Source organism: Equus asinus, chromosome 24 (assembly GCF_041296235.1).
Source record: "Equus asinus isolate D_3611 breed Donkey chromosome 24, EquAss-T2T_v2, whole genome shotgun sequence".
NCBI classification, from domain to species: Eukaryota; Metazoa; Chordata; class Mammalia; order Perissodactyla; family Equidae; genus Equus; species Equus asinus.
In genome coordinates this window covers 34,114,890-34,259,068 of record NC_091813.1, presented here as the reverse complement: position 1 = coordinate 34,259,068, position 144,179 = coordinate 34,114,890, and the positions used below count along the sequence as shown (strand labels likewise).

The following is a 144,179-nucleotide window of genomic DNA, read 5'->3' as shown; positions in this document are numbered from 1 at the left end:
ATAAGATGTTTGATGTGATTTTAATCTTAAATTTATTGAGGTTACCTTGTTTCCCAACATATGGTCTATCTTTGAGAATGTTCCATGTGCACTTGAGAGGAATGTGTATTCTGCTATTTTTGGATGGAGTGTTCTATATGTATCTATTAAGTCCATCTGGTCTAGTTTTTCATTTAATTTCACTATTTCCTTGTTGACTTTCTGTCTTGATGATCTATCCATTGATGTAAGTGGGGTGTTAAGGTCTCCTACTATTGTTGTGTTGCTGTTAATATCTCCTTTTAGGTCTGTTAAGAGGTGCTTTATCTACTTTGGTACTCCTGTGTCAGGTGCATATATATTTATAACTGTTATGTCCTCTTGGTGGAATGTCCCTTTTATCACTATATACCGCACCTCTTTGTCTCTCATTGCCTTTTTTATCTTGAAATCTACTTTGTCTGATCTAAATATGGCAATATCTGCTTTCTTTTGTTTGACATTAGCTTGGAGCATCATCTTCCATCCCTTCACTCTGACCCTGTATTGTCTTTAGGGCTGAGATGTGTTTCCTTGAAGCAGTATATTGTTGGGTCTTGTTTTTTAATCCATCCAGCCACTCTGTGTCTTTTGATTGGAGAATTCAATCCATTTACATTTAGAGTGATTATTGATATATGAGGGCTTAATGCTGCAATTTTATAGCTTCTTTTCCAGTTGTTCTGTATTTCCCTTGTTTTTCGTCCCATGTATTTTGAACTGCCGATTCATTTTGGTGGCTCTCTAAGATGATTTCCTCAGTTTTCTCTTTATTTATCCTTTGTGTCTCTGTTCTGATTTTTTGTTTAGTGGTTACCATGAGGTTTGTATAAAAGATCTTGTAGATGAGATAGTCCATTTTCTGATAGCCTTTTATTTCCTTAATCTAAGCAGGTTCCATTCTTTTCCTCGTCCCTGTCTAAGTTATTGTTGTCACAACTTATTTTGTGTTGTGAGTTTGTGGGTTAAAATGAAGTGATTATAGTTATTTTTGATGTTTTCTTTCCCTTTATCTTTAATCTTATAATTGCTTGCCAACCTGTTCTAATAGAGAGCTGCAATTTTGTGATTTTGTCTGCTTATTTATCCCCTTGCTCAAGGCTTTGTAAACCCTTTCTTTTCTTTTTTAGGTATGAGGGACTTTGTGATCATTTCTTGGGGTGGGGGATGTCTTGGTGATGAACTCCCTCAGCTTCTGTTTATCTGGGAAAGTTTTTATTTCTCTGTCATATCTGAAGGATATGTTCACTGGATAAAGTATCGTTGGCTGAAAGTTTTTGTCTTTCAGAATTTTGAATATATCATTCCACTCTCTCCTAGCCTGTAAGGTTTCTGCTGAGAAATCCACTGAAAGCCTAATAGGGGCTCCTTTGTAGGTTATTTTCATCTGCCTATCTGCCCTTAAAATTTTTTCTTTGTCTTTGACTTTTGCCAGTTTTACTAATACATGCCTTGGAGGAAGTCTTTTTACATTGATGTAATTAGGAGTTCTATTGCCTTCTTTTACTTGTAATTTCAGTTCTTTCCCCAGGTTTGGGAAGTTCTCAGCTAATTCTTTGAACAAGCTCTCTGCTCCTTTCTCCCTCTTTTCTCTCTCTGGAATACCTATAATCCTTACATTGCATTTCCTAATTGAGTCGAATATTCTCAGAGAATTTCTTCATTTCTTTTTAGTCCTATTTCTCTCTTCTCCACTATTGGAAGCATTTCTATATTTCTGTCCTCTAAATTGCTATTTATGCCCTCCGTAATATCAGCTTTGTTATTTAAGGACTCCAGATTTTTCTTTATCTCATTCATTGGGGTTTTCATCTCCAACATTTCTGATTTTTTTTTTTATGGTTTAAATCTCTTTTGTGAAGAATTCCCTCTGTCTGTTAATTTTATTCCTGATATCATTGAACTGTCTTCCCGAGTTTTTTTTGTAACTCTTTGAGTTTTTTTTTTATGGTAACTCTTTTCAATTCTCTGTCATTTAGATTGTAAATTTCTGTGACTTCAATATTGATTTCTGGGTGCTTGTCATTTTCCTTCAGGTTTGGAGTGTTAATATACCTCTTCATACTATTTTATGGGGTGCATTTGTGCCTTTGCATAGTGGTGGTATTTGTTCACAGATTCCACCTGCCACAACTGGGGGCAGGAGGTGGGCAGAAGCTGTGTATTCTGAGCCTGCCATGATCCCTGTCAGCTGTGCCTGTCCTTTGGAAGCTATACTGAAAGGGCCCATCTGCGTTTACCTGCTCACCACCACTGCCTTACAAGTGTCTGCACTGGCACTCTGGTGGGGGTTCCTTGTTCTGCCTGACTGGCTGAGCTGGTGTGCCAGGTGGACAGAGGGGCACTTCTTTTGCATGCATGATCCCAGAAGCACTCCCACTCTGCACTCACTGTCTACCCTCCTGGGGTGTTTGCCTTGGTGAAGACACCCCTGTGATTGCTTAGTCTCCTCAGTATGGAGGTTTCCCATGGACTGGGAGGCAACTCCAAGAGCTAAGGTGTTCCTGCAGAGAGCTGCCCCTCCCCCTCCTCCCCTCAGAGCCGTGTGTGATCCTGCACCCTAGATTGCAGCCATTGGGGGAGGAAGAGGAGATCCTCGTACCACCTTCCACTGCATCCCAGGGGGTCCAGCACCTCTGCCTTCAGACATATGGCTGTGTGGATCTCTCAGACGTCTGTTGTGTTGTGTGAATGTCCTCTGTTGGTTTATGACCATTGTTTTCATTGTATCTTGGGAGAGTCTAAGGAGAGCTCACTCTACCATGATGCTGACATCACTCTCTTATGTATCTCATTTTAACAACTATGATTAAAACACAATCAAATAATATTTGACTCTTATCATTCTTTAGAGCTTGGTTATTGACTTCTGCATGAGGCAGAATTAATGAATCTTATTGGTTATGTCTCATACAGAGACCTAAGATTCCAGCAAACATTTATCCCTTCTTCCCTGTATATAACAGTTTTGACTGAGACGGCTTTGAGTGGCCAAACATCATACTGGCCTTTCCTGGGTTTCTCTCCTTTGCAGCTGGTGGTGATAGAATGTCTTTTTAAACAGACACCCTATCAGTCAGACCTTGGAGGCTGCACAGTTCCCACCAAACAGTGATGGGCATCAGAGATGAAGAACAGCCTCCCTCCACACTGTCTGCTATATTAACTTAGGATTTGGGAGGTGAGAGGTTGGCCTAGATTTCTTTCTGGCCTATTTGAAACATCAAAGAATGAGACAAAGCAATTGGACACCACAGGTATAAGAAACCTCTTTGCTCAAAAGGTGAAGGTGGAAGAGCAAGCTAATTTATCATTTACCTCCTGAAATTGTTCCTTCTCCATTCCGAGTTAGGAGAGAGGAGGGCAGGTCTCTTTTTGTAAAGGGAAATAGGAAAAGTTGGCAAGAGTGAGAAGAAGATGGTTTGAATTGTGTTTCCCCTGGATTTCTAAGAATAGTATATGCATATATAAATACTTTTACTTATCATTCTAAAAGTGAAAGAGGAAAATGATAATTTTTAAGGAGAGGCAACCTAGAGATAAAAATACAGCTATTATAGCTTCTAAAATAATGCCAATATCTACAGCAGTCTTGATTTTCTTTCATTCTTATGGCAGAGGACATAGAGAAAAGAGATTAAGCTATTTTCCTCTTCTAGGACTCAAAACTCCTCTTTCTTTCCCAGAAGTCTTTTTTTTTTTTTGCAAAATCACAAATCCATGTTTATTTTTTCAACATAGTGTACAATTTAACAAATCATTTATCTCCATTCGTCATTTTGTATACTTAGGACTTTAGAAACATCTTGTTCTCAGAAGGATTCCAGAAGAAACTGAAGTCACACAGGCTTATTTCCTGCTCTGCCTCAGAACAACACAATATTATTATCTAGGTATTTCTATTTTTACCCTATAATGAGGACACTCAATCTAAAATTGCACACAGCCCTGAGCTGTTACATTTCTGGTTTACTTTAACCTGAATAAGTCCTTCAGATTTTCCTGAAATCAGATGTGTGTAGTGCCAGTTTCAAGGCCATACATGGCTCGTTACTGTCAGAATTCAATGTTTATTTCTCATTGTAATGAAAAAGGCCCTCTGGCTGTCCAACCAGCTGTAATCTTTTACTAGTTCTGAATAAACATTTCAACCCATAATGAGTCATTGTTGGATTTGATGAAGAAAATGGAATTAGAGAGAGAGTAATTTACATCTGTGCTGGCCACTCATTAAAGTTTTTCAACAAATGTGGGTGAGGCAAAAAGATGTAATGAAAAAAGAAAGTTGTGGTTTTCAAAATGTGGAGAAACAGTTGAAAAAGACTGATGTTATCCTAATGTACTGCTCTGTGAAAGAAACAGGTGAAGCTGCTCTCCTTGCGGGTGTGACCGACAAAGCGTGCGGACCTCCTGCAACGTGGCAAAAAAACTTTCCATGGATATGAAGTTGGGTCCCCAAGATCAGGGCCTAAATTTCCACCTTTGGAGCTGACCCTGCAAGATCTATCCATGCCCCACATTCTAGGACCCTCCCATCCTCGAGGTGGGAGTGTTGACCTGGAAGGAGGAGAATCTGAGGAAGATGGTTTCCATGTCAAAGAAGCCTGGGTCAGGTTCATCTCTAACCTGAGAGGCTCCCTCTGAGGCCCTGGAACTGCTGCCCTCCTGGGCGAGTCAAACCATTTGGGGCAAAGACTCCTTTGCAGAGTGCTAATGAGTTCAGAACTCTCTCAGGAGTCTTAAGGAATTCTTCTCTGTATCCAACCTCTACTGCCTGGAAACTTGCTGGGGATAGCTTGGCTGGATCTCTGAAAGTTCCCTTTCATCCTCTTAAACCATTGGATGCATTCTTCTCAAATAATAAAGCGAACAATCAACATTTTAGCCAAAATGAGTCAAGCTGTACAACTCTAGCTTTTGAGCTTTCTACCTTTTCAAAGCTCTGACCCTGATGCCAGAACATGTCCTTCTTGGTATGAAACTGTATATTTGACTTATAGTAGAATTTTGGGAAATATCAAGGAGCCTCAGAATGATCGATGAGGGCGTAGGTAAGTGGGCTACCACAAGAAAAGGGAAAGGGAAGCTTGAGAGTCTGGTTAGTAAGCATAGGCTGCAAAGTGCGAAAGCTTCTCAGCTCTCAGCACTGCTCCTTGGAGCAAGGCACGACACCACACGTCTTTTGAGTTGTCAGTTTCCCTGCAGCCTCCATACCCTCACAGAGAAGAGACAATTATGCTTAATTTTATATTCACTGGTTGAATTTCTTTAAACCACTTTAAATATCAGAGCAGCATTCTTACCATAAACAGAAATCTTGTTCTGAACTGATTATTTAAATGAGTTTGTCACTTTCACAGACTGGAAATCTTCTAAGGGATTTTGTTTCCAAAAGAACTTTAGAAAATACTAGCAAAGATCTTTTATTAAAGTGAGACAAGTGATAAAGAACTGAATCTTTCTAAAATTACAGATTATGAATCACCAGAAAAACTGACGGCTTATGCATATCAAATCTGATCTTGCAAAGATCATATTGCCAGAAGGGTGTGACTGGAATGCAGAGCAGAAAAAAGATGCAAGACGTCAATGGTGAATGTGTAAACATGAGCGGCCAGATCCTTTTCGACAAAGAGCGAGCCAGGTAACTACTTTTGTTTCTCCAGTTGACAACATTAGCCACCCTAGATGCTGAAAAAGACCCTTGTGTGATGGCTCCTAGTGAAGGAAATATTAGATTATTTTAAAAGATACTGACATTTACGTAAGAAGCAGTTTTTGCTTACAGTGGCAATGCCTTGTTTCTAAATGGGGATCTTGGGCTCTGGAAAATGATTTGATTCTTGTGTCTGAGGGCATAGTGATGATAAAATCTGAGTTAACAAAAAAAAGCAAAAACTTGAAAAGGTTGCCCTCACCCATAGGACCTTTGAAGATATACTTTCCTTCTCTCATTAACTTTTTATAAAGCAAGGGAATTCTCTTTTAAGACACTCTCCAACATCCCACTTAATGCATCCTCTTGGGGAAATTATGGCTTCACCAGGGAGCTCTACTGAGGGTGTTAGCTGTGTTTGCCCCTGTAGGGGAAAAGGATTTTATGTAGTTTAAAAAAGAAAAAAAGAAAAACCGTGTATTTGAGCTTTGGATGTTGATATTTCCCTCTTTGAAAGTAGAGTAGTTTTTTATATTTCTGCATTTCCTCTAAATGGAGCAGAAAAATTCAAAACACATTCAAACTAGAGCGGATTTCCATATAGGGTGAGTTTAGTATGAGCCAGATCTGAAGACTAGCCTGAGGCCTTCCTTCCTCAAGAAAGAGCACCAAAGAAGTGGAGTGTATGGGGTGGCTATATACCATCCTGGAACAAAGAGCATACATCACATATGATAGGAATGCCCCTTTTTAAGTTGTCACAGGATGCTGGCACAGCATGTCAGTGATCAGCAGGTCAGTGGTCCAAAGTAATCATAGCAGGTTGGTAATTAATCCTTAGTTTCCAGGAAGAGATGCTTATCCTTAAAGAAATGCCAATATGGGGGAAAGCTACATCCCTGTCTTTAGGGGCATTATTCTTGTCTTTGGGACATAGTAAATATTTAAGGCAGATGTACAATGCATTCTCAACAGGCCACAGCAGACCCTTTTGGAAAAACAAGTTCAAGCCGAATTAGTTTTATACCAAATAGCTTCTTCAAATACTCCAATATATCCTATTGCTTTTCATTTATTTATCAAATGTAAGCTAAGAATTGTTTTCTCTCATGTGTCTTCACAGTACCCCTGCCACTTAATAGACATTACCCTTTCTGGAATACTGTTGGGGGAACCAGATTGTGGTGGGCTTTATAAGCCATACCGAAGAGTTTACACCTGATGTGTTAGCTCTGCGGAGTCACTGAAGGATTTGGAACAGCAAAGAAACTTAATGAGAACGGTTGTGTACGCGACAGTTGGGGCTGGGAGCAGCACGAGGGAGGATTCGATTGTGACTTGTCGAGGGTTGCAGGAAAGAAAATTGGTCTTAGATGGTGTCAGTAGAAATGGAAACAAGATGGATATGAGAAGTATTTTGAAAAATTGTAAGCTCCTTGAAGGCCAGAATTTTGTTTCGCTTATCTCTGTGTCTGCTCCATCTTCCCAATGTAAGGGACACTCAGCATCCCATAGACATACGTTCCAGTAAATTGAACTGCGTGACAGGACATAGTGAATGAAGACTAAATACAAAGCAATAATGCTGATAGAGCGTTGTTTGGAATGAATATTCAGTTATATTTTTAAAAATGATTCCAATATACCAATGAATAGGAAAATGGTGATATCCTTGAGAGAGACTTCTCTGGGTTAAGGGTCATAATCAAATACCAATTCCTTACTTGCTTATGGTGCCTTTGAGCTTTTCCCAGATAGAATTCCTTGATCCCTCCTCTGCGCTCCGTGGAAACTCTGTTCAGTAAATACATTGTTGCTCTTCTCACATTGTATTACTATTAGTTCCCGTCTGTTATAACTTCTTGAAGGTAGAGACCTAATCATGTCAATTTTTAAAAGATTGAGGTAGAATTGTCATGCAGTAAAATGCACACACTGTGAGTGTACAGCTCAGTTACTTTCTACTTATGTATATACTCATGTAGCCGCTACCTAGGTTGAGATGTAGAATTATTCAATCATTTCAGAAAGTTCTCTTCTGTGCCTTCTTGGTCAAAAGTCATAAATGCCTGTGCCCCTGCCGAAGGTAACCATGAGTCTGACCTCTACTGTATAGATTAGTTTTGTCTGTTCCTGAATTTCATATAAATGGAAACATTCAGTGTGTACTCTTTCACTCAGCATAATATTTATTTTTTTATTTTTCCTTCTTCTCCCCAAAGCCCCCAAGTACACAGTTGTATATTTTAGTTGTGAGTCCTTCTAGTTGTGGCATGTGGGACGTCGCCTCAGCATGGCTTGATGAGCAGTGCTAGGTCCACATCTAGGATCTGAACCAGCGAAACCCTGGGCCGCTGAAGCAGAGTGCGCGAACTTAACCACTTGACCACAGGGCTGGCCCCTCAGCATAATATTTTTGAGGTTTATTTGTGTCACTGTGTATATCAGTTGGTTGTTCTTTTTGTTACTTATTATTCCATTTTATGAATGTGTCATTTTCCTGTTGATGAACATTTGAATTGTTTCCAGGTTTGAGCTATTGTGAATAAAGCTGATATTAACATTCTTGTACATGTCTTTTTGGAGACGTGCTCCCATTTCTTTTGGGTTTGGACGTAGGGGTGGAATTGCTGGGTCATAGGGTAGGCATATGTTTCATTTTATTAGAAACTGCCTAATAATGTAGCATTTTACTTTCCCACCATTAATGAGCCTTGCAGTTGGTCCACAGCCTCACCAATACTTGGTATGGCCAGTTGTCTAATTTTAGTCATTAGGGTAGATATGTAATGCAGTTTTAATTTGTGTTTCTCTGATGAGTAATGATGTTGAACACCTATTCATTTGCTTATTGGCCACTTGGATGTCTTCTGTGAATTGTCTCTTCAAGTGTTTTGCACATTTTAAAAACTGAGTTGTCTGTCTTTTCTTATTAATTACTCATGTTACTTTTTGAATTCCCAGTATTCAGCATAGTGACTGACAATTAGCAAATGTTTTTAAAGGTTTGTTGAATAAGACAATGAGAGTAAATAAAACTGGCTTTATTTGCAAGTTTTTCTCTGTCACTGGCCACAGGAAATGGGTTGTGGAAGTAATTTGCTTCTATGGTGCATTTAAATTTGTTGATTTTTGAAAATATCGAGACATAAATTCTAAACACAGATGGTTTTATTTTGATAAAAGCTCTTGTGATTTTACATTAAATTATGGTTTATTCATGCATTTAAAGTACTCATCATCATAGTGTCTGGAAGCCTAGAAAGATTTTAGACTAGAATACAAATTGTAACATTACTTTCTGTTCTTTTTTCATCATGTTAATAAGGTAGATTAGATATGATGTCCAAAATGCAGGATTTACTCCACATTTTTTATTTGATTTCTAGATGAGAAATGTACTTTCAAATTTCTTGAAGATAAATGAACTTTAAAACATATGAAAAAACATTTTAAAGTCCAGATTTAAGTTATTTTATATTTTAATAACTATTTTTCTAATTATAGAAGTAAAAGCCACTCAATTTTGAACATTTAGAAAATATGGCAGTATAAAGAGAAAAACAATCTTAATTTGACCAAATCCAGATTCTCACTCTGGCCTTCTTTGTGTGTTTTGTGCACATCCCTGTGTGTGTGTGTATATATATATATATATACACCACATACATGTATAAATATGTATGATCTATGTTGCTATCTGTTTATTTTTGTAGTTCCACTCAACTTTCTCCCATGGTAGATTGGAGCCAGCCCTGGTGGTCTCATGGTTAAGATTTGGTGCTCTGAGTGCCAAGGCGTGGGTTCGTTTCTCAGTCAGGGAACCACACCACTGTCTGTCAGTTGTCATACTGTGGTGGCTGTGTGTTGCTGTGATGCTGAGGCTAAGCCAGCAGTATTTCAAATACCAGCAAGGTTGTCTGTGATGGACAGGTTTCAGCAGAGCTTCCAGACTAAGACAGACAAGGAAGAAGGACCTGGCCACTCACTTCTGAAAACATTGGCATGAAAACCCTGTGAATAGCAGGGAGCATTGTCTGATAGAGTGTAGGAAGTGGAGAGGATAGTGCAAAAAGACCAGGCGGGGTTCCACTCTGCTGTCCTCAGGGTCACTAGGAGTCAGAATCCACTGGACGACACTGACAACAACAACAAAGATTGGAAGGCTGTTTGTACGCATATTTGTATAAAGAAGAAAGTTGGTTGTTTTATGTCTCTGATACCTTTTGTATAGCTTTTCGCTTCATGAAGCAAACCTCAACATAGATATTTATTAATCCTTTCCCATTGTCTGTGCTTCCTCAGGATGGGAACTATGTCAATCTTTCCTGTCCTCTAGCCCCTAATATTACGCCTTGTGTATGCAGCAGGCACGCATCAAGTGGTGGTTTTTTAACAGGCCTTTGGAGAACTGCTGGCTCTCTTAGGGGCGTCCCAGTTGTGAAGAGGAGGCCAGATTCTGTGAACTGAGTAAGAATAGATTGTTCTACGTGATCCCAAGTAGACGTGAGAAACTCATGGTTTGCTTCTACTCCTGACGTTTTATAGACTCAGGAGCTCACAAGGATCCTTACAGATCTTCTCAATCAATTCTATGCACTCAGGCAGATGAATTGCTGAACTCTAAGACAGCCATGAATTCTCCTGAAGCTTTTTTTTTTTTTTTGGATGAGAAAGATGGGCCCTGAGCTAACCTCTGTTCCCAATCTCCTCCCTTTGTTTTCCCCCCAAAGCTTCAATACATAGTTGTATATGCACGTTGTAAGTCCTTCTGGTTCTCCTATGTGGGATGCCACCACAGCATGGATTGATGAGTAGTGTGTAGGTCCACGCCCAGGATCTGAACTGGCAAACCCCAGGACACTGAAGTGGAGCGTGGGAACTTAACCGCTACGCACGGGGTGGGCCTCTCCTGAAGCTTTTTAAAGATGGAGACTATTGATATATTTTGTCAAGTGTAGTCTCCTCCAAATGTTATTTCATGGGAAGATTTCATTAGTAGTTTTGTTATGCTTGGAATGGCTCAATTCCAACTTCAACGTTTCTAACCTAAAACAGATAATTATATTCCACATTTAGGTGGTGAGAAGGAAATGATAGCAGAAAGCAGTATGCTGAATTTACAAAGGAAAGAGGTTTATTATCTAAATCTTGAATATACAAAATTATAGCCCTGCAAATTAATATGACATACAGTTTTAAATTATGAAAATTAAATGTGATTTTATAAAATCTCACTTATAGAGAAATAAACCCAAAGGAAATAGATAATATAAATAGTGATCTCTGATTAGAGTATATTTTCCTTTAGACATTTTAGTATTAATAAATGCTTTGTGTATAATGTACCTTCAAAATTATCTTCAAACATTATTTTCTTTTAGAATAAAATGAAGTTTATGGAGATCACTCATGGAAACTTTTTTTTTTTGAGTAAGATTAGCCCTGAGCTAACATCTGCTTCCAATCCTCCTCTTATTGCCGAGGAAGACTGGCCCTGAGCTAACATCCATGCCCATCTTCCTCTACTTTATATGTGGGACGCCTACCACAGCATGGCTTGCCAAGCAGTGCCATGTCTGCATCCAGGATCCAAACCAGCAAACCCCGGACCACCAAAGCGGAACGTGTGAACTTAACCACTGCACCACCAGGCCGGCCTCTCATGGAAACTTTGCGTGAATTCACAATGTACATTTTTAGAAACTTGAACAGATTTAATTAACGCAAATAAAAACGCACCCTGACCCCAAACCTTCCCCTCAGGTAAAGCATGATGCCAGCTGTGTGGAAGGATGCCTTTTCCTGTATCATTGTCTCCCCAGAGTTTTCTATTAAGCGGCAGGGGATCTACTCAACTTCTTTGAGAGGCCAAGATGGTTCTGGAAGATGGGTGTATAACCTTTCCCATGCTGTGAATTTTCTAGGTGTTATAATGTTCAGGCTGTAGAATATTTTTAGCAGTGGTGCTACTGAGCAGCTGACCCCGGACACACTGTGGTTTAAGGAGTGCAAAGCCTGTGCGTCACCACTGACCCCTGCTTTCCCCTTCTCTGCCCCCTCCCTTCCGTAAGGGTTTCACCCCTTAATAGGAAGAATTAAGCTTCTGAGCAAGATCAGAGTGCATCAATCATATTTTTGTGATTGGTTATGGTTGGTAAGTAGGCAAATATTTAGTCAGTACCCAATGTGGTGCTAAAATCCTGCTATAAATCTAGCTCTTCTTACATCTGAAATATCAGTTTAACTGAGTCTAAGAAACAATAAAACTTGGATAAGCTTCATGAATTTAGGTTCCTTAAGCAGTTTTACATCAAAGCACTCAGCGGGGTTAAAATAATTTCATACAATATACATTGCAACTTATTTCATACCAAGCATAGGGCATTAAAATATAGTCTGTGCTTTTTGTGAGTAAGAAGATGGAATCTTTATGTGGTTTACTCTTTTAAATGCATCCCTTTGAAAATATGATAAAATAGACACATTCTACTAGGAATCCCCGATATTCCCTTCCCTATCAGATATCAGGTCTGTTGATCACTGCTCAGGAGACCTTGTTGGCCCCACGTGTCTTTAAAATTGCCAATTAGCAGCCCTGCCCAGATGCAGCTGTTGCCACCCACAAAGGAGGGACGTGATTTAAAAACAGGCAACTCGTTTCTCCCATGATTGGGCTAAAAACATGCAAAGTATGGCTGTATGAAACAAAGGATGCTTTGAAGTTGTTGAAATCATTCTACGACTGAGAACCATTGCTGCAAATTTCCCCGTGTGCTGCAGGCCCTCTCCTCTGAGCATAAGCACCCTGGAGACCGGAGGCGTTGTTTTGCTTTTCTCAGTGCAAACTGCTTTGAGACTCTCTGGCATCATTAAGTCAAATTTTAGCCCAGACGTTTTGTTCAGACCTAAACTCTGAATGACACTTGCTCGGTTGATTAAGAGGGAAGAACAGCATCTGGGAACTGCTCATAATGTGATACAAACGCCAAAGGGTTGAACTTGGCCTGAAATATATATATACATCAGCTCCCGGTGCTTTATATTCTGCTGTGAAGATTTTATTTTTGTCTCCTTCAGACACACTTCAGCCTGGCTAATAATGCCTTAGGTCTGGGGCATGTTTGCTTTTTCTTTATAAAATGAGCATGTATTTTTCTTCCATGTGTTCCCTCCTCCTTCAACTTCCCACCTCCCATCTTCTATCCTCAAAGAAGTATTTACCTTCCCATTTATAATCTTTTATGTTTTATTATTTTAATATCGTGGGTTTGAGTATGAACCTATGCAAAAAGTTGGCAGAAGAAAATAATACTCGGCAAAATTTATCAAAGATATATACATCTAGATAAATTTGTTTAAAACAAATATTGTATACTTCATATTGTGGGGAGAGGATCTAGCCACTGCCTTTAAGTATGAGTAGAAATAATAATATCAATAATAACAATATTAACATTTGTTGCAATCTTATTTTGTAGGAGACACTGTGTAATGGACTTTACACTCATCATCTTCTAAGATAAATTCAATGATCCCCATATTTTAAATGAAGAAATTGAGACCCAGAGAGGTCAAGTGACTAGCCTAAGGTCACACAGGTCAAATGAGACCCAGGTAGAACAAAGATTTGGATTGAGTCTGTCTCAAAGCTGCCATACTTTCACAGCACATTAAAATACCTGTGCAAGGCATTGGGAGATGGTGTGTTCAGGCATATAGGAGAAAGTAAAAGGAAAATAATTCGAGACTTGGTTGGTTGGGAAAAGTTCCATGGAAAAAGTGAACATTCTTAGAAGTGGTATGTTGGAAATGTGAAGAGAAGGAGCTGGGGAGAACTCTTGAGGGAAAACTCGCGCCCTCTCCAACTTTGTGCAGGTTGTTCCGCATCAAGTCTGTGAGTCCTCAGAGTTCCCATTTTTGCCAGTCTTGTCAGGTAGCCCATGGACGGAGCAAAGACTGTGTTCCATTCACTCTGCCTCCGGTCATACCATTGACTTAGAGCTTTTGGGAAAATGGTAGCATTTGTTTCAAACAGAGAACCTTATAATTTGTCAGAAAATTCTTGGTTTACTTATTTTCAAGAAACATCTTATTTTGGTCCTATCAAAGGAGGATGGGCATTATTATCCTCATTTTATTGGTGAAGAAACTAAAGCTCAGAAAGACTTTATAAGAATAGTGTCACCTATATATTCTTTTTTGCATCTTTCTTTTTTCCTTAACCATATATCATCAGCATATTCTTACGTGATTAAATATTCTTTTACAGCATAATTTTCAATAGTTGCATGTATTTCCTCATGTAGGTATGAGGTAGTTGCCTTAGCAGTACTCCGCTGTGGACATTTAGGTTGATGATAGTCCTCTGTCGCCAGCGGTGTGGGGAAAAGTCTTTCCTAAATTGTATATGTTGTGGGTGGGAGTATGAATTTGATAATATCTATTAAAATTAAAAGTATGCATGTTCCTTGAGCAAATGACTACTTTTAGGAATTTGTCTGTTAGAAATAATCACACATGTACAACAGCAGCACTGTTTATATTTGCAGAAACACTGGGGACAATTTATACATTCAGAAATTACAAATTAGCCAGATCACAGTACATTGGTACAATGTAATATTCCGCAGCCATGAAAAGGATTCAAATGTGCCGTCATGGAAGACTTTCCAAAACATGTTTTGAGTAAAAACATCAGATCGCAAAATAGTATGAACCCACTTATTAAATATGTAAGTATAGTCTTAGAGACACATAAAACATGTTTGGAATAATATGAACCAGATCATTAAAAGTGATCTTTTGAAAGTTTATTAGGTGGGTTCCTGTATATATTAGGCAAGGAATTGGAGGCAGCTTTGTATTTTATACATTTCTAGTTTTCTTTAATTTTAATACTACTTTTCTTAAAATTTTTTTTTTTTTAATTTTTACAATTTAAAAAAGGGTTTCCTGTGGGAAAAAATAAACAAATGTCACAAGTTGGTTTGGACCCACTCTGCTTGACTCCTGGCCCCTCCCTGGAGCTTGGCCCAAATTCTCGTTGTGTTTCAGGAGCTGTGTGCTGTCCCATTCTACTGCTGGCTCTTTGCTCAGTGGAGCCGCCCTTGCCCCTGAGGCCCCTCCTACTCCCCCAACCTCCCTCTCTCCCAACACTGGGAGCAAGGCAGAGTGAAGTGTTCCCCCAACCCCACCTTCTATCTCTCAGCCTGCTTTTGCCCTTCCAAACAAGGAGTTATTGGTGAGACGGTTTTTTCCACCTAATCTTCTGAGCGATCAGGCTGCTTCCATAGCATGATGAATTGCATAGCCAGACTCTGCTGTTCTTCAATCTGGGCCCGTCTGCCTGGCCTCCGACAGATAAGTTGAAATTTCTGGTATGTCAGTGGTTCATTTCCAGTGCTCATGTGTGCTTTGTCCCTGTTTTTACATTTCCTTAGTTGTTTTGGTCTGGATCAGAGGGGAGAGTTGTGTGTCTCTACTCACGTTTCCATCTTTACTCGGAACTCACAGAAACACAGAGTAGTGAGGCCAGACCCAGGAGTGTGGATCAGGCAAGAGGGGAAGCACAAGCAAAAGGCATGGGGATTAGAGAGAATGGGGTGCAATGAGGAAACGGCAGGTAAGTAGGCACGCCTTGATGGAGATGTTGCAGGAATATAAAATATGTGCCCTTAAGCCATAATTACCCCACCATCTACCACAAACACACAGCCACCTCGTGTCTGTGTCAGACATCACTGATTAATTATGGAGGTGCCCTCATAATCCCTCTCGACAGACTCCTCCAGCAGCCATCATCTGTGGGTGTTGGTATAAAAGAGGAAACTCATTTTCCTTCTCAGCTATAAAACCTTCCTGGAGGCCCCAGGTAGAGTTGGTCACTATCTTTGTAGTGTGACCCTATCTATTGCAGTTGTGACAGCACCATGCTGACCATATTCAAAGGGTGACATTTATTCTAATTTATTTAGTAAGCCAATAGTTTCGCTAATCTTCCTATTCATCCTCGGCAGACACGTGGCTGTCCAAGGAGATGAAGATTGCTTGAGACTCTGGAAAGGAACATCACCGTGTGGATAAGAAAGAAGTTCAGGGCTGAAAGGATCATTTCCATTTAAGAGCAAGAGACAGAGCTACTCTTCTCTGCTGATGTGTAATTTATCTCTCGAGTCTTTTACACATTGTTCATTGCATTGGTATTTCTTAAGTCAACGTATTATATTTGTTCTCGACGTTTATTTGCTGACAAGATCAGCTTTAATCAACGACCTGGAAATTTAGGCTGTTTAAAATAGATGTTTCAATGTCAATAGCTGGGAACCAAAGATGTTTATTTCATAAAGTTATGTTTATTTCCCAAGCAATTCAGATGCACTTGTATGTGTGACAGTCCACTTTTTCTCTTGAATGAATAGACTCTTGGAGGTACTTATAGCCTAAAAAGCCACTGAAATTATGGATTGGATTTAATTCTTAAGGGGGTACTTTTAAAAAATTTTATTGAGGTCATAATGGTTTATAAGATTGTGGAATTTCAGTTGTGCATTATTATTTGTCAGTCACTGTATATATGTGCCCCTTTACCTCTTTTGCCCACCCCAAAACCCCCTTCTCTGCAGGTAACCATTAATCTGTTCTCTTTGTCCTTGTGTTTGTTTATCTTCCACTTAAAGTGAAATGTGGTGTTTGTCTTTCTCTGTCTGGCTTATTTCACTTAACATAATATCCTCAAGGTCCATCCATGTTGTTGCAAATGGAACAATTTTCTCTTTTTTATGGCTGAGTACTATTCCATTGTATATATACACCACATCTTCTTTATCTATTCATCAGTTGATAGATACTTGGGTTGCTTCCACATCTTGGCTATTGTGAAAAATGAACATAGGGGTGCATAAGTCTCTTTGAATTGTTGATTTCTAGTTTTGGATAAATACCCAGTAGTGGGATAGCTGGGTTGTATGGTATTTCCATTTTTAATTATTTGAGAAAGCTCCATACTGTTTTCCATAGTGGCTGTACCAGTTTGCATTCCTACCAGCAGTGTATGAGGGTTCCCTTTTTCCCACATCCTCTCCAATATTTGCTATTTTTTGTCTTTGTACTTATAGCCATTCTAACAGTTGTAGGGTGATATCTTAGTGTAGTTTTGATTTGCATTTCCCTAATGATTAATGATGTTGAATATCTTTTCATGTGCCTGTTGGCCACCTGTCCATCTTCTTTGGAAAAATGCCTGTTCATATTCTCTGCCCATTTTTTCCATCAGGTTGTTTGTTTTTTTGTTGTTGACTTCTTTATGTATTTTGGAGATTAACCTTAAGGGGGTACTTTTTGGATCCTTCATCACTATTTCAAATTCTCAGTTCTGTTTTCAATTAGAAAGACTTTTAATGATCATCATTAAAATGTTTACCATTAAATTTAAATGCAATTCATTATAACGAAATGCCTTAAGCAAAATTCAAAGTAATAAAGACAAAGCAATATTTTCCTATAATTTTCATGTTTTTAAAATTTATTGTCCAAGGCAGATAAAATCAAAATAAGGGAAAAAAACATCCTCTCACAACCTTATCCTCCAACATCTCCATCTGTTTTCATTTTCATCTGTTCTTTTTAAGTTCTGGTCTATGTATAACAGAAATTTTTGAATTCTGCTATAACGTAGAATAATGATGTTTATTTTTATTATACTAGAATTACATTTTGCATTTCATGACCAAGCTGCAAAATTTGTAAATATCAGTTTCTTTTCCGGTGTCATGTTTTCCATACCAAGATTTCTTGGATTCTCTCCAAAATCCATTTCTGGTGTGTTCTCTCACTGAATTTATTTGTCACATGGCCTCATCACTTATGAAATTACTCCCTCACTCCTTCCATGAAGTAAAAGGCAAGAGAGCTGTCATATTTTGAATCTGTTGGCTTTTTGGATAACCAAGTGTGGTTGGAACTTGTCTTTTACAGTACTATAACTCGATTTTTACTTAATTTCTGTTTTGAAAACGTGCCATTCATACTCTTATAAGCCTAAAGTATTTGATACAGGATGAAATTGAAATTTTGTAGGCTATCAGTGCAGCAGATCCATCTTAGTTAAGAAAAGGAGGAAAATAGGTTTAGTAATAGGTTTGTGCCCAGTAGATGGCTTGGCTGTAGAGGTGTGCTAATGAGGCCAGCGACCCAGGATGACTTGTTCAAGAGGATGCTTTATCCCTACAAGAAATTGTGGTCACAGAAAGGCCTGAAGCTGAGATGGTTTTTCTCTAAAATACAGTGACCTGAAAGCCGGGCAAGAGTTACTGTTTTCTTTATCATGGCCCTGAATGTAATTCAAATATTAACTCTTACCAGATTTGTGCCACAGAGCAACCTGTGAAAGTATTTTTAGTTTTAAAAATCAAGGTTTACAATTTTTTCCTATATTATCTAGACTTTAAATTTTCCATTGCTTTTAATGAGGTAAGTTATAGAAATATAATTTGCTAGGTACTTGTCTAAGGAATTTTTTGGTTCCTTTGATTTTCCTGTGGATTAAGCATCATTATTCCGTTATCGTCCCCACTTTTATGATGACATGACTTTTGCACAGAAAGTTGAGATAACTTGCCCTGCTTCAGTGGAGGAGCCAGGAGGATGAATCAGGTGATCTGATTCCGGAGGCTACAAACCTAACCACCAGCTATAGCAGCCTCCCAACACACAACAGGCACAGAGCCAGAGACTTGTTTGCAGGTTGGGAAGTCTGGAAATACGTGTTGTGGAAACTGTGGCTGCATGAATAGGACAGGGGCATTGAGAGAAACATCTCATCTGTGTTAATTTTGAATGTTTCAGAGAAGGTATTGGAGTTTCAAATTATTTGTGAAATACAGCAAAGCCATCCCTATTTTGTAACCTCCCATGAGATGCAAAGGAACTGCATGGAGGACACTTTAGCAGAAAGGGGACACTTTCTGGGTGGAAGTCATTTCAGGCTGCATTTTAACCTCAAGTTCCAGAGATGCCCTCAGGCTTTTCACACAATAGCACCATCCAGACTTTCTTCCCTTGTCTTCTCCGTATATATAAAGTGTCTTACCTTGTGTTCTCCGATTAATAACCATGAGATAACGCGCAGCTTCATTATCATGCACAGTGTCGACACATATGTCCCGGCAGGCCAGCTAGAGTTCAGTCCAAGAAGAGCTCATTAGGGTATTTGGGATAGTAAATTTAAATTCCAGGCCCCTAAGCAAATTTCAGATTTGGAGTTGATTGTGTCAAAGCAAAGAGAGGCTGAGAATGCAATAATTGCATGTGAGGAAGAAAAACAATCCTGCCTAAGACTTTGCCCAGAGCCCACCAGGCTACTCCCTCCTGCTCCATGCTGCTTCCTCCTCCTCCTCCTCCCTTGGCTCCAGCTGCGAGGGAGGAGGCTTGCCTTTAATGGAGACTTGGCTTCCCTTTGATTCAGCTGTTTGGATTCCTTGAACTGAATCAGAAGTGGCAATCAAATCTATGCACCATTCTACCTAGTCAGGATCATTTCACTTCTTCCAGCCCTTTAATAATGGTGGAATAAATCTTCTGTGTTTAAGCCATGGTGGAGCTGGCTTGTTTGTTGTATAGTTGGCTGTATTGTTTGCTTCAAACAGTATGGCTGGAAGAAACAAATCCAAGCCTATTGCTGCTGCATTGGAGGGTTTGTTCGGTTTTCAGTTTTATTTGGAAAATCTTAACAGATGAAGATCCAAAAATTATTTAAGATTTCAAATTTGGACTGTACTTGGTTTTATCAACCAAGTGCTTCTGAGTAATGTGGAAATTAAGTGAGAATCTTTAAAAATAAGCAATTAGATTCTGCTAATAAAAACAACACCAACAGCAGAGACAGAAAACTCCTCTTTCCTGGAAGTAAGGTCTGCTCTCTGAATGGAAAAGTGAAAAACAGGCTGTACCAAGAAGGAAGACGTCAGCAGATAAACTAACAAAGCCGAGAAGGGAACAGGAGAGATTCATGAGCGATTGCTGACTCTTGGCTTCCGTCATGCTCTTGAGTTGATTTCTGTTACTTTGCAGCTAAAATTGTCTTCACTGTTATTATAAATAATACGAAAAAAGCTGGAAAGTCTTAAAAATGTAATTCATGAGAAACTTTTTGGAGAAAGGAGTTTATTGGAAACAGTCAAATGCTGAGGTCGGTTTGCTTTTCAAGGTTGAACACTGAATGTCCTCAGAGGGGATGGAAGAGCTGCTGCCACCACATTTCTCAGGCCAGACATTCACACCCAGAGGACAAGGAAAGTAATCTAACGGTAGAGAGCATTCAGAGAGTTCCCACAGGAAGACACCATCCTGTTGAGGTAGAGAAAGTGCATACCTCTGCTTGCCCATTGTTACCTTTGCTTCAGGGAGTTGTCTCTGGTGTACAACAGAATACTGGGGCATTGCAGGAAGGGCTTGTGGGGCAAGATACTGACAGGGAGACGTCATCTCTACCAGATCTCGTATCCTGACAGCACTTCCTAATTCCATAAGCTGCTCAAAAGAAACCAGAAGTGGAAAATGGAAGAGGAAAGAAAGAAAAAATTTAGAATAATTTTAAAAGACGTAATGTCAGATTTACATGGGTAAAATATAAAAGAATATCTCTTCTGGAAGTTGCTTCCTCTGGTAAACAGAGAAGAGGTATGAAGGTGTGTGTGCTTTAGGCACTTGAAAATAGTTTGAGGAAGGAAAAAGAATGAGTGGATGATGATTCTGTGGAACTAGTGTAGTGTGAGTGTGAAGCATGTAAGAATATATGACGAGAAAATAAACATGGAAAGGGCAGGATATGAATGTTCAGAGTTATTCAATTTATACACTTCATATTTTGCTTTGTTTTCTCTTTGATACCCTAGAAATAGAAAGTGAAATACTCCCTCACCATCCAGGAGAGTTTGAAGAGTCAACCCTTCCTGCCCTCAAGGAAAGAGAAACCAGTTTAAGATTTAGGCTCTGGGTATAATGGACCTTCACAGCTCATTGTGAAAGAACGAGAGGGAATATAGGGTTTGTGGAAAGAAGCAGAGTGGCATGGAGAAACTGAGACGAGAAGGGACTTCCTCAGCCTAGAATGAGATTCTCCTGGGCGTAGGGAGTAGAAGGGGCTCAGAGCATCCAGAATCTCTAGTTCCAGAAATGGCTGCAAGACGAGCCTATGGAGGTGAGATCCTAAGTGCTAGAGTTGCCAGCCTCCTAGAAAATTCCCATGTCCTACTCAGGGCATGCAAGCAAAGTGTCTGAGAGACCATGTCAGGCTTGATTGATGAGGATGCTTGCAGCAACCACGACAAAGGGGAAATTAGAGACTTCTTTCTCCAGACGCCATGAATGCCTTCTGGTTTCTGACGAAGCTCTGAGATGGGATCGGGGTCCTAATGATGACCCAAATAGAACCGATCTCCAGGGATGTAGGCTGAAGGCAGAACTTGGGTTGAATTAACGAAAATTAGGTGATGTTTTCTTTATGCTTGAGGTTGTGGGCTGAGTTTCTTACCAGCTACATAGTTTTACCCAATATTGGCCTCTGTCCAAACACCAATGATGCATCTACTCTTGTTTTCTGTGAAGGTAATTGAGGTGCACCCTTCTCTATGAAGGGTATATTTTCTTCCTTTTGTAACCCAACATCTATGCTTTTGTTTTGTTTTGTCTTATGGAATCTAACAGAAATATATACTGAGAGCGAATAAAATTACCCTAGATTTACAGGATTCCCCAAATACATGGAAGTACATCATTTCTTCAATTCTGGTTTAAAAGGATTACATGTCGATATATGTGATGAGGGTTTATTTGAAAGTGTCAGGCTTCAGTGCATTTGATCACAAATTTCAGGTCTCTCTCCTAAGTCGACTGAGGATAGGGAACTCAAATTTATACAAGCCACTGGTCAGTTTTGCATAAATAGAAGCCTGGAATTTAAAGAAAAGAGTTTTTGGTTGAGATAATTCCTGGTTATAAAGTGATATCAAAACCTCATTTTCTCTTCTTTGTGTTAATTCTTAGATAAAGGCCTAGGGTGTGGAGTAGTCAAGTCTGAAGTCTCTGATGAGAGCTCAGGGGTCTTGCCTTGACAGAAATTTCTGTGCAGAAGAATCAGCAGAGGGAAGATTTGGATTCATTTGGGCAAGTCTTCCGAAGTGCTAAAAGCTTTACAAAGGAAATGTGAATTTTGAGGCGGAGACCAACACTGTTGTAGATGTGCGGTTCTGTTCATAAAATTTGTTGGATTAGATATGGAAGCGGGTACAGACAGAAAGATACCAAATTTGTTTGAAGACTTATCTTTTCCTAATAATAAAAGTATTACATGTTCAATTGAGGAAAATGTGGAAAATAAAATATAGAGAAGAAAACAAATCTAGTTTCATCCAGAAATAACTATTATAAACATTTTGGTGCATTTCTAGACAGTATCCTCTCTCTGTATAGATATATATAGATATACACATATATCTGTATATATCAAGATACATGCTAAGAATATATTGTAGATACTGTTTTGTGTCCTGTTTTAGTCACTCAACAGTGAATCCTTAGCCTTTTCCTATGTCTTTAAAAATTCTTCCCAAACAGCATTTTGAATGACTGATATCCCATCAGAAATATATAGCATAAGTTACTTAGCCATTCTGCTTCATTAGGGATATTTTTATGGTGAAAAATCATTGCATATAAACCTTAGACATACTTCGATTATTTCTTCACGATAGATTTGTAGGTGTGAAATTATCTGGGGAGACAAAAGATATGAACTTTTCTGTGGCTCTTAATTTATATTATGAAATTGTTTTCTAGAATGGTTGTGCCAGTTTATGCAAGAATTCCCATTTTATTATGCTTGAAGGTCCTGAATAGTATTTTCTAAAACTCTTTTAATTTGAAATTCCTAAAGAAATTGCAATTGTTCGAATTTGCATTTCTTTGATTATGTGTGACCTTGAACATATTTCATGTTTACTAGTCACATACATTTCCTCTTCTGTAAATATCTTTTCCTTTCTTTTCTTTTGGGGGTTTTATTGTTTTTCTATTGCTATATATTGAAAATCATCGTTTGTTATATTTGTGATATAATTATGAATTATATGGTATATATGTGTTTCTATATTCAGACTATTAACTCTTTTTCTTTGGTGAAATCTATTTTTGTCTCATGCACATATCCTCCTCTGAGGTTCTTATCAATTCTTGCAGGGTCAGGTCAAATCTTATTTCCTCCTAAAAGCCTTTCAAGATCCCTGAGGTGAAATGAAGCTTCTCCTCTTCCACACTACCGCCGTATTTGGTTTTATTACTCTAGCACACTTGTTTCCATCTGCTTTAGAAGAAAGCTTGCCTCTTTGGAAAGGAGCTATTCCGTTTTACTCACTTTGATATTCCTTAACAGTACTCACACAATCCTTTGCACAAAACAAGTGTCCAATAAATGCTTATGTTAAATGAAGTGAAACCAAAACCATTATAGCTTAACTTTCAAAGATAATAGATCCTTATCATCTTGCGATTGCACATGCAGCAACTTGACAAGATCAACTACAATCTGAATGAAAAGAAAACAAACTCACCATGAATTTTTCTCTTATAACCCAAGTGCAGGCTGTAGGGATTTATGCCTCCATCGTAGTTTGGTTGAAGCTAGTCACTTATATGAGCTTTTTCCAAAATTAAATTCACTGGGAAAAATATATCATAAAAGCCACTCTAATTGACAGAGTTATTAAAAAAAAGAGAAATAAAAGCTAGATAGACACACAATCACAACTTCTAATGGGATTAGAAATATGAAAACAACAACAAAACTTCCAAGAATGCTGAGTTAGAATTGCCAGGAGGGATTCTGAGTGGTATAATTTTGTTTTATTGGTACCCAGGGATTTTAAGGATACAGAGTAGAGTGATAAACATAACCAATAAATAGGACAGCGCACAGTGTAGTGGCAGACTATTCACCGGGCGTACAGATATGAAAGGCTTTGATGACTCAATTTTAAAACTCAATCCCTCAGTTTTCTTTGAGAAGCAAAAATTGTCTTGTTTTTTAGGAAAATTCATATGAATATAGATCTGAAAGATGGGCTACAAGTGGAGCCTGAGCGTATTGTTAAGGTACCAATTGCTAGCTGGAATACTTGTGCCCCAGTCCCTTTGGCTCCGTGAGGATGAGGACTCACCCCGACATCACCTGGTGTGTGGGTGTGCTCACTCCTCCAGGCTCACAGAATCTATCTCCTGAGGCTGGTCCCACTGCTCTTGTGGGGGAAATGATTTCAGAAAAAGTGGACCCTCCAGAAACTGGAAGCCAAAAAAGAAAGAAACTTTTAAGGTAGGACATGTTATCTTTTTAAGCTTTGAAGTTCAAAGGTGCAGTCTCGGTGTGAAGCAGAAGAGGTCTGCAACAGACACATGAACAACACATGTTCTGTGAACAAGATAAAAGAGTTCTATTATTGAGCCAGAGAGACCGAGGAGAAGCAGAATTATGTATAGCACTCTGCCTCTCCAGACGTCCCTCCTTCTGTTTGTACTCCCTCTCCCAGGAACAAACGTTTTTTGTGATGGGAGATACAGCAGAGAACACAAGGGGAGCTGTCTCCCATTACTTTTGGGAGAGTCCAATTTAAAGGAAACTTTTTCTCAGCAAACGTTCTCAGGGCCACCAGCCGTGGGAAGTCTAACACAGATGGCGGTGAAGGCATAGTGGGCCCATATGAGTGCTTACTAAAAGATAATAACATTAGGATCAGAAGTTAAACGCTACACGGGAGTAATAGTAAAAAAATAGAAGTTTAGAAGTGGAATGCGCTTTAATCATGACCTACATAAACTCTCACGTTGTACAGATGAAGGGATTGGACCAGGAAATTTAATTACTTACCTACATAACCCAGCTTGTTAGTGGCAGAGTCCGAATTAGAATCCTGCCTTCCATTGCCTGGATGTTTCTCTTCTTCAGGACCCCAACTCGCCATCCTCCCAGGCTTTCTAAACTCTGATCCCAAACATTTCTTTTATAGCTTTGTATTTTATATATATATTTTGACATAATTAAAATATTTTATTAAGGCACCTATATAAACAAAGTTATTTTTAAAAAGAAAAACAAAACCCACAGAAGGATTAGGAAGAAAAGTAACAAGCCCTGGCTCTAAATTCCTTCTGTCCCACTCTACAAATGCAAGTATGTTAGCTCTCTTCTTCGCTGTTCCTCTTGTATTCCTTTTGGTCGTTATCTCAAAATAAAAGACTGGTATATTTATTGTTAATTTATCAATTTAAGATTTTGCTTATGGATTTGATAGAAGAGAAGACTTGTGTAGAGCATTGTATAAATCTTTTTCCTTTATTGTTTTTTAAAAATATATTATTTGATATGTAATTACATACTTAAATACAGGTTTTTGTGTGTGTGAGGAAGATTGGTCCTGAGCAGACAACCGTTGCCAATCTTCCTCTTTTTGCTTGAGAAAGATTGTTGCTGAGCTAACATCTCTGCCTCTGTTTTATGTGGGACGCTGCCACAGCATGGCTTGATGAGCAGTACTAGGTCTGCGCCCAGGATCCTAACCCACCAACCCTGGGCACTGAAGCAGAGTGCACGAACTTAACCACTACACCACTGGGCAGGCCCCAATCTTCTGTTTTGTATGTGGGATGCCTCCACACCATAGCTTGATGAGTGGTGCATGGGTCCACACATAGGTCCATGCCTGGGGTTCCAAACCCACAAACCCTGGGCCACCCAAGTGGAGGGGGTGAACTTAACCACAGGCCCCAGTTTTGCTTGTTTTTGAGCTGTAAAATATCTATAGTAGCATATTGTAAGTAATCTTGTTGGATTTGCTTTCTTCACTCAATATTATGTTTCCAAGAGTAATCAATTTTGTTGGATTTTTCTGAATTCATTTTAACATCTTTGTGATATTCCATTCTGTGAATGCACCACAATTTATTCATCCATTCTCCTGCTGTCTCTGCTGACATTTGTTTTTTCCTTTTTTTCTGCCTCATCTTCTGAACGTTGAGGTGTGGAGTATTCCTGTGTTTCCTGGTGTGCATATGCCCAGTTTCTCTTGGGTGCATAGTTAGGAGTGAGACCTCTGGGTCACCTGCTGTAACAATGTTCAGCTTTTAGAGATGTTGCCAAGTTGGTCTTCCCTCTCACCAGAGATCTGTAAGTTTCCATTGATCTAATAGCTCTCCACAATCACTGTGAAATGGTATTCTAATGAGGTTGAACGTTTTTTGTGTTTTATGTATTTGTTAGCCATTAATTTTCCTCTACTGTGAAAAGCCTATTTAAATCTTTGGTTGATTTTTCTATCAGATTGATTGACTTTTTCATGTTGATTTATAGCAGTCAATTATATATTACGAATACAGATCTTATGTTTGTTGCCTGGTGTAATCAGTCAGGGTCCTGTCAGGGAAAGAAACCACACCAATTATTTGAACAGTAATAATTTAATATAAAGAATTGCTAAGTAGTAGAGGGTAGTTATCTACAAAAAGGAATAAAAGATGAAGCTAAGAGGTCCAGAAGTAGCAGGTGCATAGTCTCCCAACCTTCCACTGCCAAGGCTGAGGTTCAGACCTCTCTCAAGAGGTAAAGGCCTCTTCAGAAGCCTGCCAGTGGTGAAGAAACTTATGAGAGGGTGTGGCAAGAGCTAGTCTGTGGGAAGCATCTGTCAATGCGGAGGGTGTGGGTGAGCTGGGTGTGGTCTCTGGAAGGGGCTCACCATTGCGGGAGGGCCTAGTGGGTGAGAGCTGGTCGTAGAAGCAATCAACCATTGCAGATGATGTGGGTGGCAGGAGACGGCCAGAAATTGTGTCTCAAGGCTTGATTAGACTCAGATTAAACATTGTTGGCCAGACGACTTCATAAGTGACATTGTATACTGCTTATTCAACCACACCAGGATGCAACTAATGATAAGTTAGTTCTTGGTATCTCCTAGAAATCTTTATGATAAACCCACATTTTGCCCTTTGCTATTAGATGATCAGTGGGGTGAAATTTTGCACTCTGAGAATATAGTTTTCCTTGACATCCTTTTATGTACAGTTTTTATCATTTTTTACCCTAATCAAATAATACATTGGGAATTGCAAAATGGTGACTATTCCAGTTCTGTAGTAGTGTTTGCATTGATTAGCCTTCATTCTTTTGTTAAGAGGTTCTTTCTTTTGATTTTTCCCTTTTCCTTATGATAGAAAGCAAGCAAATACCCAAAGACTAATTGGATAATGTCAAAAAGCTACAGAAGTCAGCCAGAAGAATCTCCCATTGGTCACATTTGAGCAGCCAAAAGAATGATGATATAATTAATTATAATGTGTTCAACAAATAAAATCCATAAGTCTATAGTGATACAAAGAGTACAGAGAGAAAGAGATCTTTCACCCATTGAGTTTAATCCATTTACATTTTGATTATGATTATCAATATATTTGGATTTATTTTAGACTCTTACTTTTCGACATCTATTTTTTATTCCACTTTTTCTGTGCTTCTCGTTTTGTATTTGTTTGTTTTGGAGAAATGGAATTTAATTAGTGTTCAGTTGTTTTTGCTTTTTCCTTATCCCATTTTCCCCCTCTACATATTCTGAATTTCTACACTATTTTCATTCATTTAGTGTTTGTCTTTGAAAAATTGCCATTTGTATTTAGCTTCACAGGTCTGAAGATTAAAAAAAAATCTGTGCCTCCCTCCAGGACATACAGAGACCTCAGGACACTAACTCCAATTACTCCCTCTTGGTGTTTTGGTTTAGTTTTGTTTTGTTTTGCTGAGGAAGATTCTCCCTGAGCTAACATCTGTGCCAATCTTCCTCTATTTTGTATGTGGGTCACTGCCACAGCATGGCCACTGATGGGTGGTATTGCTCTGCCCCCAGGATCTGAATCTGGGCTGCTGAAGTGAAGTGTGTGAACTTAACAACTATGCCACAAGGCCAGCCCCTCCTGGTGTATTATTATGGTCCAGTATTTTAGTTCTGCTTTTTTTTTTAAAAGCATTTTAAATTAGAAACTATCATCATTATTATCTTATATAGAAAGATTTTGTTTGGGTTTATATTTTTGTTTACCATTTTATTAATTTACCATTCTTTCTAGTATCTTGGACCCTTCATCTAGCATCATTTTCCTTCTTCCTAAATTACAGCCTTGAGAAGCTCCCTTAGTGATGACCGCTTGGTAGAAAACTCTCAGATTTTGCTTATTTGCAAATGTCTTTATTTACTTGCATTCTTAAAGAAATAGTTTTTCTAGGTACCCCTTTCTAGGTTGATTATTTTCTCTCAACCTTTGATGATATTAGTCCACTATCTTCAGAATCCAGTGTTGCTATTGAGAAGAGCGTGTCCTTATAATTGCTGTTCCTTTGTGGGTAAACAGCCTTTTATTCTGTCTGTTTTTAAGATCTTCTCTCTGTTTTTGATGTTCTGCAGTTCTACTACTAAGTGTCTAGGTGTGGATTTCTTTTTGTTTATACTGCTTGTGTGCAGTTCTTGAATCTGTAGATTCATGTTTTTAATCAATTCTGAAAATGTTTCAGTTCTTAGCTTGCTAACCATTTCCTCTTCCCTATTTCTATTCTCTTCTTCTAAGACTCTTAATTTAATATATGTTAAGCTTTCTCATTTCACTCTTGCAATTCTTTAATGTCCTTATGTTAGTCAAAGTTCTCTAGGGAAACAGAAGCAATGGGATGTGCGCACACACACACACACATACACACATCTCTTGGAGGGGGGTAGAGAGAGAGAGAGAGAAACTTTAAAGGATTGGCTCACAAGATTGTGGAGGCTTGGCAAGTCCAAAATCTGTAGGGTGGGTTAGCAGACTGGAAAGACCAGGGAAGAGTTGCAGTTGGAGTCCAATTCAGTCATCTGGCAGAATTCCTTCTTCATCAGGGAGGTCATTCTTTTTACCATTAAAGCCTTCAACTGATTGGATGAGACCCACCCATATTATGGAAGATAGTCTGCTTTATTAAAGTTTACTGATATAAATATTAATCTCAACTGAAAAATGCCTTCACAGAAACATTTAGAATAATGTTTGACCAAATATCTGGGTACCTTAGCCCAGTCAACTTGACACATAAAATTAATCATCACAGTCCCTTTCATGTTTCTCTCCTGTTTTTCTGTTATGCATTCTGAATAATTTCTTTGCATCTATCTCAGCCACTATCTAGCTCTCAGATTCTTTACAGTTGTATATAATCTGCTATTTAGTAACTAATTGAGTTCCTATTTCAATGGATATATTTTCAATTTCTGGAAGTTATTTTTTAAAAATTGTCTGTTTATTCACTATATTTTAACAGTCACTATTTGGTTGATCATCTTTGTAAGTCCACTCTTCATTATTTTAGAACTCACTTGCCTAACTGCTTCATATTCTGGACTTAATAAAATTCTAATATCTGTAGTCCTTAGGTTCTAAATCTGTTGATTTTGCTAAATCTCAGTCATTCTAGTTTCACTTTCTTACATGTTTTTTTCTCGTAGGATGGTCTTTGATTATAATCCCACTGATCGATCCTAATGGGTGGGAAGCTGTGGGCCTGATTTGAGGATTGTGGAAGCTTTCCTAAGGAGAGGATTTGCTTCTGCTTTAAATGATATCAGATAGTGTCACTAACATGGGACCATTTCAACTCCTCATTATAGACTAGGCTTATCTTAGGGTCCCAGGATCCCTAGCTTCCTTTCCCTACCTGGTTAGGTCAAGGTTCAGTTGCCAGATGACAATGCTGCTACTGGAAGCCACTGCCAGACTGCTCCACCCAGATCTTTGGTTCCAACCCCTGATAATTGTTGCTCCACCTCGGCTCATGTGTAATTAATCACTATGAAGACAATGTTATCATATATGATCAATAATGATAATAAAGGTGGTAGCATCAGCTGTGTTATTCTCGCCTAGATGGCGTATAATAAGGAAAAGGAGAAATGAAAACTATGAATGTCCCCCTGAGAACTTGCATGAAGAGTCAAAAAGCCTCCACGGCCACTTTGAAAGAATCCTTCCTCCTCTCTAGGGTTTCAGGGTAGATACGGCTGAGGCCCAAGCCCCGGGGCCTGATTGGAAGGCCTGCAGAGTTGCAAAATCAATTAAATGCTTCATTCTACTAGATCTCTTATACTAAGGTAAGGGTGCTGGTGGGAAAGGTGTGGATGAGGATATTTGGGCAGACACATGTGAAGTTGAGAGATTTAAATTCTCCAATATTTCAGAATCTCTCTTGGCAGAGGAGCCCTCTCCTGCTCTTCAGGAAATTGGCTTAACTCTGCATCAAAGTCTTCCAATGACTGCACCTTAGGCAGCTGTTGCATAAGCTGATACTGATTCTTCTCAGGACCCATCTGCTCACTATCTTTTATTGTCCCTCACATGATATATAAGAATTATATCACAACATGATCCAGATAGAAAAAAATGTGAGGACATAGTTTTTGTCCCCAAAGTTACAGTAGCTCACCAGATTCTATTGTCAGGAGCGTGAGGAGCACGTACAGGAATGAAATCTAATGGTCTTCGTTTAAGGAGGATGAACCAGAAGCCTTGTTTGGGCTGGATTCTTTGCCATGAGTGTGCTCACATGGAATTTTGAATTTAACATATTGGTTCAAGTGCTTGTGAGGGCACCACCAGCTTCTACCACTCTGGGATTCCATTTTTGTCACTGAGTTCAGGGAACCCAATTCTATTACAGCATCTTCTACCATCATCTATGGCTTACTAAGGACAGTTACCAGAGAGCTTATGGAAGGATGATGATGCTCCCTACTCAATGCATTTCTTAATGCCTTGGTGACAAGAGGACCTTAAGGACTCTTGGAGGCATATGGTTAGGAGATGGCTGAGAATATTGCATATACTAGAAGCATCCTAACAATTCTGTCTCCTGGAGCTTTCAGATGCCTTCCTCTATAGCTCTGGTTCTCAAAGTGTGAGTCTGGTACAAGCTATGTCAGCATTAGCTGGGTACCTGATAGAAATTCAACTTCTTGGACCCCAACCCAACATACTGAATCAGAAATTCTGGAGTGACTCCCAGAAATCTGTCTTTTAAAAAACCCTCTTGAGATTCTGTTGCTTGCCGAAGTTTGAGAACCAGTGTTATACAGCTCTGAAAGCACACCATGTAAGAATTCGAGCCATCCTGAGGTCCCATGCTGGAAAAACCATGTAGAAAGACTACATGGAAATAGAGAAAGATACCCAAAGGCCCCCAGCTGATTCAGCCCCTGGCTGTTTGACATTCACTTCTAGTGTTTTTAATGTATCTTTGAATAGATAAGTGAGTTTGAGAAGTATGTAGTGTTGTTTGTATGTATATGTTTTTAATTTACATAAGTAGTATTGTCTTGTACTGTTTCTTACGTTTTTCACTTAATATTGTGTTTCATATATAATTCATTCTATGTATCTACTCCATTTAACATTCATTCTCCAAATGGTGTGCATCCAGGTTGCCTTCAACTCTCTCCTACCACGAACAATGATCAACATCCACATAATGCCATGCTCCACTTTATGAACTTATGAAAATATCTATGAAGGCTATACTGATGGAGAAAAACTTAAATTCCCATTTTCACTTAGAAATAATCCTATTAGAGGACAAAGCTTTTCTGTCAGAAATTTTAGAAGACTGGTGAGACAGTCATTACTAAGAGCCTTGAGGCTTTCCTGGTTTTATATACTTATCACACACACACGCATATAAACACAAATATGACTCCATATTCTTGGTTTGTGGGTTGAAACAAAAAAGTCATGCAAATGACACGTTGTGAATAGCTATAATATTTTCTACTGAAGTCTATACTAACTGACGCTCTTCTTATAACCTATGTACACGTGAAACCGGCAGAAGAGTACAGTTCACAGTGGGAATGTGAATTCCCTAGGTGGTTGGCAATAGCGTAGTCTCAGTAAATATATAACCAGTTGTCGGTGAAGAGCCATGGGCTAGCACTAAGTGCTTTAAGACTATTCATGGAGTTAATTGCTATCTTAACAACAGATCATTCTTCAGGACTTATATTGGTATCTGCTATTTTGTGAATTTCTTAACTATTCAAAAACAAGTGTTGTAATGTCTTCAGAAAACAAGATATATACTCCATAGGCCTCTTGAAAGCACTTCTAATTTATTATATATTATTTAAACTGTATATATTTTGTACACATACATTAACTCTCTGTCACCCATGCTTAAAGGAGAAGAATGAGGAGTGACCGTTGTCAGTGTGAGGTTTCCCCAAATTCCACCACTCTCCCCTCTCCTCTGGGGTTCCCTTGCTGATAGAGTGGTATATACAGGGACTAAGCCAATTGGGAAAACAACAATTAGGCTCATTTATTAATAACCAGCAGCGTATCTGATACTTCAGGTAAAGTAGTAAAAACAGAATTGGCTAAGCCAGAGAGGTATCTGCTAAGCACTTGAATTAAGTATATCTAGGCTGCTGGACCTCCTAACTTACCCACCCTGGAAAGCACAGAGGAGGATGTCCAGGTTTGATGGGGAAACTGTCTGGCAGCTTCACCATAGAAGGCTGAAAGCTTACCCACTTGCACGCAGGAACAGAACCTAAAGGAAATGACTGGTTTGGCTTCTTCCTTTAGGGCACAATAACCTTGTGCATTAGATAATTGTGGCCTAATGAGGGTTGATGCGTTCAACAAATATTTACTGAGAATGTGTTTAACCAGATATAAAGAAGAACTCACTTTATTCTTAGAGTTCACGTGCTAGAACAATCTTTATCAAAATATGTATTCCAAGAAACAGGTACTCGACACATAAGAGATCTGTGGTCTGGAAACTTTGAGGAGTGCTGGTTGTTTTGGTCTGCTCGGGCTGCTGTAACAAAAATACCAGACACTGGGTGATTTAAACAACAACTACTTATTTCTCAAAGTTCTAGAGGCTGGGAAATCCACAATCAAGGGGCCAGCAGATTTGGTCTCTGATGAGGACCTGCTTCCTGGCTCAGAGCCAGCCATCTTCTCGCTGTGTCCTCACACAGCAGAGAGAGTGAGAGAGTCCTCTGGGATCCTTTGTAAGGGCACTAATTTCATTCATGAGGGCTCCACTTTCATGAGTTAATCACCTTCCAAAAGCCCCACCACCTAATACCATCACCGTGGGTGTTAGGATTTCAAGATGTGAATTTTTGAGGGGACACAAACAGACAGTCCATTGTATGGGTTATAGACTTTAAACAAGTTGGTTTTGGCAGAACTTCTTAGAGCATTTAATATGCAGATGACATTGGGATTCTCCAAGAGGAACAGAGACTACCCTATTTCCCAAACTGACTAAAGAACTAATGTCCATCGGACACATTTTAAGAAATACTGACCTCATTACTCCTCTCTGCCTTTCTCCAGCCACACTGGTCTCCTGGCTGTTCTTTGACTATTCCAGGCTCTCAGCCTGGAGGCTTTGCCTCCTGGTACTCCTGCCTGGAATACTTGCCCCCAGATAGTCACTGCCTTGATCACTTGTGGTCATTTGATTAGTTGTTCCTCCAGCCCTCTATCTCCCTTCCCTGCTTTCTTCTCTCCATAGTAATTATCACCTCTTAACACACCCTATATTTCACTTACTTGTTGTGTTTAGTGTCTGTCTCTCTCTAGGAAAATATAAGCTCCCTGAAAGCAGGAGTTTTGATTGTTTTGTTCACTGCTGACTTCCAACAGCACGTGGCACTGAATACATGACTGAAGGAAGAACTGGTTTAGAGGAAGAATTGCTGTAAGAGATATATTGTGCAATAACTTTAAAATTCTAAACAGCTATATTATTCTCATCTGTGAGTATTTCACATTATCCCTCCTCCTGGGTTTTGGGGCATCGAAGCCATTAAATGTTAATAATTTATTTATGGCTTAATTTTAAAAAGAAAAGTTACTATTCAATTCTAAAATTTGCTTCACCTAGATTCCACTTGCTGATAACAAAGAGGTTGATATTGATGAAAAGGAAGTAGATCTGACGCTACAATTAGTTTTTAAAGCTTACGGAGCCCTAATCCAAAAAGAAGAGATCTATCTATCCATCTACCACATCCTTTAATGATTTTATTCCCTTCTCATCTCATTTTCCCACCTCTTAGATGAACTTCTTGCACTCAAATCCTTGTCAGGATCTACTTCTAAAGGAACAAAGACTCTGTATATGTCTCAAGTTCCTTAGCTGTAAAAAGTGAAGGTGTTTTATGAAATGAATTCAATAATTCTATAATTCTATTGTATAATAGTGAATGTAACCAGACATCAAATGAGACCTTCTTGTCTCTTATGAGCCAGATAAAATGAGCTCAACACCCTCAACCCCAAATTCATGGCCATGGAAGTCCAGAGCCTTCTCAAGCATTCTGAGAATTCCTGAAGTACTTAAGCTCTTCTGCTCATATCCATTTCCTGAGTTCTGCTCCTTTTGATACTCTGGTCTGCACCATGTAAACCTAGATAGGGATCTCAAGTTTGAATTCTCTTAAAGCAAACAAACAAAAACAACTTCCTAAATGCGTTTGTAGCTGAGTCAGACTTTAATGAATTTCTGGAGGGTAGGTGAAGGAGTGGTTTGAGTTCTAGGAACACAGATAACTGCAAGCAGAACAGCTCTGATCACAGGTCTTACAAGGTCCTTTGAGGACCCCGCTGCTGAGGAGTTTCACTGACACTTCTCACCTAGACTCAGGCCTTCTCCCTCTTTTTCCCTCCTCTCTTTGGCTCTTCATTTGTCTCTCTTGTTACTCTCAGGAGCAACAACATCCCAACTCTGTCCGTGCAATCCAGCTTCTCCCTTCTGGAATGTTTTGGCATATGTTTGTCATCTAAGCCTTAACAGCCTTGCTTATATCAACTGGCCTCATCAATTTATTCTCCCAAACCATGACACATTCCTACTTAGGAAGAATTCTGGTGGTAGTTGTTCATCCAGCATCTCTCTCCTTTTCCCCAACCCCTTCTAATATGAATTAGTTCTTTTCTTTCTCTGCCTCTAGTAGGCACTGCAGTTATCTCTCTGTCTTTTTTTTCATCTGATATAAGGTTTACTACAATGATCAAAACAGAACTAGCAAAATAGTAGACAAGTACATCAATGGAATAGACTAGAGAGCCCAGAAACAGATCCACACTTACATGCTCAATTCTTCTTCTTTTTTTCTTTCTTTCCCATTCTGCTGTTATCTCTTTGACATACCAAAACAGGAATCCCAAACTAGTTTCCACTGTTTCTGTTTCACAGTCTTTTCGTTCTCTCTCCATGTGGCTAATACCTTTGGTTCTCTTTCCCAGGCAGTCCTTAGTGCTCTGCCTCATGTAACCACGTCACACCTTTCTTAAACTGGAGCGTGGCTTCTCGCTGTCCCATAGATAACATACATGATTATCCTTCAAAGAAGTCTTCCTGTATTGAGAAGGAGACGTACACATTAATTCCTTGTGGCTTCCCTAGGCTGGCTATGTTAGAACGTCCCTACAGTTTCTAATCAAACCTCAGTTATGCTCTTATCATTGTTTCCTAGCTGTCAAATTCATGTTACCTGACTGTGTCTTTGCCCGCCAAGAAGCAGGCATGAAGATGGGATGAGGTGTGCCAGAGATTTACTGATGAAAATGTCAGTGAAAGATAAAGAGGAGGAAGGAGGAAGTAGGGAGAGCCTTCAGACGATGATGCAGGTCTCTTACCCGTGCAAGGAGAGAGGGAAGGAAGGAGGAGAGGGTACCAAGAGTCTGAGACTGCAGCACAGTTCTAAGAAAGTTTTGGCCAGGCTGATGAGGAGTCCTGGAGCCCAAGTATCTGTTAGAGGAGGCCTGTCTTCAGGAACAGGCCAACACTAGTGCCCCACACATTCTCTGTCTTTGGCTGAGTGTGGCAAGAAGGAAGTGTGGTCTTAGTGAACAAAGTGGTGGATTTTGAGGGCCCCAGGCTGGCAGTGACCTGGAATTCCTGCAGCAGGACAGCTGAGTGGTACATTTTAATGGCCACCACATTGGGCTTATTGAACACTTTCCTTTCTAGTGGTATTTATTACTTTGCCCATTATCTATATAAGTTACATATATAACATCAGCAGAAAATCTTTAGAAGGTGAGTATTATATTTAAAATAATTATGTATAATAAGGAATTAAAATGATTTCATATGGTAATTTTGAGAATAATTGTTTTCTTCTAGTGATTTTTATTCTAAAATGGAGAATTTTAACTTATGATTTCCAAGAAAGCCAAAAAATTCGAACAAAATTCCTTTCAACTCAAATATGTGTTTATCCATTATCTTTTTTAAAAAACTGAAATACTGAGATTTTATCACTTCTGAATACTCTTTAAAGGTTCTTGAAGTAATACCTTTTGTAAGGGTCAATTATAATTGTTTTAAAAATATCAATTATGTGAAAAATGAGTGATTACAAAAGATCTAAAAGCTGATAAAACTTACTATCAGCAGGATAAGAACGACTTCACTTGTCAACAAATTCATGTTTGCTGAAAAAAAAAACCAATGACATTGATATTGAATATTTTTTTAAGGAGATTTCTTATTTTATCATTTTTACTCTTCTCTATTTCCTGTAACAAACTTGTACTTCTTTATAATCAGAGAGACAAATGTATATATCTAACTCTTTTATATATCAAACTATATATCTAACCCTTTCCTAATTTCTCCACATCTTTACAAAAACACCCACAACTGGATTTAATAGCCTAATAAGAAGTTAATAAGGGCAGAGTCAAGGAAAGATTGTTTCCTAGCCTGACATTGAGTACTGTTAGTTCTATTTCTTTTTCTTTTTCCTTTTTTTTTGAGGAAGATTAGCCCTGAGCTAACTACTGCCAATCCTCCTCTTTTTGCTGAGGAAGACTGGCCCTGAACTAACATCCATGCCCATCTTCCTCCACTTTATACGTGGGACGCCTACCACAGCATGGCTTTTGCCACGTGGTGTCATGTCCGCACCTGGGATCCGCACCGGGGAACCCCGGGCCGCCGAGGAGGGGAACGTGCGAACTTAACTGCTGCGCCACTGGGCCGGCCCCATGTTAGTTACATTTCATAATGGAAAAATTTCAAATCAGCTGCTACCATTCCAGAACTCTCTAAAAGGCAATGAGATAAAGGAACATCCAGAAAAATACAAATGTTGTTGGTAGTGATGACTCTAACACACGTCAACATTAACTTTGAATCAGAAAATATCTTGTGTTTTAGATGAATGTCTTATTTAATCCTCATAATACTTCTTTTTTATTCCCAATTTACAGATGAAGAAACTGAGGGTGGAAGAGGTTAGTTAACTGACTACTGTCCCTCCAACATGGTGGTGCTATAAGTAGAACTTGTGATTTTCAAATGCCAAAGGATTTACTTACCTGCTACATTATCTTGCATTTCTAGTTAAGCTCCTGCTCAGTTGGGCTGGCACTGTGTGAGCTATGAGGCCTCTTTCTGCTTCCATAGATAAAGGCCGAATATGAAAAATAGTCATATATGAAAACACCTTTGTGAATTTTGTCATATCCTCAAAATATTTGTACTTTTATTCACTTAATATTTTTAAATTGACTCATTTTTTTAAAACTTAGCTTAGAAGTAATATCCATGAGATGGATGTGTAGTTATATTTTCCAATTCATAATAAATAAAATAGACATATTAAAGGTTATCTTCTCCTAAAATTGAATCCTGTGCCAACAATGGTCCAGATACCAGTGCTGGAGGAACGCCAGACTAAGACAGACTAAAAACTGGCTGAATGGCTTCTCTCCAACTTCTTTCGCTGGTCTCGGCCTGTTGGATTTTACCACTACAATGTTTATTTGGTGTGTGTGTGTGCATGTGCTTGCACAAGTGTGTATGTACTCTAGGGGGTGGGGAATAGCATGATTGGGTAAGGTGGGGAAAGGGAAAAGGCCAAGAGACCATGTCCCCAGAAAAAATAGATGCATCCAGCTGGTTAGTCCCTATGGACTCCCCTGTAGACTTCACCATGGACATGCCAAGGTGGAATCAACCAAAGCTAGTCACTGGGGCACAAAGATACCTGGAGAGTAGGTGCCTGTGATACAGAGAGCTAGTTGTGTGGTATGGTCAGTACCTTTCCCACAGAGACCCTCACTGATCACTCTTTTGGTCCAATCCTATGCCGCTAAGGGGGTCCCTTAGCTAAAGGACTGGCTTGAGAGCTTTGCCCTCAGTGTGCAATGAGTTGAAAGATGCCTTGAATATGACCAGTAAATACTGGCTAAAAAATATTATAATAAAAGACTTCTGAGCCTAAAACCTTTTTTCTAAAGATATTCAAGATGCAACCAGGCCCAGACTCACATATATTTATCACTGTCCTATGAGCAAAACTAAAAGAAAGATTTTAATAAACGATTAACAACATCAAACAAATTAAAAAAAAAAATAACTTTATTAGGGAACTTTCCAAACATACACAATAATAGAGAGCATAAGAGAATAAACCTCCATATATCCATCCCCCAGCTTCAAAAATTATCAATCATTTTTTCTTCTATTCCTCCTTCCATTTTTTCCCTGCAGGATTATAAAATTCTTATGTATGCACCCCTGATGACATTTTTGTTTTACACATAACTGTCGTGCTATTATAATATCTAACAAAATTAACAATAATTCATTTATAGTACTTAGTCCATAATCGGATTTTCCTGACTGTCTCAAAGGTTCTTTTCACAGGTGGTTTGGTCAAAACAGGACACAGAGGCCACACATTGCATTTCATGATTATGATCCTTAAATCTCTTTTACTCTTTTACAATCGGCCCGGTTTCTTCATGCCATTGATGTGGTAGAGAAACCAGGTCATTTTTCTAATTGAATGTTCGACCTTCTGGATTTGACTGATTGCTTCCTTGAGGTGGTTTTAAAACCTGATCCTCTGTCCCCTGTATTTCCTGTTAGGTTTAGAGGCTTGATTAGATCCAGATTCAATTTCTTAGGCAAGAAGACCTCATAGTGCTTCAGGGTACTTCTGATTTTGTCATATCATGATGTACAGAATCTGGCTGTCAGACTTTTCGGTTTCAGTTTTTTCCTTTTCTTTCTTATCTTAGTTGCTCTGTCTAAGCAACTAATTTTGGTGAGATTCTAAATTATGCTACATTTATTATTTTGCCCAAACAAATTAAAAAAAAGTTGAGATTTACATAGACAAAATAACTAGGCGCAGAATACCAGTGGTTGTGAGTCTTAGGACAATTTGTGTTTGAGGAAAACTTCTTCTGCTTCATACACAAAGGTATTGGCTTAATAGGGTAAAAATGTATAAGATGTGAACACTTAGGGATGACTGAATGTAAAATTATAAAAAGCACATCAGTAATTACTATATTTAGAAGCCACACTGTTAAAAGCCAGGATGATAATAGCTGAAATTTAATGAGTCATTTGCTAATTATTTAGCTTATAGATTTCCAAGGCCATTTGCTTCTAGTCCTTTTCCTCTTCCTTAGGGAATTTCTGGTGGTATTTTACCGCTTTTTAACACCTCCAGAAACTACTGTATGCTGATAACTGACCATAAACTGTACAGGTGGAGAGATACATAAGAGACTATGACTCAATATCCACGCTGTGTTACTGATGGAGATAAACCATGAGCAGTTTGCACCACAGTTGCAGATTTTCAGGGCAGAAGGCAGTTAGAATTCTGCTGACTACCTAGCATGCTATCTATTGCTTGTAAAGAAATAGAAACATAAGTCATGAAGGTCAATGTGCCCACTGAAGGAGACAGGGCACCTGCTCCTCAGGTGCTAGATGTGTTCTGCTGGGGGTCCAGCCAAGGATTGGCAGCCATGACTGCACCTGGGGAGCTTTTAAACTCTGATGCCCAGACTCTACCCCAGAACAGAATCTGGGTCTCTGAGGGTGGGTCCCAGGCATTGGTATTATAAAAAAGCTCTTCAGGTCATTCTAACTTGCAGTCAGGGCTGAAAACCTCTAATCTAGCCAGCACATAAGAGGTATCATTTATAGGTGTTACTCTCTGCAAAGGGCTGTGCTGGAAATCTCTTGCACAAAAGGAAATTGATGCTTGAGAGACGTTATTCGCTCAATGTCTTGCTCCAAAGCAGAGTTTCACAGTCTGACTCCAGAACTAGGGGCTTTTGAACATTTTTGAACATGACCCAAAGCAAGCCATGAAATTTACATCATAACTTAGAACACACAAGATAACGAAACACAAGTTTAACAAATAATACTTAAACTTATTAAGTATGATGCTCTCTGGTATTTTTTTTTATTTAATTAAAAAATTACTGGTCAAAACCCACTAAAATGATTTCAGGATTTGCAGTTTGAAGCGCCTGCCTAATCCATGACTCTACAGATTTCCTTTCTGTTCCAAACACATGGCAATGTCTTCTGATTTTGTTTGTTTTGCCCATGGATATCTTCTCATTTTGTTTTCTCACCTGGGAAGCCTGTTCTTTTTTCTCTCTGCATTTTTTTAAAGGCCATCAAATTGATTCCTGGCTAAAAAGCATTTCCTTGACTAATCCCATGCAGAGCGTCTCTTACTTCAATGCCTATAGTTAACACACAGAGCTCATCACACATTTTTTTTTTTTACACTAAACGATATGATATATTGTGATGCTCTGTATAATTGTCGTATATCTTAGATGGTTATGTCTCCTTGACTAAATTTAACCTCTTTGAGGACAGTGACCATGTGGTATTCTTCTGCTTCCCTACTTTTTGAAATGTCTAGCACAGAGCTGGGTACATAACAGATACTAAAAACAGCTGTGTGACCTTAGACAAGTCAATCCCTGAGCTTTCATGTCTTCATCCCTGAAACGAAGGGAGCTGTTTTAGGTTAACTTTAAAGTCTCTTGCAGGTTTTTAAGTTTATTTTTAAAAATCATATCTACAAACTAATTCTACAAAATACAGAAATGAAGGAAGAAAATATGAAACGTTTTTATGAGCCACTGCAAGACAAGTTTTTGTGTGGGAAGAAAAAAGGCTGAAAGGGCATTTTCGGTTGGCAAAATATAAACTCCTCTGAGCTATCTCTGAAAAGAGAAAGAGGAACTTATTAGAGTTTGAAAATGAAGTTGGGCCCGGTGTCACTTGGATACTGAAACGTAATTGTTCGTAGGCCGCATTTCTTTTTCAAGTTGAATGAATATATATGTAATGCGAAATTTCCATGGACTCTTATCAAGTTGAATTGATTACATGATGACATAAGGCTTAACAACGAATGTGGGATGGCCGGCATGTAGAGGCAGAGGTATCATGATCTAGGAAGAACATTATTGACTATAATTACGTTTTAGGTATTGTTTGTTTGCAAGTGGTTTGTTCAACATCACTGAAGACCTTCCCAGTGGCTTCTGAGGCCAAAGGATGTGGCTGGCTGGTTCAGTTACTTGCAACTCCATGACCATCAGCATTTTTCTGGTCCTGAGGCTACTGGCAGAGGAGCCAGAAAGGAGTAAGTCCCTTGGGTGGTGTATATGTGTGTGTACGTATGTGGAGGTGTGTGTGTGTGAGTGGGGGGGGGCGTGTGTTGGGAAATGGGGGGCTGTGAGGAAAGGGTCATCTATGGTCCTTCCCTTCTCCATATTCCTTTCCTCTTTGTTAACACTAATTTTCCTTTGGGGAACCTCCTCTCTCCTGCTCAGTCCCTGTGGTTTGGGTGTGTATGGGGGATGAGGGAACAGGCACTAAGGTATCTCCCGTGACCTTTTTCAGACTCAGGCAAATGACCCCAACTTCGCAGTGCCTCTTCTAATCCATGGTTACCATGGTTAGTTCAGAGTTGGGCACAGGATCCAAATGAGTCTGATGAGATTCATTTCTTGGCCTGTTCTCTTGCTAATGGGATCCACTGCTAAGGAGGTTGGAGGAGGAGGTAAGCCTGGGGCTGTAGATCTAGGCCCTGATTAGAGAAAATAACACCAGTGGAATGAAAGCACAGCCACCATATGGAGAGAAACTGAGTCCTAACACTCTATGAGCATCTGAAGAAAAAAAGGATTTAAAAATCTCATGGTTTTTTGCCAGCTCTGCTCTTGGGATTTATAAGCATATGAGCTAATACATTTCAACCTCCTCCACTGTAGGTTTTCTTAAGTCAGTTCGAGTTGGGTACCTATTACATGCAACTATCCTGACATTACACAGGAGTTTATCATAAAACCAGGATATCCTCACTCTGCTCATGGCTAACCTCCTCTCTCATCTTAATGTTTGGTCCAGGCTGAACCCTGTCTCCCACTTTTATAGAGCCCATCCTCTCCATTTGGTAACAGAAATTGCTCTGATCTTTTGCCTGTTGTCTCCCTGCCCTCTTCCTCCACAAGTCAACGTGTGCTTGTTTCCCAGCTGAAGGTGGCAGGAGAGGAAGAACTGAGGTCCAGTTTCAGGCTACTGATGCAAGTGCCTTTGTGTGAATTAGAAAGTACCATTCCCTCTGAGCCCCCCTGGGGGTTCTTTAGAGCCTAGGCTGAATCTTAACCCTCAATTGCCTGCCCACCTCCACTTCAGCCAGAGGATACTGAGCAGGGTACAAATGACACAACACTATGCTGAGGCCCCATAGTACTAAGCATGGGAGCCATGGGGTAGAAAAAGAAACCCTTTGCTGCCCACACCCACTGTTAACTGTGGTCTATTTTTAGAGTGTTGACAGCTGCTGATGCTGTGTGTCTCCGGAGCATCCCCACACGGGGCATACCCCACTGTGGTCTCAGCAGTGATCACAAATGTTGATGATAGCTGGAAAAACAATCACTTGTTTCTTTGAAGCAGGATTTCCCAGCATCATTTAGATTTTAAGGCGGTGTCTTTTCTGGAGGGCCTTCCTGAGTTCAGTTTGGCAATCATTACAGCCAGTCTTTGTTGATGAAGGTCAATGGTTCAAGAAATCCAGTTGATGCCCACCTGGCAATTGGCAACTGGAGGAGAACAGAACACAGGGTAAAGCAGAGCATTTGGCAAGTCAGCAAGTGACAAGTCACAGCAGTGAGATCTTCAGGGGTCAGTCTAGGGACCCCAGCCGGTCTTTAATTATTTTAGTCTCCTGCGCTCCTGGGGGAGATTCTGATCACTGTGTTGGAGATAGAGAAAGAGCGAGCAAGAAACGCGAGGAAACGCGATTCCACGGGCAGTCGCCAGCGGCGCGCACCGGCTTTGGGGGCGCCGGGAAGAGGAGACCCTAAAAGCGACTAGAGCGGTTAGGAGAAGTGGCTAAATTCCAGGGATCGTCGTGGGGGACAAGCCAATGGCGAGGGCGGCCCCCCGTGCCGGGTCCCAGCACTTGCCCCACATTTGCTCAGGCAGAGGGGCGACCAGACCTGGCGGGGAGCAGAGAGGCGCAGCCGGGAAAGGGAAGAGCAGCAGCCCGGGGGCACCCCGGACGGTGGCCTCTGAATCTTGCGGTCTCTGCTTGCCCCTTCCCTCTTTACTTGCCTCCTCCCCCTTTCCTTCCTCCCCGCCCCCCTCCCGTCCTAAAGCGCGGCGGGCGCCTTTAAGAGGGAGCTTTGGTTACCCTGGGGGCGGGAACCCCTCGGCAGATTGGGAGGCGGCGGCGCTCGGCCGCGATGCTCCTTACTTTCGGCTCCAGCTCCAGCCGCCGCCGCCTCCGGGATCGCCACCGCCACCTCCTCCTCCTCCTCCTCCTCCTCCTCCTCCTCCTCCTCCTCCTCTGCCTCGTAGCGTTCTTTTCTGCGGCGGAGGAGAGAAGTGCTATGTCAGGAAAGTTCCGGGAGGGACTGGATGGGGCCATGCTCCCTGGGCTCCTGTGCAGGCGCCCGCGCGCAGCTCTTTGTATGAGGTGAGACTTGGGGTCCTGGGCCCCCGGGACAGGTAGCAGCCTGCAGGGAGCGCTTTGATGCGCCGCGTCGAGATCGGTATGCAGCTGGGGGGAGTGTATGGCAGAGAAGGAGGCGAAGTTGTGCCGGAGAAGCTCGGGTTTTCGGGAAGATTTTTGCAGCTGGACTGGAGTGATTTCAGCAGCCAGCGCCACACCGTGGGGCCCGGCCGGGACTCGGTTTCCCCGGGGGCCGCCTCGCCGCGCCGCCCGCCGCCGCCGCCCCCATCCCTGCCTGCTGGAGCACTTAGGCCTTCTAGGAAACCGGGCGGCTGCAGGTTGGCACCCAGTGCCGGCTCTTTCACTGCCGGGCTCTCTCCTGGAGAAGCTAAGTGCTGGGAGTGAGAGGAGGGGGATGGAATCCTCTTGAACTTTTACAGTGTGGTCTCGTCACTCTTTAGGGCTGAAATTCACCCCGTTTGCCCCGGTGGGAAGGCTCCTTGAGGGCTCCAGCAGTTCGAGAGGTGGCCTCTTCCCTGTGGGCGCTGTGTGTCTGGCGGTCAGCCTGGGTCGGTTGTCAGCATCACCCTGATTTTAATCCTTCCTCCCTCGCCGCTTTTGGAAAACATTTTTTTTTTTTTTGAAGAAAAAAAAAAACATCTTGGAGGCATAGGATGCTGAAAAAAAAAACCTCTCAACAATATACCTTTATTAAATTTATCCCCCGGGACTGACCCAAATTTTCAAAATGATCGTTTAGTCCCTGATGAAATATTTAGATTTGGTCTGGAAACTTAGGAAATACAGGTACCGTCATAGTCGGATGCAGTTTTTTCAGTGAGGTAATATGAGGCTTTAACCTATTTTTTAAAAATAAGATTTTTTCTTTGTTTATTGGTGAATTTGGTTTTCATTGTCTCTTAGATTAAGAAGGCTACAACTAATTGTAGGAGAGTGTTTCTAAGAATCATAAATAAAACCTGATGTTTCTTGCATAATCCCACATTGCCTCAGATGGTTTCACCTATGGATAAGGTATGTAATATGTGTAATTATCTGATGAAACCTAATATATAAGTACATTTATTACACAAATGGGTGTCCTGTGCCCATTTTCTCCCACTCCCAGGTCTTACCACACCTGTTTCTGTTTCTGTCTTCTCCACTCACATTGTGTACGGAACATCTGATTTCAGCTACAAATAAAGCTGCTGATGGAAAGTCCCTATATTTTGTGACATGTTGCATAGTCGTAATTTTAGTGACATAATTGTTTATATAGCCCAGATTATTTCAAAAAATAAAAACAGAATGTGGGAGCTTGTTTAAAGAGTATCATGAAATATTTAAATTCAGAGGTATATGTTTTACATATAATTTTGTGTGTGAAAAATATACTACCAAAATAGACAGTCTTGTAGGAAACGTCTTATTTGCAGTGGGGAAATTTTGAAAGAAAATCCTTCCAGAATAACCATTAATATTATAACATTTCGTTGGGAATAGAGATATTCATCTCTGAGCACAATTTTGTCACTCTTCTGTCAAATATACCAGAACTGAAACTTTCAAAAAAGAATTCACCATATCGAGCATTTTCTGAAAATTTGCAGCAAACTGAACATTCTTGAGAAAAAATTTGCTTAGAAAAAGTCGCATACTTAAAACCCTAACTGCAGTTACCATTCTTCCTTAAGTTTGCCGGGCTCCAGGCAAGACAGTACTGCATTCAGTAAAAATTTGGGATTCTAAGGTGGATGTGACTTAGTTGTTAGGATTGTATTGATTAATATGAGTATCATGAGATTTTCTATATAGTTTATTTGATTTGAGATGATTGTTTTGTGAATGATTCTTTTTGAAACTAAATATATATGTCACATAAATATATCACAAATATATATCTCACAAAATCCATATCTGTCTATATCTATCTATGGATTGATATGGGATAGATGTAGATAGCTATGGATATATATATATCCATATATATATATTTTTATATATATGTATTTTCCTGGCAAAGCAAACTTCATTGTGGCCCTGAGGTTGGGGCTCTTGCTTCCAGGCCTGCTGGAGAGTTGGGGTGAGGGGCTGTCGTGTTGCCCCCATCACCTCCATCGCATTCAGACTCTGATGGAAGGGATGGGGAGGTGGGGTGTCCTTGGTCTGCAGCACACCTGAGGAAGGCCTACTCTGCATGCTGCTCTCGCAGGCCCTCCCTTGGTCATTATATATATATCCATATAGCCGTGGAGATGCATATTTATATATGTATAACATGGAAAACTGTTCAGGGACTTGATAATACACTTGCACTGAGAACAGCAGGTCTAAAAGATCAGAAGCTAAAAACAGCCTGTTAGGACTTCTCATTTCTTCAGCATTTTCGTCAATATCGGTTGCTATTAAAAAATACTATGTTTTCCAACATATTCTTGTTCTCACACAAGGCTTGGACCAGGGAGCCATATGTCAACGATCCTAACCACATATTTGTTAAAATGGACTGAGTTATCCCACCAATGGATGATTGAAGCAGACATTTCTTAAGCTTCAGTTATTTATCTTCAGTAGAGGAATCCTTAGGTAACATTTAGCTTGTCAATGTAGTGTTTTCTTCTTTTAACTCTTCAAAAATGACCTTCAGGGCATGCCCCCATAGGTCTGGGACTTAAGAGAATAGACTTCAAAGGCATGGGAGGCAAACCCTGGGGAAGTTTTGATACTCCAGTGTGGGAAATGATTTGAGAGAGGTCTCCATTAATGCTTGGGAAAATAATACCTATAATACAGTGCTTCAGTCCACAGCTGAAGCTGCTACGTTTCAGCATATGTACGAAAGTTAGAAATGAAATGAAATGATTTTTTAGACTTTTTGCTTTAATTTGCCAGGCATTTACCAGAAATGTGTTTATATTTGCTACAAATGCCTTTTAATGTGTTGCATGTAATAATCCCCCCTTCCTCCTTTTTTTTGCAAGCGTGACCTCTGTAATTAGGGTGAGTTCATAGTGTTTACTTGAAATAGATAGTGATGTATTTCACAGAGTTTATGTTGTGTCACTTCGGCTTTTAAAAAATACGTTTGAAATGTTTGAATCTCTGAGATCACTGCCTTTCAGAACTAATGGGATCTTGGTCAATTATAGTTTCAGTTTCCTGGGAATTTTCTGTTTAAGGTCAGATGTGGCCCTAATTTGAACTGGATGATCCACAAAGTAGGTACTTTTGTAACCACAAAAGATGGAGAACATTCCAAATAATTTGCACTGTGGGCAGCCCAACATGCTTTAGTGTTTAGTTGGCTTGAGGCCGTATGCCGTCCTTGTAAAAGATGATTTCTGAAGCTGACGGCAAGCTGTTTGACACATAGGATAAAATGCCTTTTAGCTTCTATGCCAGTAAATATGGACAGGCTTGGTAAAAGTAATTTGTTCCCATTTCTGTCTGTATGACAAAAGATTCAGAAAACTCAGGCATGATACTCTAGTTTAATACGCTAGAAAGTTCCTTCATGTTCATTAAAAATGTAATGCGGAGTTGAGAGGGTTGAATTTTAATATAGCTTTCAGGTCTTGGGCAAAAGAGTGTACACTTAGAGTTAGGAGGGTAATCTAGTGGTCGCCTATTGAAGTTAATAATAACACTTGTTGTCGGTATTTCCTTTGGGTGATAATACAAAAGAAATTATATCCTCCCAGGCCCAATTTAGATTAAAAAACATCCCCAGCCAGATACTGTACCAATCAACTGGCATATATGTTAATCGATTCTTAGATAATTTTTAGTTGAAACTGTTAGGTGTCATTGTAGTCGTAAACTTTACATACATTTTGAGGTTTTGGTCCAAAGTTTCTTTTTTCTTAATTGACTTAGCCCAATCTATATTGTTAAAGCATTTCAAAAATATTTAAGGCAAATTTTTTAATGTGGAAACTTCTAAGGATCTGCCTTGGGGAGATGGTGCAGAGGGGAATGATTCTTTATTCTAGCTGTTACCTTCCAAAGGGGGGCGCCCTCACCTCTTCCTATTCTTTTTAAACAAAAATAAATAGTTAGGTAATTTTAGAGACAGAACATTTTAAGGTATTTAAAGGTGCTTGAAGTTTGCATCCGAATAAGAATTTCAACTGCAAGTTACCCAAGAGTCAGTTAACGTCTTTGCCAGGCGTTGGTACAGCATCTGGCTGGGGGGGGCTGCTGCAGGTTTTTCGATCTGAATTCATCCCGGGAGGATATAGGTTCAAAGGGATTGGAGTAGAAAGGGGCTACTCCAGGAATAGCATCCATTGCCTTCCAGAGCGGAAAATGTTTGCCTAAGTGTGTACTTGCAACAAAATCCATTCTTTTCATCATTTTAGCTTACGTTTTCCATTTCCTGCAGGCTGTATGTGAAGTAGGCCATCTTGCTGCTCCATTTTGATTAACCTTGCACAAACTGTGATGCCTTCTAAAGCACTAGCAGAAAGTGTGTTCTTTGTCTTTCGGCTTGTTCCCACTCAGCTGCGTCAAACGATTCTCCTTCTTTTGAATTACGATCTTTCTCGATTTATGATGGGGTTACATCCTAATAAACCCTTTGTAAGTTAAGAATATCATAAGTCGAAAATGTGTTTAATACACCTGACCTACTGAGCATCATAGCATAGCCTTGCCTACCTTAAACGTGCTCAGAACACTTACATCAGCCTGCAGTTGGATAAAATCATCTAATACAAAGCCTATTTTATAATAAAGTGTTGAATGTCTCATGTAATTTATTGAATCCTCTACTGAAAATGAAAAACAGGATGGATGTGTGGTAACAGAATGGTGTAAGCGTATCTGTTGTTCACCCTCGTGATTGCAAGGCTGACTGGGAGCTGTGGCTCGCTGCTGCTGCCCAGCATCATGGGAGAATATCATACCGCATGTCCCTAGCCTCGGAACAGATCAGAATTCAAAATTTGAAGTACGGTTTTCACTGAATGCTTATTCCCTCCGCACTATCGTAGAGTCAGAAAGTCGTTAAGTTGAACCATCTTAAGTTGGGGACTATCTGTGTTGGCTTCATTAATGATATATTAGGAGTTTTGAATTTACGCTTCCCCCATTTTCCGTAATAGGACTTGGATAAATTTGCTTCTGCTGAAAGGGGCAGTGATATTGGGAACTTCTATTTTTGTGTCTATATTTCATGTATAGTTGCTATTGTAAGGTTTCAAATCTTTATTATTTGTGTGCTATAATGGATATTTTTTATTATTATGGAAGTGACACATCTTCATTATAGAAAATTTAGAAAATCCAGACAAGCCAAAAAACCAAAAAGACCAAAACCAAAACCAAAACCAAAAAACAAAGAAAAAGGAAAAGAGGGGGCTGGCCCATGGTGTAGTGGTTAAGTTCAGTGTGCTTTGCTTTGGCGGCCTGGGTTTGTGGGTTTGGGTCTGGGGTGTGGACCTACACCACTTGTCCACCATGCTTTGGTGGTGACCCACATATAAAATAGAGGAAGAGTGGCAATAGTTGTTAGCTCAGGGCAAAATCTTCCTAAGCAAAAAAAAAAAAAAAAAAAAGAAGGAAAAGAAAAGGAGAATTACTCTCAGAGATAACTATTGGTAACATTTTGGTGTATATTTTTATATACATATGGTAAAGTACCTATAGTACATAAAGTAAATATATATTTCTTTTTAATTTTCATACAAAGATGAACCACACTGCACATCATGGTATGATCTTCTGTAACATTTTGAATACTGATAGTATTTTATTCTATGGATATATCATAATTTATTGGGGATATGCTGTAATATCAGATAGGTTTCCCTTTTTTTTTTTTTTTTTTTTTGCTACCATGTAGCAGTAAATATCTTATAGCTTAGTTTTTGTGCACATCTAAGGTTATTCCCTTTGGGTGGAGCCCTAGAAGTAGAATTTTGGGGTAGGGATAAAGGGCACTGATGTTTTTCATTGAACTCAAGGCACTTTATTATTCCCCATATCAAATCTATAGACTTCATCATAGTTTTTCTTGATTACCTTCTGCAGTTTTGTTTGGTCAGTGTAATATGAAAAACTCAAGTCAGACAGGATTTGAACCTGGACCCGACTGGGGGCTTTATCCCAGTGAAATAACCCTAGATATTTGAAAAGACTCAGCTGTAAGATCCACTCAGCTGTAAGATCCGTTCTCAACACCAAACTGTTAAGTCGCGCTCAGTCACAGCTGTAAGTGCTCTTTCCACCTAAACAGATTCAGCCGCTGATAGCGCGCCCTGAGAATGTTCTCCCTTTTTCGCTTTGTTTCCTTACTGTGTTACCACCTGACCTCCTGCCCACGTGTACTGATGCGCACGTAATTGCTGTATGGTAGAGGGCAGAGAGAGTGTTTCTTGTGTAGTCATTTCTAAGATTAAAAATGTTCTGTTTTCTGCCCTTTGCTGCCGACTCCGGGAATCTGAACGTCCCACGTGTGTATATGTTTCTATATATCTGTATATTATCTATGTCTTTCTCCCTTTCTGTCAATAATACAAAACTTCATCTTAGCCAGAAATTGCCTTTGGAAACCAGAGAAGTATCACAGGCTATCACAAAAACGTGGTCACTTCCAGGAACAAAACTAGGATATAAAATGGACAAAAACTAGGAAAAGGACGTGTGTGAAAACTTAAGGATTCTTGGGTAAACGGAGAGAGAAATTCTCCCTTCATTTTTATGAATAAAGTTGTCTTTAGCCATCAAACATGACCATAATGAATGCAGAGTCACATTTGTATTTTCATGTACAATTTTTCAGTTTTAGAATTTGGCGCTGGCTGTAAAAGGAAAGAGAAAGTAAACACACGCACCCAAACATATTTTCTGGGCCAGTTATTCTTCAGACGTGGTCTTCTCTTCTGTGAAGCCATCTCTTCTCCTCTGTTCTCTAAGTCAGACTGAGGCTCGCTGTTCCCTTAATACCTGCTGCTTACCTCTGTTTTGGCACTTCAGAGTGAAGTTTTGTTTAGATGAGTATCGTTTCCTTCTTTAATATCTTAAAGAAGAGGAACCGTATCCTTGTATTTTGACATGGAATGTGACAGTCATGTCAAGACAGAACGTGAGATTTTCTCATGAGATCCTGTGGATAGTCACTGTTTACATGGGAATATTCAGAATATGTTTTTGAAACTGATTTTACTACATAATTCTCTTAGAGTATTTATTGTGAAGTACGTTGTACATATAAAAGTGCATAAAACATATTTCTAAGTTAAAAAAATTGAATACCTGTGGATATACTATCAAGGCTAAGAAGTATAGCATATGTAGAATCCCTCTGTTTATTCATTCCCCACTTAAAGGAAACCCTTGTCTTATCCCTAAAGCAGCATATTCTATTTTTTTTTGAGGACGATTAGCCCTGAGCTAACATCCACTACCCGTTCTCCTCTTTTTGCTGAGGAAGGTAGGCCCTGCGCTAACATCTGTGTCCATCTTCCTCTATTTTATATGTGGGACGCCTACCACAGCATGGCTTGATAAGTAGTGCGTAGGTCCACACCCGGGATTCGAACTGGTGAACCCTGGGCTGCTGAAGTGGAGTGCATGAACTTTACTGCTGTGCCACTGGGCTGGCCCTGCGTATTCTTTTTTTTTTTTGAGGAAGATTAGCCCTGAGCTAACTACTGCCTATCCTCCTCTTTTTGCTGAGGAAGACTGGCCCTGAGCTAACATCCATGCCCATCTTCCGCTACTTTATGTGTGGGACGCCTACCACAGCGTGGCTTGCCGAATGGTGCCATGTCTGCACCCAGGATTTGAACAGGTGAACCCAGGGCCGCTGAAGCAGAACGTGTGCACTTAACTGCTCGCTACCGGGCTGGCCCCTGCATATTCTTTAATTTTGGTTATTTTTGGACTTTACATGAAGGGAATCTTATATTTCTTATATATAATAGATATATATATTTTTAAGCTTGCTTCATTTGTTAGGATTTTGAGATTCATCAATGTTGATAGCTGTCATTTTTTTTTGTTTGTTTAGTGTTTTGTTTTATGAATTCTATAATTTATCCATTCTACTGTTAAGGGGCATTTGTCATTGTAACTAGGTTTTCAAAAGCATAAAGTATAAGCATAAAGTTTTCCATGATATCTTTTGTCTGTTTAATCATTGCTGCATCTGTGGTATGTCCCATTTATTTTTACTCCTGATGCTGCTAATTTTTCTCTTTCTCTCCTTCAACCTTGAGCTGTATATTTTCTCTTAATCTTTTCAAAGAACCAACTTTTGGCTTTGCTGATCATTCTCTGTTATATGCTTGTTTTCTAACTCTTTCATTTTTGCTCTTTTACTTTTTCTTCCATGGTTTTGGGTTTATTCTGCCGTTATTCTAATTTCTTAGATTGAGTGCTTAGCTTATTCGTTGTGAATCTTACCTCATTAGAGTACAGTACATTTCCTTTGAATCACCATTTTAGCTGCTTATCAGAATTTTTTATGTAGTTTTTTAATCATACAGTTCTAAATATTTTCTGTGATTTCTTTGATCCATGAGTTCTTGAGAATGGTATTTTCTAATTTCTAAATATATTTTGTTTTTGATTTCTAACCTACGTGTGACATGATCAGAGCATGTGGTCTCTGTTATACGAGTTCTTTGGTGCTTTTTGAGGTTAGCTTCATGGACATGAGCTAGTATTCTCTTTTTAATGAATGTGCCATGTGTAGCTTGAAAATATTGTGTATTCTCCAGTTTCTGGGTGCAGTCTTCCATGTGTATCCATAAGATGAAAATTGTAATTGTGTATTTAAATCTTCTTTATCTTTATTTATGGTTTTTTCTACTTGATCATTCAGTTACTGAGAAATTGTAATAATGGATTTATCAATTTCATGTCAGTAATTTACCTTTTGCTTTACATATTTTGAGGTTTGTTATTAGGTGCCTTAACAATTAGATTTTTAAATATCCCTGTGGTAAATTAAACTTTTTATTGTATGTGATGGCCTTCTAAATCTCTAATAGTGCTGTTTAACTTAATGTCTTTTTTCTTTGATATTAATAAAACCATATAGGGTTCTCTATTGGTTGTGATCTGCTTGATATATCTTTCTCTACTCTTTGACTTTCAAGTTGGATTAAAGTTCTTATGTTTTTAGATGTGTCTTTTATGAACAGCATATAGCTGTATCTTTGCTTTTAACTGGAAACTTTAGTCTTTTAATATTTAGAATGAGGACTGATATATTCGGATTTCTTTAATATCATATTATGATGTATTTCCTATTCTGCTTTTTCTGTCTTTCTATTCTCCGTTGTTGCCTTCTTTTAGATAGATTGATTTTCCCCTTTTTCACTGTTCTTTTTCTTTTGGGGGTTAGGGGACTGGCTATAAGCTCAATATGTGTTCTTTTAGTGGATACCCAGACAGTTTGACTATGCACATTCATCTTAATCTACTCTAAAGTTATGATCAGTGTCTTTGCCTTCTGTGGTGGACTGAATTGTGTACCCTCAAAATTCATGTTGAAACCCCAACTGCAATGTGAACTGTACTTGGTGATAGGGTCTATAAGGAGGTAATTAAGGTTAAATGACCAATAAGGTTGGTGTCCTTGTAAGAAGAGGAAGAGACACCAGAGATCTCTCCCTTCTGCACACGTGCAGAGGAAAGGCCAAGTGAAGACACAGTGAGAAGGCAGCTGTCTGTAAGACAAGAAGAGAGGTCTCACCAGAAACCAACCCTGACAGCGCCTTGACCTTAGACTTTTAGCCTCTAAAATTGTAAGAAAATAAATTTCTGTTCTTTCGGCCACCAATCTGGATATTTTCTTATGGTCACCTAGCCAACTAATACACTCTCCTTTAAAAGAATGCAAATTCCTAAGAATTTTTTAACTCTTATGATACCCACTTCCAACTTATGTGTTATTGCTGTTGAGTATTTTAGTTCTAGCCTGTTTTTTTCTCTCATAAGTTAGACATTACTTTTATTGTTGTGTACAGTGTCTTTTATATCTCACCATTCCTTCTTGGATATCAGATCTTCTGTCTGGGATCATTTTTTTTCTGCCTGACGTACATTCTTTTCCTTTATTGAGAGAGAGAGAAAAAAGAAAGACAGAGGGTATCTATGTGTGTGTGTGAGAGAGACAGAGACAGGGAGATTTTTGTTTGTGTGTCACAATCCTTTTCTTTCACTTCTTTCTTGAAAGAGAGATTCCCTGGGTATTAAATTCTATTTTGACAGTTGTTTTCTTCCAGTGCATCAAAAAATATCATTCCATTGTCTCTGAATTTTATTGTTGCCCTTGAGAATTAAGCAGTGAAACTAATTTCTTTTGCTTTGTTGGGGAATCTATTTTTCCCCTCTGGTTCCTTCTAGGGAACCTTTTAAAGCTATCCAGATAATCTCCTTCTTCTTAAAGATATTCTCTCGACCTCTCTCTCTCGGTTCTGAGTTAGCAATCTTATGTTTCTAGGTATGAATTTTTAAAAAATCCTGCTTGGCATTAGAGAGGGTGCATTTGAGACTAGCATCTTTCAGGAATTCTGAAAACTTCTATGTATTATCTTTTTGAATATTTTCTCTTCTCTACTAATTTTATGATCTCCTTCTGGAACCCCAATTGCATGTTTGTTACACTTTCTATATTATCTTCCTTGTCTCCTATCTCTTTAATCTCTTATCGTTCATTGTTTTCTCTTGGTTGTGTTTGGGAAAAATTTCTTATGTTCCAACTTGCAGTTAACTAATTCACTTCAGTTATGTCTAATATTTCACTTTGTTGATTTTTTTTTTTTTGGTGAGGAAGATTAACCTTGAACTAATATCTGTTACCAGTCTTCCTCATTTTTTGCTTGAGGAAGAATAGCCCTGAGCTAACGTCTGTGCTAGTCTTCCTCTACTTTATATGTGGGTCACTGCCACAGCATGGCTGATGAGTGGCATTGATCCGCGTCTGGGATCTGAACCTGGAACCCGGGCTGCCAAAGCAGAATGTGCCAAACTTGACCATAACAACATGGGGCCAGTCCCTGACTTTGTCTTTAATATTAGTTTATTGTATTTTTCATTTTTATTACTTAATTCTTTTTCATATCTGCTTGTCTCCTGCTAATAATTTCAACCATTTATTCTTTTATTTTATACTTTTTGTCTAGTAACTTATGTAACTGAAGTTGTGGTGGACTTGTTTTTGTGATTTTCCCCTGCTCTGAATCACTCATGCTGCTTTGGTCATTTTGAAGTACTGTGATTTTTCACTATGAGCGGCTCACTTTCCTCAGAACTTCATCTGTGGCAATTCTCTCAGGCTTGGGTTGAAGGTGAGTTCCTTCGGAGGGGAAATACATTTTGATTCTGCTACTAGCTTGGATGCTCTATTGACCAGAGCACATTTGAAATCAGATTTCTGCTTGAGGTTTTTTTTTTTTTTCAATCTCAGGACTAGTCTGTGGTTACAAATCCTTTGGGGGAGATTATTTTCCCTCATCCCTGCAGCACCAAGGATCAAGACCTGCAGTTTTCTTTGCTGTCCCTTTCATCATGGAGGAGTTTATTTCTTGTTCATCTTTAACGTACCGAATGTAGCCCTTTGAAGTCCGGGTTGCTACTGGGATCTTCTGATAAATATTATAATTCTATAATCCCATCTCAAATGATTTAAATTTGACTATACTAAAGAAACTATTTTGTTTCTGAGATCATGGCCATGTACGAAGTAGGAGATCTTTGTTATTTGGGTTAATATGCAAACCTTAACTAACCATGCATGATGTTTGCTTTTGAAAAGACAAAGCAGACACTAATGTGTCAAGATGTGATGGCAGAATGCTTACTTTTCAGTTTTCCTTCGAACTCCAGTTTTATAATTGATCATTTTTCTCTGCTGATAAGTTTGAAATTTCTGTTAGGTTGTTGGGATCAGCACTTTCTTTTTGTAAGCCCTAAACTTCATCTTATTTATGGTCATTGAGTATTTAGTGTTGTGTTTTGTTTTTTTAGGAAGCTGGTACAGTCATTTCCTTTTAAACTGTTTGGTTACATCTTCAAGTCTGAAAGACACCGCCAGTCACATTTGGTTTTCTGTTACCTCCCATTTCTGGGCTTTGCCTTTAAAATGGTAGTAGGGAAAGTTAAAAAGCCACTGATAGTCTGTGTTGCCCTGATTTATACTCTCAAAAACAAGTTAAAGATGGCAAACTGCAGGCTTCTGGGTATTTCACTTTTGAAAAGGAGTAATTATTCTATGCTTATTTCAAATGGTTACATCTTTGTAAACATTTTAAGAAACACTTAGTGTTTCTCTTTTGTTATTATACTCACATTTTTCCCTTTAACCCTCATGATATAGACACGTGGGTGCAGCCTTGGTTGTGATGAACACTTAAAAGAGAAAGAGTTTAAGACCTCCCATTTACATCTCTCAGTTCTCAGTTACTGTGGATTAGCTATGAAAACTTAGATATGTGGTAAAATGAAGCCAAATATCAAACAAAAAAAGGACTACTGTAATTAACTTGATTACTTTTGGATAATTATTCCATTCATCAGGTGATGATTATTCCTGTCATAAAATTAAGCTTTTACTTTTCCGTGCTCTTTTTATGAAATAATTTTTCTTTTTTCAGTCTGAGTTTTAAAGTCGATCTTTTTGTCCTGCTAATTTTCCTCATTGTGCATAAAAAGGCACCAGAATAGAAAAGATCTCTGAAGCTCACATACTAGAATCTCATTCCGGTAAGGTCTTTGCTCATATCTAGATTCTAGGTTGGAATAAAGTTCCGGGAAAAGATCCTTCTGGTAATTATTTTTTTAGTGTATAGACAGCAAACACTCCTGTCAAAAGCCATGTTACATAAAGCATCCATTTAGTTTGTGGCCCTTGTAGAAAGGGTATTTTCTATGTATCTAATAAATATTTGATACTTGGCGTGATCATTTCACTGACTACTGTCCAAGCCAGAATCTGTGTTAAATTTTGCTTATTCTGCTCAATTACAGCATAATAAATATTCTGCATATGAGAAGAATTTTCACATTTTGTTCCATCTGTCATTAGGCAGACTCTACATTTGAGAGCCATTCTAGTGCAATGATTCTTGCCATTGTTGGATATATATGGAGCACACACATGCACACACTGCTTTCTGGTATCACTCTCTCATAGGCTGTATCTGCTAGGAGAAATCAACTGAGAAGTGGGCATGAATGAAGTATAATAAAACTGGAAAAACTCCACAGGAGCATAAGCAATGATGTTTATACAGCAGTATTTAGTGCTCTTCTTTCCCTTTGTTTGTGTAAGAGTAAATCCAAGAATTGCAATTCTGACTATTGTGTGTACAGTTGACACTGGGCCAGTGAATTCCCTATGGGTCCTTGGTTGTACCAGCCATATGTCAGTTGCATCAGCACTTTGTGAACTTGCAAAGCCTTTGCTGATGCTTTGATCTTTGAGCAGAGGACCAGAAGACTAGCAGCGGGCACCTGACTGAATGGCAGCATCATGGGGACGCTATCAATGGAGAACCTAGTAATGAACACCCACCACAACCTCTCCCTGAATCCCTTCTCCCTTGTGATTTTGTGATGCATGATGAGAAGTTGTTTGGTGTTTCGAATACAGCCATTTTATCATCTTTATTTTTTTTAAAAGAAATTTCTGATGGTTCAAAATGAATATTACAGATTTTCTTTAAAAAATTTCTTGGCTAAGTCATGATTATTTTTTGCTGGGCGGGGGGAGCAGGGTTGTGTTGGGAGATGATCTGCAGTACTTTGAGTTTAGAATAGCAATTATGTAACCCTTTTTACTTAGTGATCCTTCCGCATTGTTGGATACACAGCAAACTTGATTGAAAATTAAAATTTAGAAAGCATAGAAATGGGGGGCTGGCCCCGTGGCCGAGCGGTTAAGTTCGCGCGCTCCACTGCAGGTGGCCCAGTGTTTCGTTAGTTCGAATCCTGGGCGCGGACATGGCACTGCTCATCAGACCACGCTGAGGCAGCGTCCCACATGCCACAACTAGAAGAACCCACAACGAAGAATACACAACTATGTACCGGGGGGCTTTGGGGAGAAAAAGGAAAAAATAAAATCTTTAAAAAAAAAAAAAAAAAAGAAATGGAAATAAGGTTGGGGTAGAGGAGATAATCACTTTTATACGTGATTTCTGCTTTATGGCAACATTTAGTTGAGAGCCCTTCAGCTAGTGGGATTTCAAGAACCATTTTCTTGAATTTAAAATTATTTGCCAACAGTTTGGTTTCAGAAGACTTTTTTTCAGGACTGCATGCATTTTATAAAATTTTATTTATTCTTTCCATGAAAGATTCCTGCTTTTAGTCTTTATTTATTCATTTTATTTTACCTTTTACTCCCTGTGATCAACTTTCTCCTATGCCTTCCCCACCAAAAGATAAAACAGGGACAATATAAACCATACTTCAAAAGCAAAATACATTAGTCTTTAGCCTAGTACTTTTGGATTCATCTTAGTCGATAATATCATGTTATCATAGAGCATGAGATTTAGAGAATGTTGCTAGAAAGTATGGACACATATAATTGAAGAATTAGGCTTTCTCCTCTTGGAGCATCCTGAGGTTTTCTTCACAGCACATACAACATGGTGTAATCTAGTGGTTATTTTGTGTTTGTATGTTTGCTTGGCATGAGTCAGGGCTCTCAAGAGAAACAAAACCAATAGGAGGTATATATGATTTATTCTAAGGAGTTGGCTCATGTGATTATGGAGGCTGAGAAGTGCTACCATCTGCCATCTGCAAGCTGGAGACAGGGTAAGCTGATGGTGTAGTTCTGAGAACTGGAGGGCTAATTGTGTAAGTACCACTTGAGGGTAGAATATGGATGTCTAGCTCAGTCAGGCAGTTGGAGTGCAAATTCCCCCTTCCTCTGCCTTTTTGTTTTATTCAGGCCTTCAATGGACGGGATGATGCCCACCCACATTGGAGAGGGCAGTCTGCTTTACTGAGTCTACCAGTTCAAATGCTAGTCTCATCCAGAAACATCATCACAGACACACCCAGAAGTAGTGTTTAATCCAGGTGCTCTGTGTCTCAGTCATGTTGACACGTAAAATTAACCATCACAATGAGTTTCCCCACTAGACTTGTGAGTTACATAAGATCAGGAGATACATCTGTTTTGTTCTTTCCTGTATGCCATGCTTAGTCAGAAGCTGGCTTCAAGCAGATGTTTAATAACTGTTTCTTAAAGGATGGAAGGAAATGAATTTAAAGAAGTATATAAGTCAAGTTGAAAAATACATGTCAAAGCTTTATATGATAGACGTGGATAGCATGGTGGAAGACTGAGTATCAGGGCAAGATACCCAAGTGAAGGTAATTTCAGTTGGCACAGGATGACTCTTGACATTTCCTTTGTCTTTATATGGTGGCCACTTTGAATACTAAAACTAAAGTCTTACTTCTTGGATTTTGGAACTCTAAGTATTTTAAATATGACCTTTAGATTTTTCAGAATCTTCCCAAGTTAACCAGAATTATTTTGATCATGGCAGTGAATCAAGGTCAAACAGATTTGCCATTATTTCTGAGGATGAGTCAATGCTGCTCTTCAGCAATCCTATTTTGAAATGGCATACTAAGAGCAGAATGATCTTTAATTCTGTGCTGTTTCTCTTGTGTTATTTTTTAGCTTCCCACACATGAAAAAATTTAGTAATTCCATATTTTCCCTTATGTTCATTATTGGAATTTGCTATGGTAATGAATTGCATTTGCGTACTACGGACCAAGGGACCAAGCATTTTAGCTTTTTTTTTTTTTTAAGAGATATATATAGATATGGTTGACTACTGCATATGCAATCATGAGATTATTTGAGGTCTCTGGTGACATCATGAAGGTCTTCCACTCCCACGTTCTGTGAAATACTGTAGGAGGAGATATGCCTGGTTGATGTGGGTGAGGTGCGAGGCGGGGGTAGTAAGGTGGTGGGGTAGGAAATCTTATAGACGTGCCTGTCTTCTTCCAAGGGATGATGCTTGAACCATCTTAGGCAGTGACATTGTCCTGATGTGTAGGAAGAAAGAGGAGACCATGATGTAAGCATGTGTCCCCACTTGGTTTTAGTAGACAGATAGCATTTGTGAATCTCCAACAGCTAGCTTGGTACCTGGCATGTGGTTGGTACCCTAGACATTTTTGTTGAATTGGCTCATCTGGAGATCTCAGGGATAGTCACAGTCAGCAACAAAAAGTGTTCTTATGAAAAACAAGTAAGCTACACTACAGTTGCATCTGGAGATATTTAAACTGAGTACGGTTGGAGATTTTTTTAGGTCTAGGAAGAAATATGTAGACTTCCACCATGTTTGAAGCAATGAAAGAACAAGAGAAGCTACATCTCTTTTGTTCTGAAAAGAGATTATTGAAAGTCACTTTTCTGAAATAAGGGGGGCAGAAGCTGGAGTGGAGAAGGTCAGAGGGAGAGAAACAAGGTATCATGTCAAAATAGTAGTGCAGAATTTTGAAGTGAGAAAGAGGTTTAAATTCAGTTTGGGATGAAATATGGAAAAGAGTCATTTGCAAGGGTGAAAGAGTAGAATCCTAAATGTCACTGAAGTGCTGGTTCTGTGGAGGGCATGGTTTTCTTTTCTGGTCAAAGTAGAATGGCTAGCTCATATACACTGAGCACCGGCTATGTGTCAGTACTTTATATTTGCTGTCTCACTTAATCCTTACAATGGCTTCATGAACTGAGGCGCGCTGTGAGCATTTCCATTTTTCTGACGTAGAACTTGAGGAACCGAGAGATTAAGTAACCTGCTCAGTGACACACAGTTTGTAAATGGCAACCAGGTGCTCTGACCACTGCTAACGGGGACACACTGGGCATCTGGAAGAACAGCATGGAAGTGCTCAGTAGAAAGCTTTATTGTAGCCCTGACTGACTTTTTATTCCCTCCAGAGGACGTGCCAAAATCATTTGTAGTAAGAGGCAATGGAGAAGAATGTACCAGCATTTTTAGAAGTGCCAGTATGATGGGGGAAACATTTAGCTTTGATTAGATAAACTTATTTTAAGGCCTTGGAAACTTTCACTCTGTTAACTTTGTGGCTATTAAAGAAAAATTAAATGTTTCATCCTCGTGTAGATAGGTATATGGGGTCAGATGGTTTATAGAGTTACTTAAGGGAACAGGTGTATAAAGTGGAGTGGCAAGCTGAGCTGTACTCCAAAATTCAGATGACTCTAAAGTTGGATTTAAAAAGAAAAACTTGAGGGGACTGGCTTGGTAGCACAGCGGTAAAGTCTGCATGTCCTGCTCTGGTGGCCTGGGGTTCACTGGTTCAGATCCCTGGTTCAGACCTGCGCACCGCTTGGCACGCCATGCTGTGGCAGGCAGCCCACATATAAAGTAGAGGAAGATGGGCATGGATGTTAGCTTAGGGCCAGTCTGCCTCAGCAAAAAGAGGAGGATTGGCGGCAGATGCTAGTTCAGGGCTAATCTTCCCAAAAAAATAAATAAATAAAAGAAAAGAAAGAAAAAGAAAAACTAATGGAATAGCATGAAAGTAAACAAATATAAGCAAGTGTTTTTTTCCCCGTTTCTTTCTTTTCTTTAAAATTGCATTGATTCCCAGGGGATGTTTCTGGGAACCAGAAAGGTGATCCAGAGATTAGTATGAAAAGGGAGGCACTGTTTTTTTAGATTAGTAGGTAAATGATTGGAGGAAATATGGGGTACTTTAAAAATGGGTGACTAGATAAATTACCATATTTAAATTTTGTGCTTTTGAGGATGATAAAACTCTATTCTACTCATAAGTCTGTTGTGCCCTTTACTGGGGAGAGTACATTTCTTGCTTAATAACAGTAACACTTACCTAAAGGATAAGGCACATTTGAGTAATTCCTCCTGTCACCAGTTTCCAAATTTTTAAATATTGTGTTGTATGCTGCCCATGGACAGCGGTCATGATGAGAGAGGCAGGAGAATGTGTATTTTGCTTCCTTGATGTCTTTCTTAAGGAGTAGAGGTTGTTTTAAAGGAATATGTCTTATGATCATTGAAAAGAAACATTTATATATGTATTTATAATACATGAAAATATTCTTCAAGAAGAATTTTTTCCTGACTATAAGAGAATTACTCATTTTACAAGATTTGGAAAATACAGAAAAGTAAGAAAAAATATATCACCGATAATCCTACTGGTCGGAAACATCTGTTAATATTTTGATGGGTTCCTTTCCAACCCCTTTTAGAAACTTTCAAAAAAATATCAGGAGCATACTGTATATGTAATTTTGTAGTCTGTTTTCTTCACTTAACATGCTCGCATAATATTTTCTTGCGCCACTAAATACTCTTCAAAAACAGTTTTAGTGGCCATACAACATTCTATCATATAAATCATGTAAGTAACTCAATCTGTTTCTTTAATGCGAATCTTTAGGCTGGTTCCATTTTCTTACTATCATGTACATGAAATTTTTTACCGGCTTTATTGAGATACGTTTAACATCATAGAATTCAGCCATTTCGGGTGTGCGGTTCAGTGGTGTTTAGTAATTTTACCAAGTGGTGCCACCATCAGCATAATCAGTTTTAGAACATTTTCTTCCCCCCAATAAAATCCCTCATGCTGATTTATAGTTAATCCCCTCCCATCCTTGCCCCAGGCAGCTACTAATTTACTTTCTCTTTCTATACTGTTGCCTTTTCTGCACATTTCATATAAGTGGAATTATGTACTGTGGGGTTTCTTGTGACTGATTTCTTTTGCATACCATAATATTTTTGAGGTTCATCCATAACATAGCATGTATCAGTACTTTATTCCTTTTTACTGCTGAACAGAATTGCATTGTAGGGGTGTCATACATTTTGTTTATCCAGTTGCCAGTTGATGGACATTTAGGTTGTTTCTAGCTTTGTGCTGTTAAGAATAATGCTGCTACGAACATTCATGTGCAGGTCTTTGTGTAGGCGTACATTTTCATTTCTCTTGGGTCGATACCTAGGAGTCGAATTGCTGAGTTGTATGGGAATTTTGTTGTCTATTTGAGAAACTTCCAAATTGTTTTCCAAAGTAGTTCCACCATTTTACATTCCCATCAGCAATATATGAGAGTTCCTATTTCTCCATATCCTCACTAACATTTATTATTGTCTGTCTTATTTATTATAGCCATTCTAGTGGGTGTGAAATATCTCTTTGTGGTTTTAATATGCATTTCCCTAACAATAGTAATGTTGAACATCTTTTTTTTTTTTTTTCTTGGTGAGGAAGATTGGCCCTGATCTAACATCTGTTACCAATCTTCCTCCTTTTGCTTGAGGAAGATTGTCACTGAGCTAACATCTGTGCCAATCTTCCTGTTTTGTTTGTGGGATGCTGCCACTGCATGGCCTGATGAGCTATGAATAGGTCTGTGCCTGGGATCTGAACCTGCAAACCCCAGGCTGCCAAAGTAGAGCGCATGAACTTACCCACTACAACACTGGGCCAACCCCAATGTTGAACATCTTTTCATGTGCTTGTTAGGCATTCATATATGTTCTTTGTTGAAATGTCTATTCATATCTTTTGTCAATTTTTCAATTTGGTTTGAATATTAAGTTATGTAAGTGTGCTTTGTAAATTCTGAGTACGGGTCTTTTATTTTATAGGTGTTTTGCAAATACTTTCAGTCTTTTGCTTGGCTTTTCATTTTCTTAATTATGTCATCTGAAGTGCAAAAATTTTGAATTTTGATGAGGTCCAATTTGTCAACTTTTTCTTTTATGCACTATTCTTTTGGTGTCATACTTATGAATTCTATGCCTAACCCAAGGTTTGGACGATTTTATATATATTTTAATTACATGAATTTTTCAAGGATATTTAAAAATATTTCTTACGGATGAGTCCTTGTAATAGTTTTATTTTTAATAATGTTTTCTGAAGTATTAGGTACTTCAAGAAGATATACAAATCATAAGGGAAATTTGAAAAAATGAATACATATGTATAATTACTGCACCAATCAAGAGAGAATGTTACCAGCATCCCAGGAACCCCCCAGAACCTCCCAGAAGCCGTTTCCAGTCATTACTCCCACTCTTTTCCAAAGGTAACCAATAATTACTAACACCATAGATTAATTTTGCCTGTTTTTGAATTTTACATAAATGGGATAGCATTGTATATACATTTTTGTGGTTGTGTCTTTTGCTCAATATTATATTTGTGAGATTCATCCATGTGGTACGTTGCAGTAGTTTGTTCTTTTTCATGGCTGTATAGTATTTCATTATACGAATATATTACATTTATTTATCAATTCTAGTATTGACATTTTTGTTGTTCAAATTTTGGCTATTTTTAATAGCATTGCTGGGAATATACTTGTCCTTGACTTTTTGTGTACAAATGTGAGCATTTCTGTTGAGTGTCTACTTAGGTGAGGCATTGCTGGGTTAAAGCAGGCACGACGACTGCACATTTACCATAAATGACAAACTGCTTTCCACAGACATCTACCAGTTTCCACTCCCAACAGCAGTATATGAAACTTCCATTTGCACCACATTCTGACCAGCACTCGCTGTTTTCCATCTTTTTTATTTTAGTCATTCTGTTGGATTTGTGTTTTCCTGTGGTTTTCATTTGCATTTCCCTGATGAGTAATGAGGGAGAGCACCTTTACCTTTTTTTTTGGTGTGTGTGTGGCTATTTGGATCTTCTGTTGTGAAGTTTTGTTCAATTCCTTTGCTCGTGTTTCAACTGGGTTTGTTTGTGTTTTCCTTATAAATTTATTGTCATCGAAAAGTCCATGTATCCGTTCCGGTGTGAGTCCTTTGTCAGTTATACAACTGCAAGTGTCTCCTTCTGTGGTTGGGCTTGCATTTGCATTCTCATAGTGATGCCCCTTTGGTCAACTTATCAGTCTTTCCTTTATAGCTAGTGCTTTTGATGTCTTATTTGTGTCTTAAAAATAAACTTTATTCGGACACAATGAAGATTAAGAAACTGAAACTTGAGCTAACTAATGAGAGGCAGGTGTTTGGTTGTTAGGAGGGCTCTTCAGTTTCCTGTCCACGCCTGTTCCAAGAGAGCAGACCCTCAGAAGATGTTGCCCCCACGCTCCTGTGAGCCCCGAACACCAGCTTTCAGCCCTTTGAGCCTGCCAGGGGCGCTGCTGCCCTCAGCTTCTCAGCCTCCCAGCTGCCTCTCTTACTCAACTTTAAGCTTCTCAGCTGCTTTTAAGCTTTTCAGCTGCCACTTTTTAGGCTCTCAGCTTCTCAGTTGCCTTGAGAAAACCTCTGAGCTGGCATTTTAGGATTGGCTCATGCCTCCGGGGGAAAAGTGTCATCGAATGCAGAGCAACCTCTCTTTTCCTTCCTTCCTTCTCTCTGGGATCTTGGCCTCTCAGGTTCTCTCTGCTTTGGTAGCTCTTAGATGCCTTCAAAGAGGTTTTAAAAAAATTATCCAGGTTTTTTGGTTGTTGTTGGTGGGAATATTGGTCTTCCACAAGCTTGTCTTTCTTTGCCAGAGAAGAATTCCCTTGGGAATGTTTTTTAAGGCTGTTGATAAAGCTTGTTGAATTACTATAAGGTTGCGTTTCTGTTGGTGGAGTATTAGTTTGCCAGAATTATTTTTATCTTTTTAAACTGTTAAGAATTTGCTAGGCAAAAAATAACATGGTGGTTTTCTTAATTTTTATTTTCTAGTGAGACTGAACACTGTTTCCAGCAACGGTTGGTCCTTTTTATCTTCTATTTATGAGTTACCTATTAATCTCACTGATTTTTAAGAACTGTGTAACATTGCCTGTATTAATAAGAATTCATGCATCTGAAGATAAAGGCTTATTACCTTAATGAACTTAAAAATAATTGCCTTTTCCATTGATGTTTATAATGTTTCAATATTGTTGAAGGCAAGAGTTGTATCTCCTGTTCATTTGTATTCTTTCTTGGTATCTGGTGCATCCTGTCAACATGAAGCGGATTGCATTAAAAAATAATGCAGAGCTAGGATGAAGAAGCTCTTAAAGTTTGTTTCCTGTGTCATGTGATGTTCAGTGATTAATCACTGTGAAAAATTTCGTTAGTTATTGATTTAAATTATTTTATTTAGGACCATGTACTCAAGGCCAGGATCCTGAGGCATTTCACTTTTCATCATTATCTTCTTTCTCACATCCATCCAAATCACTAACATAGGATCAAATTCTCCTTTGTGAGGTACCACATTTATTGGGGATAAGTAACGTATCTGCTTCATAAATCTCCACAACTGTAAAAGGGTAAATTATACGTCTTACCTTCCTCACATGAAGTTAAATTAATGGCATTCCTAGAAGCATCATATAAATGCTGGATGGCAACCTTACTAGTTGCATTTTGAAGGAGTTTAAGGGTAAGACAGTTTTAGACTGACTTCAGATTCTGAAGCGTGCACATAAAAATTTTAAAAATCTAAGGCATTCTCCATTGACATAGTTTATCCAACTCTAACCAAGTGTTTGGGTTTCAAGAAATGATCTAGACAGTTTAATTTTTAGTCAACGTTATGAAAATAGTGCCTGAGGAGGAGGGATAGTGGAATTTTCCTTATCATGTTAGGCATATGTTGGCTCTCTTTAATTGTGGAAATACAGTTTTACTCCCAGAGATGTCCTTGTTTTAGCTACTGCTCTACCTTTTTTGGTCATTTCATCAACTCTGCATAAAACATAATGTCTGTTCTCCTGCTGCCTCTGGCCCTCAGGGAATGGTGTTCTGAAGAAAAATGGAAGCCTTTGGGGAAGGCTGGTCTAAAAATAAAATCCTCAAGGTGTGAGACCGGGGGTGTGGGCCAGATCTAGGGAGAGCATTTTTAACATTGCAGATTGCTGTGTTAAGTGGAAGAAAAGTCCCTTTCTCTTTCCTCGGGGGATGAGGGAGGCAGCAAAGCCTTTTGGAGAGAGCAGGGACTCTGGAGCTGGGCTGCCCTGGCTTCCAATTCCAGCTCTCCCCCCAGCTGTGTGATTGGAGGCCTGTCATGCTCCACGCCTTGGTTTACTTGTCTTCAAAATGAGGAAAATACTTCCACCTTTAGGGTGGTTTGTCAGGATTAGCAATAATGTATGTGAGGGTCTGGAACACGATGAGTGTTGAAGAAATGGGAGCTAACATTGCACATCTTAAATTTTGTCTCTCCTTCTGGGATAAGACTTTTTCTTCTCTCAGCATGATGGTGATTCACACACTAGAGCCAGGTTACATCTGTGCTAATCCTAGCTCTGCTATTTATTAGCTCTGTGACCGTGGGCAAGTTACCTAGTTTCTTTGTAGCTCAGCTTCCTCATCTGTAAAGGAGCGTGGTTATGATGCCCACTTTCGAAAGGTACTACAAATAGTAATATTTGTAGAGTACCAGAATAACGCCTGACTAATATGGGATCACCATTTGATGTGTAAAAGTCAACACTCAAAGCCAACATTAATTGGTTATTGTTATTAATAAAGGTAATAGGATTAGAGATGGAACTAGAGGCTGCATTGCTGTGGGATAAATGATGACCTGCACAGAAGAGAAATAGGCATGAAGAAGTTGAGTGAGATCAAAATTGGCCACTCTGAAGCTGGCACAAATTCAGGTGGCTGCTGTTATCAGGAGCAATCTCAGAGTGGTGGAGACACTTGCTTTTAGCTCACTCTTAGGAGAACCTGCAGAGAAATGTCCTCACAAGGATGGCTTCTGCTGTGTGCTCCACTGTCAGGAAAGAGACCAAAAGGAAAAGGAACGCGATTCGGGTGGAAAATACTTCCGTGTGGCACTCAAAAATACCATACATGTTCTCCTTTGGTTGAGAGAGAGATATATATTTATTTATATACTATAATATATATTTACATGGTACATATATTATATATATTTAATGTATATTATGTTTCAGATATAAAGTTGAAGCTTAAAAAAGTCTATGGATTATTTTTTGCGTACTATTGAATGTCATTAGGCCTGAAATTTTTTTTCATTTGCCTTGAATTAGCATAAATAAGACCACAGTTGTCTTTTTTGTTGAGTTTTTATAAATTTTTTATATCCTACATTTCAGGTAGTGCCGGTCTTCATATAACACTTGTTTAATACACGTTGAATATCTGGTAACTTACGCAGGTGTTCATCTGTTGCTCAGGCCATATGTTGAGTCCTTCATGGCTCACCCTTCTGTTAAAAAACCACAGCTACTGCTCAGAGATAAGTCAAAGGATAGAAGACATCTTAAAGGTAAAACAAACTTGTAGGGGAGACTCAAGAATGTGTGCACATCTATAAAATGAGAAGTGAACTGCTTTTTGTGGCAGAGTGATTTTTCTCTCCATCTCAGATGTTACAGAGATAAAGAGAAAGAATAAAAACACTTGGGTTCATGGGGCTGGCCCGGTGGCGTGGTGGTTAAGTTCGCATGCCCTGCTTTGGCAGCCCAGGGTTTGCAGGTTTGGATCCCAGGCACGGACCTACCACTGCTTGTCAAGCCATGCTGTGGTGGCATCCCACATAAAATAGAGGAAGATTGGCATGGATGTTACCTCAGTGACAGTCTCCCTCAAGCAAAAAAAAAAAAAAAAAAAAAAAGGAAGATTGGCAACAGATGTTAGCTCAGGGCCAATCTTCCTCACAAAACCCCCCACAAAAAACAATTGGGTTCAGAAATTTCCTAACATGAATGCTGAGAATACTTTTAAAGCTGAGGGTTTTTGGAAAGTTCACCACAACGTTGTTTTCTGCAGACTTCCATTGGCCGTAATAATTCTTTTGTGTGTGAAGAAGATTGGCCCTGAGCTAACATCTGTTGCCAATCTTCCTCTTTTTGCTTGAGGAAGATGGTCCCTGAGCTATCATCCATGCCAGTCTTCCTCTACTTTGTATATAGGACACTGCCACATCATGGCTTGATGAACGGTGTGTAGGTCTGTGCCCGGGATCCAAACCTGTGAACCCTGGGCTGCCGAAGTGGAACATGCAAACTTAACCACTGTGCCACTGGGCGGGCCCCCATAATCGGTATTTTAAGGTAAGAGCAAGATTCACAGTGCTGTCTAGGTGCAATGAATGAAGGAGGTAGAATGGACAGCTGAGCGATGCCCCACGCTTGCACTGTTTTTCTCAATCTGCAACCCTAGCCTCTAGAAGAGCAGCGCAGCATTTAACTACAGAGTTAAAAAATAGAAACTTCTTTTCTCAAGAAATCAAAGGAATTTGCCTGAGGAGAAGTGGAGTTGATAAGGGGACAACATAGGCCCCAAAGAAAGCCCTTGTCTTCTTGGTATTTGGAAGCCCGCCCCCGGCTCACCCTAAAATGAAGCATGTCTTTTGACAAGTCCAACATCTCCACACACAGAACTCCCTGCCAGCTGCCGCATGAGAGGAGAGATTAGCAGAAAAGCAGAGCCAGGTGTCCAGGAGCAGAGGAAACCCACAGCAGCCACCGGGAAGGAAGCACCCTATCCTTTCTTCAGCAGTATGCACCAGATAAATGACAAGAAACAGTGTCCTGAAAGAGTGATAAAGTAAACAGCACAGATGTCCCTGTAAGAAACAGGGATTAATTAAGGAATTGAAGAGAATATAAAAGAAAACTTTAGGAGAGTTTCAAGAAGATGACAGCTGGAAAATAACAGGATGCAGTAAAATAGGAACAGTCAAAGAATAAGGAAGAGCTCTTGAAAATTAGGCATTTGTTTGCTGAAATTAAAATAATTCAGTGGAAAATTTGAAAGATGACTATAAGGAAATCCCCTAGAATATAGTGCAAAAAGAGGCAGAAAACTTGAAAGAAGGGCAAAGAGACAGGCTGAGTCAAGTTGGTCTAAAATCTAAATAGTTGGAATTCCAGAAGATCCGGCAGAGTAAATGAAGAGTTGAGAAAATCAAATAAATAATAGACACTCCTTTGTGCTCTGGGAAATAATCTGAATCTTCAGATTGACAAGTTCGGAGGGCGCAGCAAAATGGATAAAGACAACAAATATACTAAGTAAAGTTCAGAGTTTCTTTGCAGGATTTTTTTTGTCCTTAAAATATAGGGTGTTCTGAGAGCATGCTCTGGAGTACTGTGTTCAGAAGGTAAATTCTTTCTTTGTCGTTATCAATTTGATATATAGGTTTACGTTCATTTATTTTTGTGTGTATTAAATTTTGAAGGTTTACATTTTTATCCTGTTAATATTTTTTTCAAATATGTAAAGTATTTAAATGGCACAAAAGTCAAAACCATATAAAAAAGCATAGAGAAACTTTACGAACATCTCTCTCTTTTCTGTCTCAGGATCTTCTTAAAAAGCAGACTCTGATTTTGTAGATCTGGAGCCTAATATTCTGCATTCTAACAAGCCCCCCAGTGATGCAGATGCTGCTGGTCCACAGGCGGCCCTTTGAATAGCAAGTTCCCAGACAATATTGCAGATTTGCCAGTTTTTCATGTGGCATTCTAAAGACAAGGAACAGAATAGCAACTGGCTTCATATTAGAGCCTTCTTTCATTTGAATCAAAGAGTATGAATGAAATGATAGCAGGTAGAAGACAACACAGGAAAAGGAAGAGGAAAGAGGAGTAGCTGGCCAGTGCCATGGAGAAGTCCTGAGAGCGTCGGCAGCCAGTGCTGCAGGAAGTGGAAGTGCTGGTGAGGGTGGAGGCTGAAGACACTTAAAGCAAGAGGAGCGCTCAGAAGCAGGGGTTGGAATAGCTCTGCTGGGCCGGTGGAGGCTGGGCAGAACACGCCTGCTCTTCTCGGCGTCAACCTATGGAAGCACAGGCATTGGGAACCTCCTTGAAATCTGCACCCCAGTGTGGGCTTTACAAACAGTCCAGTAACCCCAGAGATGACTAAGTGTCCCACTAAGGAAAGCAAACCATCCAGAACTTGTCTTTCTGTGGTCATTTAGGAGCTCTCACGATGTACAGTAGCAGACCAGCCATGAAGCTGAGCCCTGTGTCCTACACGTCTGATCTGCATCTCTAACAACATTGCAGCATAATGAAAGAGGCTAGGAAAGTGAATAGCATCTGTCGAAATATGTCTATCAAAAAGGTGGTGGAGTTCACTCACCTTGGTGTTATCTGGGTCACTCAGCTGTACTGAATAATTCTTATGGACTGAGGTTTTACTTTTTTAGAATTTCATTGAGGCATGGCTTGATGCTTTCTTTCAAATACGTTGAAAATATTCTTTGAGATTCAAGTTAATTACTTTTATTTTCTCAAAAAAATAACAAAAGCACATTAAAATGCAGAAAGAAAAGAAAAAGCCCATATTCCTACCACCATTAACATATTACTTTCAGCTTTTGGGTAATTATTTCCCTTGAGCTTGTGTGTATGTGTGTGTGTCAAACAGAGTTATAATTATGCTAAATATGCAATATTCCATCCCATTTTTTATGACTTCACGTTTTAAGCATTTCTCCATGTTTTTATAGTGTTCATAAATAACACTTAAAGTGGCTGAATCATGTCTTACTGAGTTAAGTAGGCCCTAAATACTGGTCATTTAGGTTGGAAGATCCTTAAACAGCTGTCAGCATTTGGAATATGTGTGGTGAAATGGGAAGTAGAAGTGGATGATTAGGAAAAGGAAATATTTTCTTTTGGTGGCTTTTTTTTCTCTAAGTTTAAAATTATCTCTAAATCTTAAAGGGTGAGGTGGTTCTGTTACTACATTTATTTATTTATTGATTGATTGATTGATTGATTGATTGATTGGAGGAAGATTAGCCCTGAGCTAACTGCTGCCAATCCTCCTTTTGCTGAGGAAGACTGGCCCTGAGCTAACATCCATGCCCATCTTCCTCTACTTTATATGTTGGATGCCTACCACAGCATGGCTTTTGCTAAGCAGTGCCATGTCCACACCCAGGATCTGAACTGGCAAACCCCAGGCTGCCAAAGCAGAGCGTGCGCACTTAACCACTGCGCCACTGGGCCGGCCCCCTCTGTTACTTTATTAAAGGGATTCACAGAAATGGGTATTTTACTTGATGGGTAGTTATACTTACCAGAATGTATTGAATCCAAAGGAATCCCAGATTACTTTTTCTTTTTTCAAGATTTTATGTTTTTTCTTTTTCTCCCCAAAGCCCCCCGGTACATAGTTGTGTATTCTTAGTTGTGGGTCCTTCTAGTTGTGGCATGTGGAATGCCGCCTCAGCATGGCCTGATGAGTGGTGCCATGTCCGCACCCAGGATCCGAACCGGTGAAACCCTGGGCTGCTGAAGCCAAGCGCAGGAACTTAACCACTCGGCCGCGGGGCGGGCCCCCCAGATTACTTTTTAAAATCAGTCTTCCCTCACAACCTGGTCTTAGTTAAAGACTTCACTAACAGGTGCCTTGCTCCTGGGGAGATAATGTCCCTGTAACACAGTGCTAATCTGGAGGTGTGTATAGAATGCAGTTGGAGCACGGAGAGAGGGTGCTTAATCCAACTTGCAGCCCTAAGAAGGGTTGCTGGAGAGAATGATATCTTTTTTTTTTTTTGAGGAAGATTAGTCCTGAGCTAACATCTGTTGCCAATCCTCTTTTTGCTGAGGAAGACTGGCCTTGAGCTAACATCCGTGCCCATCTTCCTCTACTTTATATGTGGGACGCCTACCACAGCATGGCTTGACAAGCGGTGCCATGTCCACACCCGGGATCCGAACTGGCAAACCCTGGGGTGCCGAAGCAGAACATGTGCACTTAACCACTGTGCCACCGTGCTGTCCCTGAAAAGGATATCTTAAAGGAGGTGTAAGAGTGTGTAAGAATGACCTGACATAGAAATGTGGAAGACCTTCTAGGTAGATGGGCCCATCCCCAGCCTGGTTACTGCATGGAGATAGAGTGCTTGGCAGTCACATGAGTACCTCCAAGTCCCAGGGACCCTGTCCTTACCAGATGATGGGAGAAGGGGCACTAGTCAGAAAAAAACCCACAAACAACAGGTGGTTATATTATAATCTGAGACAACAGAGAGGAGGGAAGCTTCTCCCAACTCCACGTGCATCCTTCAGAAATTCTGATACATGCTTTTTGGGTCACCATCCTTCCATATCCTCTTAGCCCCTGAATTCTTATCAATGATGAATATGTTGGATCCCTCAGGTTGTTGAGAACAAAAAGATTGATCACCATTGCTGCAGTTGATGAGAATCCATCAAGTGTTTAAATGATTAGAGTTGTGATTAAAAAAAAAATCATCTGGCTATAGTTTGGTGGGTGGATTTAGGAGGAGAGGGCAAGGCTGAGGAAGAGAGACTATTCGGGAGGCTCCTACCCGGACTAGAGACGTGGGCACAGGGGTAAGGAGGAGGGGAAGCAGTTAAAGGACTCCTCGGAGATGAAACTGGCAGGCTAGAGTGGCTGGTTTGGTGTGCTGGTAGAGGGACGAGAAGAAATGGTGCTTAACTCCCAGCTTTTGGGTTGAAGTAAGTGGATGATGAGGCTGTTAACTGCAATTAGGGTACAGGAGAAAAGTAATAATAATAGTAATATCATTTTAGATTAGTGTGTCTTTTTCAGTGTGTTTGTGTTTCTTAGCTGGGGTTGCTTAGAAGGCATAGCCTGAGGCAAAGTGAATGTAGTGGACAGCTGTACTGGAAAGTGCCGTCCCTGGGTGGCCAGAGGGAGGGGGAAAGGGAAGTGAGGCAGGGAGGAAGGAAAAGCACATGCAAAGTGGTGTGTCACTGATCTGGCCACAACCTCGTCAGGTGAGTTGTCTTCTCGACAGGCTTTAAAGAACGCTCTGTGGGCCTGGTGGTCAGTCAGGGACGTAAGGGGGAGCCATTCCTTTCTGTCTCCTGTGTTTCTCAGGCCGAAATTCACCCCATGGGGTATTGTTTGACCTTTACTCTCAGATTGTTAAGGAGCCACTCTGGGCAGCCAGGGGAAAGCAGACCCCATGCCCCACAGTGTGGTGAGTAATAGGAGCTGAGAAATGGTTGCAAGAGCCAGGACCTCTGTGAGTTCTGTGGGGTCAGATTTGGGCAAGCAGCCGAGGCCTGGGGGACTTATGGAGGCCCGGGTGGCAGATGGGGCTGAGGGAATATAGACAGGCATGTAAACAGGCTCCAAAGTGTTTTCCCAATGTCTCTCAACCCTGCTCTCTCTTCCTAGTTTCCCGTTTATAGTCTGTAAGAGTTTTATAATGCTCAGATTTTTATTATACTATTTTATTCTCATTACTGCTCAGGTTTTATTTGTAGATTTATATTCCTCTAGTTTCTATGAACCTGGCGCCTCCATAGGTAAGTTCTAGATTGTGGGTTTAAAATAATCGTGTTCCTCTGTTTATTTGTGTCTTAGTCTGTTTGGGCTGCTATAACAAAACACCACAGACTGGGTGGCTTATAAACAGCAGAAATGTATTTCTCACGGTTTGGGAGATGGGACATCTGGGATCAGGACGCCAGCATGGGCAGATGAGAGCTCTCATCCAGGTTGTAGACTGCTGACTTCTGGCTGTGCCCTCACGCGGCAGGAGGGGCAAGGGCGCTTTCTTGGGCCTCTTTGATAAGAGCACTGATCCCATTCGTGAGTGTCTACTCTCAGGGCCTAATCATTTCCCAAAGGTCCCACCTCCGAATACTATCGCATTGGACCTTCAGGTTTTCAATTTATTAATTTAGGGGGACACAATTATTCAGAAGATAGCAACTCTCCAGCTCATTACTTAGAGGATAGAAAATTGCCCTGTCAGATCTCACCAGGTACTTGATTTCATCTATTCCCTGTGTATTACTATGCTAATCTATGTAGCTTGCTTCCCAAATAGATAAGATACACCCTATGTTTCAGTAAAGAACTATTGAAAAATCAATAGCTCTCAAAAAAGTAGTATTTCTAAAGGCAACATTGTAGAATAAACTCTTCTTTTAAGGGTTTTATAAACAAGAAGGAGACATTGGGTTATGAATGTGATGATAGAACTTTTTAAGTTAATGACTCTCTAGCTTAGGGTTTTTTTTCTTTTTTGCTTTTTTTGGTGAGGAAGATTGGCCCTGAGCTAACATCTGTTGCCGATCTTCCTCTTTTTTTTCTCCCCAAAGCCTCAGTACGTAGTTGTATATTCTAGTTGTAGATCATTCTAGTTCTTCTGTGTGGGATGCCTCCTCAGTATAGCCTGATGAGCAGTGCTAGGTCTGTGCCCAAGATTCGAACTGGGGAACCCCAGGCCTCTGAAGTGGGTTGCGTGAACTCAACCACTCAGCCATGGGCTGACCCCTGATTCTCTAGCTTTTTATTGAGTGTGTACTATATGTCAGGCTCTTAATTGGGTTTAAAGATACAGTGCTGAACAAAAAAAGGTCACAGGGGCTGGCTCCATGGCCAAAGGTCACATGGTCCGCTTCTGCAGCCCAGGGTTTTGCCGGTTTGGATCCTGGGTGTGGACGTGGCACCGCTCATCAAGCCATGCTGAGGTGGCGTCCCACATGCCACAACTAGAAGGACCAACAGCTAAAATATACAACTATGTACTGGGGGGATCTGGGGAGAAAAAAAAAAAAGATTGGCAACAGTTGTTAACTCAGGTGCCAATCTTTAAAAATACTTAAAGAAAAGCTCACATCTCTGCCTTCCTAGAGTTTGTGCTCCAAACGAGGCAGGGGTGTGGCAGGCATGGGCACAGGATGAATGAAAGGATGCCTTGGGTAACTGTGAAATGACTGCTGACCCAGTATTATCATGGAGAAGAACATGTTGAAGTGAGACAATAGAATGGGGGTGGGGGTTGGCTTCACGGGGCCAGGGAAGATGCTAATAGTAAGGGAGGAGTAAGAATTCACAAAGTGAACAGGGAATGGGGATGAGTGAATAGTTGGCTGTTTATTCATTTAGCTAATGTTTACTGAACATTGTGTGGCAGGCACAGTCGTAGGTGTTGGGAATCTAGCTGTGAATAACCCAGGCAAAAATTCCAACCTTGTGAGAGTTGTTGGTAGTTTGGACCAGAATGATGGCATAGGGGTTGGAGAGAAGTGGCCTCGTAGGAACAATAGTTAGCAGTTAAAATGGACAGTTCTTGGGGGAAGGAAGGAATTATTGCTGAAGGAGGAAGATGTCAAGGTCCTCTTCGGTTTCTGGCTTGGATAAGCAGATGGGTGGCGATCCAGTCACTGAGCATGGGAACGCTGGTGTGGGGTAGCTTAGAGGGCCGAGGAACCATCCCCCTAAGTTTAATTAGGACAGGCAGAGTTTGAGGGCCCTTTGAGATGTCCAAGTGGAGATGTTACATGAGCAGTTGGGTACGTGAGGCTGGCATTCAGAGGTAAGATTTGGGATGTAGAAACACATTTGTCAGGTATCTGTATACGCGCGGTAACTGAAGGAGTGGGCAGGGAGATTGCTTATTGCATGAGAAGAAAAGAATCAAGCTTTTAAACCTTTTTTTCCTTTTTTGTGTATTTCTCAAAATTAGACTAAATTATATTGCTTTAAATTAGCATGTGGATTTCAATCTGAATGCCCATGTACTCCCTTAGGTATAGAAAACAAAACAAAACTTGTTTTCACCCTTGCCTTCTGCAGATAGTTTATAGGTGATAAAAGGAGGTATTCAAGTTTTAAAATAGCAGTTATACATCTAGGCAGGCTTATTATTTGTTTTGAGATTCCAGATTCATTATCTAATAAGACTTGGTATTTCCTTCAGATTTTGAATTTACAGTCAAACACCATTGTGAGAAACGTCAAAGTAATGTGTCTGTGAACTATTCAAAAAGGCTGATGAAGTTAAATGGGCTGCATTTTCCCCAATAATAGTTTCAAGGCAGGAAAGGATTCTCAGAACAATGACCTAATGAATGTGAGCCAAAGAATAAGAAATAGAAATGAGAGACAAAAGGAATATGAACAAAACCTGTCACCCATGGGGCTCATCACTTCTTTTGCTTTTTGTGTTTCTGGAAAGGTTCCAGAAGGTTAATCTTCTATTAGCCACTTAAAAAAATACATTTTCCTAGGTTTTAATTAGAATTAATTTGCTCTTCTATTAAATGCTGACCTTTCTTGCCAATTGAGTTACAGTTTTAATTGTTATCAGAAGTCACTTAGAATATTCTCCTCTAAACAGAGCCCTTGCTGACATTTAGTTTAATTTCTCAGTATTTGTGGGGGAAAGTAACATGAACGCAAATAAACCCTTATGCTTAATAATCTAATTTTGAAAATGTCTGTGGAAGAACTAAATGTTTCTTTGAACATTTGTGAGAAAAATTCTTTTTTGTCGTGAATATTCTGGTTCGAATTAGAAATATATTGGGAATGGAACAGTGCTATAAATAGAATACTGCTCATGGTTCATATTTAAAATGTGCACACGGCAGTTTTTTCCCTTTAGCTTTATTGCATATAAGTTTTAAGTTAGATATACGATGAAAATAAATGAAATTTTGATTCGATGATGATTATCTCTGTATAAAAATAACTTTAAATAAGCCCTCCCCATCCTATCCACTCTACTTAACTGTTGCATTTTCTCTTTTGGTTAGTTGTTCAAAATTTCCTTCTACTCTACCTACAGATAAACCACAAAATGACAAAATTCGGCCAAAAAAATGTAGATATTGCTATAGTGATATAAATTTATTTGTGGACTATTCTTTTTAGTTGTAAAGCAGGTGGCCCAATGAAAGTGATTGCTCTGTTTTGTTTTTAATGAAATAGAGTTTAAATTTGGGCTACTTCTGAGGTGAAATGCCTGATTCTTTAGTTCTGGTTCCACCTACCTCGTAACTGAACTCAAGAGTGTACTCAGAGTCTATTTGCTTCCATTGTGGTGTATTTTTGTCTACCATTTCTCTTTTCTAGTTAGACTCTCTAGACATGTAGTAAGGGCCTAGTATAGGCAAAGAATATGGAGTTAGGTGTGATACATCTTCTCTTTCCTCTTAGTTTTCAATTTTGTTTCTTTCCTATATGACAAGAAAGACAGGGGTAGAAGGAGGAAGGCTTTGGGACTAAGTGAAATTCTTCTTGGCTAAGAGTGTGGCAAATGTCAGAGAAGGACAGTAGTGTGACACCTTTTCTCCTCTAGCAGAGCTTCTGGCCCATAATGGGAGAGAGTTGCTCAATAACCCAAGACAAGAGCATTTTCCTTTCTTTTAGACTTTTGTTTTGTTCAAGACAAAAGCAGACTGTCTGAGTAAGGCCAGTATTTTAAATTCTCACCTGTTTTTATGCTACTCTATCAGTTAAGAATTTGCTAAAACACTTGGGTTATTCCGTTAGTCCTCCCCTGGTCTTCACCAGCAGCCAGTTTTGTGTTTACTTCACTCTTTCAGGGACAGAAGAGTTCTAGAGCAGCAGTTGTTTCGAAGTGGTGCTGCTTGACCCTTCCCGGCAGCCTGGGCTTGGTGGGCTTGATACCGAACCTGAAGTGAGTTCGCTCACCTGTTGCACAGCAAGCCAATCTCTGCCACAGGGTGTGGTGGAAGAAAGTAGGAATTTTATTTTTGCACAGTGCTGAGCAAGGAGAGAGGGCAGCTAATGCAGAAATCCCAAACTCCCCGAAAAGCTAGAAGGAAGGGTTTTTATTTGGGGTTTTAGGTAGGGGAGGGGGAGCATATGGCCTTGCTGGTCAGAGCTTTCCCACCAGCCTGTCTTTGGCCTTGAGACTACTTGCAGAGAGGAGGGAGCCCGTGACCTTGCTGGTCAGCAGCTTCCCCATCAGCCTGTATCTCTTTGTGGGGAGGAGATAATGCATCCAGGTGCTAGTCCTTCGTGGTGCCTGTCTCCATGGAGGATAGTGGATTCTGGAGCCAGGAAGCCAGAGAGTAAGCAGGCAATGAGTCTTTTGGTTTTAACTCCATGTATGCTGGGCTTAATGTGGGGAAACTGATATCAGGGTTGGTATCAGGCTCAAGGCCACCCTTTAGAGCATGTACTGTGAGCTGGGACTGGGCTGGTGGGACGTCTCTGCCAGGAGCCCTGGGAAGCTTGAGCCCAGATCTTTCACTAGGCCCACTTTGTTGAGGGGATCCACAAACTCACCCTCTTCTATATGCTTACAGGGTGCTATAAATGGTTATTGCATTTTAAGCATCACTAGAGTGCATAGCTTTGTATTCGGCCTGATAGATTACACAGAAGATAGGCTGTGGCCTTCATCCTCAGGGACTTCTGTTTAGGAAACAGGTGAAGAAAAGTGTGAGAATAATAAAGATCAGTATTGGTTTGGTGTGAAAAAAAATTCTACAAAACCAGGAGCGAATAAGGAAAATATATTTCTCACCCTTGTTTTCACACCAGAGAAGAAATCCTTTTTGTTGGTTTGGTGTATGCTCTTTTATCTGTCTTTTTGTCTGTTTATCTATCTATACATATATATACGTATTCAGTCATGCATTGGTTAACAACAGGGATACGTTCTGAGAAATGCATCGTTAGGTGATTTTGTTGTGAGAACATCATAGAGTGTACTGAAGGGGAACAAAATTTGTTACCTCTAAAGATCTCTTTAACATGAGGATTATTTTAGGCTGATTATTTTTAAGAAACAAAAGAGTAAGAAAGTTTTTCTGCTACCTCCCCCTTAACTACCTTAAAGAATCCACATCAAAAAACCTGTCTCAGGAAGCGAGCTATCCCCTTAGCATAATGTGAACTGGGTGGTAGACAGGGATGAACTTAGGAAAGCCTGTTTGTTGGGCTCTCTTCTGTGTTCTTCTGTTTCTGCATCGCCAAACAAGCCCTGTTTTCCAAATATTGATCCTTTTTCCCATCTGTGAATTACCTTCCTTCCCTTTGAGGTCCCTGACTCACCCCCAACATCTTCTTTTGTCTGTAGCTGAGGATGGTATTTAAGGTGAGGGCTTCAGCCATTTTGGCGAGTTACTTGGTTTTCCTGGGTTTCTCCCATGTATACATGTTATTAAACTTTTGTTATGTTTTGTTACATGTTATATTAATCTATCTTATGTCAATTTAATTCTCAGACCAACCAGAAGAACCTAGAAGGGTACAGGAAAATTTCTTTGTCTTCTACAGTACTTACACAGACCTAGATGGTATAGCCTACTATACACCTAAGCTGTATGGTACTAATCTTATCATTGCATATGTGGTCCCTTGTTGACCACAATGTTGTTATGCAGTGCATGACTATACATATACACATGCAGATGCATATACATATATGCATACACACTCACACATATACACACATCTACATACGTACACAACAATGGGACTGTGTTGTATGTCGTTCTGCAAATTGATTTTTTCCACTCAGTATATGATGAATATTCTTTGGTGTCACTATTGTAGATTACTGTTTGTGATAGCTGCAGGGTATTCTCTAGTATGTGTGTACTATAATTCATTTAACTATTCTCTTATTGATGAACATTTAGAAAGGATCTAGTTTTTTACTCTTAATTCTGCAATAATTATCCTTATCTGCATGTTGCTGCTATTATTTCTGTAATATAGAATTCCACGCAATATTTAAATTCTTTATTTTTATTAAAGTACTTTTAAAGTAATGTAAATTCTTTATTTTTATTGAAAAATACTTCCTGGTTATCCTTCAAACAATTGAACCAGTTTATACTCCAACCAAAGATATGCAATAAAGATATTGATTGCATAAAATAGTTGAAGCACTGTAGAGAGATCATGGTTATAATATGTTGTCTTTTGATGGCACTTTATAATCCACTTCCACCTATCTTATAGAAGTCTCACAACCACCCAGTGGTGTGGTTTTATATCTGCATTTTTATAGGGATTGCACTGAATCTATAGATTGCTTTGGGTACTATGAGTTTTTTAACAATATTAATTCTTCCAGTCCATGAACATGGGATGTGTTTCCACTTATTTGTGTCTTCTTCAATTCTGTCATCAAAGTGTTATAGTTTTTAGTGTAGGTCTTTTACCTCCTTGGTTAAATTTGATGCTTTTGTAAATGGGATTGCTTTCTTAATTTCTCTTTCAGAAAGTTTATTGTTAGTGTATAGAACCACAACTGATTTTGTATCCTGCAGCTTTACTGAATTTATTTATTAGTTCTAACAGTTTTTTGGTGGAGTCTCTATGATTTTCAGTATATAAGATCACATCACCTACAAATAGAGGTAGTTTTACTTCTTCTGTTCTGGTTTGGATGCATTTTATTTCTTTTTCTTGCCTAATTGCTCTGGCTAGGACTTCTAGTACTGTATTGAATAGAAGTATTGAGAGTGAGGATCTTTGTCTTGTTTCTGATCTTAGAGAAAAGGCTTTTAACTTTTCGCCTTTGAGTATGATGTTAGTTGTGGGCTTGTCATACATGGCTTTTATTATGTTGAGGTACATTCCTTCTATACCAAATTTGTTGAGAGTTTTTAAATGAAAAGATGTTGAATTTTTTCGCATGCTTTTTCTACATCTATTGAAATAGTCATATGATTTTTATCCTTCATTCTGTTAATGTGGTGTATCGTGCTGATTGATTTGTGTATGTTGAACCATGCTTGCATCCCAGGGATAAATCCCACTTGATCATGGCGTATGATCCTTTTAATGTGCTCTTTAATTCCATTTGCTAGTATTTTTTTGAGGAATTTTGCATCTAGTTCATCAGAGATATTGGCCTATAATTTTTTTTTCTTATAGTGTCCTTGTCTGGGTTTGGAATCAGAGTAATAGTAGCCTCATAAAATGAGTTTGGAAGTGTTCCTTCCTCTTCAATTTTTTGAAAGAGTTTGAGAAGAATTGATAGTAATTCTTTAAATGTTTGGTAGAATTCACCAGTGAAGGCAACTGGTCCTGTGCTTTTATTTGTTGGGAGATTTTTGATTACTGATTCATCTCCTTGCTTATTATTGGTCTCTTCAGATTTTCAATTCATGATTCAATCTTGGTAAGTTGTATGTTTCTAGGAATTTAGCCATTTCTTCTAAGTTATCTAATTTGTTGGCCTATAATTGTTCAGTTTCCTCATCCTTAAAGTGGGGATTATAATAGTAATAATTCCACAGAGTTTCCTGTGAAATTTTAAAAGGCTAATTTATATTCAAAAAGCTTAAGACGTTCTTTGACGTTATACTTCCTAACAAAACTCAGGAGAAAAGAATTTATTCTCTTTAAGAATACAAATTCCCTCTTTGAGTACTGACTGAATATCTTGATTTATCTATTCCTTTATGCTTTGGAGAACTTAAAAACAAAATTCTAAATGTTTTATTTTTGAATTCCCATTGTTTTTATTCCAAAAGTCGAACTTCAGTGGTACTGAATTTAGCTTTATGTTTATTTCTCTCTGATATGTATAGGATATTGTGTGAAAGAAAGGGGCATGGGTACTAAACATACTGGTACTACGATTGACAGTTTAATTTGATAAAATTATCCAGGATGTGGGTATATTCCAATAATAACAACATCTTCTATGATAGAAGTAGTCCATATAATCAACCTGCCACCAGATGGCTGGCTGGTGCTTCCAGGGTATGATGCCATATTCAGTTAAGTTGAGTTTTGGTCTCTATGTTGTCAGGTTGAGTATTGAGTGGCTATAGCCAGATTGGTTTTGGTGAGTGGAAATTTATGTTGCCAAACCCATGTACAGCCTCTATCCCTGTAGCTATAGCCACTTTGTTCACGAGCCCTTTGGAGAAGAAGAGTGGAGAAAAAGGTTGATTGACCTCTGTAGAATGAATCATCTTGTCTGCCTGGTTATTTAGCTCCTTCTCTTTGAGGTTGCTATTTGATGAGCATTTACATGACCAGCCAGCTAAACCATTAGCTACTGTTCACGAATGAGTGTAGATCTGTACCTCTGGCCTCTCTCCTTCAAAATGAACAATAAGGTATACTGTTCAAAGTTTCCCCCATTGGGACGTTTTCCCTTTGCTGTGTCCTTCATTGCTTCTGAGTGGGGCTGTTGTACTACAACTCTTCACTCTTGAGGGACACCAAGATATTATATAGAACCATCTCTAAATCAGGCCTGAATTTTTCTTCTGTAGTTAACTGGTCAATTCCTCTTGGTGAGACCATGGGTGAAGTTTGAAGAGAAGATCAATGTAGAAAGAATAGGAGCTACAAGGATCTGAGCCACTTGCTCATGTTACCTAACTGTGCCCTTAGGATCTACTAGGTATGATTTCATATAGCACTTCTGCTTTAGGTTGAAGTGCTCTGTATACACCCAACTTTATGGCTTCTGAAGGTTAGACAGCACCAGCTTTATGTGGAATGCTCATGTTGCATAGCTTTGTTCCAAAATCCTAAAGGTCTGTGCTGTGTTGTGATTCACCTATAGCGGGCCTGTCAAATCCCTATCTGCCACAGATACTTAAAGCACCAATGAATCTGTGGGGTCATATAGCCCAAGTGGTGGAACAGCTGCCATGGCAGTCTGGACCCTGTTTCTGAGTCTTCTTTTATTAAATGGTCCCACTCAAACCTGGCAACTTTTCAAGCTACTTGATAAATGGGTCAGAATAACATACCAAATAAGCCTTCAAAATCCAAAAATGTCTACTAAGTGCTGTGCCTATTTTTTAGGCTATCACCTTGGAAGAGATATCTTGACATACTACAAGACTCTTAGAAAACTTAGAAAGATGGCAGGCTTTTGAATTTTTGTAGGAATCTTTCCCCATCCTTTAGCACATATGTGTCTTACCAAGGTGTTTGGGGTAGTTACTACTTACCGCTCAGTCAACAGATAATGGAAAGCATGGCGTTCTTTGGAACAGAGAGGCAGTCAAGGCCCTGTGGACTAGATTATGACGGTGTGATGGAGAGCTGATGGGGCCCTGAGGTAGGTTAGCAGGTGCCAGCTGGAGGCAAACTGCTCAGATGTTTTTTGCTAACACATATAAAGTAAAAAACAATAGTAATTTGGCAATCAATAGCTGTCTGCCAGATGCCAGGGAATGTGTTGATTTACTCTGGCAATGAAATCACATTTGGTACAGCGTCTGTACTCTATAAAATCCATCTGTTTTCTACAAGGCCAAATAGGCTCATTGAATGTGGATGTGATAGGAGTGATCACTTTCATCCTTCAGTCCTTGATGGTGACCCTAATTTTTGCAATCTCTATAGGAATGAAATGTTGCTTTTGGTTGACTATTTTTATAGGCAGAGGTAGTTCTAGGAGTTTGCACCTGACCTTTCTTACCATGATAGCTGTTACTGCACACGTCAGGGAACCAGTGGGAAATCTGTCAGCTGCTGAGTATGTCTGTTCCAGCTCTGCATTTCAGAACTGGGAAAATAATGACGATGTGAGTGGGAGCTGGGGCTGAGCCCAAACTCCTTTAATCACATAATCTCCATAAGCCTCTACTCTGAGTGGTGGAACACAGTACCATTTTGGGTCTCTAGGAATGAGTGTCAGTTCAGAGCCATATTCAACAGTCCCACAAAATTCTGATTATCTCCTGTTACCCAACGTATAGTGACCCTGGTAACTGGCTGCAGGCTTTTTGGGGGAGACTAGGAGGAAGATTTATAGTCTAAATTTTGAGCTGTGTAGCAAGGTCCTTCCTCAAGGGGACCTGGCTTCATTTTACTCAAGTGGCTTTAGGTCTATATACTGGCTCAAGATTGGGAATTGATTGAGGGGCCGCATCTTTCTGTTTTATGGCCTTGTTGCTAATATAGATCTAGTAGAACTTGGCAGCTTAATTGTTTCCCTCAGGGACACCATGATCAAATATCAGTGATCTCTGCAGGTCAGACTATTGTGATTTTAGCCTTTGCTCTGCTGCCCATTATGAACCATGCTTACTTCATCTCTGGTTAAGGGCTCTCACTCAGCCCTTGCCACTCTGGGATAATGTCATCCCCGTTCAAGTCAGGAACCCCGTTTCTTCGATGGCAACATTGTCCATTGTCATTCCTGGTCTACAGAAAATAGCTACTACAGAGATCTTCAAGAATGCTAGCAGTCCTCTTAACCAATGTTTCTCTCAAAGCCTTGGTGATACCAGGTGATATAGTTAGAGGCAGATGAGCAGGTCTTAAATGATAAATCCACTTTGGCATTCTTATCTGCCCAGGGCTTTGGATAGCTTCCTCTATACCAAGGATATTTTGGGATCTCAATTTCATGGAGTATGAGTGACCTTTGGGACCAGGCTTCAATCAACCAACTGAACAAACTATTAGAGTCATTTTCAAACACTTGACATAACACAGAGAATCTAGAATCTCTGTTTAGTGTACCCATGACAATAAATTTGATCTGATTTAATACTGTATTCCTTCCAACCTGACTCAGTCCCCTCAGAATACATTTCCATACGTGTTTTCTGGTTTCTCTCTGTATATATTGGAAGAAGCTTGCATTTCTTTTGGTGTAAACGGTACTTCTTTCTAGTCACACTTTATATTTCACCCTCCGGATTCTGCTGAGACTTGAGTCTGGTTGTAGGTCTAGAAGCAATAGCAGTTGGGGGGGCGCGGGGCAGGGTCCTTAGGAAGAACAAAAGTCCTTTACAAGGACTACATTAGGTGAGGGCCTTACTGATTCTTCAGGCAAGGAGAGACTAACTTCATTAGCCGGGGAAGGAAGGCTATTTCTATGGACAAGGAATACTCTGCAGAACAAGATACTCCGTGTCCTTAGAATCTCCAAATATACCTATCCCAATTTTCAGGCCCCTAATCCTTCCAATCAATGCCCTAACTTTAACAAAAGAGATTCCGTAACTTTGGGAGTCCAATTTGTTTTGTAATATAGCCGTGTATAGGATTAGAGTTTGGTTTAGTTTTCAGAAATCTCATCTCTGGGGCTACAAGGGATAAAAGTTTCTTTCACAGTGTTTAAAGAAGCTTTCTGGTTCTTCATCTAATCCTTGGCTTGGAATTTAAAGTCCTCAATTTACCTTTTTTCTTCTTCCAGAAATACAAGTTCTAGGACCCACCCCAGACTGCAGAATGAGAGACTCGGGGGCGGGCGCAGCAGTCTGTAGTTTAACGGGGGCTTCAGGTGATCCTTATGAACCATCAACTTTGAGAACCACTGATGCAGCACAACACCTTCAAAATTCTCAGAGGAAATTATTTTCAACTGAGAGTTCTAAACCAAGACAATTAATGTGGACAGAACAAAGCTTATTCAAACATGCAGGGGCTCAAAATTTGGCTTCCTTCTGTTCTTCTTTCAGAAGCAATTGGACGGATAGTTCTTGGAAAAGAAGGAAGTAAACAAAGGAAGCAGTGAAATGGAAGACAAAGGGCCTAGGAAATATGGAAGCCAAGAGCCAAAGGCAGGAAGGAAGCTTTCCAGGATGGTAGTAAAGGCATGTCCCAGGCTGGCTTCTGTGTAACAGATGCAGAAAGTAACTCCAGGGAGGGCCAGGACGCCAAAAAGTATGACTCCAAGATAAAAATGTAGTTGAAAACTTTGACCTTTCAAAATATAATACTTCTAGGTATAAAATCTATCTGGTGGAGTAGGTGAAAAAAATTGTTTTTAAAATTGAAAATAAAGTATAAGTAAATTATTAATTCTAGGAAATGCAAAATTTATCAAAGAAAGGACAATATTCTATAGGCTTATCAGTAAATTTACTATATATATGTAAATATAGTAATGTTAATGTTAACTTCTGCTATAATTCACAATTTTCAAATAAACATTTTGGTAGTATGAAGGGAAGAGAAATAATTTGGAAATGGTGTGACAGCTAAACCTTCATCTATTCTAATAGGAAATCAGGAGTTAATATATAATATTGATAAATCAAAAAGTAGCAATTTCTTCATATTATTTAGATATGTAAGAATAAGTACTTGGAAAAAACTTTCAAGTAATTAAAAATGGCGACCTCAGGAAACAGGAATGGGATGGTGAAGAGTGATACAGGATTTGACTGTCATTTTAAAACTCATTTGATTATTTTTAAAAGTATGTGCACTTATCATATAAATAAGTATTAAAATGAGTGAAGAAGAAATTCCCTGATCTCACAAAACACAGTGCAAATGGATTGAATTAACCAAATATTTATTGGTCTGTATGCAAAGCACAGTAATCATAGAGGATGACGAGATTAACAAAGTCAATCGCTGCCTTCTTGGAGGATAGAACCTTTCCAGAGAATAAACAAGTATCTAAAGCATTGCAGTAGCAGATAAGACCAAGGGATGCAGACCAAGAGAATACTACAGCCTCGACTGCTCATTCCAGCCACTGAAGCCCCAGTAATGGTGACATTCTGGCATACTCTGAACATAAAACACTTTACTTATGTCATTAGCCTAGTTACCCCAATGTTGTTTCTGTAGATGTATAAGATAAGAGAAAGAAAGAACCAGAAATCCAGTTACTTCTGCCCTATGTGAGTTTTACATGTGTGCATACATTTGGGGGGTGTGTATATGTATAGATGCACACATTCACACGTAAGTTTAAGTTTTTCTTACTTGGAAAATATAGTAAGAGTTTCTACCAAATGGCAAATAAAGACTAGTCTAGATTAGATTTAACATTAGGACCATTATGCAAATATTACCAACCTAAGCTAATTTTTTAGTTTTCATGTTGCTACTGTCCCATTTTCTTTGGAAATACAAATTTTAATTATAAAATTTTATTTAGTTTTATATAAAATTCAGAAGAAACTTCATGTCACAGTGGTATTTGATTAGAAGTCCTGAGAGGAAAGAATCTTCTAACATAGTTACTGTGAGCATTCAGAAACACCGCTTTGGTTATTATGCTTCTCAGTAAGAAAGGAAGAAGGCTGGAAAATATTTACATTCTGGTGAGCCAGCAGTGTAATGAATGAAGAGCACTGCACAGATACCAGGGCAAAGGCATTAATTATTAAGTCCATGCATGGCATGTTCCCTGGTATTATAAATTCCAGTTCTTTTCCTTAATGTTTAACTACGAAATTGCTTTTGTTTAATCCCTTTGTAGACTTTCTATGTTAGGGAAATTGACCATGTGTGTTTCCTAGGCGCTGAAAAGCTGATAGAAGCTGTGTGGATGGATTGGGCTTGATGGGGGCTTCAGTGTACAGGGTGACTGGGTGTCATCAAATGTTAGTATCTAGAATTTTTTCCTCTAGAGCTTTTTGGTTACTGGAAAAGATGAGCCCTTCGTCCTGCATGGCTGGCATATGCCTGGCTGCTGGCACTCTGAAGAGGATGGAGAAGGGGGCTTAGTTTCTCCTGTTGAATGTGCAGACGGTCACTCAGTCTCTCTGTTCTGAGCTCGGCACTAATATTCTCAAGGCTGGTGATTTCAGGTTAAGTTGTCCCACAGACCTGGGCTACTGGAATGGGGGTGTGTGCTTTCACGTGGTTGCTCAGAGGAGAGGAGACTGGGCATGGAGTGGGGTTCCAGTGGCTCTGTATATAGGTTTTCAGTTAATTTTCCAGTTTCCAGCTCCACCCACACTTTCTCTGGTAACTGGCACCTCCCAATCCAGATCTTCTCTGAGGATCTACAGGGTGTGTTAGCTCCTTCTCAGCATATTTTCCTGGAAGTTTTGAGGATAAAGAGTTCTCTGTTCTGTGCTGTTAACTCAGTTACCATACCACCATCTGCTTTTTGCCTTAAAACATTAAAAAAAAAATTCCTCATCTATTGTTGGGCTTTTCCTTCATACCTCTTGTCGTTTTGGGTTGCACGTTTTGTTTTAAAAATCCCCTTACTGTCGCTTCAGTGTGATTTTGCGATGCAGGGTCTATGGTCAGTCTACCCTGTATAACCAGAAATCCAGGAAGCGTTTGTTCATTGCTGTGTCTCTAGTGCCTGGCACATACGAAGTCCTTACATAAATATTTGATGAATGAATAATTGAATGTATTGAGTTAGAAGTTTTATAGTAGTAGGAGGCTTTGATGGCAGAAAAATATTATGACTGTATGTATATGTAACAACCTAAAAAGCATCTTTTAAATTGTGGTTTTGCTTTGACTCCATTCCATTTTTGGTTTTGTTCTTCAACATGGTCACAGAAACTAAGTGTTTTAAAGTGTGTCCATCAACACAATGAAAAGGCAGCCTACTGAATGGGAGAAAATATTTGCAAATCGTATCTATAATAAGGGGTTACTATACAAAATTTATAAAGAATTCAAACAATTCAATTGCCAGAAACCAAACAATCCAATTAAAAAATGAGCAGAAGATCTGAATAGACATTTTTCCAAACAAGACACACAGATGGACATGAAAAGATGCTCAGCATCACTAATCATCAGGGAAATGCAAATCAAAACCACACTGAGATATCACATCACACCTGTTGGAATGGCTGTTATCAAAAAGACAAGAAATAACAAGTGTTGATGAAGATGTGGAGAAAAGGAAACCCTTGTGCACTGTTGGTAGGAAAGTAAATTAAAAATAGAACCACCTGGACCGGCTCCGTGGCCGGGTGGTTAAGTTCGCGCGCTCCGCTGCAGCGGCCCAGGGTTGGGATCCTGAGCATGGACATGGCACTGCTCGTCAGGCCACGTTGAGGTGGCATCCCACATCCCACAACTAGAAGGACCTGCAACTAAGATATACAGCTGTGTACAGGGGGGGTTTGGGGAGATAAAGCAGGAAAAAAAAAAAAAAAGATTGGCAATGGTTGTTAGCTCAGGTGCCAATCTTTAAAAAAAAAACAAAATATAGAACTACCATATGATCCAACTATTGCACTTTTGGCCATCTATCTGAAGAAAACAAAAACACTAACTCAAAAAGATATATACACCTCCATGTTCATTGCAGCGTTATTTACAATAGTCAACCTAGGTGGCCATCAATGGATGATTGGATAAAGAAATTGTGGTGTATATATATATATATATATATATATATATATATATACACACACAATGGAAAATTATTCAGCCGTAAAAAAGAATGAATTCTTGCCATTTGTGACAACATAGATGGACCTCGAGGGCATTACGCTAAGTGAAATAAGTCAGATAGAGAAAGACAAATACTGTATGATCTTACTTATATGTAGAATCTAAAAAACAGCAACACCGCCAGAACAAACCCCAGGCTCATAGATACGGAGAACAGATTGCTAATTTCCAGAGGCAGGGGATGAGGATGGGCAACATGGGTGAAGGAGTTCAAATGGTACAAACTTTCAGTTATAAAATAAATTAGTCATGGGGATGTAATGTACAGCATGGTGACTATAATTAGTAATACTATATTGCATATTTTGACATTGATAACAGCGTAGGTTTTTTTTTTTAAAGATTGGCACCTGAGCTAACAACTGTTGCCAGTCTTTTTTTTTTCTGCTTTATCTCCCCAAATCCCCCCAGCACATAGTTGTATATCTTAGTTGCATGTCCAGCATAGATCTTAAAAGTTCTCATCACAAGAGAAAAAATCTTTTGTAACTATGTTTGGTAACAGATGTTAACTAGACTTATTGTGGTGATCATTTCACAATGTATACAAATATCGAATCATTATGTTGTGCACCTGAAACTAAATTAACGTTATATGTCAGTTATACTTCAATAAAAAAACAATCCAGTGTTTACACTTCAGGATGGATATGTTTGTTTATTTGGTCTAACACAATTATAGGTGTTATATTAGGCTTAAGCTGCACATTTGCCTATTTATAATTTTTCTCTAGAGATGTATTGAGGCTGATTATGTCGCAAGCACAGTCTTTATTCTTATTTGGTGTATATTTAAGTAGTTTTAAAGAGACTTTTGGTGATTGTGGTATAAAGCTTTCCAGCTACCACTGCCCCTGCTCATTGGCCTTTTGTGGTTGATAAAGTTGGAGAGTCATAGTCTTAGTGTGGCATCTTATCCCGGTATGTTTTACATTTCAAAGTGAATATGTGAAAATGGATAAAATCTAGTAGGGACAAAGAAATTAAGCTATTAAAATGAGAGTAAACAGTAAAATTAATATTTTGAACAAACAGATTAGTATTCTCCTTATTCGGAAGGGCAGCCCTGGAGAACAAAGAGGGGACTGTAGCGAGATACAGGTATGGTAGAGAGCCTGTGATTTGGCTACAGTGGTGGATCTTGGGTCTTGTAAATGGGATGCCTGCACCCTCTATACCCTGAGAAATGAATAAATGAATGTTTGGCATTTACCCCTAAAATCAATGACTAATTCTAAGCCCAAATAATGAGCAGATGACAGTGTTGTTTTAAACTTCTGTGCATTTATTTTCCCCCCAATCTTTGGGATTTATTCAAAGAACCTACCTAGAAATCCAAAGAGAGGTTGTTTTTTTTTTAAATCATATTATGCACTTTATTTATTTATTTATTTTTTAAGGAGTAGCTCATTTTTTTTCAAGTTTTTTTTTTTTTAGGTTATCCCTGAGCTAACATCTGTTGAAATCGTCTTTCTTTTTTTCTTCCTTCTTCTTCTCCCCAAAGCCCCTCAGTACACAGTTGTATATTCTAGTTGCAGGTCCTTCTAGTTGTGCTGTGTGGGATGCTGCCTCAGCATGGCTTGATAAGCGGTGCTAAGTCTGTGTCCAGGATCTGAACCAGGTGAGTGTGTGAACTTAACAACTTAGTCATAGGGCTGGCCACAGAGAGTTCTTTCTAATTAAAGAGGTTACCCTTCTAGTAAAGAAGGAAGAACCCACACCACAAAGTGGGTTAGTAATATAGTAGATTAAGAAAGTCCCTTCCAGAAAACTCTAGGTTTGCAGACATTGGTAAGAAGTTGGGGGTAAGGATAAGAGCTAGATAGTAAGAAACGTTTTGGAGCAGGATAACCAAATCTTTGTAAGTTGTCTGGAATAGATCCTTCACACCTGAATGTTTTTCTGGTCATCTCCTTTAGAATTTCCATCTTTATTATTTGATTGACATATTCTATCAAGTTTCTAACACATGATAAGGTCGGTTTTAGGAAGAAGAAGTTGAGAAGATAGAATTATATGTATCAGAAAATAAGGGATGGAAACAGGTGGGCATGGGAAAGAAGAGAGAATGTGAGAAGCAGAGAGAGCTTTGGGGAAAAAAAAGAAATCTTGAAAATATGACCAAGACTTTTTAGTATAATTTTTCTTCTCCAATTGAATAACTTCTCCGGTATGGTTGGTGGTGGGATTTCTGGGAAGAAACCCAGGAACAAACAGAAAGCTAGGAAACAGTTTCAAACCTTCCTAGCTAATAACCTGGTACCTGCTTATACGGGGTTAGAGCAAAAGTGTGTCATTATCATGTGTTAAAGAGGAAATTGAGTTCAGGATTCTTTGCCAACTAGTTTTGTGCTAATGTGAAAATGGAGTAGGAGCCTGTACCAAAGAGCTATTAAGAAAAATATTAGTATTCTCAGAGGAACTTGATAATAAAATTATATTAATGGTATCTGTGGAAAGGCCATGCTGCTACTGGAAATTTAAAAGAAGAATTAACAATAAGGTTACAACTTTTGCCTTTGAGGCAGTAATACATTTTGATGCTTTTCACTTTCACTTTATGCATGACTGTCATGAAATTTCTTTCGTGTTTGACTAAAAATAACAGAACAACAATATTTTAGTGCTGAGTAGGTTAGAGACTTGAGTATTTTTCAGGGGTTAAAAAGAGCAAAACTGATCCTTCATGATGAAAGGTAAAAAGTCAAATGAGATTTAGAAAGCCCATTTCTCATTTCTTTTTTGTGTTTTGGGCTTGTTTTCAGGCAAAAGGACTCCTGTGGAAGATGGAGCTCTTTGTCCGTTTTCCAGAATGTGTTTCCAAGCCCATCCATGAACCATGATACTGCTGCTCTGTGTTGAAATTCTTGAAGAACCCCCACATGTCGGCTGCCGCCTTCCATCCTACTGAAACCATGGTCTTCTCTGCAGTGCTGACTGAGTCCCATACTGGGGCAACCAACACGACGTTCGTAGTCTTTGAAAACATGTACATGAATATTACAGCCCCTCCACCATTCCAGCATCCCGACGTCAGTCCGCTGGTTAGATACAGTTTTGAAACTCTGGCTCCCACTGGGATGAATTCCTTGACAGTGAATAGCACAGCTGTGCCCCCAACACCAGCAGTTTTTAAGAGCCTAAACTTGCCTCTCCAGATCATCCTTTCTGCTATTATGATATTTATTCTGTTCGTGTCTTTTCTTGGGAACTTGGTCGTTTGCCTCATGGTTTACCAAAAAGCTGCCATGCGATCTGCCATTAACATCCTCCTGGCCAGCCTGGCGTTTGCAGACATGTCGCTTACAGTGCTCAACATGCCCTTTGCCTTGGTAACTATTCTTACTACCAGATGGATTTTCGGGAAATTCTTCTGTAGGGTATCTGCTATGTTTTTCTGGTTGTTCGTGATAGAGGGAGTGGCCATCCTGCTCATCATTAGCATTGATAGGTTCCTTATTATAGTCCAGAGGCAGGATAAGCTAAATCCATATAGGGCTAAGGTTCTAATTGCAGTTTCCTGGGCGACTTCCTTTTGTATAGCTTTTCCTCTGGCTGTAGGAAACCCTGACCTGCAGATACCTTCCAGAGCGCCTCAGTGCGTGTTTGGGTACACAACCAATCCGGGTTACCAGGCTTACGTGATTTTGATTTCTCTCATTTCTTTCTTCATACCCTTCCTGGTGATACTGTATTCGTTTATGGGCATCCTCAACACTCTTCGGCACAACGCCTTGAGGATCCATAGCTACCCTGAGGGTATATGCCTCAGCCAGGCCAGCAAACTGGGTCTCATGAGTCTTCAGAGACCCTTCCAGATGAGCATTGACATGGGCTTTAAAACGCGTGCCTTCACCACCATCTTGATTCTCTTTGCTGTCTTCATCGTCTGCTGGGCCCCCTTCACCACTTACAGCCTTGTGGCAACGTTCAGTGAACACTTTTACTATAAGCACAACTTTTTTGAGATTAGCACCTGGCTGCTCTGGCTCTGCTACCTCAAGTCTGCCTTGAACCCACTGATTTACTACTGGAGGATTAAGAAATTCCACGACGCCTGCCTGGACATGATGCCCAAGTCCTTCAAGTTTTTGCCACGGCTCCCTGGTCACACAAGACGCCGGATCCGCCCCAGTGCTGTCTACGTGTGTGGGGAACATCGGACTGTGGTGTGACTGTTGGAACCGCCTGACATTTGGGGTGATGGTTGTTCTGTATTTGACTGAAGTCTTCTTTCACGTGGCTTTTCCACGTGTACTTTACTGTTTTTTTATAGGGTTTGTGTGTAGGTGTGTGTGTGTGGTGTAAAGAAAGAATGGTGGTTAGTTGTAATTCTGTTACCAAGGATACACAATAGGGAAGTGATCACAAATGTTACCTCCAGGGTTCAAGAGAAATCTTCGATTTAGGATGGGGAGATGGTTTTTTGTTTCTCTGATTGATTTTGTTTTTGAGGTAGAAATCAGGATTGTGCTTTACTGAGCCTGCAGTTGCGTTGAATTGTAGGTGTTTTGTATGCTGCTAAGGAATGCTTAATTTATCAGTTCTCTTTTTCTGGAAGACACTGCTGCTTTTTGCCATTACATTGGAGCCAAAAACCACATACATCTCAGTTGCTAAATATTTACTTTTATTGAAAAAAGAAAAACCCAAGAGGGTTAGTGACATTTTAAAGGTCATTAATATTTTCTTTGGTGCACTTTAAGAAACAATGTACAAATGAATTTAGTCATGTTTTTCAGAATTGTTTTTGTACATGACATGTTGTGCTTTGGGAAACATGGCATTATCATTTCTAGGAAGATAGTTTTTAAAAAGTGCTTTATCTGCATATACAGTTTTAAAGGAGAGAACATAAAAATGTAGAAATTTTTCTAAGCACAATAGCGATTCTTTAGAGCAATAGGGCAAAGTCGAGGAGACAGATTACTCTGGCAAGTCTAAGTGGGATGCAGTGAGGGGTGGCTGGTGTGGGCTCTAGGGATTCCTTTGACTCAAGGATTCTCACTGAGTCCAGTGGGAGGAGGGTACCATTCATTGGACACCTACCATGTGCCAGCACTGTGCATCATTTTATCCTCACAGCATCCTGTGAGGTAGGTATTATCTTTTACTTTTTACAGATGAAGAAAGCAAGTCTCAGAGAGAGCGAAATCTTACTCAAGGTTGGGAGTAGAGCTGGGATCCAAGAAAATCTGTCCTGAGATTTTTTGAGTCCTGAGACTGTGCTATTCTACTGTGCCACCTTGACACCTCATTCAGGTTTAGATGTTTCATAGTCAAGAGAAAACTCTGTGTATCCTTTAGTTTTTTTAGACTAAAACCTTCCTTTCAAAAATAGCTTCATTTTTTTTTTTTGAGGAAGATCAGCCCTGAGCTAACATCTGCCACCAATCCTCCTCTTTTTGCTGAGGAAGACTGGCCCTGAGCTAACATCCGTGCCCATCTTCCTCTACTTTATATGTGGGACGCCTGCCACAGCATGGCTTGACAAGCGGTGTGTAGGCCTGCACCCGGGATCTGAACCAATGAACCCCAGGCCACCGAAGCAGAATGTGTGAACTTAATCACTGCACCACTCGGCTGGGTCTTAGCTTCTTTTTTTTAATTATTATTACCAGAAGAAATGTGAAACCATTACAGAAAGTCTGGAAAATAGAAAAAAAAGTCACTCACAACCAACCTTTTACAGTACAACTTTAAAATCTTAGATAAATAAGGCTATAGGGAAATGAAGTGATTTTTTGGCTTGCAAAACAAGTGACTGACACTTCTGGAGAAGTTTTGTATGGCTGTCTGTAGGTGTTGGGCTTGCGAGTTCATAAGTTTCCAGTTGTCCAGCTGTTTCTAAATATTCTGGGCAGAACAGCATTGTTGCCCCAGTGTTTGCCCATAGCAGAGCTGGAGTTTGTGAATGCGCTCGGAAGTGTGTCTCCTGTAAAGAAGCAAAGATAGGCCCTGGTCCGAGCGAAGAGCAAGTTTTAATAGGACATGTCTGAGATTTCAAATTATTTTTCTCATGCTGACGATCTGCCCCCCTAGCTGTATCCAGAACCTTTGGTCCCCTTCTCTCTGTAACCACTGATACAGTTTATAAAACAGTCAACAGGGACGGGGCTGCGGACTAAGACCATGAGGGCTGAAAGTGTAGCCTCTTGGCTGCATAGCCATTTAGGAATAGGTAAGTTAACCATGAACACTTTGGATTTATAGCATCCTATCAGAATCTTAGTGCTTTGTGAACCAGTGGGAAAAATGAGCCTCTGTTTCTTCACTTGTACAACCAGAGTTGGGTTAGATGAATCTTTAAGATCTTAGCCAACTTTAATGTGCTTTTCTCTATGTGAGAGTTGGAGATCTTTGAAGAGCCCGGCTGACGTCAGGTTCACTCTTTGGTTTCCAGTATTACTTCTGGACATTGTACTTCATTAGCTATTTCTTAGAATTGAACGTCTGAAGAGCACATGGCATGGTGTCAGGAGTTGGGGTTTTGGAAGGTTGGTGACATCTGGAAGGACCTGGAAACCCGGCTATTCAGGCAATTGTAATGGTATTGGAACTCATTTTCCAGTGAAGGAACTCTTTTGAGATTCAAGCATATTATTCAATGTGTTGTTTTGGGACCATCTTCGGATAATAGTTACCTACCTCTTTGGTTTCTAATTTATATTATTTACAGGTAAAATTGCTTTTGTCCATAGGAATCTTATAGAACGTAAACACTGTAGTAGATCCTGGTAGCACATTGAGGTGTATTATGCTTTCCGTTTTCAATATAAACTGGATTTCAAGCAGATATTCATAAGGATATTTGAAATTAGTCTTTCTCTAAGGAGAGTCAGCGTGATCTGTATTCATCTTATGTACTGGCAGTAGGTCTGGAGACTCTTTTGTGGTTGGAGTTGAAGCTGGGGTTTACTTTCTTTGTCCTTTTTTTATGAGCCATCCTTTGGTACTTTTGTGCTGCTCGGTAGTCAGTGCATCATTTGGTGAGAGCTCTGGGGTGCCTGCTGAGATGCTTGGTGTTTGTGAAGGAAGACCACGAGGGGCCTTTGTGAGAATTCAGCAACAACACCGAACAGTAGTTCTCTTTACACTGGATAATCTTGATCAGATGACAGTTTACAGGTCACTTTGAACGTTTTTATTATGTATACATTTTGAAAGCTTTAAAAAAAAAAAGCAGTACTGTGGTGTACCTTTGAAAAACTTAGGTGCAGAATCTCATGTTTCCTGTTTCCCTATATTTTCTTGAGGGGAGAAAAGGATACCACTACTAATGAGCACTGCTGAACGACATAATCAGAAATGTTTTTGTTTTAATTTTTCTTCTGGCTAATAAGTAAGAAACATGAAAGAGAGAGTGAAATATTTGTGGTCAAAAGAAATCTCCAATAGCCTGGAATAGTGATCTTCAAACTTTACTATGAGTATGTGTCTAAGTATTCCCAGTGGAGTTTGTTAACAGTATAGATTCCCAGGGTCCCCAGAGGGTCTGAAGTGGGCACGGGAGTGCAGCCTTGTTGACCACTCTGCCTGATTCTGATGGAGATGGTCCCTGGGGCACACGCTTCAGGAAACACTCCTATTGAAAATATACCCATTTGAATATTGCCTGTTTTATCCAAAAATGTTGGTTTTGTGTTGGAAGCCCTTATCTCCTAGTGCATGGATAATCTACATCGAGAGGAAAATCTGCATATCATTGTTCCTAATTTGCTGCCACGGGTGTTAGTGCCGAATCTCGCCAGTGTTAGCTTTACCTTCTTTCAACTGGTAAAATTCTAATAGATCATATGGTTTCACAGTAGAGCAGTAAGAGTGAAAATATTTGAAAGTCATGACTTTCAGGAGTCTAATTCCTCTCTGTCTTCTCCTAGAGAGAGATCTTTATTGTATGGAACTTCCTGAAGAGTATGAGGGCAATGTAAAGATTCCTCTAATTCCCATTGCTCTGCTTATGCCAGTCATGTTCAATGGAAGCATGAAGAAAATAATCCTTGTAATGTATGTATTTCAGTTGCTGACAAAGATATTTAATTTTTTCTGGATCCTTGCTTTTGTTTACATGAAAATATTTATGTATATATCACAGAATAATTTTCACTTGCTTGAAATTTTATTCTACCATGATTTTTAGTTTAAGTTTAAAGGACTGCTTAATTCAGATTTATTTTCACAGCCATAGTCCTGTTAAACTGCCTTCATTGAAGACTCAGTTTTTTAATAATAAAAATATCAAAGCACATGTTTGTTATTACAGGTAAATGGTAATACATACTAGATATATATTGGTACTAGTCCTTTGTAATTAAAATTAATTTATTTTACAATAGTACCTGACCTGTATGAAAAAAAAAAAAAAACAACACTTTAAATTTTGGGTGGTTAATATTAAAAACTCAACAAGTATCGTTCCTTGTGCATATTCTTATTACAAATACGGAAATGCTCCCAATAAGAAAATGAATAAATGTTTAACATTTCTGAAAGTGGAGTTTTTTTTAAAAGGACTACTTCATCTTATCTTAGAAAAATTTGTCAGGAATAATACTTTATGTTAAATTAAAATCTGAGCTTAGTTTCAAATCCTTCTTCCTTTGGGTTCTTATTTTCAAATTAGCCCTCAAAGTCTGTGTGTATGTAACTATATCCTAGTTTTAGAAGTTCTCGGAGTAGCTAAGTGTGAAAAGAAACTTGGCAAAAGATCATTAGTAAGAAACAGTTTTAAGAAATTCTGTCTAGAAGAGTTGTAAAAATGGTACTTCTGAGTCATTTAAAATTAGATTGTCACTTGGCAAAGCAACGACAGTGTCTGCTCCTGTTTTGATGAAATGATTTCATACTGCCCTTCCATTTCTAAAAATCTAAGGCCTTTCTAAAATCCACAGGAAGTATCATATATTTGTGTATAAGAGTTTCAAGTTTTTGCCAATTAGATATGGGGTTTTATTTTCTCTTCTTTTTCACTCATATGCAATAGCTAATTATATTTCTTCTTTTTAAGTTATAAAAGAAGTTGATCTGCAAAAGAAGGTTGTCATTGAATCCACATTTGATAGTTCCTTCTGAAACGAAAAAGTAAGAAAGATATAGCAAAATAGAGGAACGTATTGATTTAAAAATATTTTCACGTCTACCATGAAAATAATGAAGCCTGCTCAATTCATTCATAATAAAGAGAACCTTTAGGAGCAATTTCAACCTTAAATATCAAGGTGCAGTCAATCAGATGCAATGCAAAAAGAAAAAATAATAATTTCATGGCTGTATCAGTTAATGTTTAACCAGAGAAACAGAACTAGGGGAAGATACTTATCAACAGATTTATTGCAAGAATTGGCGTACATGATTGTGGGGCTGGCTAGGCAAATCTGAAATACAAAGGGCAGGTCATCAGGTAGGGCAGGCTGGAAATCACAGGCACAGCCTGAAGCTGCTGTCCACAGGTGGGATTTTTTTCTTTGTCAGAGAAGCTTCAGTTCTGCTTTTAAGGCCTTTCAACTGATTGAATCAGGCCCACCCAGATTATCTAGGATAATCTCTCTTAGTTATTGTGGACTGATTATGGACTTTAATCACATCTATAAAATACCTTCACAGCAACACCTAGATTGGTGTTTGATGGGATAACTGGGGACTGTAGCCTGGCCAAACTGACACAACTAAAGCCCACTAGAATCGCAATATCCAAATTTAAAATGTAATAAAATCCTTCTATGAGGCTGTAGTGGTAGTCCAAAAAATTCAATCATGTAAATCTCAGTGTTGACATTAATAAAGCAACCAAGATAAGCTTGTTACAAAGAATGGGATACACATTCTAATTGTATTATATTCAAATTTGCATAATCACAGGGCTCAATATTTATCTCTCTTTTTCACTGTATTTATTTTGAAACATCTCAAAAGGGAGTAATAATCAATTGATCAGATGACTCTGGAAGCCAGCTTCCCTGCTATGTAAGCTTTCATTATTTCTAATACTTATCAAGGATGATGTCTTTCCAATGAGGAATTTGAGAGCATTTATAGTTATAACAATATTAAGTCTCAGCATAAAAGTATGCTAATAGTAATAATAATAATGTTGGGTGCCATTTGTTTGCCACTTATTGTAGTCAAGATACGCTTTATCTATTTTAATTCACAATATTTCTTCCCTTTTCCAACTGAAGAAACTGTTCCCAAGAGATTAACTTTTTCAAGCATAGCCCAGATTCAAATCTAGGGCTAATGCCAAAGTTCATATTTTCTTAGGCCACCTTACTTCAATTGTTCTCTGATTACAGAACTGAGTCCCTAGTGAAAAAGAGCTTACTAAGCCTCATCCTGGATGATGATTACCCTCCATGCATTAGGATAATAAATAATTATAGCAGCAAAACCTATACACAACGTTGTACATACTAACGCAAAATCCAGGTTAGTTTGTTCTTGGTCTTAAGTCATTAACTCTATTTGGCTAAGTCAAAAAAGAGACTCTTGAGCTGACTGGGCACCTGAGAGCCTTGGGCACACCATCTCTAATGTCATAGAACCTTCACAGAGGTTGTTAACTGTGCAGAACTATGGGGACACTTAGACACCCAGACACTTAAACTTCCCTTAAATTTTGTAGATCCCAGAACCCCTTTGGGAAAGGCCTGCACCCTGGTGCACAGTTGGTGTTCAATTATGTAGTGATTTGTCTGAGGTACTGGGGTTTATCTATAGTAACCATGATGTGGGGAGAAGAGGTTGAGATGATGAAGTCGGGAGCCCGGAGCTCCTTGTGCTGGCTTTGACTCTCCTGCTGCGTCACCGGAACTCTTTCAGCCTGACATAAAATGGCAGTGTTTTAAGATACCCATGAACTCATGATTGGTATAGTAATTAGAATTGCTTAATCTTTTGAATCCTTCGTACCAAAACCAAAACAAAAACAAACTCTGTTACTGTAGTTTGTCATTGTATATTCTTGAAAACGATGAAAAATATATTTTTAATTGTGTAATTTATTGACCATCTGTTCTGTGACAATACCTCTGTTACAGGTTTTCAGATACATTATACCCTAATAAGCAGATGAAGAAACAGTTTTAGAGCAGTTAAATGACTTGTCGCATTGAAGAGGTAGAGATGGGATTTGCACACAGCTGGATAGCTCCCAGCTTAGAGGTCTTTCCATTTCACTTAAGTCAGTGAGGTTTTATTGTCGGAGAGAGAAAGGCTGGAATAGGGAGATTGCGAGGTTTGGAAAAACCAATAATCAAGTAAGCAGAGGCCAGATAAATTATCTTGGAAAGTATCTTAATCTTATAGGTGCATTTTTATTAGTTGAAAGAAGAAGAATAGAATGTTTACGTTTTTAAGGAAATAATTTTTCTTTTTTAGTTCATCACCCAAGCTCAACCACTAATAAACAGCTGAGCTTGGGGACAAAGGAATATGGGCAGGTCAATGTGACATGGCCAGGAATTGTGCTTCCCAGTGTGGGCCAGCAGTTTGTTCTCAGTCTGGACTTAAACCTCCGAGGGGATGTGAGAGGGGTCTATACACCCACATGCACTGGTGAGTATTGCTATCACTTTTGCTCTTCTGGACTTAATGCTCGAAGAACTTTTCCTTCATGGATACTGAGGACTCTTTGGGAAACTGTCAGTACCCAGTGCATTTCTGTCTGCTCTCACCTCCTCTTCCAGGACTCATCTCATGAGCAAGGTAACTGCAAATGGCACAGAAGACATTTCTCTCTGACAAGGAGAAAGATGAAGTTTTCTTGTACGACTTCTCCGAAGATTTATAGTCTCAAAAGCTATGATTAACTTAGATTGCAAGACATCACACTACTTATGTTCCTCTGTGTGAAGGCTACTATTGCCAAGCAGTGGGTTCCGTTTGATCTCTCTCGAGGGCGAAAGGCTTCTCATGAAAACAAACAAGATGCACACTGAAGAGAAATAGAGCAGTGTGATCTGACAGAGTTGTGGTGACAGCCAAACAAATGTGAGATGGGGTGACAGCCAAACAAAGAAGAAGACATCAGCTCGGTCTTGAGTTCTAGCCTTACTTTTCGCCCTTTAGTTCACACGTTTCTCCCCTGATAGACACTAAGCTCCCTGAGGGGAGCAGGGCCCTGTGCTTGTTTGTTTCCCCAGCACCCAGCATGGTGGCTTGCAGAGAGTAGTGGTTCCCAAAAGTCTGGAAATGGACTTTTGATGATAGAATCCTGGTGGTGAAAATCATAATGCACTTATCCAATACCACGTAGGTTCCAGGTGGCAAGACCTGAGACCATTGCCCAGGTGTTTAGTCTCTAAGCCCTGTGACCTGCCCACCATACACAGCTGCCTCCTTGATTTATGGGAGAAAGTAATCTAGGGGTTATCTGACACTCCATCTAGGCTACTTTAGGGGATGACCGTATAGAGTGGATAGAGCTGCTAGATTTTCATTTACTAAACCTGGCAACCTTAAGAGTGGTGCACATATGTGTGCAATTTTTTGATCCTATGATGTGCACATCATGTCATGGAGGAGGTCCTCTCTTCTTATTTGTCAGACTGATCTGTGCCTGCATCCTGTGGTCTTGGTTAAATATGCTGGGGTTCAGGTTTCGAGCAGTAGGGGGAGGACCTGAGTCATTGTGCAGCTGAGGAGCACTGATACAGATAGTCGGACTGATAACAGCAGGTAAAAGGCGTGTTTCTGTGACTGTTTTGTGTAATCTCAGTTTGTTGGTAAATGAATGATGATGATGATGATATGGACAAACGTGTTCAATAACCACCTGCGTCAGGGAGATTTGGGATGGGAAATGTTTTCTGTTGCTGGAATTAGACATCCATATGGTGAATGCCATTTGAACACTTGCAAGAGAAATTCAGAGTTTAAATCACTTTCACCATAGTTTTGGCAGGACTGGGAACACATTTTTTTTTCAGCTGTTCTTCCTGATGGGAGCTATAAATAGCTTTGGGGAAGTATATAATTATCTCACAGTAGAAGCTCAAGATGAAAAGCCACATGAGATTTTAAAGGAACATTTAATAGTTGCTATTATGTAACATTTATGAAATATGCTCACTGTGCTCATTGTCTTTGCCAGGAAGAAACTTGGAATAAAAAGTCAATCCAAGATGTGACATGTATAAATAGACCTAAAAGGTATATTAACATGGTGCCAAAATGAAGGGTTAGTTCAATAAAAAAAGAAAATTTAGGAGTAAGAAAGAGTCAGCCAAGTCTGTGTATTGTATAGAATTGAAGAAAACTTATATTTAGTAACAGATCTTTAAAATACTGGCAGTTTAAAACAAGGATGAATAGTCACAAAAACAGGTACCATTATGGTATATGTATGAGGTAGTACTGTGTTTTTTTGGCAGCTAGCTTAGACTTTTGCATATAAAAGTTTACCTACTCTGTTCAGTGAATAAATACTAAAAGATTTATATACTAAACAAAGATTCATTGTTGGCTGAAGCAAGGTAAGTGTTATAAATAATGATTTCAGTCATCAGCTCCTGGCTAAGACTGTTATTACAGTTTAAATCTATTGAAAGTCCAAAACCAAATATTAATGACAGTTGTCGTTTGTCTGATACCTGCTAGATGATGGAAGTACTATATCTATATGAATATATAATCTCTAATTCTTAGAATAACTCTAGGAGGTAGATATTATCATTCTGAAATTTTACAAATCCATCAAGGTCACAGGACTCATAAAGTGGAGATACAAGAATTCAAACCCACATCTGTGTGGACACTGACACTCAGGCTTTTTTCAAGTTGTGGTACCATCTATCCAACCTCTTACTATGCTTGCTTATTTCTTTCACCTTATTTTTCCTTCATGCATGAAGGATTTTCCTTTAGAATCTGATTGGCCCACTCAACCTAGTTTGGACTTCATGATCTGTCCTGTTGCCTCTGGTCCTGCCCTCAGCTTGTCCTCAGTTCTTCTACGGTCTCCTGGCTGTAGGCTTTAGAGATCTGTCTACATTACTCATCACATTTCTATTCGTATATACTAGGTTCAGCATTCCTAAGTACTCCTCAGTGCTGATAATTTGCATAGATGCCACCTACAAGATAAAACATGAATATCCTCGTTATGGCCTGAAGTCATGTGTTAGTCATTTGCAAGCAAGAAGCACAGGAAATGAACCAAAGATCCTTATTAAGCATGATTGGTCCTGTATGCTCAGAGAACTTCCAAATATAGGGCAGAAATCCAGGCAGGCCAGGCAGACACACAGCTGCTGGAGGCCAGGGTCAACAGAAGACTTCTGAGATCTGAATAATCAAAATGACGGTAGTTTCTTTGTGTTGGAGTTCTTCTTAGGAAGAGGTTCAGACCTGGTGACCACTAGAAAAGCAGACAAGAATTTGGAAGTGGGAAGGGACTCAGGCTGGAGAAGTGCCTACACTCAGGCCTTTAATAAAAAGCTGGAGACCTCCTCTGGAATGTTGGCTTGGCCAAGAGGTCATGGGATGCCTAGAGGCATGTGGCTCTTGTCACGAAGTCCTCATGTCTCTGAAGGAGGGCCTCATAGGAATTTGCCCCCTTCTGCAGCCTGAGTGCTCATCTGGGTGCTTTCAACTTAATCCCAGAAGGGGCTGACAAACTGATATTATGGTTTAGAGGGTTAGGAATAACACCAAAATGAAAGCAATAGTTCCTTGCTCTTCTGGAATGGGGCCAGTTACCCACAATAAAATACTCAGCAATCACTAGCTTAAGAGAAAAGTTCAGATCTAGGCATGAATATGGTGAGGGCTTGGAAGTAGAGTGTGAAAACACTCAGTGTGGCAGGTACAGACCACGTTTAAATCAAAGAAGTTAGGAAATTACTGAACCTTGAGAAATCAGGTTTGCAGGAATGAGGCCAGTGGGTAAAGGCTTCAGCAAGCTGATGAGGTGCAGAGCTGACCATGCAAGATGGGCCTCCCTCTACTGGCACCGGAAGAAAATGGACCTTTGCTGCCCTCACATCTTTAACTCATCCAACACCATGTGCACTGATTCTCTTCATGCTCTGCAACCCAACTCACTCATGGGCCTCCTGGCTTATCCCCAGTACTTACTCTTGTGAATGGCTTCCTCCCTTCATCCTGACTTTTGAGGATGCTCTTCTAGCAGTTAGTTTTGCTTCCTTCTTACACTACAATGAAAATTCGCTAGCCGTGCTTCCTCAGGTGACCCTAGGTAATCACCTTCTCTGGTCCAACCATAACCCTGGATGGTATTACCCTGGCCCCACAAATGTGACATGAGCATCAATCTGTATATTCATTAAAGTAATGCTAGCTTCTGACAACAAATCCCTCAAATCAGTGGCTTAACGCAAGAATAGTTCATTTCTTTTTCATGTAACAACACAATTTAGATAAATGTTCCTGGTTGGCGCCAAGTTATCATTTAGGAATCTGGGATGATGGAAGCTCTGCTATCTTCAGCATGTGGATTCCAATGTTCCAGTATTGAGCTGGTGGACTGGATAAAAGAGGGCCCATAGTTGGACACCTGGGAGATTTTAATAGACCAAGCCTGAAAGTGGCATTCATCACTTCACCTCCATATTCCATTGGATAGAATTTGGCCACGTGGATACACATTCCTGCAATGGATACTGAGAAATGTGGTCTAGTTGTGTGCCCCAGGTGGAGAAGAAATGAGGTTTGGTAACAACATAGCTTTTTCTGCCACAGTAGAGCCAGCAGTGACCCCTTTGTTTCTGGCCAGAGTGTCCCAAAGAGAAGAAGCCACTTGAGATGTAAGCATCCCTCAATGATAGTGGCCCAGGAGAGTTCCCCTATGTGCAGGGCCCTCAGCTTCCCTCTGATACTCTTAGCACAAAGATTTCCCCTGACACAGTCTAGCACCTCAATGTCTTTATGCTGTTGATGAACTCTGTACCCCAGGCTGTGAAATTTATGGGTGAGGCAGAATGAATCTTAACATCCTGGCTGAGAAGGAGACAAGTAGATGAATAATCCCACACTCATGACCAGCCAGACTGCTCCTAGAACACCATGCAGGATTTCTGGAAGTATTTCAGGCCATGTCAGATTGTTCTTGCCTGGCAGCAAGTGCCTCCACCACCATCTGCCACCTCTACTGGGGCATCAGTCAATGTGTTGCTGTGTCTTGGAGTTCTGTTTGCCAGCACAGGTTTTATCCAGGAACAACGAGAACCTGAGTGACAGGAAGGCTTTCTGGACAGTTACATCATTTGTTAGTATAGACCACAAAGTCAGTTGTCTGTGGATAGAAGGTTAGCTGGCAAGCCAACCATATCGGCTCACTGGCTGAGGACTGGAGATAAGCTATGTGTGTGGAGGAAGTGTGCTCATGCTATATGAAAGTGCAATCAGTGGGCATGTTTACAATTGTATACCGGAGAAACCAGTTACTTCTTTGAGTATTCCTCTCCGTCTGTTCAAGGTGCTCTTTACCCAGTGAAGGGAGACGTGCAGCCTGCTCTTGTAAGTGCAACTGCTGGTTTTTCTCTTCTCCCTCCCTTCCTGTTCTTTTATTTCAGTAAACCAGTGAACTCTGGGTGCTCATGGGACTGAGATGGGCTGGGCACAGACCCATGGGATGCTAGTTATAGAAAATCCTGTTCTTTGGATCCTGGTGCATAGGCCCAGCTACTGAGCTGCCCAGAATTATTCAAGTCTGAGTAAATCCCACTGATTACCACTGATAGATGGGCCCTGGGGGAGGGCTCATGACCCATGAATGTCTGGATGGAAGATCACACGGAATGACTGGTCCTGGAGGTCAACCAAAAGACATACAGGCTTTCCATATAAATGTAGATCTTAATCATCCTCATGTGTCCCATGTGATGACTCATGAATGATATTCTCCTACCTTCTGACCTCGTTTCTTAATTCTTCCATTTATGAGTTCAGTTTACTCCCAGGAGCTGATGCTTGGCTATAAATTCCTGTTTTAACTCCTTAATTATGATTCAAGTTATGCCCCTGGAATTGTGGCTGCAAGCTTCCTTGGGAAAATATTTCACCGAGTTCAAGAATCCCCCAGATTCCTGTGGATCACCAAGACCTTAATCTGCAGCTCTCTTGCTGGGACTTCATTTGAACAGACGGGACAAACTCTCAATAAAGCTCAGCGCCCTAAGTTGCATATATCTCAGATTCTTTTACCTCTAAAGTACTTTATTCCAAATATTTGTGTGTGTGTGTGTGTGTGTGTGTAACAAACCCATTTAGCTTATGAAAAGTACAGAGGCCTAACCAAAACTCACTGAATCAGAATATTCAATAAATAGTTTGATCCCTATCCTGCTTTCTAGGAGATTCTCTCTTGTCCATTGCTTTCTATGGCTACATCTCCGATGGATATTGGAGAGAATGAGCTATCTAATAGTGTTGTCTTGGAGCAGTCTACTTAGGGTTAGTAAAATATCGGGGTCCTGGGAGTTGCTTTAGAGCTCAAACAAAGCAACTTCCTTAACAGCTTATGAGGCTTTCCACCCTCCAGGCCCCTTATCATTCCCTGAGTTCCATGGGCTAGTAACCCAAAATCAGACATTGTATCAAGACATAGTTTTTGAGTTGTGAAACTTGGCATGGAAATTTCAATCTCTTAGCAGCTGGCCTTCCTTAGTCTCAGACATCGGCTGGTGTTCTTGACTCTCAACTGAATGGGTTGCATTTTGGTCTCTGCCTAGGGATAAAATCAAACAATGCCTCTGGTAGGTGTCATCAGTAATTTGCCTTTTGCTCCTAGCCTCCTTCCAGCTTCTTCTTTGCAGTTAGCTTAGTCGTTCCCTTTGTCACTCACTCCTAGAGTGCGTAACAGCAGATAGGTGCATGGGAACATATCTCAACTTTGTCTCCTGGAGCAATTCTTCCCTGCCTTTCCTAGCAAGAACTATAACTGACAGTAGAACATTCCATTTTCTAACCCCTGGTTTCATTTCATTGGATTTTTAGCTATCTCAGATTTCAGGCCACAGGCAGAAATGGTTTGCATTAACATATTCATAATTTTAATTCCTTCCTGCTTTCAGATGGGCCAATTTCAGCCTAAGTGAATCTTTTCTTTGTAGAACCTTATAGAAGGCCACAGCAAATAACTCTCTCTGAACTCCTAACTGTTTTCCTATCAAGTCTTTTATTGGAAAGTTCCAAGAGACACCTGGTCTCAATCCCAAGATACAAGGTTAAATATTTCACTACTTCTTATCAAAGATTACCAACTTCCCTGTCCAAGATGGAAAGTGCTTGTTACTTTCTACCTTACTTTTGCCTATTCTATCTGTTTTATCCATTACTTACATTATCTCACTTCCAGTTCCTTTTTTTTTAATTCATTGAGCACTCTTTCCATTGTAAGTGACAGAAAACCAAAGAATCCGGTTTGGGCATAGGGAACATGCTCCACCCTGCAGCCCGTAAGCGTACCATGGGCTAAAAGTGAGGCAAAGTGTGGGTGGCTCTCTGGAGACAAGTTGGGGTACAATGACTAAAATGATGGTCTATGATTATTGAATGGTCAAAAATCAACAGATTTCCATTACGTTAGGTCTCTCAGCTGAGCTGCTGAATGCTGCTGGAGACTATCACACAACCCTAAAATTGGTGACATTTCAAGTTTGTGTTCTCCAACTTTATTTTGACTTCAGCACTACTCAGCAAACTTTTCACATTGCTATGTCATCTCTTTTAGAGGTTCCAAAAATGCTTATTCCTAAACTGCCATTCTTCTTTTGGCACAACTCTCCGTTCACCTTCAGCAGACAGCCTTGCCTTTTACTTCCTATAGAAAATTGTGGATAAAAGGTAAGCTGTCCCTCACCTTCCTGTTCCGACATATACAAATTTGCCTATATTGAAGTGACTTTTACCTCCTTTCCTGCTCCTGCGTCCTGCACTCCAACCTTCTCTCCTTCATAGGAAGCCCTCAATTATCATTGTGCCCTCTCCTATGTTTGTAAAGTCTTCCTCTCTACCTGCATATCTCTCACAGCCAGAGCGGGCTTGCCGTAAAGCCAATGAAGGTTAAATAAGCTTCAGAGCATCTTACTTGCCTGAGTCTCTTTCTAGGGTCTGGGTGGAAACTTAGCAATGTGTTCACAGGGTTATATGTATTTGTATGCTGTGCAAAAGTAAGATATATTAATGGTAATTTTTCTGTATATACTTTCTCACTCACTCTAAGACCGTTGTCTATTTCCAGTTTGACTTACCTTCTGTCAAATTTCCTTTGTGTTTTGGGAGTTTGTAGGCATTTTGGGATCCAAATTGAATTGGGGACACATTTTCGTGTAGGTTTAGTGGGATGTATATACAGTTAAGTTATTGCTAGCAAGCCTCGTGTAGGAATGGCTTCCAGGAATACTCCTACTCTCCACTATGCTGACTCACACTGCATTGTAACTTGAAGGTGCTGTACGAATGCATCTTTTGGTGCCTGGCACCGGAAGTATGAGGATAATGGAGGAGAAACAATATTTGAAATGTTTGGAGCCAGAAGCTAATCTGTGGAAAATTCTTCCAATCTTCACATATGTAAAACTGTAAGTGGAGAATTCACTTCTCATTGAAGCCTAGTAAAATCGGAAGTTCTCTTCCTGTTAGGAACATATTTAATAATGCGATAAAAAGTTCAGTTCACATATATTTCTTTTGGGATGGGAATAATGTGAAGTAGAATTTACCAGAATTCCTGTCTTTGCAAGGCAGAAAGTTTAGCAGTATTACAAATGACAAGTGTCTATGTTGAAGTCTCATGTTTTATACATTCCAACCATTAATATTAACAGGTAAATTTTGAGCAATCACATTAGAATAATGACTGAATTATCTTCTATAGAAAATTATTTTAGACAATTTTTGTCATACAAAGAGATAATCAAGGAGTATATATCCAAAAGAGGTGGCCCATCTTGGCAATGGCAGTGACACCAGAAAAACCAGCACCTCAGCAGCAGTGGTGCCAACATCCCCAGAAAACTCAGGAGCAGCAGCACAGGTGGAACATGCATCAGCAGCTCCCAAACCCATAGAGAGCCTGCAGAGAGCCAGGTAACAATGACAGCAGAGCCCACGACCCCGGTTACCCCCATATTTTTAATGTAGTTGTATTAAAAACAGCTATAACCACTTCAATTTGGTAACAAACTCACAATACAAAACGTCTCCCTGCAACTTCAGCTCCTTCACCTTTGGCAGCAGCACCTACAGACCCAAAAAACCTGAACATGGTGGAGGTGCCCATGACCCTGGCTCCAGCCACACTCTCCCCCTCCTCCTGCCACAGTAGGGGAGCCCATGACCAGGTGACTCCAGAAGCAGCTGAAGTGCTCACCAGCCCAGTAACCCCAGTGGTGACACTCACAACTGCAGTGACACTGTAAGCAGCAAGACATCAGCAATCTCAGAGACACAAGCAGCACAACAAGGGCACTGATGACACCTCTGGCAGAGGCAGTGGAGGGTGGAAAGTGCAGGCTCTTGCATACAACCAGAAGCACTCAGAATCAAAGTAACCAAATAAGAAAGGTGTTGGCTAACACAAATGTGCCAGCAGAGGAACAACTCATCAAGTACCACGAAAAGCTACAGTGACACAGTATCACAAAAATAAAATGATAATTCTCAAGAAACTAAATTTGAAGTCACAGAAAAATTGTGATCTAACTGACAGAGAATTCCAAATAGCTGTCATGAAGAAACTCAGCAAGTTACAAGAAAATTCAGAAAGATAAATCAATGAGCTCAGGAATAAAATTGGTGAACAGAAGGAGTACTTCACCAAAGAGATTGAAACTCTGAAAAAGAACCAAATAGGAATTCTGGAGCTGAAGAACACAATAAATGAGATGAATTATAAAGTAGAAAGCATTGGAAATAGAGCAGACTATATGGAAAAGAGAATTAAGTGAGCTCAAAGATAGACATCTAGAGATTATTCAGATGGAAGAGGAGAGAGAACTAAGATTTTTAAAAAATGGAGAGATTATAGGAGAAATATCTCACTCAATTAGGGAAAGCAAGATAAGAATAGTGGGTATCCCAGAAGGATAAGAGAAGGAGCAGAGAACTTATTTAAAGAAATAATAGTGAACTTCCTAAACCTGGGAAAGGAACTTGATATACAAGTACATGAAGCTAATAGAACACCAACTATCTCTATGTAAAAGACCGGTCTTCTCCAAGACACAGTATATTAAAACTATCAAAAGTCAATGACAGAGAAAGAATATTAAGGACAGCCAGAGAGAGGAAAATAGTAACCTGCAAAGGAACCAGCATTAGGCTATCAGTGGATTTCTCTGCAGAAACTCTACAGACTAGGGGAGAGTGGAATGATATATTCAAATATAGAAAGATAAAAACTGTCAGCGAAGAATACTGTATACAGCAAAGTTATCCTTCAGATATGAAGGAGAAATAAAGGCTTTCCCAGACAAACAAAGGCTGAGGGAGTTCATTGCCACTAGACCTGCCTTTTAAGAAATCTTGAAAAGAGCTCTCCTATTGAAACAAAAATGCAAAGATATACAAAGCTTTAAGCAAGATGATAAATAGACAGATAGAATCAGAAAATTGCAACTCGATACTAGAGTAGGTTAGTAAACACTTAAGTGTAACATAAAGGCTGAAGAGAAAGAAAGCATTAAAAATAACTATAACCACTTCAATTTGGTAACAAAGTCATAATATGAAAAGAGTTAATTTGTGACAACAAAAACTTAGAAAGGGAAGAGGAAAAGGAGAGAAGCTGCATAGGCAAATGGAGAGAAGATGGTGTCAGCAGAAAAAGGACTATCTCATTTATGAGATCTTTTATGCAAACCTCATGGTAATCACAGAACAAAAATTCAGAGCAGAGTCACAAAACAGAAAAAAAGAAGAAACTGAGAAACACATCACAGAAAACTATCAAACTGAAATTGCACACAGAAACACAGGAAAAAAGAAACAATAGAAATACAGAACAACTAGAAAACAAGAGATAAAATGGTAGTATTAAGCCCTTATATATCAATAATCACCCTAAATGTAAAAGGACTGAATTCACCAATCAAAGACTCAGAATGGCTGGATGGATTCAAAAACAAGACCCAACAATATGCTGCCTCCAGGAGACCATTTCAGCTCTAAAGACAAACATTGGCTTAGAGTGAAGGGATGGGAGATGATAATCCAAGCAAATGGCAACCAAAAGAAAGCAGGTGTAGCAATACTTAGACAAAATAGACTTCAAGCCAAAAAAGAAACAAGAGACAAAGATGGATATTATATAATGATAAAAGGGACATTCCACCAAGAAGCCATAACATTCATTAATAGATATGCACCTAAAATAGGAGCACCAAAGTATATAAAGCAACTATTAACAGACCTAAAGGGAGAAATTGACAACAACACAATAATTGTAGGGGACTTTAATACCCCACTAACATCAATGGATAGATCATCCAGTCAGAAGGCCAACTAAGGAACAGTGGCCTTAAATGAAACACTAGGTCAGATGGACTTTATAGCTCTATGTAGAACATTCCATCCAAAGGTAGCGGAATACACATTCTTCTCCAGTGCATGTGGAACATTCTCAAAGATAGATCATATGTTGGGAAACAGAACAAGTCTCAATAAATTTAAGAAGATTGAAATCATATCATGCATCTTTTCCAACCACAATGGTATAAAAGTAGAAATCAACTACAAGAAGAAAACTGGAAAAATCACAAATATGTAGAGGAAACATGCTACTGAACTACTTTTGGATCAATGAAGAACTCAAGGGAGAAATAAAAAAATACCTGGAGACAAAAGCAAATGGAAACACAGCATACCAAAATCTACGGGATGCAGCAAAAGTGGAACTAAGAGGGAAGTTTATAGTAATATAGGCCTACCACAAGAAACAAGAAAAACCTAAAGTAAACAATCAAATACTACACCTAACAGAGCTAGAAAAAGAAGAACAAACAAAGCCCAAACTGAGTAGAAGGAAGGAAATAATACAAATCAGAGAAGAAATAAATAAAATAGAGACTAAAAAGACAACAGAAAAGATCAATGAAACTAAGAGTTGGTTCTTTGAAAAGATAAACAAAATTGACAACCCCTTAGTGGGACTCACTAGGAAAAAAAGAGAGAAGGCTCAAATAAATAATCAGAAATGAAAGAGAAGATATTACAACAGATATTACCTCATATGCTCAACTCCCATCACAACACACACCTGCCTTTTTCCTTTATATCCCATTTCTTTGTATGACATAATCATTCAACCAGTTTAACAGGCCAGAGACTTGTGTTTCATCCTTTATTCTTGGGCATCTCTCTACCATTTAATTGGTCCCTAAGTTCTGTCAATTCTATTTCTTTAAAATTTCTTAAGCTCATCCTTTTCTTTCCATTCCCACCCATTGTAGACCAGTCCCTCAGTCTTCTCTTTTCATTTTGATTTCTGTAATAGGCTTCAGTCTTGCCTCCTGTAAATCCACCTTCCACACTGTAGCCTAAGTGATCAACCTTAAATGGAATTCTATTCTGACAAATATTTTACAATGGTAGTCCATGTGTGTAAATGTAAATAATTAGTATACATTATTGACAAGAAATGAAAAAAGTTTTTTTTGACTTAGAGAAGTATGTGAGCTAAAATATTTGTATCCCCTTTTCCTTTAGGAAGAAGTTCAAGCTCCTGAGCAGAGCATATGATCTGACTCCTATCTACCTCTCTGGACCCATGTCCTTTTACCACTTAACTTGCATTTCATACTCCAGTACTGCCATGCTGTTGTATGAACACATACATTTCTCAAGTTCTTTCTTCTCTGCTTGTGTGTTTGCCACGTATATTCACATGGTGAATTCTGATTCATTCATTGAAATGAAAATGAGATATCAATGCCTCCCAGAAACTTTCCCTTTCAATGCCATTCTGAGTTAGATGCCCCTCATCAGGGTTCATCTCTCTCATCATACTCCCTTGTAATCGTTTGTTTACTTTTCCCCATAGTCTTCATTATGGACTTGGTACATGGTGAAGGGAAGCAACATGTTTTTGCTATTCCATCCCCTTATATAGTCACTGGGATGTGTTGTCCTTCAATAAATATTGAATCAATTACTGGATGTGGAAATACAGCTATTGGAAATGTTAATAATGTGGGTTGTTGATGTAAAAAAGTGTCCTGTGGGGAGGCAGATTAGTGTAGAGAAAAGAACGTGAACTTAGAACTGCAGCAGATCTGGTTCACGTCTTCACTTGACCAGTTGTTTAACTTCTGAGGCTTTGTTTTCTCATCTGAGAAAGAGGGAAAAGAAAATCTATCCTTCACTGTTCTTAAGAGATTTGGAAATAAAATAATGTTTGTAAGACACCTGGCATGCAGAGTTCATCCCATTAATGTTAGTGAGAAGTCATAATGATGGGGATGAACTTGTATCCCACATGAAAGCTTATTTGCCCATCCTTTCAACAGGTGCTGCAATAGGACCAAGGATTGTTCTCTCCAATTCTGTCTTACTTCTCACCAATTTAATTATAAAGTAAATATTTGCTTTAAAGAAGAAATTACAGGACACAGATATCTTACTCCTTTATTATATGACAGATATTATCTACTGCCTTCATCATAATGACTTGAATTCACAATCTCTGAGCCCTCTCTCTAATAACAAGAATCTGTCAATTGATATAGTTGTATGGAAAATAGTTTTGCTTTGATTACTGTGCCTCCAAAGAAAGGTTTACTTTGATTTTCTTTTTAAAAATGTCTCCCTTTTTATTATAAAATGAAAACGTGTTTATTATAGAAAATCTGAAGGATGCTGCAAAACACAAAAAATTAAGAAATACCCACTGATGAAATGCAATTCAAAACTACAATGAGATATCACCTCACACCCATCAGAATGGCTATAATTAACAAGTCAATAAATAACAAGTGTTGGAGAGGATGTGGAGAAGAGGGAAATCTTATACACTGCCGGTGGGAATGCTAACTGGTGTAGCCACCAAGGAAAACAGTATGGAGATTTCTCAAACAATTAAAAATGGAAATACCATATGATCCAGCTATGTAAGTACTGGACATTTATCCAAAGAACATAAAGTCAGTAATTCAAAAAGATATATGCACTCCCATGTTCATTGAAGCATTATTCACTATAGCCAAGACATGGAAGCAACCCGAGTACCCATCAATGGAAGAATGGATAAAGAAGATGTCGCATATATATATACAATGGAATGCTACTTAGCCATAAGAAAAGACAATGTTGTGCCATTTGTGACAACATGGATGGACCTTGAGGGTATTATGCTAGGTGAAATAAGTCAGACAGAGAAAGACACACACCATATGGTTTCACTCATATGTGGAAGATAAACAAACACATAGATAAGGAGAACAGCATAGTGGTTACCTGAAGAGGAGGGGGTAGAGGGAGGGTGAAAGGGCTGAAGGACCACATATGTATGGTGATGGATAAAAACTGGACTGTTGGTGGTGAACATGATGCAGTCTATACAGAAACTGAAACATAGTGATCTACACCTGAAATGTACACAATATTGTAAGCCAATATGACCTCAATAAAAGGAAGAAATGCCCACTGATAACACACATATATATCTCTTCATTCTTTCTTTTTGCATATATATTATTACTAAGTGAAACCAATCAGATTGTAATATTACTGTAATTTGTTTTTCATTTAATAACATTCACTATTATAATATACTTTATGAAAATGACTATCAATACAATATGCCATTATTTATTTAACCTGTATTGTTTATTGGGCACTTAATTTGTTTTTAATTTTTCTGCTATTACATATAATGCTGTGATGAATATCCCTGAACATATTTACCCGCTTTGTGTTTTTTGTTTGCTTGTTTTAGATAAATTCTAAGGAATGAAACTGCAAAGTTCAGAAGGTTGTCATCTTTTAAGTTTGGGGGGATTTATTGTCAAATTACATTCTAGAAAAGTTGTATGAATTTATATTCACTCTAGCGAGTACCTACGTCCTAACCTAAGATTTGACTATGGAATTAATTTTAATTTTGGTAAATGAAAAGTGGAAGATATTTATTTCAAAAATGCAATTTTTCCCTTCTTCTTCCCCACAAATCGCCCCCAGTACATAGTTGTATATTCTAGTTGTGAGTGCCTCTGGTTGTGCTGTGGGACCCTGCCTCAGCATGGCCTGATGAGTGGTGCCATGTCCATGTCCGCACTGAGGATCCAAACCAGCAAAACCCTGGGCTGCCAAAGTGGAGCTCGTGAACTTACCACTCAACCACAGGGCCAGCCTCCAAAATGCACTTCTTTGACTGGTAGTGGACCACACAATATTTCATATCTTCATTTACCCTTTCTATTTCTTTATGTGTGAACTACTTTGCACATTTTTCTCTCTGGGCTTTCATCTTTGTCTTGGTAATTTGTAAGAGTTTTTCCCATATACAGAAGACATAATCTGTGCATCAGGTTGTCTAGGCTCTTGCCATCTGCACTGTTCTCAGTTATTTAAACCTGTCATGCTTGCTGATCTTCCTATCTTCACATGCTCTGTTTTCTCCTTCCTCTCTTCAGGTCATGTGCATTCCTCGGGGTGGTCTTCTGTAAACCTTCCTACCCCAACTTGTCAACGATAAATCCTTTGCTGTCTGTTCCCAGGGCATAGCACAGTATGCTTCCTTTTTCATAATGCTCTTCACAGTCATAATTGCTTGTTTATTGCTTGCCTTCTGCAACAGTGTAAAGTCATTAGGGCAAGGACCGTGTCACCATTGTTCACTATTTGATCGTTGTCATCGCTTCCCCTTTTTCTTTGCTAATGGAACCCTGTTCAGATGTCTACTCTGTCCCCTCCCCAACTCAGTCTATGTCCCTTGGGAGACCATCCTCAACCCCACTCTAAAAGTAACCAATCAGGGTTATCTAGTATCCATCTTCTTTGCCAACGAATTTTTCAAGATTGGGAATGTGATGAAATTTGAGCCAGTGAGGTACAAGGAGAGATTTGCTGGGGGCGTTTACTTCATTTCCTGGGGACGCTTCCTTTTTGGAAGCTTCTCTCTTCTTCTGGACATGTGATACTTGGAAATAAGTCTGATTCTTCCTAGCAGATTGAGGACAAAGTCAATGCTCAGAGGAGGGGAAAGCCAAGAAAATCTCAGTGAAATGGAGCTGGAGTCTATGGATTATGTCACTCTTGAAACCACATCACTGCTGGACTTCTGGTTATGTGCACCAATAAATGACTTTAATTAAACTAGTTTGGGTTGGATTTTCTATTGCTGGTAGTCAAATGCACCAGATCTAAGCTATATGCCCAGTTCCTGGTACTCAATAAATGCTTATTGATTAAATCAGAGATTCTCTCCCATATGTGATATATGTGTCTTCCTTGATATAGTTTGTCTTTTTGTCTTCTTACATTTTGTTCTGTTTAATGATAAGGTAATAAACATTCATGTTCGATAGTCAAAGCAATATAAAACTACAAAATAAAACTTTAATGTCTACTTCATTTTTTCTAATTATACCTTCCTGAGGTAAACAATGTTAACCATTGGCTCTGTGTACTTACATGTTTTCCTCTATAGTTACAGAAACTTATAACCTTCTATCATGTTTAGTTTTAATTGCTTGTTTATCCATTTTACAAAACAGGGGTCATACTGTATACATTACCATGTAGTATCTTTGTTTTTTAATTGATAAGTCACAGCTGTTTTTACAGGTCAGTCTACATAGATATAACTCATTCTTCTTAATAAGTGCGCACCATGGCTGTATCTCCATATCTTTGGTCTATTTAAATGTTTCCCATATAGTTTTATTCAAATTCTTTTCTTTAACTATGAGTCTGAGCCTTTAACTGTTTCCTCTTCGACTGTTCCACTTTAATTATGTCCCCAAATTTGGAGCATTAGAAGAAAACAGTGGTTGATGGAGTGACTTAGGTAATGTGAAGGATATGTAAGCTTCACAAATATTAATTCTACCGCCTTGAAATCTGTTTTTTCCCTTTTTTAAAAAATAAATCATGTTGTCCTTTCTCCTGTTTATTAGAATAACTGTAATTTTTTCTCTGTGTCCTTTGCAAGAAACCACACCTGGTGAACAGTCCTAGGGAGACTTTTCAGCTGCTAGTAATAAAGTAATGTTTTCAGGAGGGATCCAAAAATGAGCTGAAAATCAGAAAGATTTAAGATTTTAACCCTCACTCAGCAAATAATGAGTGTTCTTCGTTTGAATTGAAAGTTTAACTCTTAGGTGTATTAATTTATTTATCATTATTGGGGGATATACATTTTATTTTTAATAGCTCTATTAAATATTAATTCTTGCTGATTGGGGATAGTTTAAATTCTTGTTAGTAGAGATGCTATAGTTGAAAGTGTGAGTACTAAATGACTTTATAATGATCAATTCCCCCCGTCTCCCTTCAAAGGTAGGGAAGAAGAGACAACAGTGATTTTTAAACTGAGGGAAAACTAAAATTACCTAGCACACTTATGCTAAAGGTGGCACACAATCAGGATTTTTACTGGTTTCCCTAAGGAACAATTCATTCTCGGCAACAGCAAAACTTAATTTCAGAGAGAGGTTGACTGATATGAACCAAATCAGACAATATAATAAGGGCAAGACAGATAGTTACAATATTTCCAAGCAGTTTTTATCAGCTAAATAACACCAAAGAGAAGCAAAGAGAACACCCAGTGGTAAATTAACCTATAAGCCAGAGAGATAAAGGCAGCTGTGGTTTCTGTGTAAGTTCAAAGCACAGATGAAAATTAGCTCCTCTGGGTATAGTCATTTCAGACTCCAGGAACACTGGTAATTTTCTGAGGTTAGAAATATTGCAAAAGCCTAAAGCATGATTTTTCCTGAGATAACCAGACTCAGCTTGTCTAAATATAAAATGATCCAAGGCTTAGGAAGAGTAAACCCCAAGTTGTTCATGAAGTCACTGAAAACGAAAACAAATGAACAGAGAGAGCAACAAAGCAAGACACAGAAAGGCTTTTATTCCTAGAGTAGATAGAAACATATTTGGATTTTCTTAGTTTTGATTTCTTATCACAATGAGCTAGGGTTTTATTTTGTGAAATATACTTTTTCCCCAGCGGAATATGCTGGTAGCCTTCCATGGGTGGAGTGATACAGAGAGAAGCTTGAGAACAGAGGGACATTCTCTCAATTGCACCAATAGTCCTGTAATTGTAATTTGCTCAAAGTTTATACAAGATATGAAGTATGTGCTCTAGAGTAACATTTGAATTCTTTTTGATATAATCATACTTTTTTGTTGTTTTTAACAACTAATATTTTACAATGATGTTCCAGATCATTTTAGTTTGCTCTGTGGGTGATTTTATTGTTACATAGAGGGGCCTATGTATTTCTAGGAAGATTACAGTTTGAGCATCAATTTCGACTTTAATTTAAAGACTCCATGTCTATTAGCTTCAAAGCAGAAAACTCATCTTTAATAACTTAAGCTTCATTTTAACAGGTAGCAATTAGCATGCCAGACAATTGCCATAATCCGAGAAGAATTCTGATGTGACTTGACCCTTCTCTTATCAAATTATTATAAGTTTCCACTGAAATTTTATGGGTCAGCACGAAGTGAGAAAAATTTAGTGAAATTCTGGTGCAGAGGGAGAAATCTTTCTTTACTTACTCATTTAATTTGGGTCATAATTTAGATTCAGTAGAATTCCATTCATGGTGTTTTTACAATGTTTAAAAGAATAAAAAATGAGGATAAAATACTTAGTTGGAATATATATTTACACCTTGTCTTATTTAAAACTAATTTAGTTGACAATACAATACACACAATTCAATAAGATAAATTAAGGTAGTACAAGGAAAAGAAGGGTAAGGTAGTAAGGTAGAGTTGAGAGTAACGTGAGCGCACGCATCGTGTGTGTGTGCCACAGATTCTAATCTGAGCTTCCTTACAGCCAATTCAAAGAGGGAAATGTGGTCATTTGTAAGAGTCTGGGGGTCCACAAGGTAAGCAAAATTCTTCCTCAGTAGGAATAAAACTGTTCCTGGCGCTGAGACTAAAAATCACTTTCAGTTTTTTTTCCCAAAGAGAAGACTCTGAGGATCATGTTGAAGGGCACCCTTAATATCAGCTTAACAGAAAACATGGTTTTCTAGAATTTCTAAAGCCCTCTCACTATAGGTCAAGGGCATCACTTAAGACCAAATTCTAGTAAGAACTGTTCCCCTGGAGAACTATAAAGCAGGACAGGTGATTTCCTCTCTGTCAATGTGGCTTATTCTCGCGCTAGATCTTCCTGAGTGGAATTAGGGGAACTGACAGAGAGTTGACTCTTCAGGAAATCCTCTATTAAGAATACTCCTCTCCACAGAGCTGAACATCATGAATTTGAGGTAATATTCTCTGACAAGAAGCTGGACTGCAGCAATTTGTGTTTCATTAAGCGCATGGCTAGGAGCCATGACTGTCACTGTTGCTGCGTGTAGTGACGGCATCTGGTGAAACTGCCCAGCTGCTTGGACACTGGCCTGAGAGTTTATCCTTCTCTCTGAAACCAATGAGACACAGCTTAAGATTCCAAATAGATGAAGTGATAGCAACTGTAGTTGAATGCAGCTCCATTTTATTTTTTAACTTAACTCCATTGTTGAAGCTGGTTGCTTTTCTGTCTCTACTATGGGACTCTGTAAGATCCTTGAGGGCAAGTACTGTAGAGCCTGGAGACGAAGCACTCCAGTTCTGGACTCGCACCGTGGGGACTTGATCCTTGATGAAACACTTAATGTTTCCTGGGGAAATTTGTTTACCCTTTCAATGTCTTAAATTCCCATCTGTAAATAGGGCTAATAATAATATCAACTTCATAGAGTTGTGAGGATAAAAATATAGTTAATGTAAAGTGTTAGATATTATTGCTTTTCTTATTTTTTATCTTTGCGGCAAGAGAACAGTGTGGTATAATGGATATTACACCATCTTCAAAGTCAGATATGTCTGTGGTCAGGTCTGTGTGTTCTTGGACGATTTACTTAATATTCCTATCACTCAGTGTTCTCTTCTCCAAAATGGGGGTAATTGTGCTACTATCTAGGTTGTGTAAATTTTGAAAAGGACAATATGATCATAATTTCTGAATGGAAAAACAACTCATAAGCAAAGCCAAAGACAACTGGCAGATTAGCAAAAAAATATCTGCAAATCACAGACATAGGTGTAACTTTCCTGATTTATAAAGAGCTCCTAAAATTATGAAGACTGGGAAAATGCTTAAAAGGCAGGAGCAGATAGATCACAGAAAAAGAATGGAAATGCCCACCAGCATATGAAAAGATGCTCAACCCCACTCATAGTAAGAGAAATAAAAATGAAATACATAAGATACCATTTTTCACCTATCAGATTGACAGAATTCTAAAAGTTTGACAACACACTCTGTCAGTAAGTCATACACTGCTGCTGGTGGCAAATGTAGCAAAATGCCACGACACCTGTGGGGGATTATTTGGCAATAACTACCAAAGTTAGAGATGCATTTTATTTCTTGCCCCAGAAACCTCATACTTCTGGGAATCTATTCTACAGTTATTAGTACACAATTACAAAATGGCAGATGTATAAACTTACTCATTATGGCATGGTCTCCAAGAGCAAAAGACTGGAGAATTCACAAGTGCCCACCATGGGGGGTTGATTTACCACATAATGGAGTACTGTGCATTTGTGAAAAGAATGAGGACATCCAAACTATGCTGGTGTGAGAAGATCTTCAGGATATATTACTGTTAACTGAAAAAGCAAGGAGTAACATTGTGTATATACTAAGTGTGAGAGAAAGTGAGAAATAAGAATCATTCCAAGGTTTTTGGCCAGGGGACTGGAGCAATGGAGCATCAATTTATTAAGATGGGAAGACTGTGGGTGGAGCAAATTTGGGGATGAAAATTAGGAATTTGATTTTAAGTGTGCTGAGATTGAGACTCTATTAGACATCTAAGTAAAGATGTTAAATTGGAGTAAATGCATTAGTATACATTTGCAGAGCTTAGAGTAGTCTGAGGTATTAATACTATTGAATGTTATATGTGTTAACTATTATTATTATTATTAACAAATGTATTAAAATTTCCCTACTATAATTGCAGATTTTCAAATATTTACTTGTAGTATATATTTTTACTTTTTATATTTGAAATATATTTTTTATACAAGTTTGGAACTGCTGCATCATCCTGGTGAATCGTTCTTTTGTCATGTACTGACTCTTTTGTTCCTAATGATGATTTTTGCTTTAAAGTCAGTTTTGAAAGAGCTTGAAATAAATCTACCACCTTTTTGGGTTATTATTTGCCTGGCATAGGTTTTTCAACACTTTAGTTTCAACCCTTCTGTCTCATTATGGTTTAGGTATATCTCATATAAACTCCACATAGCCAGATTTTAATTTTTTAAAATCCAGTTTGAAGGATCTGCCATTAAAATGGAATTTTATTCCCTTTTTATTTATAAAGTTACTGACATATTTATGCCACTTTACAGTTCTTTCTATTTACTGTAAATAGTACTTTCTATTTATTTTCTTTGTATTCTTTTCCTTCTATCAGATTGAGCTAGGTACCTTACTATCTATTTTCTCTCTACTGGTTTGTGATTATACATGTAGTTTCTATTTCTCAAATTGCAAATTTTACATTTTTAACATTCCATTACCATTTACATTTTAACCTTTAGTGAGAATGTGGTATAATTTTCTCAATAAATAGGAATCATTTTCTGATATTGAGGTGGGAAAGAGGGCATTAGAGTTGCAAGGAGAATGGAGTAAAATGGAAGCCACCATGGAGAGGGAGAAAATGAGTTGAATGGTGCATCATAATTGGAATGCCAGATAGTATTGGGACTCTGTGAGTTGGTGAACATGAGTTTAAAGCAAACTCTTTTTACCTTCTTCTATGATTTTCTTCAGCCGACATAAAGAATATAATAGTTATAGTCAACTAGGTTTGAGATTTTTCCTGACTGCAGCAGCGAAAGTACAAGAGGATAAGAAAATCTGGTATTTGGAGACTATAATTGAAATTACAGACCAGGGAATCAAAGATGAATAGGGAAGAAAGTAAAGAAAAAATAGATTGGAAGCAAGAAGGTTGGTTAATGAAATAGAGATTTCAGTGAGGTTGAAGTAGGAATACTTCAGCCAGCCAGCTGGAAGAAGAGAAGTTTGTGGGATATTTGAATAATTGATTTTGGATCTAGTGGAATTAGAGAGTTAGAAAGTTCCTAGAAGATAACTGGACTGAAACCTCAGAAACCAGGGTTTAAAATGGACACTGAAGTCTCTCAGGATGATCCTAAGCCTTAGGGTGAAGAGGAAGACTGTGAGCCAGATGCCGAAGTCTTTGCCAAAGGAAGGGGAGTAGTGAGGAGGTCTGAAGAGAGCAACAGGGAAGTGAGGAGAGGAAATGATGCTCAAATCAGCAAGGTTGTTTGTTTTGTTTTGTGTTTTATAAGAAGGTGAAGGATTTGTCACCTGAGAGACAGTGAAGAGTATGGGGGGGCCGCAACCCACTCTGTCAGAGTTTTGCTTAAATATAAAGTCTTATTTATTTTGAAAATTTGGATTTTATCTGTGTTTGAGGGAATGCCTTTGGAGTGTTTTCAGCAGAAGAATAACGTGATCTGTTTTACATTTTCAAAGAATCACTTTGGCCTCCTTGTGAAGTACTCTGCAGTGGATGAGTGTGAAAATAGGAAGATTAGTTAGGAAGATAGTATATATGTGGAGGTAGAAAAGATGTTGGCCTGTAGTAGGGTAGTAGCCATGGCAATGCTGAGAAGCGGTCAAATTCTGAAGATTTTCAATGTTTCGTTTCATTTAATGACCAAGAACTTTAGGATCTTGCCCTGTGTATAGACTTTACCCACATTCTAGAAGGCACTTTCAAACCAGTGACAAGGTTTCTACATTTCCAGGATCCGGTTTCCACCATATCAATTACTCACAATCCACCTGCCGATCTGGACTCAGTGGAAAGGCAAGCTTCTGACTCAGAGTCCAAAAATAAAGTTGATTCCAAAGAAGACACTGGTAAGGGCCTCTTCCTGTTTGCCCAGCCGCTGTCCAGCATCCCGGTGATTAGGTTGTAACTCATGAAGGTCTGGGTGATTGCTGGGTGTGATATATTCAGCACACCACAATGACTAGTCATCCTGACTAATGTGCTTTCAGAAATATGTAGCACTATAGAGAAAATCTTTTCATTGAGCAATTTGCACTTAAACTCATTCAACACAAAGATACTCTTGGGCATGCGAACAAAGGTGTCCTTAGCCTTGGGCCCAGCAGCCAACTCTTATTCACATTTATGCAACTTTTCTTCTGGATCAATGTCTGCTGAAGTCACATTCTCTTCTTTATTCTCAGTTTGAGCCTTCTGCTTTCCTTCCTGATCTTTTTCTTTCTATGGACTCTCCTTCTTAGGCTAGCTCTCTGCCAACTTTTTAGCATCAATTAGGCCATATTGTAAAATGAGAATAGATTTTTTAATAAATAAAATCTAATATGAGGGAGTTACAACTTCCTCAGGACAATCTGGAATTAGGGTTGGTGGATGTCGGTAAGGAACCAGTGGTTGGTATTAGGAAGGCCTGGTGGAAAGAAGGCTCCGGGAACTACTTGCTGAGGCACAGTGGGATGCAGCCAGTGGTGATGATAGCTAGTGAGTCATTTTCACCTACCAGGAATGTCTTAGTCCTCATGTGAACCTCCAGCAGCCCCAGGGTTTTCTTGACATCTTACTTCGCATACTCCAAGGTCTGTTTATTGAGATTCAGGGGGCCAGGTACTGGGGGGCCAGAAAGAGGGACAGTATTGCTGCCAACAAAACACAGCTATTTGTTGCTCACCTAATAGAGAAATAAAGTTTTTGCTCTCAACCACTCAGAATTTATCACTGCCAAATATTGTAACATCTTGGGAGGAAATTTGCAGGGAAATTTAGGTGGGAGGTGGGTTTGGCCAAAGAGGAATGTGGCACGCTGAGAGCCCCACATTACTGAGTGGTGATGATGGCCTTGAAATTCCTGACTTATTTCAGGATTTGTGCACAAGGCCCAGCCACCATGAACCTCCTGGAAAATTTTTCAATGTAAAGAGCTGACAGGATTTGTTTATGAGATTGGATTGGATGTGCGGTTTGTGAGAGCAAAAGAAGCCAAGGAGAACACTTAGAGTTTGGGTCTCTTTCAGCTATATCTTTTCAAATGTTCTACTTTTATTCTCTAAAGTGAAGCATCTCTGTATTTGGTGAGATATATACTTGTGGGTTAGTTAAGCTATGGGATCTGGCAGAAGCAGGGACTCATATACATTTCTGGTGGGACATTTCTAGGAATTGACTAGTTTTCTATTTTCTTGTCTAGAACACTCACTTTGTAAGCCTTTTGAAATTAGCACATAAGGTTACAAAATAAAGAATAAAACTCTGAGACTGACAGCCCTTCACCCACTGCTGACTTCTTATTGCAGTACAAATGCCAAATGTGCCTTTTAATCTTCCCCAGTAAATTGAAATTGTATTTTGGGAACTCCCAGTACAAGTTAATGAGATTTAGATTGGTATGATCTGTGAGTCCTAATTGAAGAGTGATTGAGGTCTTGTGGTTTTCCTATTGCATGAACATATAAATGCAATGAGAAAAGAACCTAAGAAATTTGTCAAATGGTATGAAGTCTGGAATTTGATGAAATTAAAAAATGTAGATGGCTAGTATTGTTCTGTCTGCTCCTGAAGTCTAAGACTTTTCTTTATAAAATGCTTCATAAGGACATTTTCTCCAGGTTCGCTCTGTGATTATACCTCAAATCCAGGTTTTTTAGGACAGAGTTTTGGAAAGCTTGGGTAAGCAAGGAATATTTTCAGAAATAACTAGGCTAGGGATTTAGCTGGAGTTGAAAATGTCACAGCCCCCAAAACTACTGACTGTGTGAAATCCTTAATTTACTTAAACTCCTCTTAGAAGGGTCTGTTGGTTGAAAATTTCCCAGAAGCCATTTGAATAGAGTGAATGGTTATGACCTTGGAGCTTTTTAAATTCCATATATTTAAAACTTCCAAGTAAAAGTCATTGTACATAGGAATGTTTATAAGAGAGCAATGCAATTTTTGTAATCTGTTAACACTGAAATTATTGAATGACTATATGTAAAGTCCTTAATCTACAACAGAGGTTGATGATCTATGTGAATAAGCTTTCTCAAGAAATCCGGGAATTATCTTAAGTGTATATTTGCTCCTTTACAATTATAAATTAGCTGCTTAAGCACACAATGTGTTAAACATAAAAAGAGGGATTTTTAAGACTCAGAAGAATTTTGGCCTCAAAACTTATTCATACACAGTATACTGCTTTATTACATTTTAAAACTTCATCTAAAAACTATTTTTAAGGTTAGCTCATTGACTGGTAACTGTAAATTGGTGTGTCTGTTTTTTACTGAACTCTCTTTCCCAAAATGCCCTCAAATGGAGCAGATTTTATCATAGTTAAATCATTGACAGGTAACTTCTTTGGTTAAATGCAAAAAGTATGATGTAACAATGAGAGCAATCTATCTTATGGAGGTGACAAAAAACCAGGTGAAGAGCAAAATAGCTATTTAGATCATAGACAGGACTAAATGAAAGAATAAGAAGCAAATCCTTGGGTGGTTGAAAATAGTTGTTGAAGAGCAGCCTCGTGCTGGAGCTCTTTTCATTCCTCATGCTCAATTAAATGTCTTCTGAAACATTCGATTCATTTTCAGAAGCGAATTTGTGATGTTTAAAAATATTTCCTTTCAAAATTGCTTTCCATAGTCCCAAATAAATTGAGCATAATTACTACTGTGATTGTATTATGAATGTAATCACTGTAATTTTATTCTTGTTCATGTATTTATTTTTTGAGAAATAGTTGTACCAGAGTTAAAGAATTGTGGTGGTTGACATTAATATATGGGAAGTGAGGTTGTGGCTACTTAATCAAGAGGTGATATTTTTTTACCTGTTTAAAAGGCAATTCCTCCCGCTTAATCATCTTGTTTTTGCCAAGGTTAGCTAATCTTTGTCATTGAGAGGTTGGGTATCCAGAGTATGGATTAGGGATCTTTGTATTGCTTGTTCGCCTTTTATCCCTTTGATGGTGGCATTTGAGTGATGGTCAAGGCATTGTCTACATTATGTCAATCTAGAAATCGTACACGTGCCATGCTGTTATGCTCACACATTTCCATTTAATAGATGAAATAGCTGTAAGTGATATTTTCTTAAAACATTTAATGAGAATTTATATTATGTAACATATTCTGTGTTAGACATTTCAAACTAAATTATTTCATTATATTTTTACAATACACTCATGAGTTAATGGGAGAGGTATTCACATTTATGAGATATTGCAGAATGGCTTCTGGACTAGTTTAATTTACAGACAGCCTATTCTATTTATCCAGGTATATGTTTCAACAAGTTATGTTCTTTGAACACCAGATCCCAGAAGAGGAAAGAAAAGACTCTGCCTGCTAGCTCCTCATGGTGGAACTCTTTGATTTGGACCTTCTTTCCCTGGATGGACAGCGCTGAGAGTGGGCAGGGCCCTGATGGCTCCTGCAGAATACCACTTGCTTTCTTGGACTCCCATTTTCAGTTAATTAGTTTACTCCTGTGGCAGTTGTAAATTGAGCTTCAAAGTTCTGCCTTCTTGCATGGTCCTTCACTGAGCAACTGTCCCCTTGATCATTTATATGACAATATGCGAGAAATGAGCGATTACTCTTTATTGATTTATTTCTTCCTCCACATCCAGTTGGAGGAATGAGGGTTCAATGATTTTTGGCTCTTGTATGTCAGTCTGACTTAGAGATAGGTTTACCAAGAGTGAAACCCAAAGCATTTCTCTGCCAGCCCATTTTGTTTAGTTTAAAAATAATCTCTGATTCATGCTATGTTTTGAGCCAATGTATTCTGTACCCTAAATATTAGTATAGCTTGGACTTCTATTTTTCAAAGGGAAGAAAAAAATAATAATCTTCTGTGAAGGAAAAGCCTTCTTACACAGGCTGATATCAGTTTTATCCTTTGATCCCAGCTAAGGTAAGATAATCACAAACATGAGAAATATCCAGAATCAAAACAAAACCTCAACTGGTCCATCAAGATCTAGTGCTCATGCTACTAAACCATTCACTTCTTGGTGCCTCCTGTGAGAATGCAGATCAGCCTCTATCCAAGTGGTGGGATAGGAATGTTTGATGAGGAAACAATATAAGATCATAGTTAAGATAGAATTCCACTAGAATATAGTCTCTATGTGGGCAGGAAATTTGCTTTGTTTCTCCTGTATCCCCAGTGCCCAGGTCCTCAGTAAATGTTTGTTAAATTACTAAGAGACTCTCAAGGTATGGAATTTGCATTCAGACAGATCATTTATTACCTACGGCAAAGTATTTTAATTTTTCTGAATCTCAATGTCTTCACCCTTTCTCTGACTTTACATTTAAAGCGCAGTTTCTGTGACAATAGTTGTTTAACTGGAAGAGAGGCCTGCAGAGAAAGGGATGGCTGGAGAAAGGGCAGCTTCAACATCAACTGCTCCTGTTTTCTTAAGGTGTAAGAAAATGAGTGTGCGCGTTTGTTTTGCTTTGTTTTGTTAATTTCAGGTTTGCTCTGGGAGGTTTTATGCCGTGCTACAGTGTTTCTTTGTGGCGACATCAAATATGGTCATTCCATTTGCTTTTGGAGAACATCATCTAAAACACTCCTTTTATCAAATTTTAGAAAATTTCAGTCTCCCTTCTCAACAATATTATTTCTGAATTTTCAAAGCCTGTTAAATTTGTTTCAGAAGCTTCCTTTGATCTCTGCATTCTGCAGTCAATGCAAATGGAGCGCCACCGATTCAGGAACACAGCTTCTCCTCTTTCCCAGGAGCAGGCATCTCTCTCTCACCAGAGTTCATGACTACCTTCCCCACAGCTCTTTGTGGTATTTGTTCAAGCCCGAAATGAGCTCATCATTCTGTGCTGTCTCCATTTCCTGCTCTGGACTTCCTTAGGTCTGTAACTCTTGCTTTCCTGAACAGCCTTGCCTCTTGTTTCTCTTGTTTCCACTTATGTGTCCAATTTATATTTCTGAACATATTTTTAAACTGCTACTCATAGTTGTTGCTGTCACCCGAGCTGGTACCCTTAGGGACCCAGTGAAGACCAATATGCCGTCTACTCTGTGCCATGTCTCCCCTAATCCTGGCCTTTCCTCCTATTTTGAATCACTTTGGTTTTGGATAAGCTTCCTTACGTTGATGGCAGCACTAATAGCCCTTTCTGCCATTTCTCTTCTCTGGAGTATAGCTGAGACACAGAATAATGGAGAAGCCAATGCTGGGTCATCAGTAAGGAATCCAAAAGCCTGTCCCCAAAGCTCTGCATGGGCTGAGTTAGGCTTGCCCTGGCTCTAGAACGGAATGGCATGCCCACCAGGCCCGTAGCTGTTCTTGCCCTCTCTATCCCAGCCAATACCAGATGACATTTATATGTACAAATCAAAATTTTCCCTTACTCTCTTCTCACAGGACTTTGCCTCCAAGAAATCCCACTCTTTGCAGGCTGATGTTACTGAGTAATCCAGACTCCCAAATCTCTGCTATGTGTCTAAGTCTGCCTGTTAAATTGAATCATATAAAATTGCCATTTTTGTAGGTCAAAATGGTCAAACAACTTTAATTGGATGATTCAACATAATAATTTGTGCTGTGACCCTTTGTGGGAGCCACGAGCGCTTTTGCTGTCTAGGAAAAGAAAGGTTGAACGAAGGTTGAGTGACCTCCATGTCCTCTGAAACCCACCTTGGCTCCAACTTGAGTCTCTACAACAGACGAGGGACAGTGGGTAGATCTCCTTCAAAACAGACTTGAAATTAATTATTGGAACACATTTTGGCTTCAGAAATGTTGCTACAGGACCCAGCCCTGACAATTGAGAAAAAGACTGGTAGATTTAGCTGCTTAAATTCTTGAAACCTCTGGTGACCAAATGTAGCAGAACTTGGAACGGGCAAACTTGGAAAAGATATTTACAAAGAGTTATTATTATTAACATATAAAGAGAACTCACAAATCAGTAAAAAACACAAATACCTAGTAGCCAATAAGCACTTAGAATATATTGTGTAATAATCAAAGAAATATAAAACCAAGCAAATTTTTTACCTATCTTTATTTTGGATTATTTTATTTTTTCAGCTTTATAAACGATATGCAATGAACTGCACATATTTGAAGCATATAATTGATGAGTTTATGTAAAACAGCATTACAATCAAGAAAATGAACATATCCATTATCCCCAAAAGTCTCCTCTTTGCAATTCTTCCCTAAACTTTTAAAAACTAAATCATTGTGGCAAAAATTAAAAATATTGATAGAACCGGTATTGATGAGAGAGTGTCAAGAAATAGGCCATTTCATACACTATTAATGAGACTATAAATTGATACAACCTTTTGGAGAAAAGTCCGGAAATATTTAACAGAAGCTTTTAAACTATATATCCCCTTTGACCCAGCAATTCCATTGTAGAAATTTATGAAGTAGATAAAGTGCATAAACATATAATAAGAATGATTATTATTATTTCTTATAATAGCAAAAAAGAAATGTAGAAACTAGATTTTCTTTAGAAATGGATGGGTTAAATAAATAAGATACATATATTGAAAAAATATATACATTAAAGAAGATAGAATGTATGTATAGAGTCCAAGGTATTTTAAAAAGTATAGTAAGTGGAATAAGATGTTGTTTAAAAAGGATTCAGTTTTTGTAAAAAAATCTATATAGATAATAAAAATTCTGGATGGCATAAAGGAAAATATTAGTGGTTATTTCTAGGTAAAGAGATTAAGGCTGACTTATTTTTATGCTTTAGAAGTAGATTTCTGCATTGCATGGAAACTTTTTAAATTGAACATTTGTTATTTTATAATCTGAAAAGAGACAAAGCTATTTTTGTTTTGAGTGAGAGAATAATCTTAATAGCCAGCCTAGGGATTTTGGAGACTCATTACAATCTGTGAACTGTTATTTTAGCATATTTGCATGAACTTATAGTCCTTTTGATTTCATTGCTCAATAGTTCTGTTGGTGAATAACATGGTGTTGGTGGATTATTTTCTTCCTCAAGACACAGATCTAATTACACAGTTACAGACAACACAGTTTATAGAAAGCAGCCCATTTAGACGCAGCAATTACACAATTAAAATGATTAGTTGCAATTATATCTAAATTTCCAATTTAAGGATTAATTTCTGTGTGACATATAGTGTCAGTACATACTATTATAACTTTGAAAAGCTCAATTAGAGCCAGCTCTGATGGCCTAGTGGTTAAAATTTGTCGTGGTCAGCTTCAGTAGCCTGGATTTGGGTCCTGGGGTGGAACCACACCACTCCTCTGTCGGTAGCCATACTGTGGTGGCAGCTCACACAGAAGAAACAGAAGGACTTACAACTATGTACTGGGGTTTGGGGAGTTAAAAAAAAAAAAAAGGGAAGATTGGCAAGAGTTGTTAGCTCAGGGTGACTCTTTCCCAGCAAAAAAAAAAAAAAAAAAAAAAGTTAGGTTTAAAAAAAAGTGAAAAGCTCAACTAAAGAACTTCCTATTTATCATTATCTGCCACTTAGCATATATTTACAGTGGCCTGGAATCTAAGAATACTTACTTTACCTAACTTCCAGTCAATGAATTAAATACATTTAAGTTGAGTTTACCGTTCTTCTAAATGGAAAGATAAAGCATTCCCCCTCCATTGAGTTTCTTCTGCTGAAAACATTTATTTTATTCAATGAAATCTGAAATAAACCATTTATTTCCCCAGACTGAGCTATTAGGAAAATAGCTACTAAAGAAGTTTGTATGATTTCAAAATGTAGGGATCTATTTATATTTCCTCTCATCTTTAAATTAAAACCACAAGTAAAATATTGCCTTGATTTATAAAAGATTTCTCCGTAGAAAAATGTATCCAGAAATGTGGCTATTTTTAGATTGTCATTAGGTCATCCCTTTTTTCTTTGGGTGGGATGGGCAGTAGAAGATAGGCTGTGAGAATATGTTGCGATCTACCTTTAAATGGGTGTGATCAGAAGCGGTAGTAGTGGACCCATCAGTAATGGTACAGCAGTTGTAGACAATGAGTGTTCTAAGCTGGCAGTAGCCTCATGGGGATGTGGCCCATTGTTAAAGCTTGTGTTCCCAATCTGCCGGTGATGGAAAGATGTCAAAACCTTCGTATAATTGCCTGATAGTGTGACTTTGGGAAGCATTGATCATTGCTGGTAACATAATTATTTCTTTCTATGTGTCTTACCCTGTTAGAGTAGGCTTGTGAGCTCCCTGAAGGGAAGGACTGGCCATTTTTTATCTTGTTATCCCCAGTACCACGTGGAGGACCCATGTATTATAAACAAACAATAAAATTTGGTTGGGTAAAGAATGAAAGAATATGGAAAAATCGTAGTCACTAACTTGAGTCTTCTCTTTATGCTAAGTAATTCCTTCAACTTTTTTCTGAAGACCTAGTCAAATCTGAAGTTCAGAAAACAAATGAAAGAATACTTTATTTGTCTGACATTGTTAAGGAAATGAGATATCATGAATAAAAACATTTTCCAGGTAATAAGAGTTTTCCTCTTTGAAGCTTTACTATTTTGGTGCAAGTCTTTCTAAGATCTAGCACACACTTCCTTACTTTAGTAAAAACATTTTTGGAGAGTTAAGAGTTTTGTAATCTGGGATCACCATTTTAAATCCATTATTGTGTTGTGCGTTTAGGATATTGTACTTACAAGTAATAATTCCTACCCTTCTTTTGAGTCTCGGTTTGGACTTCTTTACATCTGGAAACTGTCCTGAGACCCAAATGTGGGTCTATACTTCTCATTTCATAACTTATCCTTCTTGATTATAATTATCTGCTTACTTGTGTTTTTCCAAATACATGATAATTTCCACGATGATAGGGATCTTCATGGTCTTGTTTACATGGAACAGTGACCGGTATATAATAGTAAGTAACTGTGGCATGTCTGAATACTACCACAATTAGTGTAAGAATGTCACATTTCACCATTTTTAGAAATAAGATAACTCTGCTTTGAGTTACTTTCTTCCATTTCTGGTGTTGGGGATCAGAATTTGCGACCCAAAAATGTTTCAGTTTGGCTTGATTATTTTTAAGAAGAAACTTTGACTTTCTCCCTAACTGCCTAAAAGAATTTAAGATAGAAGGCCTGTTTCAGGAAGGAGCCAATACCATAGATAACTATAGTATAACAAACTAGGTGTTTAGTAGATAGGGAGGGAGGAACCTAGCAAGGCACATTTGATCAAAGTCCTCCCCATGTCCCACTGTCTTTGCAAGGTATTGCAAACATCTGTTTACCAAACATTTGCTTTTCCATTTTCATGTGAATTCTCTTCCTCCCCTTTGAAGTCCCAAACCAGCACCCCCAACATCCTTCTTTGTGTTTAGCTGAAGCTGGTATTTATGGCGGTGGCTTTGGCTGTTTTGGTGAGTTACTCAGTTTTTTTGGGTTTTTCCCATGCATACATGATATTAAACTTTGTTTGATTTTATCATGTTATTCTGTCTCATGTCAATTTAATTCTCAGACCAGCCAGAAGATCCTAGAGGGCAGAGGAATATTTCTTCCTCTCCTATACTGGCTGACAAGAAATTCAATCTAAGTCATGAATGAAAGGTTTCCTCCCTTTATTTCAGGTCATGCAATGATAGTAAGAATCTTAAATTATAGAAAATATTTTGGAGAGAGGACCATGGTCTCCAGTCCTCACTAGTCACCTTTGATATGCACACTTTCCAAGCTCACAAAATCCTTCGAAGGCATGACCGTCCACTGCTTCTTTGCCGAGCTTGGGGTTCTTTGTGAGATCTCACATTCAGCCTCCCTAGATGCACTATGCAGTCCCTTCCCCCCAGTTCATGCACCTCCTTGTGAAAGGTAAAAGGCTAAATAAGCCTCTTGCCAGTCTCATGATTTAAGAATGTTCCCTCAAGTACCTGGAAACCAACTCTCTGAAATGTAATCATCAAGGAAGACACATTTCTTGGGGATTATGAGCCTAACTTCATTTATCACCGGACTCCAAATTACACACCCGACCTCCAGCCATAAAGATATGAGAAAATTAGCAATTTTATTTTAAAAGTGTGATGGTCATGGGTTGTAGCCACTTAGCTTATAAAAGAGTAAGATTTTTTCCCGTCTTTGCACTCTCTTTTGTGAATTGCCTGTGATGAGCACTGCATCCAGGTGAAAGCTTGTTCAATAATGAGATTATTTTCTTTCTCTTCTATCTTTGTGGAGAGGTTGTCTGGGTTGAGAAGAAATTTTGTTTTTAATTGTATGTCCCCAACACTTGGAGCACTCTACAGACTCTGGTTCCAACTACGTGTGAGATACTCCAACCACGGATCCTTTGCCCAGTCTCAGAGTAAATGAAGACTATTCTCCTTCCTTTTGGCAACTGCCAGCTGCTGAGTTTTGCCATGCAGCATGAAAGCCCGAAAGCAAATGAACTTTCAAAGGCTTAAATGGGGAGTGATGAAGATATGTGATTTTGAGAATAAAATTCAAACCTGTGTGATAATAAGAAGATACTGGAAGAAATTGAGTTTGTGCTGAGAATTACTCTTTTAAGGACAAATAAAAATTAAAAATAAGAAGTTTAATTCTATTAAAAATAAAGGAAGAAACTTCTCCTTCCTACTTTTTCTTAGGGGATTTACTTTAGAAAATTGTAATTATAATTATAAATTATACTTTTTCCCCTCTTTGAAATGTGTACATATTCTTTTGAAGACTAGAAAGGGCTTTTTGTCAGCTTAATGATCCAGGAATGTCTCTCTCAAGGCTGTAGGAGCCATCTCTTTGAAATGTAAACATCAAGGGAGATAGCCCTTCCCAGTTTCTGTGAGAGGGTTGGACCCCAACTTCAGTGGGCACCTTGCTCCAAGTTGCAAAACTACCTCCTGTCATAAACATATGAGAAGTTTGTTTCATTTCTGCATAAAGTGTGGAGAGGACTTCTGAGTTGGGAGAAGATTTGGTTTTTAATTATATTTCCCCAACGCTCTCAAATATGGCCTATTTACTCATATATCATGGACGCTGAGTCAATATTTTGTTCTTTATTTTTGTAATCGCCAAATATATTCTACCTTCTAAACATCCTTGTTGGTAATTCCTATACTTCTGGGTCACCTGCTTTCTAAAAAAACTGTGTCTTATTCTGTAAAGTAATTAGGCCACTGCTAATAATCAACCCAAGACCAGATGGTGTGTAGAAAATTATTTTATATTATTGATGCCATCGTTTTTTTTAATCAATGGATTTATTTACTCCAAAGATGTTGTCGATATGTGAATTCAAATGGAATTTTGAGAAGCAGGACAGTGACAGTAATGGGAATTTAAATGGCTGTTTACTGCTTAGAAATTACATCAGTTGCAGGGTAAGAAATGGATCTTGGTTTGCTTATGTCCAATGAAGACTTATAGTACCCCAGCACAGGGATTTCTTTGGAAATGTAATCCAAATATTTTATAAGTAGGTGATCATTAAAAATACAATAGGAGTTAATCTGCGTAATTAACTACATCCTTTAACTCCCCTCTCCCCAACCCAAGATTTATTTTTGAGAACCTGAGTTCTTGGAGCAGGAGGGATGAGCTGTGTGATGACGATGCTACGTTAATATTGATGTCTAATGAATCATTTTCCCTAGCAAGCTGCAGTGGTCAGAAGCAGCAGCAACTATTCTCTAGAAGCTCTTCCATTTGTTTTTAGAAAACCACTTTTGACTAAGCATAGTTCATATGTCTACTTTGCTTTTCCCAACCTTTCTAAGATATAGAAAAGCTGCTGCTGAAACCTGGGAAAATGTCGAAGGAAAGACAAGGAATACCAGAGTAAATCAGAGCTTGCTGTATAGAGGGAACCACTATCAACTTTTTCCTTTTCTCATTTGAGAGTCAATGGTTTTTAATATGACCTTAGTAGCTTTCAAAGGTCAATAGGAAGATACTACCTCTTGTTTATACACAAGACAGAATGAGAGCATGCTAGAGACTGATGACTTTTTCCTTTTATGTGTTATTTGGATTTCTAATCATGTTTAGCTTTGAATGATATTGATGGAAAAGATTATTGTTTAAATTAGTGGACTTTTCCTTTTAGATGACTGAGAGATTATCACATCCTCCTGCCATGAAGCCCTAACAGACTGTTCTCATTTGAGGACCTGTGTGACCTAGGACATTTTATGTATAGTGGGTTCTAAGATACCTGATAAATAAATAAGAGCAATAGGATATATTGGAGTACATGAGGAAGCCATTTGGTTTAAAACTAATTTGGCCTGAACTCGTTTTTCCAAAAGGGCCTGACTTGGCCTGTTGAGCATGCATTGTACATCAGCTTTAAACATTTACAATGTCCCAAAGACAAGAATGATGCCATTAAAGATAGGGATGTAGCTTCCACCATATCGACATTTCTTTAAGGATAAGCATTTCTTCCTGGAAACTAAGGATTCATTACCAACCTGCTGTGCTCACCTTGTGGCCCCTGACCTGCTGTGCTAGCTAAGCATCTTACGACAGTAATAAAAGAGATGTTCCTGTCATGTGTGATGCATGCTCTTTGTTCCAAGACGGTATATAACCAGTCTGTACACCTTGCTTCTTCAGAGAGCTTCCTTCCTTAGGGAAGGAAACCCCCTGGGCTATAGTTCTCAGATCTGACACATAATAAACTCAGCCCAAATTTTGATTTATAGGTTGGTTATGGATTATTTGTATCGACACACCTTTGTTATTATTGCAACCAAACACTCTAAGCTTCCAAGTGAGTAATAGACATGGAAACAGCAAGTAACCTCTAAGGAAATGTGAGAGTCTGATCTTAAAATAACTGCATTCCTGCCATGAGGCTCAGAATGTAATAAGGTGATGGCCAATAGAATTCCAATTATCTCTGAATATTTCATCCATATTTCTTACTCAGAGAAAGCATCACTGCGCTTTTTAGGCAAATGGGGAGAGGATGGGGAGGAATAGAAGGCAAAAATAAAAATAAAGTCTGACCTGATAGAAGGGTCAAAAGGGGAATGTGTTTGTGATTTCTATCTCCCTCACTCCCCCGAGGGTCTTGAATAACAGAGCCTGTGTCATTTCAAAATAATTCTGACTGTTGCAGATAATAGTTTTGCAAATCTATTTTACATCCCCTTCCAGTCGCTTTCATTAATATTGGGACAAAAGATGGAACTCCGTCATGGCTTTCTGACATGAAGCAACATAGCATTGGAACATATTCTGTTATAAAAGGGGAATGTTGTAATTATCTTCAGAAAAGTGTTACAGGAATTGCTCTTTATCACTTTAGTCACAGAATCCACCTGAGGAGCTCATTTCTTGGCCTGCTGATGTCATGCACAGTTGTAATGGGCAGCGTGAAATGCAACCAGGCAACCAAGAATGCAGGTTCTTAGAAAGCTCCTTAGCCTCAGTTACCCTCCGTCTTTATAAGCACTTTTGTTTCTGAACATGACTTTGTTTATACAGCGAAGAAAGAAGTCAAGGAAAATTTGAAATGTCTACTTGCTTTATTTATATCATAATCCCCTGATTAATGCTGATGACTATCATTTAAAATCAGAGACATCTAGCTCTTGCACTTCTGAATAAAAGCAACGTTCCATCAATGACTCACACTATAAAGCTGAATGAGTAAAATGTTTTGTAACTGTATAAAAGGAGGAATGTGATTAAGTAAAATAATAATAATAGTAATAATGATAGTTGTAGGAAATAACGTTTTTCCAGGCAGGTCATCAGAACTTTGCTCTTATACTTGTCAATGAGGGGATGAACATTTCTTCTTGGCTGAAGTTTCCTTATTACAGTAAATTTGGTTTCTAGAACCTGCTGATTATCCCATTCCCCTAAAACATCTTTATTCCAGCTTTATTCACCTTTATTTGTGTTCCTACATCTCTCCATGTTTTATGTATTTATTTATTTATTTTTTGAGGAAGATTAGCCCTGAGCTAACTGCCGCCAATCCTCCTCTTTTTGCTGAGGAAGACTGGCCTTGAGCTAACATCCGTGCCAATCTTCCTCTACTTTATATGTGGGACGCCTACCACCGCATGGCTTGCCAAGCAGTGCCATGTCCGCACCCAGGATCCAAACCAGGGAACCCCGGGCCGCCAAAGTGGAACGTGCGCACTTAACCGCTGTGCCACCCGGTGGGCCTCACCATGTTTGTTTTTTTGAATGTAAACAACACCTTTTCTGGAGAGTCTGTTTCCTTTTCTCATCACTGTAATAAAACCAAAAAAGTGAAATAAATGAATCAAACACAAACAAAAACCTTCATCACAATTTCTGCTTCCTTTCTCATTCATTTAAGTTCAGCTCTTAATAGGAAAGGTTCTCTGCCATGAAAGTTAACTGATGTAAGAAGCAGGAAGAATTCATCACACTTCGATTCTCAGTGGTTTGAGGGACATTGGTAGTCTTAAGAAGTCCTCACAGAGATCTATTTTACTACTCTTATCTATTAGTGGCCATAATATGCACTTTTCACTGTTAACATAAATCAAGCAATTTCTTATGACAGTCTCAGTAAGAGCCACACCATTCCCTGTCCTACTCGATGACAGTTTTTGTTTGGCTGGTTTAATGTTTTTGATGGAGATGAAGTAGAATAATGGACTAAGTATTAGATGAGGTTTCAAATGAAAAGACACAAGACCCTCGGAAGACATCAAGAAAAGCTGGTGGTCTGGCTGCTGTTACGGGGCTCCTCCCATGAGTATTTCTCTGATGAACTAATCAGAAAGTGGTCCTCAGTCTTGAGGGAATAGAAAACTGATTTGTCAGTACCCCTAGAATAGGTTAGTTTTTCGGGGATGATTGTGTAGTAACAAAGCTCAGAACAGTGATATATAGCCAATAATTCTCATTTATTGTGTTGTGTAATGAATTATAAGGGTTACATACAATAGAATAGAGATATGGCTTGTACATTCTCCCCCACAGTATAGATACTTGGCAGGCAGGTACTAGGTGTCCAGCAGGAATAGGGTCAGCAGGAGAGGGCTGCTCTGTATGTCGTGTTTCTAAACCCACCATGGCGTATCTCTAGCTCTCAGGACTAGATCAGAGAAGAGCGCTTCTGTCAGGGAAATGAGTGCCTTGGTTAATCCCTGCAGCAGGACATGGTGGAGAGTGGAGCGGTGGAAGAACTTCATAGCACCTGCTTCTGGCAAGTCTGGATGAAAATCTGGATCAGGCTCATCTGTACATTCTGTCCCAGATAAAAAAGATGTAGCAGGGGGTATCTGGGTGATTTCAGCTCTTGTTTGCCTCTTGAGTCACACTGTGGCAATGAGTCACTGAAATCCTAGAGTCTCCTTCTTGTGATTCCCTTCACCGTTCTGTATTACATCTCCTGTTTCCTGCATCCTGTATCTTCTCTCTAGGCTTTTCTTTCTCATTGTGGTAAAGTACATCTTTAAGGGACTTCTTAAAAACAGATCATGCATGACAGATATCTTGATACCAAGTAGGTACTGAAAATGTTTTTATTCTACCGTCATTCTTGATAGCTTGATTTTGTAAAACACTCTAGGTTGGAAATTATTTGCTTTTGAAATTATGAAGGTGTTTATCTAGTACTACTGGTGTTGCTGCTGAGAACTTCAAAGCCACTTGATTCCTCATCTTTTGTATGTGATCCTTTTTCACCCTCTTGCTTCCTTGGAAGCTTATAGAATCTTCTCTTTGTCTTCATGCAGAATTCTGAAATTTTACATTGATATTCCTTAGTGTGGGTTTGTTTCCACACTGTCATAGGTCCTTCCAGTGTGGTAAATTATATTCCTTAATTAAGAGAAATTAAATTATATCCTGCCTTCCATTTTCTCTTGTCCTTTCTTCATGGGAAGACTAGAGCTTCAATTTTGTTATATTTTCCTTCTTATTTTTCATTCTTTTGTCTTTTTGATCTACTCTCTGGGATATTTACTCAAATTATCTTCTAATCTTTCAATAGTGGTTTTTAAAAATATTTTTCTTCTGGAATATTTTTAAATTTGAAGGCCTTCTGTTTTCTTTTCTTTTTAAATCTCCTCCTATTCTTGTTTCATGGATGCAGCATCTTCTCTTATCTCTCTGAGGCTATCAATGATGGTTGCCTAGATTGTGTTTCCTCCTAGTTGTTTTTGTCAGTTGTTTGTTTTGATCTTCCCATCCATTTAGAGACTTGGCTCAGATATTTGGTAATCCTTGATTGCCTACTCATGATTTAAGGTGAGGAAATAAAAAGGTGATTAGTGATCCTGAATGTGTGGATGGAGTTTTCATATTTGAACCTCAAATTGGACTCTGAGTTAATAATTTGCTGGGATACCTTCCTAGGTATTTCCTTTGGGAAAGGTCAGATTCCCTGCCTGGATAGTGGGTGCCAGGCTCCTGGAGTCTTTGGGAGTTGAGTGGGGTCAGAGGAAAGGTGGGCTCTGCAGTCAACCTTCAGTGGGTTCAAAGTTATTTAGTCTGCCTATACTCTGAGCTTTTCACTCGACTTCATGTCTTCAGGTTCCTTTTATTTAAACATCTAGTTATTAAAGTTTTAATGGAATTTGGGAAAAGAATGAAATACGATGTAAATGTTCAATCTACCATCCTAACCTGGAGTGTATGGGAAGATTTTGGGGCCATCTCTTCCACAAGAAGGCCTGCATTAAAGCTACAGTAACAACATTTAATTATAACAATTAAGGAGGACAGCGGTTATTCGGTACAACATCCTAATTTTACAGACCAGGTAACTGAGGTGCAGAAACTATGAGTTGCTGGGTTAAGAGTAATCCGGAATCAGAGATATAATTCCAGCATATTTGTCTTATCTTATTGAATGACAAGTAGGGATGTGGCAAAGAAGAAATATGAAATTCAGAAATAAAATGAAGTATAAAGAACATAAATTCCAGGTATATAAGATTAAGGTTCTTTTCGTGATCTTTAGCTTTTATATTAAGGGAAATTTCTGCTCATGTGAGGCCTGTAAACAATATCCCTATTGACATAAGGTGATTTTACTGAGATTCTATATCTAAGAGTAAATTTAAATATTATACAGCAGTGAGAGAAGAATATCTTGTGCATTTTTTTCATATACTTTTACACTGGTTTTAAAGTTAACTTGCTTTGTAGTTTCTTGCTGTTGAGCTATTTTTGTGAGAAATTCCAAGGTTGACAAGCAGAAACACAGTGTGGCAATAAAAAGGAATGTGGGAAAAACTGGCAACATGCAGCCTTTGTGGGTGGTCGTATTTTAAAACAGATGGAAAACTAAATATTTAAAGCCATGTTTTCCAATGGCAAATAAACATTTTAGAGTAAGATAATTACATTTTGAAAATTATGATAAAAACATTCTCTCTAAGGATTTGAATTGCTCTTAAGATAAATCTGGTTTTTGAAAACCTATGACAAAAATGTTCTACCAAGCAGGAAGTTTTGTCATTTTGATAGTTCAATTATAGCCTCCCTGAGTGACAGAGTTCTTTGTGCTTTTCTAAGTATATAAACATCTTGCTGACACGCACAATCAGGTTCAGGGCTCTGGACATTATCAACACTAAATAAATACTGCCGGACTGAGAAAATGGGAAAGGTGATGTAGAGATGTTTGAAAGGAATTATTTTAAAGAGCAAGCTATTGATGGAAATCTGACATATAGAATCCCTAAGTAAAAGTAGAAATTATAACTTAATTATGTAAATATTTTTGTTGTATTTTCCACGTTAATTGTATTGCATCTATGGGAACACCTACGCCAAGCCCATTTAGCAAGTTTTTCTTCTTAGTGCTAAGATTGATCTATGAGTTCTGCTGTCACAGCTAAACAAATATAGGAGGAAGACATTTGTTCACAGTATGTCTGTGTGAATTACTGCCAGCAGTCTCAGTGACCAAGAGTGCCTGTGTTCAGGATTGTCTTAAACAAGGAGTTGGTTTCTCTCTGTGTAATTTTCAGCTGTAGCCAAGTTCACTTAAAACCTTTTCCTATTACCAGTTTGCAGGCAGAAAGTGCTATTTTCTCTTTCATCTAGCATTCACTTGAAAAACGTCTGCCTTATATGGCATAAAAATGATAGCCCTATTAAAACTCTCTGGATGCACATTAAAGACTTTCAGAAGAGCTGGCACAGAGCAGAGTCAGTAGGGCCGAATCCTCCTGCTTGTACCTGTGGGAGAATGTTCAAGACAATTACTGCCCTTCAGCAGGATGCAGGCTTTCACTCTCTGTCCTAATCTTTCCTTTGGTCTTTCTTATCCTCAACCTGGCTTTCCCACTGTGTAATTTCTTTGAAAAGGACTATCTAACTCTAATAATAGATCCTCTACTTTGTTCCAAACTGTGCTCCATGGATACCACGTGTGTCCAGAAAGATGTTAATAGGTATTCTGGGAAGCAGAAAGTTTTAGCTAAAATCACTTTGGGCGTGCTGCTGGCTGAGCCCTAGCCTGGAGAGTCACTCTATCAGGGCCTCTTTGCCCCTCCAGCACTTGCTGCTTCACCCAGGCATCACCCTGAGGGAGCGTGACTCTCTCCTGATACTCTCACATGCTACCTGGAAGGGCCAGGGGATTAACCCCCCCACAGGGCCATACTCCCACAAGACTCAGGGAATAAAAGCTCCCCTCTCCCACCTCTCCTATGGGGTCTACAATACTGAGGCCCAGGCTGCGTGACTCTTCAGAAGGTTCTAGGCAGATCTAGCTCAGTTTCCTACCATGGTGGCTGGCTCAATAACATGCCCTTGTATCGATTCCTTCCTTCTCTGTTCTACTGTTCCCGTAAAGCTCTTGTCTCATAGACTCTTTTCTTTTTTGTTTTGATTGAGGTAACGTTGGTTTATAACATTATATAAATTTCAGGGGTACATCATTGTATTTTGATTTCTAAGCAGACTATCTCATGTTCACCACCCAAAGACTAATTACCATCCATCACCACACACGAGTGCCCTGTCACCCCTTTCACCCTCCTCCCTCCCCTCCTCCCCTCTGGTAACCACCAATTTAATCTCTGTATCTACGTGTTTGTTTGTCGTCATTGTTGTTTTTATCTTCTACATATGAGTGAGAGCATACAGTATTTGACTTTCTCTGTCTGACCACAGAATGCTTTTGATAGAGAGGCAGGCTAAAGTGGTCACAATGAACATTAGCTTATTGAAGTCTCTTGAGAGCTCCTACATTTAAAAAATTAAATAAACAAATAAGAACACAAACAAGAAGCAAAACCAAAGACTTGTTCAGCACTGTTTCCTGATTTATATCTGTGGAATCATTTTTTTTTTTTTTTTTTTTTTTACTAGCATGTTGTTACTGAACACAAAATGTCTTCAAAACCTGGACCAGGGTCAGCTTCATGGGTGTGTGTCCTGTGAGGTAACATCAGGTCCTGCACTTAGAAAGGCTCTGGGCTTGGTTTAATTCTCTGCTTGGTTTAATTCCAACGTTTTGAAATGCCTAGTCCTTTATGAAAAAGGGGCCCCACATTTTTATTTTGCACTGGGCCCTACAGATTACATAGCTGATGCTGACCTGGGTAAAACTGAAGGACAATGAAAGAAACACAGACGATGTTCCTCAGGAAACCTTTTGCAATTCTGTAGTCCTTGTGGTTGGAAGAACCCCGCACTCATAATGTGGGTCTCCAACCTTTTCTTTGCTGCTTTTCACCTTATGCAGGTGGCTTATGATTGAACCTACTGGGCTTTAGTTTCCGTGACTGCTGATGAGTGCTGGATGAGATGCTGGCTGCACATTAAAATGATCTGAGGGGCTTTGAGAAACATGAAGTCAGAATGGGACAGTGCCAGCAGTGTATTAAAGCTCCCTGCAGTGGTTAGGATATTCAGCCAGGGTTGAGAACCCAGGATAGGACGATGTCTGAGCTTCCATCCAGCTCTGCTGCTGTGTGTATAATGTTAGTTACAGGCTTGGGCTACACAAGCTTCTACAGTTCTCATTTTATAACATAGGATAAATTATCAAGAGAACATTGAAAGCTCTTTGTATCACAGTAGTGTTTAGGGAGAAAAGTTTAAATTTTCATAGGATCTTGTCTTTGGAAGGTATCTTGGGAATTTATAGCCCATTGTCACACTTAAAATAAACTGTATTCATATATAATAGTTCAGCTGTACACATAGACACAAGAAAAAGAGTTGTAGGAAAGAGAAGCAGAGTTCAGAAAAAAGAGGAAATCCAGATGGCTTTAATATGAAGAATTACTCAAACATGTTATGAAAACAAACAAACAAGCAAGCAAACAAACAAAACCGGTTGTTGGACAAAAAAACAGCTTCACTGTTTTTATTTGGGAGAGAAGAACTCTGAATCAAAGACAAGGCTGAAAAGAAAAGAAAAACAATCTTGTAAAAATATTAATAAAATAGTTGCTTCCACCCACAATGTGTCAAAGCTCTAATTGATATGCAAAATAGATGTATAAATATTATTTGATGGATAGTAAATATGCATCTGAATTCTTTCTCAGATTTTTCTCTGATAATGTAGAAAGAAATCAAAGATTTGCTATCTGTTGGAAGTTGGAGTCTTTCTAAAACCCAGCTT

The 144,179-nt window shown here is 39.0% G+C and overlaps 1 protein-coding gene across 3 annotated transcripts; it reads left to right on the top strand.

Moving 5' to 3' along the window:
* Positions 1–43,319: 43,319 nt before the first annotated feature.
* GPR63 (G protein-coupled receptor 63) lies at positions 43,320–97,861 on the top strand. Of its 3 annotated transcripts, none has more exons than XM_070496350.1 (3): positions 43,320–43,581; positions 90,874–90,990; positions 92,135–97,861. In XM_070496350.1, exon 3 carries the CDS (start codon positions 92,252–92,254, stop codon positions 93,542–93,544), a length of 1,293 nt encoding a protein of 430 aa, XP_070352451.1. In that variant the 5' UTR covers positions 43,320–43,581; positions 90,874–90,990; positions 92,135–92,251; the 3' UTR covers positions 93,545–97,861. The 3 variants fall into 3 exon arrangements, with proteins under 3 accessions (XP_070352451.1, XP_070352452.1, XP_014698722.1); XM_070496351.1 differs by having other exon boundaries at positions 90,902–90,990; positions 92,135–94,707; XM_014843236.3 differs by lacking the exon at positions 90,874–90,990 and having other exon boundaries at positions 43,351–43,581; positions 92,135–94,707.
* The last annotated feature ends 46,318 nt before the right edge of the window (positions 97,862–144,179 follow it).

Excerpts from the sequence above, each read along its gene's own strand:
- GPR63 (XM_070496350.1), top strand. The coding sequence starts at position 92,252 with ATGTCGGCTGCCGCCTTCCATCCTACTGAAACCATGGTCTTCTCTGCA.